This window comes from Mobula birostris, chromosome 20, assembly GCF_030028105.1.
Source record: "Mobula birostris isolate sMobBir1 chromosome 20, sMobBir1.hap1, whole genome shotgun sequence".
Classification (NCBI taxonomy): Eukaryota; Metazoa; Chordata; class Chondrichthyes; order Myliobatiformes; family Myliobatidae; genus Mobula; species Mobula birostris.
The window spans coordinates 27,876,286-28,020,464 of NC_092389.1; the positions used below are offsets into that span (position 1 = coordinate 27,876,286).

The window sequence follows — 144,179 nt, forward strand, 5'->3', positions numbered from 1 at the left end:
TTAGTGAAAAAGTAAAGCAGTGTTTGAGTTCACAAGGACCAACGTTAGGTTCATTCTGACATTCAGGATTATCATTGAGATTTTCGATATATTGTCAATGATTACCTCCTTATATCCTGGCGAGAAATCTGTGCAGTAACGGTTGCAAGATAGTTAAAGGCAAAGGGAACAGAAGTTCAGTTTTGAGTCTTTGCAACACTGGTATTTAAAGGACTTCAGATAAGAAAGAATTTGATGGATATAAATATACCTGTCAAGAGTAGAGTACACATATGTTCCAGTCAGAAGGAAGGACAAGGATAGCAAGGTAAGAGAACCTTGGATGTTGAGGGAGGTAATGAATTTATTCAAGAAGGAAAAGGGAAAGTAAGTAATGCTTAGGAAGCTAGAATCAAACAGAGCCCTTAAGGAATATAAAGAAACCAGGAAAAAAACTCTTAGAGGAGAATTAGGAAAACCAGGAAGGGCCAAGAGATGACTTCGGCAAGTAGGATTAAAGAGAATCCCAAGGCATTCTACACCTACATCAAATGCAAGGAGTTAACTATAGAGAGGGTAGGATTCTTAAGGATCTTTATTCTTAGATGTGGAGGCCGTGGGTGAGGTCATTAATGAGTGGAGGATAGGGAGGTCAGTGTTGAGAGTATTAATATGCCAGGGGCATTTCGAGGTAAGGGAGGTGGTAGTATTAGATCTATTAAAGGGAATTGCAGTGGATAAATCCGCAGGACCTGATGGGATGTAGCCCAGGTTTTTGAGAGGCAAGCGATGAGCCTGCTTGACTGCATGTCCAACCAGGGATAATCCTGGAAACTATAGACTGATGAGTCTTACATCAGTGGCAGGGAAGTTACTGGAGAAAATACTTCGGGATAGGATTTATGACCATTTGGAAAACCATGGTCTAATTAGAGAGTACCAGCATTGTCTTACTAACTTGTTTGAGTTTTTTGATGAGATGACGAGGGTGATTGATGAAGATGTTGATGTTATCTACATGGACTTTAGTGAAGCATTTGACAATCTCCCTTGTGGGAGGCTCTTCCAGAAGATTAAGATGCATGGGATCAGTGGTGAATTGGCCTTTTGGATGTGGAACTGTCTTGCCCATAGAAGACAGTGGGTTGTGGTTGAAGGGACTTATTCTGGCTGGAGGTCTGTGATTAATGCTGTTCCGCTGGGACCTATACTAGAACCTGGTGTTTGTCATGTATAGAGATGAGCTGGATGAAAATATAGATGGGTGGGTTGATAAATTTGCAGATGATACGAAGATTGGTGGTGCTGTGGATTTGGGCGGATAAATGGCAAATGGAGTCTAACCCAGCCAAATGTGAAATTTTTCACCTTAATAGGTCAAATATAACTGTTAAGGGACCCTTAAAAGTATTGGTGAACAGAGCGATCTTGGGGTCCAAGTTCATAGCTCCTTGAAATTGACTACATAGGCTTGTATTTATTAATTGAGGCATTGATTTCAAAACCTAGGAAGGTATGTTGCAGCTTTATAAATGTCTAGTTTGGCCTCATACGGAGTATTACATACAGTTCTGTTCGTCCCGTTAATGGAAGCACATTGAAACTTCAGAGAGAGTGCAAAGAGTGGTTAGTGCCTGGGATGGTGGTAGAGGCAGAATCATTAGGGATTATTAAGAGACAATTAGATAGACAGATAAATGAGAGAGAAATGGAAGGATATAGACATTGTGTAGGCAGTAGGGATTAGTTTAGTTGGCCATTAAATTGGTAATTAAATTCCACACAATATTGAGGGCTGAAAAGCCTGTTCCTGTACTGTACTATTCTATGTTCTATGTACCTCTCCATATAAACTTAGATCAGAAAATTCCAGAAGATGTCATTAAGTTTGATGGGTCATCAAAGAACTCATTCTAAATGCTTTTCCATTTGACACAGATGGAATCCTTTTGTAATATTAGTTTGCTGCAAATAACTAATTCAATGATTTCCTTCTTGTTTTCAGATTCTGCTGTCATACCCAGTGGTAAGGGTATTATGTAATATTGTCAGATGGGTAAATAGCTGATGATAATGCAAACCTGTAACAAGTTGAGCATCTCTTGCCTACAATTCCTTCATCTGGGAATCAATCCCAAGATCTATATAAACTATCCAGGATCTGTATTCCCAGATCCCTTTGTTCTACTTCACTCTTCAGTGCCTGACAGTTCACTGTCCATAAGAGCATAAGGTACAGGAGCAGGATTAGGCTATTCGGCCCATTGAGTCTACTTGGCCATTCACTCATGGCTGATTTACTATCCCTCTCAACCCCATTCTTTTGCCTTCTCCCTGAAACCTTTGATGCCCTGACTAATCAAGAACCTGTCAACCTCCGCTTTAAATATACTCAATGACCTGGCCTCCACAGCCTTCTGTGGCAATAAATTCCACAGGTTCACCACCCTCTGGCTAAATAAATTCCTCCTCATCTCTGTTCTAAAGGGACGTCTTTCTATTCCAAGCTGTGGCCTCTGGTCCTAGATTCTCTGCTGTAGGAAACATCCTCTCCAATATCCACTCTATCTTAGCCTTTCAATATTCAGTTGGTTTCTCTGAGATCCCCCAGGCTTATAGACTTCAGAGAGTACAGGTTCAGAGCCATGAAACACTCCTCATATGTTAACCCCTTCTTTCCAAGGATCATTCTCATGAATGTCCTCTGGATCCTCTCGAATGCCAGTACATGTTTTTTGAGATAAGGGACCCTGAACTGCTCACGATACTCCAAGTGCAGTCAGACCAATGCCTTGTAAAGCCTCAGCATCACATCCTTGCTTTTATATTCTAGTCCTCTTGAAATGAATGCTAACATTGCAATTTGCCTTCCTTACCGCTGAATCAACCTGCAAGTTAACCTTTAGAGAGTCCTACACGATGACTCCCAAGTCCCTTTGCACCTCAGATTTTTTAATTTTCTCCTGGTTTAGAAAATAATCTATGCCTTTATTAATTCTTCTAAAGTGGAAGCAACTTTCCTACTTGTATCTTATCTATCCCTTTCAAAATTCTGTATGTTTCTATAAGATCCCCTCTCATTCTTCTGAATTCCAGAAAGTATAGTCCCAGGTGACTCAATCTCTCCTCATAGGTTAACCCCTTCATCTCTGGAATCAACCTGGTGAACGTCCTCTACACTGCCTCCAAAGCCAATATATCCTTCCTCAAGTATGGAGACCAGAACTCCACACAGTACTCCAGGTGCGGCCTCACCAGTACCTTCTTAATAACCTGTTGCGCCTGTAAGCCAACTTTTTGCGATTCATGCATAAGCACTCCCAAGTCCCTCTGCACAACAGCATGCTGCAATTTTTCACCATTTAAATAATAATCTGCTCTTCTATTATTCTTCCAAAGCAGATGATCTCACACTTACCAACGTTGTCTTCCATCTGCCAGACCGTGGCCCACTCACTTAACCTATCTATATCCCTCTGCAGACTCTCCACATCCTCTGTACTATTTGCTTTTCCATTCAGTTTAGTGTCATCAGCAAATTCTGCTGCACTACACTCAGTCCCCTCTTCCAAATCATCAATGTAAATGGTAAACAGCTGCGGGCCCAGCACCGACCCCTGCGGCACCCCACTCACCACTGACTGCCAACCAGAGAAACACCCATTTGTACCAACTCTCTGCCTTCTATTGGTTAACCAATCCACTATCCATGCCAATACACTTCTTCCGACTCCATGCATCCGTATCTCATTTATAAGTCTCTTGTGCGGCACCTTATCGAATGCCTTCTGGAAATCCAGGCATACGACATCCGCCCGTTCCCCTCTATCCACTGCACTCATTATATCCTCAAAGAACTCCAGTAACTTTGTCAAACAGCACCTGCCCTTTCTGACTCCATGCTGTGTCTGTCTAATGGAACCACTCCTTTCTAAATGTTTCCCTATTTCTTCCTTAACAGCTTCAAGTATTTTCCCGACTACAGGTGTTAAGCAACTAGCCTATAGTTCCCCGTCTTTTGCCAACATCCTTCTTTTAAAAAGATCAGGTCAGCATGGACTAGATAGGCTGAAGGGCCTGTTTCTGTGCTGTAGTACTCTATGGCTCTAAAACTGCACAAGGAACAATCTGGCCATGTTGCAATGTGTTTTACCTCATTTCAGCTGTGGCATCAGAAGATTATAGCAGCAAGCCCCAAAATAAGTCTCTCTTAAATTAACCATGTGTTTCACCAGCTTTGCCTCCATCTGAGGTTCGGTCTTGTGTTAATAACATCTTCAACAAGATGCTTACAAGTGGAAAGAGATAGAGAGATCCCATATTGCTGCTTGTTCAGTCCACTGACACATCTCCTGGAGGTAATTCCAGCATTGCTCTATAGTCCCAGATAGACTTGCTATTCAGTAACAATGAATATCAACCAGTAGAGGTCCTATCAGAATGGAGACTATGCATATGGCCTGGATTCTGCTCTCCTATTTTCCAAGTCATGTTTTCTCGAAAGAATCCCTTACAAATGCTTGAAATATTGAACAATATAAACATGCTAGAAAAATTGGAGTTTATACAAGAAAAGAACACCATCAGAATGTTATACGCAGGCATGAATGCAACATTTGCTGAGAATTTTCAATGGAACTGAGTTGAATCATCAGCGAACATTGCCAAGTCAAATGTTAGAAGGCGAGGCCACTGATAAACCTGGTGTATATTTTCTGGGTTTAGGATACTACTCTATTGAATTTTACTAGGCGTAGGATAACTGGCTTCCAACATTAACAGTCATCTTTCTAAGTGAGATACTTGATTCCAGCAGGTGAAGTACTGTATTTACCACTGGATTCCAACCCACTACAGTTTTACCTGGCTTTTGCCTGCATGATCAATCTGCCATTGTGGCTTTGTCAAAAACCATGTACCATAGAACTGCTCTGTCCTCATGAGCATCCACTAGAAATTCAATCCTTGATAAGACACAGCTGCACTTTACAATTCCATGCTGACCGATCGTGAATAATGTATCTCTCTTTATGCTGCCCCTCAGAACATTTCTCAACAATTTGACACTATAGGTATCAGACTGACTAGTTTGTCACTTTCTCCCTCTGTAAACAAGATCACTTTATCTGCACTACATCTAAAGTCAAGGAAACCTGACACTATCCACAACTGCAATCATTCTCTCCCTCCACTATTGGCATACTTTGATTGTGGGGTTTAGGATCTATATTAGCCCAAGCCACACCACACGTTTGTCCAGATCCGTATTTCCCAACAAGGAGGGCAAAGGAAGCTGCTGCACGGGGATAATTCACACACTATCCTGACTTGGAAATATACTGCAAGTCCATCATCATGGGGTCAAATCCTAGAATTGTTTACAGGGTGGCACTGTGGGAGTATCTTCATCAAAAGGACTGCAGCTGTTCCAGCATGATGCACAGTGCCCGTGTTCTCTTGGGTTATCAGGGCTGGGTAAGAAATGTTGCCCTTCCATTGATGGCTGCATCACGTAAATTAACAACAGAAATACATCCTTTCCATATTTCCACATTTTCCACACAAGAAAACCTGTAAATAAACCCATATCTTTAATATATAATGTAAGTGTTCATCCTCGGTAGTGAGTTTTACTTCAGAAAGCAAATTTTAATGTTTTTATTCAGAGGATCTCAAAATGCTTTGCAGCCAACTAAGTACTTCTTTGTGACCATTATTGTAGGGAACACAACAGCAAATTTTCACATATCAAGATTTTACAAAACGATACCAATTGTATAATACTTTATTGATAATATTTAAATATTATCTTGGACAACATGATGTCTGTCCTCAAACAAGAAAAAGTCTGCAGATGCTGGAAATCTGAGCAACACACACAAAATGCTGGAGGAACTCAGCAGGCCAGGCAGCATCTATGCAAAAAAGTACAGTCGACGTTTCGGGCCAAAACCCTTTGTGCTTCTAAGTAGTGTCATGAAATCTCTGATACCCATCGTAGAACAGTGATTGAACCACAGCTTACTGCCTCATACAAAGGATGGCATCTCCAACACTGCAACACTCCCTCCACTCTGCCATGAACTACTAATATGGATTTTGTGATCAAATCATTTTAACCGGGTCTTGAACACACAACATTCTCTCCCACTTTGCTGACAGCTTTGAAGTGAAGAAAAGCGCGAAGTTTTCTTTTCCTGAAATACAGACTTCAGGTAAGTACTGTAAGTGTTCAATCCTGACCAGGCTGCATGTGATGAGTGATGTTGGACTACTCTGTTACACCAACTTGCAACCTGTTACACTGATACCCAACATCACAAAGCCCAAAAATTACTTCATCTCTGCAACTGGCAGACAGCCTGTTAAAATTACGATACACTGTATTTAAAGTTTTGATGGTGCTTGAATAGCTGACAATAGATAAGAAGAAATAACTTGTAATGAGTTCAATGCATTAAGATGGTAGAACAATGGAATAAACAGTATCAACTGAATTCAGACCAAGAACCTATAGGTGCCCCTGAGAAAGGCTTGTTGGTGCCCCAAAAGAGAGAGGATTTGAGCAGCTTTACATCCATTGTATCACCAAACACTGTGAGATTTTATAACATCAAGGAACACACAGTTGCTGAAAATGGATTGCAGGTATATGGACAGCAAATAGGACAAGACAAGAAGGTGATAACAAGTCACAAGAATGTAAAGGTAAATGAAATGAGGAAGTACTCAGTGACGTGTACTTATCAGAAGGAAGTGGTGGTGGGATTAAATGGTGGTGAGACTGAAGATTTTACAATTGTAACAAAAAATGGCAGCACTCAAGCACAGATCTGCAGGATGGATGCAAGTACTGAGAGAGCGGCTGAGCCAATCATTCTGATCTGTCGAAAGGCAGATCATTTTAGTGGCCCGCTCAGTTTAAGGAGAGACAATGACTCCCTGTCTGCAGCCAGTGGCAGTCCTATCCCTTCTATTGATCAGGATCTGTCCCTTTGGCCCATCCTGTGGGACCCTCAGTCAGAACCTGGGGCCCTGAAGCAACTAAATGCAGAATCTTTACAGCAGCTGTCCAATGGGAGGTCTCGATTGAAACTGATCAATAGGTTAGAGACTTGGAGTACAGGGCTGAAGAAAAAGTTCAGAAGTGAATTAGATCAGTTGAAGCAGAAGGTGAAACCTAAAGGAAGATCACCAGACCAAATGAAGGGTGAAGAAGATGATCGTCAGTGGGAAGGCCACATACAGGATGATGGATTTATTGACATTCCACTTATTTAATTTAATTCTTTAAACAATTAAAGAATTTCATTTAAAAAATATTATATGTTATCTACCAGGCATTGGCTTAATTCTTTGAACTCTGAAATCTCCTGCATAAACTTGGCTAAGGCTTAGCACCTGTTTGGAAGGAAGCTTATTACTTGTTCATTTATCACAAAATTTCCTAATTACAATCAAGAGTGAGTGTAGCAATGTTCCCTCTTTGGGCTGCAGTTAGCTCTGATTTGGACTGAGTTAATTCTAAAGGGTGGGAGGGCCGAGGTAATCAAAGCAGCCGGTGATGTTCAGCAGTGATGGGACAAGAAGTCCAAGTTCACTGCCCCTAATTCTAACAAGTTTCTTCAGGCAGGTATTTTAAATTCATTTAAGGGTCCATCCATGTTCGTCCATCGTCGTCGTCGATGATGACCTCGACACCATTGATGGTGTCGAGACTAGTGCATGATTTGGTTTTAAGTGAGGGAGAGTTGCACAGTGTCAGCCTCACTCTCTCTTCCCACTTCCCATCTGGATCCAGTGTCAAGACAGAGTCGAGACAGCTGGAGATGGGACTAGGCGCAGTGGATGACCAGGACGTCTTCTGTGTCTTGTGGTCTACGCGTTCCACGACGCTTGCAGAGATCGCCTTCTCGAACATTGGACCTTCCATTGGTCTCGTCCGCTCAATCCGCCGGAGTCTGTCTTCACATGCTGGGATAGACAACTCCCTATCTCACCGAGGGTTTGAGACCCGTCAGCTACCCTCACCTGGTTAGGCCGGCTTGTCAAAGCCGTTGCCCGGGGTGTGGCCACTGTCGCATGCAAACAGCTACGGGGAGCCACAGGTGAGAGCTGAGTGCCAGGTACGGACCAAAGGTGGACTAACCGCCCTGAAAAGGACACGACATGTTCCCCCACCAGAGGTGCTACCCCTCCCTGATACCCCATACACACCCATCTAAGGGTAGGGAAATTGCAAAACAGGCTTCCAATCTACACAAACAATTGTGATGAAAATTATTTCCAATTTTCAGGTTCTTTTACTTATACACTGAATAAATTATTTGTATAATCATGTCACCATAGCTCGGGAATAGTAAGGCACATCTAAATCTCCTCTGGCTCACTTCTCCTCCACAGAGCGAGATGTCTTTGTACTCAGATCAACAGTTGAGTTATACAGATCAATTACATGAACAGGACTCCAGAAGATCAGGTATTTAATTTGACATACTTAGGAAAGCAGACATAGTGGATAGGGAGAAACGATAGCTAACATTTGTAAATCTGGGATGGATACAGTGTAAAAATTGGACACATTATCATGAGAGATGTTAAGAAATGATTCTGTGTGCGAAGGGTAGTATAATATTCTCCCTGCTCCATCATAATAGGAGAAAACTATCAGCCCAGATGAAGGCTCTCAACCCAAAACATTGACTGTCCACTTCCCTCCATTGGTGCTCCCTGACCTGCTGAGTTCCTTTGGCTTTTGTGTGTGTTGCTCCAGTTTCCAGCACCTGTAGACCCCTGCGTCTCAAGAAAATTATGGAAATTTCTATAGTTTATTTTACTTAAGAGACACAACGCAGAACAGGCCTTTGCAGCCCACCCAGCAAACCACCTATTTAACACTAGCCTAATTACAGGACAATTTATAATGACAAATTAACCTACTCACCAGTAGGTCTTTGGACTGTGGGAGTAAACCAGAGCACCCAGACAAAACCTACACGGTCACGGGGAGAACGTACAAACTCATTACAAATGGTGTCGGAATTGAAATCCAAACTCTGACACCCTAAGCTGTAGAATAGGGATCGCCTACCTGTTGATCGCGATCGACTGGTCGATCTTTGACACTTTCCCAGTCAATCCCAAAGAAAAATCAAAAATAAATACACAAATACTGTTGTAATGTGAGCATTATAAAAGTAAGTAATACTAATTAGGATAATGGTAATATAGCAATATTTTCACTAAAAAGCTGTTTGTAAAGAGAGATTGTTTCCGGGTTGCGGGGGTTTACTTCCGTTCCTTCTGCCCAATGCGCATGTGTACAAGATAATAAGAGGAATAGATAGAGTGGATAGCCAGCGCCTCTTCCCCAGGGCACCTCTGCTCAATACAGGAGGACATGGCTTTAAGGTAAGGGGTGGGAAGTTCAAGGGGGATATTAGAGGAAGGTTTTTTACTCAGAGAGTGGTTGGTGTGTGGAATGCACTGCCTGAGTCAGTGGTGGAGGCAGATACACTAGTGAAGTTTAAGAGACTACTAGACAGGTATATGGAAGAATTTAAGGTGGGGGCTTATTTCAGAGGCAGGGTTTGAGGGTCGGCACAACATTGTGGGCCGAAGGGCCTGTACTGTGCTGTACTATTCTATGTTCTATGTTCTATGTTCTATGTGTGTAGTTCCCCCGCCATGCACCGCATTTTCAGCATAGCCTGTGCTGCATCAAAGTGACCAATCAGATTAGGTAACAGTACAGACTGTCGCAAACATCAATATACGGCAGTGTCCCCAACTTCCAGGCCGCGAAGCTTGCAGGGGTGCAGCGGTAGTCGGGATGCACACAGCACATCTTTAAGAAAAAAAGCCGAAATAAACAAGGTAAATAATTAGGTGAATATCGGTTCAGATCAGAGGCGACGCAATCGTCACTCGCTCGTGATATCTTGATAGCATGGCGGAGGCTCCATGAAAGAAGGTGAAAACATACAAATTCCATCCAGAATAGGAAGAGGAATTTCTATTTGCCTTGGTGAAAGACAAGTGTGTATGCATGTTGTGCCACCAAACACAAGCACTGACTAAAAGAGGGAATCTGGAGCGGCACCGCAACACCAAACCCCAGGAATTTAAAGACACCTACCCCACAAAGAGCGCAATTCGTGCCTGGAAAGTTGAGCTGAAATCAGGGTTGAAGGCCCAGCAATCGTTTTTCACAAATCATGCTGCTCAAAATAAGCCTGCTATTGAAGCATCATTTTGTGTAAGTCACCTTTTGGCTAAACAGAAGAAGCCTTTTACAGATGGCAATTTATTCAAGGAAGCAATGCCCATTACCGCAGAGACTGTTCTTAATGACTTTAAAAACAAAAACGACATCACAACCGCAATACATAATATACCACTTGGCCCTGCAACAGTGACAAGGAGGGTAGAGTCACTGTCAGAGGACGTGGATCGACTTGTCACTCTGTGAATATTTTTCACTACAGTTCGATGAATCCCTGGATGTAATGCAAACAGCTCAGCTTGTTGTATTTGTCAGAATGGCTTTCCAGGATTTTACAACAAAGGAAGACTTCCTCGCTCTTTTGCAATTAAAGGAAAGAACGAGAGGTGAGGATATTTACAATGAGTTTAAAAAATATGTCCATGAAAATGACATCCCCATTCATAAACTGGTGGCAATTACTACTGATGGGGCCCCAGCAATGCGCAGTGTGTTTTATAGCAATAAAAGTCAGTGCGTACTTCAGGTTAACTTATCTAGTTTTATAGCACTGAAAGTCAGTGCCTACTTCGGGTCACTACTATGTGAAATTGCATTTTCAGATGGAAATTATTAAATCTAAGTACAGGAGCTGACTTACTAACAGACACCTCTCTAGGGTTGCCAACTTTCTCACTCCCAAATAACGGACAAAAGTAGCAGTCAAATCCCGGGACATTTTGTCACAATGGCGGGGGCCTTGGGAGCAAGGGTGGACCCAAATGCAAGACACATCTTGTGAGGTTACTTAGATTTAGTTTATTGTTCGATACCAGGAGAGCAAGGCAGGAGCAGGAAATAGCGAACTGGACAAGGACTCAGGACTACGACCAGGCTGGGACCAAGGGTCTGGGCTTGGACTTGGAATCGGCTCCCAGAACTAGAGGAGATATGAAGAGGCTAGGGTATGGACTCCGAGCTGGAGACTGGGCAAGGACCCAGTACCTGGGTCTTGCCTCAGGCTCGGACCCCAGAACCAGGCAAGGACATGACATGGGCTAGGGAGAGGAGGAACATGAAAACACAGAGCCTCGGTCTCAGGGAGCAGGTACATAGAACCATGGACACATACACAGAACAGAGAGCCGGGACCCCTCCTTGGGTACAGGACATAGGGCCGGGACTCATGACCCTCCGCGGGGCAACGACAAGACGGCCTGACTTACCCCACGGAGGTGAGGACAAGATGAGACAAGACATGACTCTTCGCGGGGCAACGGCAAGACGGCCAGACTTACACCACGGAGGCGAGGACAAGACAAGACATGACTCCCCGCGGGGCAACGGCAATACAGCCAGACTTACCCTACGGAGGCAAGGACAAGACAAGACAAGACATAACTCCCCAGGGGGCAATGGCAAGACGGCCAGACTTACCCCACGGAGGCAAGGACAAGACAAGTCAAGACCTGACTCCCCGAAGGGCAACAGCAAGACAGCCAGACTTGCCCCACGGAGGCAAGGACAAGACAAAACAAGACCAACACGAAAGAACACCAGACAGTACCTATCTAGCTCTGGCGATGGAACTAGACCGAAGTGCAGGTGGGGGCTGCAGACGAGGGCTAGAGGCGAGAGGGGCAGAGAAGGGATTCAGACCAGGGGGTAGGACAGGAATCACAGACTGCCAGGGCCAGGACTTGACTAGGTACTCGGATGCCGCCAGGGCCAGGACTGGACTTGGTACTCGGAGGCCTCCAGGGCCAGGACTGGACTTGGTACTCGGAGGCCTCCAGGGCCAGGGCTTGACTTGGTACTTGGAGGCCGCCAGGGCCAGGACTTGACTTGGTACTTGGAGGCTGCCAGGGCCAGGACTTGACTTGGTACTCAGAGACTGCCGGGGCAGGACTTGTACTTGGACGTGGTACTTCGATGCTGCCAGAGCCAGGACTTGGACGTGGTACTTGGAACTTCCGGGTAGTGATGAGGTCTAGACTCGGCCCAGGAACAGTAAACAGCGGCTCCTGATTCTCTCCGGCAGGTTAACTGATGGACCCACCTCGATGAGGAAACTTTGCAGGCTCGCTTTGGCGAGGTAATTGGACAGGGTTGCTCTGGTGCGGAAGGGCGAATTACTGGCACTTGCTTCGGCAGAGACTAGGCTTGCTCCGGCCAGATGACATTGGCACACCGTACCTTTGATGACTTCGCAGATGCTCCCGCGCGGAATGGCTGAAAGATGGAGACTATAAACTACCAGTTCAGCCGAGCATTAATTGCCTCTAATCACCAAAGTCGAGGGACACGGGAAAACAGGGAATCAACGGTCCGGATTGTAACATAAACAAGGTAAATTTAAAGGGACCCCGATCCGGACCATGACACATTTGTGTTTACCCGGAGACCATGAAGCCTTGCGCAGGCACCTGTGTGCGCATGCGAAATGTGCCGATTTTTTTTCACGAATCGGTTTTGGTTTAATTTTCATTATTTCTACTTTATATGGGCTGTGTATTTATCATATCATTCCTGCTTTTACTATATGTTACTGTTATTTTAGGTTTTATGTGTTACTTAGTATGATTTGGTAGGTTATTTTTTTGGGTCTGGGAACGCTCAAAATTTTTTTCCATATAAATTAATGGTAATTGCTTCTTCGGCATAAAGCATTTCGGCGAGAAAGGTTTCATAGGAACGTTCTACCTTAGCGGGGGAAATAAGGGACAGTTGGCAACCCTACACCTCACAGACTGTCTCAGACTGGCTGTCTGTAGTTATGAGCCAAATTTCAGGGAACCAGCAGAAAGTATTCAGCCCCAGTCATCACACTGAGCGTGACAGTCAATTTTTATTGATTTATTTTTCGTGTTGAAATAAAATTAAATAATGAAACTTAGAATTAAAGGTGTGAAGTATTTTAATATTCTTAAAAAAAGACAGCTATGGCCTGTTTGATATGCTAGTTACAGTGTTTTCTTGTTTGAATTAATTTGAAGGTTTGACAAAAGTATTTTGTGTAATTCAAATACAATTCACCCAAATAAAAGGCCTCAAATTGGAAATACAATCTGAGCTGTGTTTTCTCTAAACGATTTAGCAGGTAGATCTTGCCTTTCACTGAGGTCGAGGTAGATGATCTGGGGCTTCAAGAGGTTGGTGACCACTACTGTAGAAGCTTTGAGCAAACCACAGTGCTGCCACAACGTGTGAAGACAAGAAAGGATATTTCCTCTCAGAAGCAGCTGGCAATCGGGTCCTAGGTTTAAGTGAAGAAGGACTGATGGAGTCATCAGAATGGACCAAAAAGGAGCACATCAAAATGGTGGCAATATCTAATTCTAATTCTCCAAGAGGCCATTCTTTACTCTGCTCAAACAGAAATTTATCTGGTGTGGTAAACAGGAAGAGAGACAATTTCTCCTGACTTTGAGGTCACTCAGTTTGCAACTGAGCTCCATTCACAGTCCCATCTTCCTAGCATGAGCATGAGGAACTTTCATCCCTTGACCGAACCATTAAAGATTTAAACTTTGCAAAGGGAGCGTTGCTCAGAGTTCTGTATTCGGTATTTAATGGGCTGGGGATACACATGAGTTTGCCATGATACTGAAATTAGAGTAAAGTTCCGGGAATCCGTCATCCAATTATGTGGAAACCTCAATGATTTGGCATCACCAGAGATGTTTGTCATGCTCCTTCCAACTTGACAAATCCTTGGTTTCCACACTCCCTTCAACTCTCTTTAAACTTCATTTCCTGCAACTTTAAGTTTAACAAATTCATTGGAAAAGTTTTTATAATACTGGGTAAGATAATTAAAAAGTGTATTAAAAGTATGTTGGGGAATTCCAACATCCAATAATACAGAAAATCAACAAGTCCAGCATCATCAAAGCCCAGAGCATGCCAATTTTTTTTTCAATCACAAATCACATCCAAATACAAAGTCAAAAATGCCAGAATTAAGTCTGAAGTCACAAGAAAAACAAACACTCAGTACTTCACATCACAGGGAATAAATGACGCGTGCCTTTTCCAGCAGGCCTCATGTTTTGAGCACCTATGGACCTTTCAAATGTAAAGTGCCAATACAAAATGGTGACGCTCAAATTTTAAGGTTACTATAAAATCAACGTTTATTCAGTCTGCAGCTGATACACTGAGCTGAACAGTCGATTTACCCCAGCACAAGGGTAGACCATCCACCAGGTGGGACTCTCTTGCGCCTTACTGGTTCAGGTTGAGCAGACTCTACTGGCCCAGGCACACACTCTCCTCTCTTTCCCTGGGCTTCCATTTGGTTTTCAGTTTCAGAGGAACCTGGGCTATTTTCACCTTCCCCAGTTGCGATATCCGGAGTTTTGGGAGGTACTTCCACAATGTCAAAGATGCCACTTGCCTTGCCACCAGGAGGATTTCTCTGTTGCTTTCGATCAGGTGTTTCAGTGGTAGCTGCCTGAAAGATACCACTACTTTTTCCACCTGGCGGGTTCCTTCTTCTAGCCACAGGTTGATTTTGCAATGGTGGCCCAAAGATATTGGATGCGGTTTTGCTTGGACGGGAATGCACTGGTTTGGCATTTTCCTCCACCCCCAATGAGATACTGGATTCACCACCTGGAGGCTGCATCACCCTGGAACTGTTGCGATCCTTGGAGCCCATGTCCTGGATGGTGGTTGTGCTGCTCGTGTCTTCCGATCCGTAGATGAGATACCAAGCTATTAATAGGTATAATAACCACCAGGTTATTACGTACATTTAAGCTGCTATTGATACAGTACCCAAAGGAGTCCTGTAGAGGTTACATCTGATGATGCTATGCCATTGTTACACTTCATGATGTCAGCAAACATCACAATGAACTCAAGACCTGCTTAAGGTGCGTGCAAGTAAACAGGCTGTCAGTTCACCAAAGACCAGGAGGGAGGGAAGATCATGATTGTTACAACATGGTTAATTTACCTTTTCAGGCAAACGACATATGATTGGATAGCATCATTCATCGTAAAACAAACATCAGGCAGATTCGCATCCTTCAGAAAAGGCAAGAATGATCAGTTATACTTTTAGTCTGAGAACGTATTTGTATTATTCTGTACTCTTTCAGGTTTATAACTGAATTTTGATTATCTTATTAAGAAGGGGCTTATGACAGACTGTAAACAACACACCGAGTATGCAATCTTTACTCAGTCTAAAGCAAGGAATGAAATGAAATGGAAACCACTATACTGAAAGAATCTGGCACTAAAATCCAACAAATTGGCAAGTGCACCAACTCCATATTAGTGAGCTTTAAAGGACAGAGTAAAGCAATCAAGGAGGAACTGCTCAAGTCCACAATCCACTGAGGCATGTTTTGAAATTGAATTCAGCAAAGTTAGGAAGAAATGGATCAGACACTCATGCTGGAGGAACTCAGCAGGTCAGGCAGCATCTATGGACATGAATAAACAGCCGACGTTTTGGGCCGAGACCCTTCATCAGGACAGGAAATGAAGGGAGAAGAAGTCAGAATAAGAAGGTGGGGTGGAGGGGAATGAGAAAAAGCTAGAAGATCATAGGTGAAACCAGGTGGGAGGGGGAGAGGTATGAAGTAAGTAGCTGGGAGGTGACAGGTAGATAAGGTAAAGGTCTGGAGAAGATGGAGATAGGAGAGTCTGATAGGAACGCAGAGAGGAACATGGGAGAACGGGAAGGAGGGCACAAGGGGGAGATGATAGGGAGGTCAGGGGAAGAGAAGAGGTAAGGGGTTGGGGGCAGAGTGGGGAATTAAGGAAGAGGGAAGAGGGAGGGGAAAAATTACCGAATGTTGGAGAAACCTATTTTCATGCCATCAGGTTCAAAGTTGAAAAGGTCATAGTAAAATTTATTATCGGAGTACATACATGTCACCACATACAACTCTAAGATTATTTTTTTCTGTGGGCAGACTTAGCAAATCTATAAAATAGTAACTGTAAAAACAGGATCAATGGACAACAAACTGTGCAAATGCAGATATAAATAAATAGCAATAATTAATGAGCATGAAATAACAACATAAATGAGTATTTAAGTGAATATAGATACCCCCTTTTGTACAAGAGCCTGATGGTTGAGAGGTAGTAACTGTTCTTGAATCTGGAGGTGTAAGTCCTGAGGAATCTGTATTTCCCTCCTGATGGCAGGAAGTAAGGATCTTTGATAATGGACGCTGCTTTTCTACGGCAATGTTTCATGGCAGATGTGCTCAATGGTTGGGAGGATTTTACTCAAGATATACTGGGCCAAATTAAAGGCATTGGTGTTCCCATACCAGGCTGTAATACAGCCAGTCAGCACACTTTCCACCACACATCTATAGAAGTTTGCCAATGTTTTTGATGACATGCCAAACCTCCACAAACTCCTGAGGAAGTAGAGGTGCTGTCGTGCTTGCTTTACAATAACATTTATATGATGAGTCTAGGACAGGTCCTCCGAGATAGTGACACCCAGGAACTTAAAGTTACTGACCCTCTACTCCTCTAATCCTCAGATGATTACTGGCTCATCGGCCTCTGGTTTCCCTTTCCTGAAGTCTACAATCAGTTCCTTGGTCTTATCGACATTGACTGAGAGGTTGTTGTTATTACACCACTCAGACAAATTTTCAATCCTGTGTGTTGATTCATCACCCCCTTAGATACAGCCCACAACAGTGGTATCATCAGCAAACCTGTATATGGTGTTGGAGTCGTACTGAGCCTCACAGTCATAGGTGTAGAGTGAGTAGAGTGAGCACAGTGAGTAGGTTGGAGACTACCCAGACAAAATATGAAGTGTTGCTCCTCAAACCTGATAATGGGCCTCATCATGACAGTAGAGGATCCTGCAGACAGACATGTCAGAACGGTTGGCCACGGGGAAACCCTGCTTGTTGCAGGTGGAATGAAGGTGCTCAAGAAAGCGGTGCCCCCAATCTATGTTGGGTCTCACCAATATAGAGGATACCATTTCAGAAGCACGGATACAGTAGACTTCTTTAATGCCCAGGATCCCTACCATTAACCAAGGGGTCCATGGACCCCAGGTTTGGAACCCCTGCAGTAGACGACCCAAACCGATTTGCAGGTGAAGTGTTCCCTCATGTGGGTGAGGGCAGCATCAATAGTGGAGGAAGGGAAACCCTGCTCTTTGAAGAAGGAGGACATCTCTGATGTCCTGGAAAGGAAAGCCTCATCCTGGGAACAGATGTGGTGAATATGAAGCAACCGACAAAATGGTGCCACAAATGAAAAAAGATCTAATGCTTTCCTGGCGTATACGACAAATAAACTCTTCGTGAGCTTCTTGTACGTGGCTGGAAGCCCAAGAAGAGTTTGTTTGGTGCCACAGATATTCCCTTTGTCCTACCTATTCCTCCCAATCCTCTCTGCAACTTCAAACTATGTTTTCTCACATTTCCAGTCCCGGTGAAGGGTTTTTGACATGAACTATTGACTCCATTTCCCATTCCACTGATGCTGCCTGACCCGCTGACTGATTCCTGCATTTTCTGTTATTAATTCACATTTTCAGCTTCTGCAGTGTTTTTTTTATTTTCAATCATTGTCTGTGAAACTCAGCAAAAATTAATTTTAAAATGCACCTTTTAAATACAAGGCAAATATTTGCACTCTATGCAAGTATGATGGCTTGCAAATGTTTAAAGAAAAGCATCTCACTTGAAGTTCTCATTGCAAAACAGCTATTGATTTAATAAAACTTGGTAAATAAACTGCATGCTCACTTAAGGTATTTGTCAAATGAGTTAGAGGCAACGTGGAAAGAATTTATTTTCATTGTTATCTGGAATGCATGTGGCAGATACACTTAACGCCAACTATCAATAGGGATTTGGATAGACATGGGGAGGAAGCAATTACAGCACAATGAAGAAACAGCAAGGAAATGGATCAAGTTGAAATATTGGCCAACTCTTTCAAAGAGCGAGCACAGGCTTGATATCTACTTTCTTTGCTCTGTACCCATTGAAAAATGGGAAAAAATTCTTCAATGGACAATAGACAATAGGTGCAGGAGTAGACCATTCGGCCCTTCGAGCCATCACCGCCATTCACTGTGATCATCGCTGATCATCCACAATCAGTATCCAGTTCCTGGCTTATCCCCATAACCTTTGATTCCGCTACCTTTAAGAGCTTTATCCATCTCTTTCTTAAAAGCATCCAGAGACTTGGCCTCCACAGCCTTCTGGGGCAGAGCATTCCATATCCACCACTCTCTGGGTGAAAAAATTTTTCCTCAACTCCGTTCTAAATGGCCTACCCCTTATTCTTAAACTGTGGCCTCTGGTTCTGGACTCACCCTTCAGCGGGAACATGCTTCCTGCCTCCAGCGTATCCAATCCCTTAATAATCTTATATGTTTCAATAAGATCCCCTCTCAGCCTTCTAAATTCCAGAGTATACAAGCCCAGTCGCTCCAATCTTTCAACATATGACAGTCCAGCCATCCCGGGAATTAACCTTGTGAACCTACGCTGCACTCCCTCAATAGCAAGAATGTCCTTCCTCAAATTTGGAGACCAAAACTGCACACAGTACTCCAGGTGTGGTCTCACCAGGGCCCTGTACAGCTGCAGAAGGACCCCTTTGCTCTTATACTCAATTCCGTTTGTTATGAAGGCCAGCATGCCATTAGCTTTCTTCACTGCCTGCTGTACTTGCATGCTTGCTTTCAGTGACTGATGTACAAGAACACCTAGATCTCGTTGTGCTTCCCCTTTTCCTAACTTGACTCCGTTTAGTTAATAATCTGCCTTTCCGTTCTTACCACCAAAGTGGATAACCTCACATTTATCCACATTAAACTGCATCTGCCATGCATCTGCCCACTCACCCAGCCTGTCCAAGTCACCCTGCATTCTCATAACATCCCTCTCACATTTCACACTGCCACCCGGCTTTGTGTCATCGGCAAATTTGCTAATGTTACTTTTAATTCCCTCATCTAAATCAGTAATATATATTGTAAACAGCTGCGGTCCCAGCACTGAACCCTGCGGTACCCCACTGGTCACCGCCTGCCATTCCGAAAGGGACCCGTTAATCGCTACTCCTTGTTTTCTGTCAGCCACCCAATTTTCAATCCATGTCAGTACTCTGTCCCCAATACCATGTGCCCTAATTTTGCCCACTAATCTCCTATGTGGGACTTTTTCAAAGGCTTTCTGAAAGTCCAGGTACACTACATCCACTGGCTCTCCCTTGTCCATTTTCATAGTTACATCCTCAAAAAATTCCAGAAGATTAGTCAAGCACGACTTCCCCTTCGTAAATCCATGCTGACTCGGACCAATCCTGTTACTGCTATCCAGGTGTGTCGTAATTTCATCTTTTATAATTGACTCCAGCATCTTTCCCACCACCGACGTCAGGCTAACCGGTCTATAATTCCCTGTTTTCTCTCTTCCTCCCTTCTTGAAGAGAGGGACAACATTAGCCACCCTCCAATCCACAGGAACTGACCCTGAATCTATAGAACATTGGAAAATGATTACCAATGCATCCACCATTTCTAAAGCCACCTTCTTAGGTACCCTGGGATGCAGAACATCAGGTCCCGGGGACTTATCAGCCTTCAGACCCAACAGCCTATCCAACACCATTTTCTGCCTAGTATAAATTTTCTTCAATTCATCCATTACCCTAGGTCCTTTGGCCACTATTACATCTGAGAGATTGTTTGTGTCTTCCCTAGTGAAGACAGATCCAAAGTACCTGTTCAACTCGCCTGCCATTTCCTTGTTCCCCATAATAAATTCACCCGCTTCTGTCTTCAAGGGCCCAATTTTGGTCTTAACTATTTTTTTCCTTTTCACATACCTAAAGAAGCTTTTACTATCCTCCTTTATATTCTTGGCTAGTTTACCTTCGTACCTCATTTTTTCTCTGTGTATTCCCTTTTTAGTTACCTTCTGTTGCTCTTTAAAAGTTTCCCGATCCTCTGGCTTCCCACTCGTCTTTACTATGTTATACTTCTTCTCTTTTATTTTTATACTGTCCATTACTTCCCTTGTCAGCCACGGCCTCCCCTTACTCCCCTTCGGATCTTTCTTCCTCTTTGGAATGAACTGATCCTGCACCTTCCGCATTATTCCCAGAAACACTTGCCATTGCTTTTCCACTGTCATCCCTGCTAGGGTATTGTTCCATTGAACTTTGACCAGCTCCTCCCTCATAGCACCATAGTTCCCTTTGTTCAACTGTAATACTCACACTTCCGAGTTTCCCTTCTCCCCCTCAAATTGTGGATTAAAACTTATCATATTATGGTCACTACCTCCTAATGGCTCCTTTACCGCAAGGTCCCTGATCAGATCCGGTTCCTTGCACAACTCTAAATCTAGAATTGCGTTCTCTCTGGTAGGCTCCAGTACAAGCTGTTCTAAGAATCCATCTCGGAGGGACTCCACAAACTCCCTTTCTCGGGGTCCAGTACCAACCTGATTCCTCCAGTCTACCTGCATGTTGAAGTCCCCCATAACAACTGTAGCATTACCTTTGCGACATGCCAATTTTAACTCTTGATTCAACTTACACCCTACATCCAGACTACTGTTTGGGGGCCTGTAGATAACTCCCATTAGGGTCTTTCTACCCTTAGAATTTCTCAGTTCTATCCATACTGACTCTACGTCTCCTGATTCTATGTCCCCCCTCGCAAGGGACTGAATATCATTCCTCACCAACAGAGCCACCTCACCCCCTCTAACCAATTAGTTAACTCATCCTCTATATGTGCTAAACATGTGTTGATACAGTTTAAAGTAGTGCACAGGGTTCATATGTCCAAAGATAAGTTATCTCATTATTACTCTTATATAAATCCTATATGAGATAGATGTCATTCCGAGATAGCTTCTTTGACTCACATGTTTTGGTCATGTCCTTTGTTGAAAAAATATTGGAAAGATATTTTTGATATTATTTCAATGGTTTTGACTATAGACTTACAACCTCACCAAATTACTGCTATTTTTGGGTTACCAATGATAGAATCAAATCATTTAACCTCTTCAGCTCGTCGGATGATTGCATTTCTTACTTTAATGGCTAGAAGATCCATTTTGCTGAATTGGAAAGAGATTAATCCTCCCACCACATTTCATTGGTTCTCTCAAACTATGTTGTGTTTAAACTTGGAAAAAATTAGAAGTGTTGTTTATGATCCCTTTATTAAATTCAAAAAGACTTGGAGGCCATTTATTCAACATTTTCATATGACGTAATTTGACCTTTTCCAAACTTATTTTATTTCTTTGTAATATTGGTTGAGAGGAACGGAGTCATCGACACTAAGGTTTTCTTTTCTCCCATTTTTTACGATGTTACAAAACAGCCCATGTCTTTTTTTTTTGTTCAGTTGATTAATTCAGTTTAGATTAGTTTTATTTTTGGGGAGGTTATAACTTTTTTTTCCTTCATGATTTTTTTTAGATATTTTTCTTTGTTATATATTGCTCATTTGTATCCTATATGATTGGGAGTTTTATCATTTAAGTGCCAATTGGCTTTATAATCACTTATGCTAATTATAACAATGTATTCCCAATAACTTTGTACCATTAACATGTTATGTTTATTTTTATGAAACTAATAAAAAGATTGAAAAGAAAGAACTCTTTCGAAGAGCCAGCACAGGCATGATATCTACCTTCTTTGCTCTATCAGACAACAATTCTATGATTATATATTGCAATTAATGATTCTCCTACATACATCAATTAAGTATGCTTTCAGCAAGTTAATAATCCCTGAATATATACCACCTCAGTGCACTGCAAGTTCAATTTTCAGTAAAAAAATGCCAACTTCTCATTCACTGTGCATAGCAAGCCCTTTAATCTTGCTTTAGAGTTGTGTTAAAATATAACTTCTTAATTACGCATTCATACCTATAGGTGTAAATAACGATAACGACAAACCCAGAGGGATTGCAGCATATATAGGCAAGGATATAATAGCTGATCAAGGGGCTAGTTATTCCACCATGTCAAATGATACGGTAGTTATAAATAAATGGAAATCGATTTTGAATGACAGAGAAAAGATGTTTTGCAGCCATTCAGACTTTTTTTTCAGTAATTTATTTTTTGGGGGAGTTGATTTTCACTGGCATATCCACCATTTTACCATCTACCATTTCAGAGAGACACTGAAAGTAGTGCATATAGAAGTGTTTTATTCACAAAGACAAGCAGCACGCATCATATTGAGACACTCTTAGAGAAAGAGGCCTCCCAACCCAATATTCCATGACAGTTTTATATGTTAAAGATCAAAGATAACAGCAGGACAATTCTACAGTTACAATGTATCGACAATGCTTCATTTGAATTACATATACAAACCCTATTTCCAGAAAAGTTGGGATATTTTTCAAAATGCAATAAAAACAAAAATCTGTGATATGTTAATTCACGTGAACCTTTATTTAACTGACAAAAGTACAAAGAAAAGATTTTCAGTAGTTTTACTGACCAACTTAATTGTATTTTGTAAATATACACAAATTTAGAATTTGATGGCTGCAACACACTCAACAAAAGTTGAGACAGAGGCATGTTTACCATTGTGTTATATCACCTTTCCTTTTAATAACACTTTTTAATCGTTTTGGAACTGAGGATACTAATTGTAGTAGATTTGCAAGTGGAAATTTTGTCCATTCTTGTTTGATATAAGACTTCAGCCACTCAACAGTCCGTGGTCTCCGTTGTCTGATTCTCCTCTTCATGATGCGCCATACATTTTCAATAGGAGATAGATCTGGACTGGCAGCAGGCCAGTCAAGCACACGCACTCTGTGTCTACAAAGCCACGCTGTTGTAGCCCGTGCAGAATGTGGTCTGGCATTGTGCTGCTGAAATAAGCATGGACGTCCCGGGAAGAGACATCGCCTTGATGGCAACATATGTCTCTCTAAAATCCTAATATACGCCTCAGAGTCAATGGTACCTTCACATACATACAACTCACCCATGCCGTGGGCACTGATGCACCCCCATACCATCACAGATGCTGGCTTTTGCACCTTTCGCTGATAACAATCTGGTTGGTCGTTTTCATTTTTGGCATGGAGAACTCTTCGCCCATTTTTTCCGAAAACTAGCTGAAATGTGGACTCATTTGACCACAGCACACGATTCCACAGTCTTTCGGTCCATCTGAGATGAGCTCGGGCCCAGAGAACTCGCCAGCGTTTCTGCATAGAGTTGATGTATGCTTCCTCCTTGTGTAATACAGTTTCAAGTTGCATTTCTGGATGCAGCGACGGACTGTGTTGAGTGACAATGGTTTTCCGAAGTACTCCCGCGCCTAGGTGGCTATAATTGCCACAGTAGCATGACGGTTTCTTGGGTAGTGCCGCATGAGGGCTCGAAGATCACGCGCATTCAACAGTGGTTTCCGACCTTGCCCTTTACGCACTGAGATGTCTCTGAATTCTCTGTATCTTTCCACAATATTATGAACTGTAGATGTTGAAAGACCTAAATTCTCTGCAATCTTGTGTTGAGAAATGTTCCTTTTGAACTGACTAACAATTCTCTCACGAATTTTGGCACAAAGGGGTGAGCCACGACCTATCCTTGCTTGCAAAGGCTGAGCCTTTGATGGACGCAACTTTTATACCCAGTCATGATACCTCACCTGCTACCAATTAGCCTGCTTAATCTGGAGTCTTCCAAACCAGTGTTACTTGAATATTCTGTGCACTTTTCAATCTTAATTTAACTCTGTCCCAACTTTTGTTGAGTGTGTTGCAGCCATCAAATTCTAAATTTGTATATATTTACAAAATACAATTAAGTTGGTCAGTAAAACTATTGAAAATCTTTTCTTTGTACTTTTGTCAGTTAAATAAAGGTTCACGTGAATTAACATATCACAGATTTTTGTTTTTATTGCATTTTGGAAAATATCCCAACTTTCCTGGAAATGCGGTTTGTAGTTTTCAAACACCTCCTTCTTTGCACGCAGAGTCCAGACACCCAAAATCAATGTTAGTCAACATTGTCTGGTTTGCAATCAACTCCAGTCTGCAGCTCCAGGAAAACTATTGGTCAGGGCTGCATTTTAAATTCAATTTACAATCCATGTTCATGTCTGAAAATTGCTTGCTGGTGAAATTAATATTTGCTATATACCCTAACTCCAGAGTATGCCCTAACACTAGAGGCAATGAAGGAATGGCAATATGTAACTTGAAAGAGTGTATACAGGTGCTGCTGATGTTTCTGTATGTATCCTGGCCAATGTATAATTTTTAGCTTAATGATCAACCTTTTTCAGGGAAGATCAAAGAGAAATATGGAGACCTGCATTAATATCATACAGGATTATTAATTTCTCTTTCACAAACACGATGTCACATCCAAAGACACCTTTGTCAAACCTTAGTATACATGACAAAGCTACACACTGAATGCGGTGAATTCGCACTGGTGATGCCAATCCACCTTTGATGCCCAAATGGTGGATGGCTTATAAAGCTGAATTACTTGAGTGTACCACAGTTAACAATTGTTGACATCTCATGGGCAATTGTCTTACCCACAGGTACTGTACATCCTGAACCACAGCTAGTTAAGAAAATAATCAATCCTTTGTATGTTTGTTGGGAATTGAATAGATGAGCAAACTTTAGTCAGTGGGCTGAAAGACTTAAATAAAAGTCAGTAGCTGAGAAGAAGATCAGAGGAAACTAACGAAAGGTGCAAGATCTTTGATAGAAGCTTTCCATAATATTTCTCCGAGAGTTGGTTCCACCCAAAACCATTTTCCTCCACTGCTTGATATGCTAAGTTTCAGATTCCAGTACCTACTGTCGCTTGTGTCTCCTCTTGATAAGAAATCCATCCAGAACTTTCACTTATTGCAGCTGAAGCTCATGCCACCTTCCCCTGTCTGGACAGGTCAACTTGCAGAGAACAGTAAGTGTAGCTTCGCGATCACTTCAGACCACATGTCATGCTTTGTCACACATCAAAGCACATGGCACACCACGGATGCTCTCTTCCCAAGGAGAGGGGAATTCATCTGCTTGTGAAGTCCTGCTAAGCAGAGTGGGGAAGCCAGAGTGCAAAAGCAAGCTGCGATATTTAGGACGCAGAGGCAGAATTAAGGCAGCTGAACTGGCAATCCCAGTAGGCTATGGCAGATCTCACGGTAGACTAGTAGACTCTGTTGCCACCAAAGTAATTTGCATTGACTGGTTCTCTGACTTCCTAACCTGGCAACATCCTTTGCACACCAAGATATCCCAGGCATGTTTTAAAGTAGTCCTATCTGCAACAGAAGTATACAACTGTGGTTGTTACAAGGAAAACATGACAGAATCATCACACCACCAAGATTCAAGATTGAAGATTAAAATTTATTTATCATGTGTACATCGAAGCATACATACATACGTTGTTTGTGATAACAACCAACACATCCGAGGGTGTGCTGGGACAGCCCGCAAATGACACCACACATTCCAGCACCAACATAGCATGCCGACAATGCCTGGCAGAACAACACAGAGCACAGCAAGCAAAACAAGCCAGTTCTCCCTCCCACCCATGCACATACACAGTCCTTTAACCACAGAAAAGGTCTCCAGCCTCCAGTGGACTCGTAGAGATTTGTAAACTCAGCTCAGGCCAATGGACCATGACTTCTGGACTTTCAGTTCACCCTTGGGCCTCGATCTTTGGCATCGATTCCAGGACACACCAATCATCAACCACAGGGCCTCGAACTCCGGACTCACTGATGACGGGACTCTGAACACTAGACCTTGAACTATGGCCACTTCAACTTGCGTACACTGTTGGTCATTGGAACTTGTTCCTCATGCCCGCACGGAAATCCGACTCCAGAACCTGCTGACAAGGGGTGGGGGAAGGGGTATGACCCTTGTCCACTCTCTGCTAACCCGGCATCTGACATTCGATCACCTCTACATCATTAGCCTTTGAACGCGAAGCAGAGACTTAGACTGGCCTGATCTCTAATTCCTCATTCCTGTCCCTAAACAGTACAAGCCCTTTGGCGCAACATGGTGAGCCGAGGGGCCTGTACTGTGCTGTAACATTAAAATAAAAACCCTAAACTGATCCGTAAATCCACTCTCTGTCCCCAACACCATCCTTACAAACTTAAAAAAACAAATCTGAGCCGCAACTCAACAGAGTTCACAGCTCGGTGCCATCTTGGATTATACAGTATCTAGAATCACCATTCTAAGAAGGAGTCTGAGAGTCTGAGTGGGAGTGCCGAGAAAGACATTTTTGAAATTTTCGTTATTTTTTTTTCTCCAACGGCGTTCTGAGAGGCGGGACTGCGCAGGCGTGTGACGTCGGGCAGTGCAGCGCGGCAGATTTAAAAGGGCAGACATCCTGCTTCGGGTTTGATTCGAAGAAGAAGATTCGAAAAGGGATGAGGTCCTGAAAGGAGAATATAGGGAGCTAGGAAGGGAGTTGAGAAAAAGGATCGCAAAGGTAGTAATCTCGGGATTACTGCCTGTGCCACGCGACAGTGAGAGTAGGAATGCGATGAGGTGGAGGATAAATGCGTGGCTGAGGGATTGGAGCAGGGGGCAGGGATTCAAGTTTTTGGATCATTGGGACCTCTTTTGGCGCAGGCGTGACCTGTACAAAAAGGACGGATTGCACTTGAATCCTAGGGGGACCAATATCCTGGCAGGGAGATTAGCGGGGGCTACTGAGGTGACTTTAAACTAGAACGGTTGGGGGGTGGGAATCAAATTAAAGAGCCTAGGCGTGAGGAGGTTAGTTCACTACAGGGGGATGGGAACCAGTGCAGCGAGGCAGAGGGGTGTAAAGTGACGGTAGAAACAAAAAGTACTATGGAGAAAAGTAAAAGTGGCAGGCGGACAAATCCAGGGCAAGCATTAAAAAGGGCCACTTTTCAGCATAATTGTATAAGGGCTAAGAGAGTTGTAAAAGAGCACCTGAAGGCTTTGTGTGTCAATGCAAGGAGCATTCGTAATAAGGTGGATGAATTGAAAGTGCAGATTGTTATTAATGATTATGATATAGTTGGGATCACAGAGACATGGCTCCAGGGTAACCAGGGATGGGAGCTCAACGTTCAGGGATATTCAATATTCAGGAGGGAGAGACATGAAGGAAGGGGAGGTCGGGTGGCGTTGCTAGTCAAAGAAGAGATTAACACAATAGAAAGGAAAGACATAAGCCGGGAAGATGTGGAATCAATATGGGTAGAGCTGCGTAACACGAAGGGGCAGAAGACGCTGGTGGGAGTTGTGTACAGGCCACCTAACAGTAGTAGTGAGGTCGGAGATGGTATTAAACAGGAAATTAGAAATGTGTGCAATAAAGGAACAGCAGTTATAATGGGTGACTTCAATCTACATGTAGATTGGGTGAACCAAATTGGTAAAGGTGCTGAGGAAGAGGATTTCTTGGAATGTATGCGGGATGGTTTTTTGAACCAACATGTCGAGGAACCGACTAGAGAGCAGGCTATTCTGGACTGGGTTTTGAGCACTGAGGAAGGGTTAATTAGCAATCTTGTCGTGAGAGGCCCCTTGGGTAAGAGTGACCATAATATGGTGGAATTCTTCATTAAGATGGAGAGTGACATAGTTAATTCAGAAACAAAGGTTCTGAACTTAAAGAGGGGTAACTTTGAAGGTATGAGACGTGAATTAGCTAAGATAGACTGGCAAATGACACTTTAAGGATTGACGGTGGATATGCAATGGCAAGCATTTAAAGGTTGCATGGATGAACTGCAACAAATGTTCATCCCAGTTTGGCAAAAGAATAAATCAAGGAAGGTAGTGCACCCGTGGCTGACAAGAGAAATTCGGGATAGTATCAATTCCAAAGAAGAAGCATACAAATTAACCAGAGAAAGTGGCTCACCTGAGGACTGGGAGAAATTCAGAGTTCAGCAGAGGAGGACAAAGGGCTTAATTAGGAAGGGGAAAAAAGATTATGAGAGAAAACTGGCAGGCAACATAAAAACGGACTGTAAAAGCTTTTATAGATATGTAAAAAGGAAAAGACTGGTAAAAACAAATGTAGGTCCCCTGCAGACAGAAACAGGTGAATTGATTATGGGGAGCAAGGACATGGCAGACCAATTGAATAATTACTTTGGTTCTGTCTTCACTAAGGAGGACATAAATAATCTTCCAGAAATAGTAGGGGACAGAGGGTCCAGTGAGATGGAGGAACTGAGCGAAATACATGTTAGTAGGGAAGTGGTGTTAGGTAAATTGAAGGGATTGAAGGCAGATAAATCCCCAGGACCAGATGGTCTGCATCCCAGGGTGCTTAAGGAAGTAGCCCAAGAAATAGTGGATGCATTAGTGATAATTTTTCAAAACTCGTTAAATTCTGGACTAGTTCCTGAGGATTGGAGGGTGGCTAATGTAACTCCACTTTTTGAAAAAGGAGGGAGAGAGAAACCGGGGAATTATAGACCGGTTAGCCTAACGTCGGTGGTGGGGAAACTGCTGGAGTCAGTTATCAAGGATGTGATAACAGCACATTTGGAAAGCGGTGAAATGATTGGACAAAGTCAGCATGGATTTGTGAAAGGAAAATCATGTCTGACGAATCTCATAGAATTTTTTGAGGATGTAACTAGTAGAGTGGATAGGGGAGAACCAGTGGATGTGGTATATTTGGATTTTCAGAAGGCTTTTGACAAGGTCCCACACAGGAGATTAGTGTGCAAACTTAAAGCACACGGTATTGGGGGTAAGGTATTGGTGTGGGTGGAGAGATGGTTAGCAGACAGGAAGCAAAGAGTGGGAATAAACGGGACCTTTTCAGAATGGCAGGCCGTGACTAGTGGGGTACCGCAAGGCTCAGTGCTGGGACCCCAGTTGTTTACAATATATATTAATGACTTGGATGAGGGAATTAAATGCAGCATCTCCAAGTTTGCGGATGACACGAAGCTGGGTGGCAGTGTTAGCTGTGAGGAGGATGCTAAGAGGATGCAGGGTGACTTAGATAGGTTGGGTGAGTGGGCAAATTCATGGCAGATGCAATTTAATGTGGATAAATGTGAAGTTATCCACTTTGGTGGCAAAAATAGGAAAACAGATTATTATCTGAATGGTGGCCGATTAGGAAAAGGGGAAGTGCAACGAGACCTGGGTGCCATTATACACCAGTCATTGAAAGTGGGCATGCAGGTACAGCAGGCGGTGAAAAAGGCGAATGGTATGCTGGCATTTATAGCGAGAGGATTTGAGTACAGGAGCAGGGAGGTACTACTGCAGTTGTACAAGGCCTTGGTGAGACCACACCTGGAGTATTGTGTGCAGTTTTGGCCCCTAATCTGAGGAAAGACATCCTGCCATAGAGGGAGTACAGAGAAGGTTCACCAGATTGATTCCTGGGATGGCAGGACTTTCATATGAAGAAAGACTGGATGAACTGGGCTTGTACTCGTTGGAATTTAGAAGATTGAGGGGGGATCTGATTGAAACGTATAAGATCCTAAAGGGATTGGACAGGCTAGATGCAGGAAGATTGTTCCCGATGTTGGGGAAGTCCAGAACGAGGGGTCACAGTTTGAGGATAGAGGGGAAGCCTTTTAGGACCGAGATTAGGAAAAACTTCTTCACACAGAGAGTGGTGAATCTGTGGAATTCTCTGCCACAGGAAACAGTTGAGGCCAGTTCATTGGCTATATTTAAGAGGGAGTTAGATATGGCCCTTGTGGCTACGGGGGTTGGGGGGTATGGAGGGAAGGCTGGGGCGGGGTTCTGAGTTGGATGATCAGCCATGATCATAATAAATGGCGGTGCAGGCTCGAAGGGCCAAATGGCCTACTCCTGCACCTATTTTCTATGTTTCTATGGTTCTAAGCTTTTACAGCACCAACCTGACAATGCAGCACCTTGACTGGCTCATCAGCTCAGACGAGAGGTAAGAATTTCACCATCCAAAGCACCTTAACATCATCTCAGAAAGGGCCTTTGCCAATCACGCCCTACCTAAACTTTCCTCTTGCCTAATTATATGTTTCCTCAATCAGGGAAATTGTATGTTTCCTGCAACGAGAAATGTTCAGGAACAGTCATTACCCCTTAACCATCAGGCTTTTGAACCAAAGGTGATAACTTCACTCTACTTCATTTGCCCCATTATTGAAATGTTCCCATAGCCTATGGACTCAACTTCAAGGGCTCTTCATCTCACGTTCTCAATATTTATTGTTTATTTATTTAGTTATTATTATTTCTTTCTTTTTGTATCTGCACAGCTTGTTGTCTTTTTCATGCTGGTTGAACACCCAGGCTGGTGCAATCTTTCATTGATTCTATTATAGTTATTATTCTATTATGGATTTACTGAATATGCCCACAGGAAAATGAATCTCAGGATTGTATATGGTGACATATATCTACTTTGATAATAAATTTACTTTGAACTTTGAACCTATCAACCTCTGCTTTAAATATGCTCAATGACTTCCACAGTCTTCCATGGCAATGAATTCCACAGATTCACCATCCTCTGGCTAAAGAAATTCCTCCTCATTTCTGTTCTAAATGGGCGTCCCTCAATTACAAAATAATTCTCGTGAACTTCCTCTGGACCTCTTCAAGGCCAGCACATCTTTGATTAGATGGGGGCTCAAATACTCCAAGTGTGGTTTGACCAATGCCTTATAAAGCATCAGCATCATATCCTTGCTCTTACATTCTAGTCCTCTTGAAATGAATGCTAACATTACATTTGCCTTCCTTACCAATGACTCATCCTGCAAGTTAACCTTCAAGGAATTCTACACAAGGACTGCAAAGTCTCTTTGCACCTGTCAGTTTTGAATTTCTTCCTCGTTTAGACAATAGTCTATGCCTTTATTTCTTCCGCCAAACTGCATGACCATATATCTCCCTACGCTATATTCCATGTGCCACTTTGCCCATTCTCCCAATCTGCCCAGGTCCTTCTGCAGACTCCCTGCTTCCTCAATAATATCTGCACCTCCACCTATTTTCGTATTGTCCACAAACTTAGTGATAAACCCATCAATTCCATCATTCAAAACGATGCCATATTACGTGAAAAGAAGGGTCCCAAAACAATGTTACGGAATACCACTAGTCACTGGCAGCTAACCAGAAAAGGCCCCCTTTACTCCCGTACTTTGCCTCCTGCCAGTCACTCAATCTTCCTTCCATGCTAGTATCTTTCCTGTAACTTTCCACCTTGTTAAAGTCACTAAATAATTATCGTCAACAAATCACTTGTAGTACCAGAGGAACCAACACACTGGACTACTGTTACACCACTATCAATAGTGTTTATCGCGTTATCCCACGCCCAAACTTCAGAAAGACTAATAAGTCTGATCACCTGGCTGTGCTTCTATTCCCTGAGTATAGGCAGAGACTGAAGACTGCAGCACCAGTAGTGAGGACCAAGAAGGTAGGGACAAGGGAAGCACAGGAGCACTTATAACACTGCTTTGAATCAGTGGACTGGCATTCATCTTCCAATCTGGATAAGTATGCCATAGTTCTTAGCAACATCACTAAAACCGGTGTGGATGAGTGTGTGCCTACGAAAACTTGTTGTACATTCCCAAATCAAAAGCTGTGGATGAACTACAAGGTTAATCTTCTGCTGAGGGCTAGGTCTGTGTCATTTGAGTCTGGTAACCCAAGTCTGTGCAAGAAAACCAGGTACAACTTGCAGAGGGCTATACCAGCAGCAACAACCTTACATTCAATGTCAGTAAGAACCAAGAGCTGATTGTAGACTTCAGGAAGAGTAAGGCAAGGTAACACGGACCAATCCTCATAGAGGGATCAGAAGTGGAAAGAGTGAGCAGTTTCAAGTTAATGTGTGTCAAGACCTCTGAGGATCTAACCTGGCCCCAACATATTGATGCAGCTATGAACAAGGTAAGGCAGCGGCTTCAAAGGTCAAAGGTCGAAGGTTCATTTATTATCAAAGCATGTGTCCATACACAACTCTGAGTTTTATGTTCTCCAGATAGCCATGAAACAAAGAACAGGAAAGTGATTCAGAGAGAAACATCAAAACCTGCACAAAAAGGAACACCATCAGCCCCCAAATTCCCCTTCCCCCACACAAAACGGACAAGAATATCGAACCCCCCACACCCTTTTCCTTCACACAAAAATATGGAAAGAAATGGGCGAAAAACACAGAATATGAAAACCATATTACTGAGAAGGTCCTCAGTCCATAAACACAATAGTCCAATCCATAACACAGAACCACAGTAACATCTTCCTTTGTCAACAAAGAGAGAGACACCACTCAAACGCAAAGGCCTACCCACCAGCCGTGGTGAACCATACAGCGACAGGCCAGTCACAGACACCTTCTCAGCAGCAATCAAAAGGAAGGCAGTTCGCACTAAACTCTCGCTCGCCTATGGCATTCGCCTCGATGTCTCAATCATTTCAACAGATAAGCAAGGATTGTGTTCATGATACTTAGCCAAAAATTGGAATCATTCCTGGTAACTAGTTTTAACTCACCATTGGTGCTCTCCTTAATAATTTCCTTCTGTTGGCAGATTCCATCTGTTCCTCAAACAATGCCTTATCACAAGGTAATGATTTAAAATGAAGCTATGAAATTTGTAGTGATAACCCAGAGATAATTTTGTATGCACTGAGGAGCTATCAACCATCTGCAAGTATAATAGGTTTAATCAGGAATATTACTCCCAAGTACCAGTTCGCCAAGCTGTTCCACATACTTGACTCTGAAACACAGACAGATATGTAATATCCAGTCTCTGTTTTCCTGGAATACCATGCAATGTGACTTTAATGACTTGAAGGCAAACTTCTAATTCTCATATTAAGTGTAAGACCTGTTGAAACTTGAAGACTACAGATCATGTTTAGTAATACCAAGCAGCATACAATGGTCTTTTACTTCCACCTTGTATTAAACATTCATGGGTGCTGGTGTCATCAGTTAGAAGGTTAAGGCCTGCTTTGTCATTGGTTAAAGGAGTTCATACTACCGCTGCAGAGTCTGGGGAGTCATCTTAGACTCAGTGATAGAGGACTAATCACAGAAACAAGCCCTTCGGCCCATTTAGTCTGTGCCCAACTGTGATCCTGCCTAGTCCCATCAACTCCCACCTGCACCATAGCCATCCATGCCACTCCCATCCACGTATTTATACAAATTTCTCTTAAATGTTCTGACCAGCGTCTCTGCTGGCAACTTGTTCCACACTCACACCACCTTCTGAGTGAAGAAGTTTCCCCTCATGTTCCCTTAAACTTTTCACTTTTCACACTTAACCTTTAGATCTAGTCTCAACTTATCTATACCCCTCATTTTCCTAACTCCAGGGAACAAAGTCCTAACCTGTTTAACCTGTTCCTATAACTCAGGTCCTCAAGTTCTACCAATGTCCTTTAAATTTTCCCTGTACTTTTTCAATCTTTTGGATCTTTCCTGTAGGTACAGTAGGTGACTATAACTCCGCTTTGGCCTCGCCAATGTCTTCTCTAACTTCAACACAACATCCCAAATCTTGTCCTCAATACTTTGACTTTAAAGGTGAATGTGCTAAAAGCTGTCTTTGTGACCCTATCTGCCTGTGACACCACTTACAAGGAATTATGAATCTGTCTTCCCCTATCCTTCTATTCTACCACAATCCTTAGTGCAACACATCAACGCTTGTCTGCATTAAATTGTACCTGCCATTTTCAGCCCATTTTTCCTGCTGTCCAGATCCCATTGCAAACTTTGTTAGGCATCTTTGCTGTCCATTACTCCCTAATCTTGATGTCATCCACAAATTTGCTGATCCAATTTACCACATTATCATCCAGATCATTAATACAGATGACAAACAACAATGGGCCCAGACTTTCAGAAGCCCTTTGACAAGGTGCCACACATGAGGCTGCTTACCAAGTTAAGAGCCATTGGTATTACAGGAAAGTTACTAACATGGTTAGAGCATTGACTGATTGGTAGGAGGCAGCGACTGGGAATAAAAGGATCTTTTTCTGGTTGGCTGCCAGTGACTAGTGGTGTTCCGCAGGGGTCGGTGTTGGGACCGCTTCTTCTTATGCTGTACATAAAAGATATAGATGATGGAGTAGATGGCTTTGTTGCCAAGTTTGCAGATGATATGAAGATTGGTGGAGGGGCAGGTAGCTTTTGACGAAACAGGAAGGCTGCAGAAGGACTTCAGCAGATTAGGAAAATGAGCAAGTAAGTGGCAAATGAAATGCAATGCTGGAAAATGTATGGTCATACACTTTAGTAGAAGAAATAACTGTGCAGACTATTTTCTAAACAGGGAGAAAATTCAAAAATCTGAGATGCAGAGGGACTTGAAAGTCCTTGTGCAGATCACCCTAAAGGTTAACTTGCAAGTTGAGTCAGTGGTGAGGAAAGCAAATGCCAAGTTAGCACTCATTTCAAGAGGTCTTGAATATAAGAGCAGAGATGTGATACTGAGGCTTTATAAGGCACTGGTGAAGCCTCGCCTTGAGTATTGTGAATAGTTTTGGGCTGCTTATCTAAGAAAAGATGTTCTGGCATTGGAGAGGATGCAGAGGAGATTCACAAGGATGATCTGGAAATAAAAAGGTTATCATTTGAGGAACGTTTGATGAGTCTGGGTTGTACTCGCTGGAATTTAGAGGGATGAGGGGGGTTCTCATCGAAACCTTTTGAATGTTGAAAGGCCTAGACAGAGTAGATGTGGAAAAGGTGTTTCCCATGGTGGTGGAGTCTAGGACAAGAGGGCACAGCCTCAGGATAGCGGAGCATCCATTTAAAACAGAGATGCAGAGAAATTTTTTTTAGCCAGAGGGTGGTGAATTTGTGGAATTTATTATCACAGGCAACTGCAGAGACCAGGTCGTTGGGTGTATTTAAGGCAGAGATTGATAGGTTCTTGATTGGCCATGGCATCAAAGGCTACGGGGAGAAGGCTGGGGAGTGGGGCTGAGGAGGGGAAAAAAAGGATCAGCCTTGACTGCATGGCAGAGCAGACTCGATATGCCAAGTTGTCTCTTTCTGCTCCTGTGTCTTATGGTCTTATGGTTTAAATAGTTTCCTCATGGTGATCTGGTTTCCTCCTGCATACCAAACACATACAGGTTGCTGGGATAACGTGTGTAGTTGAGTGGTAGGATCTGTGAGGGTGGGGGGAGTTGGTGAGAGAATCAAGTGAATAAAAAATGGGATTCACGTAAAATGGATTGTTGATGGTCAGCATAGACAGTGCTTTATGACTTTATAATATAGCATCTCCTTTTTATTACATCAGTGTTAGCTTGGCAATAGACAATTGTTTAAGAAAAAGCTATTCTTGACAAAAAGAGCTTAGAAACTGTTATTTTGTGCTGTTCGTATGTCTTTGAATGAAATTTGCATTTGACAGTTTAGTGAAGAAGTAAAGCAGTGCTTGAGTTCACAAGGACCAACATTAGGTTCATTCTGACATCCAGGATTATCATTGAGATTTACTATATATTGTCAATGATTACCTTCTTATATCCTGGCGAGAAATCTGTGCAGTAACGGTTGCAAGATAGTTAAAGGCAAAGGGAACAGAAGTTCAGTTTTGAGTCTTTGCAACACTGGTATTTAAAGGACTTCAGATAAGAAAGAATTTGATGGATATAAATATACCTGTCAAGAGTAGAGTACACATATGTTCCAGTCAGAAGGAAGGACAAGGATGGCAAGGTAAGAGAACCTTGGATGTTGAGGGAGGTAATGAATTTATTCAAGAAGGAAAAGGGAAAGTAAGTAATGCTTAGGAAGCTAGAATCAAACAGAGCCCTTAAGGAATATAAAGAAGCCAGGAAAAAGACTCTAGAGGGGAATTAGGAAAACCAGGAGGGGCCATGAAATGTCTTCGGCAAGTCGGATTAAAGAGAATCGTAAGGCATTCTACACTTACATCAAATGCAAGGAGTTAACTATAGAGAGGGTAGGATTCTTAAGGATCTTTATTCTTAGATGTGGAGGACGTGGGTGAGGTCATTAATGAGTGGAGGATAGGGAGGTCAGTGTTGAGAGTATTAATATGCCAGGGGCATTTCGAGGTAAGGGAGGTGGTAGTATTAGATCTCTTAAAGGGAATTGCAGTGGATAAATCCCCAGGACCTGATGGGATGTAGCCCAGGTTATTGAGAGGCAAGCGATGAGACTGTTTGACTGCATGTCCTTCCAAGGATAATCCTGGAAACTATAGACTGATGAGTCTTACATCAGTGGCAGGGAAGTTACTGGAGAAAATTCATCGGGATAGGATTTATGACCATTTGGTAAACCATGGCCTAATTAGAGAGTACCAGCATTGTCTTACTAACTTGTTTGAGTTTTTTGATGAGATGACGAGGGTGATTGATGAAGATGTTGCTGTTATCTACATGGACTTTAGTAAAGCATTTGACAAGCTCCCTTATGGGAGGCGCATCCAGAAGATTAAGATGCATGGGATCAGTGGTGAATTGGCCTTTTGGATGTGGAACTGTCTTGCCCATAGAAGGCAGAGGGTTGTGGTTGAAGGGACTTATTCTGGCTGGAGGTCTGTGATTAATGGTGTTCTGCTGGGATCTGTACTAGAACCTGGTGTTTGTCATGTATAGAAATGAGCTGAATGAAAATATAGATGGGTGGGTTGATAAATTTGCAGATGTTACAGGGCAAAAATCAAAAAGGGCCAATTTTCAACATAATTGTATAAGGGCTAAGAGTGTTGTAAAAGCAAGCCTGAAGACTTTGTGTGTCAATGCAAGGAGCATTCGTAACAAGGCGGATGAATTAAAAGTGCAGATTGTTATTAATGAATATGATATAGTTGGGATCACAGAGACATGGCTTCAGGGTGCCCAAGGATGGGAGCTCAACATCCAGGGATATTCAATATTCAGGAGGGATAGACATGAAAGAAAAGGAGGTGGGGTAGCATTGCTGGTTAGAGAGGAGATTAATGCAATAGAAAGGAAGGATATTAGCCGGGAGGATGTGGAATCGGTATGGGTAGAGCTGCATAACACTAAAGGGCAGAAAACGCTGCTAGGAGTTTTGTACAGGCCACCTAACAGTAGTAGTGAGGTTGGGGATGGCATTAAACAGGAAATTAGAAATGCGTGCAATAAAGGAACAGCAGTTATAATGGGTGACTTCAATCTACATATAGATTGGGTAAACCAAATTGGTAAGGGTGCTGAGGAAGAGGATTTCTTGGAATGTATGCGGGATGGTTTTTTGAACCAACATGTCGAGGAACCAACTGGAGAGCAGGCCATTCTAGACTGGGTACTGAGCAATGAGGAACCGTTAATTAGCAATCTTGTCGTGAGAGGCCCCTTGGGTAAGAGTAACCATATATGGTGGAATTCTTCATTAAGATGGAGAGTGACATAGTTAATTCAGAAACAAAGGTTCTGAACTTAAAGAAGGGTAACTTTGAAGGCATGAGACGTGAATTAGCTAAGATAGACTGGCAAATGATACTTAAAGGGTTGATGGTGGATATGCAATGGCAAGCATTTAAAGATCGCATGGATGAACTACAACAATTGTTCATCCCAGTTTGGCAAAAGAATAAACCAGGGAAGGTAGTGCACCCATGGCTGACAAGAGAAATTAGGGATAGTATCAATTCCAAAGAAGAAGCATACAAATTAGCCAGAAAAAGCGGCTCACCTGAGGACTGGGAGAAATTCAGAGTCCAGCAGAGGAGGACCCAAAGGGCTTAATTAGGAAAGGGAAAAAAGATTGTGAGAAAATTGGCAGGGAACATAAAAACTGACTGTAAAAGCTTTTATAGATATGTGAAAAGAAAAAGATTAGTTAAGACAAATGTAGATCCCTTACAGTCAGAAACAGGTGAATTGATCATGGGGAACAAGGACATGGCAGAACAATTGAATAACTACTTTGGTTCTGCCTTCACTAAGGAGGACATAAATAATCTTCCGGAAATAGTAGGGAACCGAGGGTCTAGTGAGATAGAGGAACTGAGGGAAATACATGTTAGTAGGGAAGTGGTGTTAGGCAAATTGAAGGGATTAAAGGCAGATAAATCCCCAGGGCCAGATGGTCTGCATCCCAGAGTGCTTAAGGAAGGGGCCCAAGAAATAGTGGATGCATTAGTGATAATTTTTCAAAACTCTTTAGATTCTGGACTAGTTCCTGAGGATTGAAGGGTGGCTAATGTAACCCCACTTTTTAAAAAAGGAGGGAGAGAGAAACCAGGGAATTATAGACCGGTTAGCCTAACATCAGTGGTGGGGAAAATGCTAGAGTCAGTTATCAAAGTTGTGATAACAGCACATTTGGAAAGCGGTGAAATCATTGGACAAAGTCAGCATGGATTTGTGAAAGGAAAATTATGTCTGACGAATCTCATAGAATTTTTTGAGGATGTAACTAGTGGAGTGGATGGGAGAGGACCAGTGGATGTGGTACATTTGGATTTCAAAAGGCTTTTGACAAGGTCCCACACAGGAGATTAGTATGCAAACTTAAAGCTCACGGTATTGGGGTATGGTATTGATGTGAATAGAGAATTGGTTGGCAGACAGGAAGCAAAGAGTGGGAATAAATGGGACCTTTTCAGAATGGCAGGCACTGACTAGTGGGGTACCGCAAGGCTCAGTGCTGGGACCCCAGTTGTTTACAATATATATTAATGACTTAGATGAGGGAATTAAATGCAGCATCTCCTAGTTTGCGGATGACACAAAGCTGGGCGGCAGTGTTAGTTGTGAGGAGGATGCTAAGAGGATGCAGGGTGACTTAGATAGGTTGGGTGAGTGGGCAAATTCATGGCAGATGCAATTTAATGTGGATAAATGTGAGGTTATCCACTTTGGTGGCAAAAACAGGAAAACAGATCATTATCTGAATCGTGGCCGATTAGGAAAAGGGGAGGTGCAACGAGACCTGGGTGTCATTATACACCAGTCGTTGAAAGTGGGCATGCAGGTACAGCAGGCGGTGAAAAAGGCGAATGGTATGCTGGCATTTATAGCAAGAGGATTCGAGTACAGGAGCAGGGAGGTACTACTGCAGTTGTACAAGGCCTTGGTGAGACCACACCTGGAGTATTGTGTGCAGTTTTGGTCCCCTAATCTGAGGAAAGACATTCTTGCCATAGAGGGAGTACAAAGAAGGTTCACCAGATTGATTCCTGGGATGGCAGGACTTTCATATGATGAAAGACTGGATCGACTAGGCTTATACTTGCTGGAATTTAGAAGATTGAGGGGGGATCTTATTGAAACGTATAAAATCCTAAAGGGATTGGACAGGCTAGATGCAGGAAGATTGTTCCCGATGCTGGGGAAGTCCAGAACGAGGGGTCACAGTTTAAGGATAAAGGGGAAGCCTTTCAAGACTGAGATGAGGAAAAACTTCTTCACACAGAGAGTGGTGAATCTGTGGAATTCTCTGCCACAGGAAACAGTTGAGGCCATTCTCTGCCACAGGAAACAGTTGAGGCCATTTCGTTGGCTATATTTAAGAGGGAGTTAGATATGGCCCTTGTGGCTAAAGGGATCAGGAGGTATGGAGAGAAGGCAGGTACAGGGTTCTGAGTTGGATGATCAGCCATGATTATACTGAATGGCGGTGCAGGCCAATGTTACTGTCATAGAAACATAGAAACATAGAAAATAGGTGCAGGGCTATTTTCCCTGCACCTATTGCAGGGAATAGGCTGGCCCCTGCACCTATTTTCTATGTTTCTATGTTTCTATGATAGTAACATTGGTGGTGCTGTGGATTTGGGTGGAGAAATGGCAAGTGGAGTTTAACCCAGCCAAATGTGAAATTTTGCACCTTAATAGATCAAATGTAACTGTTAAGGGACCCTTAAAAGTATTGGTGAACAGAGCAATCTTGGGGTCCAAGTTCATAGCTCCCTGAAATTGACTACATAGGCTTGTCTTTATTAGTTGAGGCATTGATTTCAAAACCCAGGAAGGTATGTTGCAGCTTTATAAAGCTCTAGTTTGGCCTCATACGGAGTATTACATACAGTTCTGTTCGTCCCATTATTAGAAGCACGTTGAAACTTCGGAGAGAGTGCAAAGAGTGGTGGGTGCCTGGGATGGTGGTAGAGGCAGAATCATTAGGGATTTTTAAGAGACAATTAGATAGGCACATAAATGAGAGAGAAATGGAAGGATATAGACATTGTGTAGGCAGTAGGGATTAGTTTAGTTGGCCATTAAATTGGTAATTAAATTCCACACAATATTGAAGGCCGAAAGGCCTGTTCCTGTACTGTACTGTTCTATATTCTATGTACTTCTCCATATAAACTTAGATCGGAAAATTTCAGAAGATGTCATTAAGTTTGATGGGTCATCAAAGAACACATTCTAAATGCTTTTCCATTTGACACAAATGGAATCCTTTTGTAATATTAGTTTGCTGCAAGTATCTAATTCAATGATTTCCTTCTTGTTTTCAGATTCTGCTGTCATACCCAGTGGTAAGGATATTATGTAATATTGTCAGATGGGTAAATAGCTGATGATAATGCAAACCTGTAACAAGTTGAGCATCTCTTGCCTACAATTCCTTCATCTGGGAATCAATCCCAAGATCTATATAAACTATCCAGGATCTGTATTCCCAGATCCCTTTGTTCTACTTCACTCTTCAGTGCCTGACAGTTCACTGTCCATAAGAGCATAAGGTACAGGAGCAGGATTAGGCTATTCGGCCCATTGAGTCTACTTGGCCATTCACTCATGGCTGATTTACTATCCCTCTCAACCCCATTCTTTTGCCTTCTCCCTGAAACCTTTGATGCCCTGACTAATCAAGAACCTGTCAACCTCCGCTTTAAATATACTCAATGACCTGGCCTCCACAGCCTTCTGTGGCAATAAATTCCACAGGTTCACCACCCTCTGGCTAAATAAATTCCTCCTCATCTCTGTTCTAAAGGGACGTCTTTCTATTCCAAGCTGCGGCCTCTGGTCCTAGATTCTCTGCTGGAGGAAACATCCTCTCCAATATCCACTCTATCTTAGCCTTTCGATATTCAGTTGGTTTCTCTGAGATCCCCCAGGCTTATAAACTTCAGAGAGTACAGTTCAGAGCCATGAAACACTCCTCATATGTTAACCCCTTCTTTCCAAGGATCATTCTCAAGAATGTCCTCTGGATCCTCTCGAAAGCCAGCACATGTTTTCTGAGAAAAGGGACCCTGAACTGCTCACGATACTCCAAGTGCAATCTGACCAATGCCTTGTAAAGCCTCAGCATCACATCCTTGCTTTTATATTCTAGTCCTCTTGAAATGAATGCTACCATTGCATTTTGCCTTCCTTACCGCTGATCCAACCTGCAAGTTAACCTTTAGAGAGTCCGACACGAGGACTCCCAAGTGCCCTTGCACCTCAGATTTTTTTAATTTTCTCCCGGTTTAGAAAATAATCTATGCCTTTATTAATTCCTCTAATGTGTATAACCATACACTTCCCTACACTTTATTCCATCTGCCACTTTTTTGCCCATTCTCCTAACCCGTCTTAGTCCCTCTGCTTCCCCAACACAACCTGGCTCTCTACTTATCTTTGTATCATCTGCAAATTCGGCCACAAAGCCATCAAACATTGCTTTTTCTTCATGCCTTTTCTATCTCCAGTTGTAATTTGTACCCCACATCCTGGCTATTTTTGGAGGTCTTAATATAACTCCTTTGAGGGTCTTTTTAGCATTACAGTTTCTTAACTCTACCCACGAGGATTCTACATCTTCCAATCCTAAATTACCTCTTTACAAGGATTAGATTTTGTTTTTTACCAACAAAGCCACCCTGACCCTCTGCCTACCTGCCTGTCCTTTTGATACAATGTGTATCCTTGGATGTTAAGCTCTCAACTATGTCCTTCTTTCAGCCACGACTCACTGGTGCCCATAGAGTCATACCTGCCAATCTCTAACTGTGTTACAAGATCATCTATCTTAATCCGTATACTGTATGCATTCAAATATAACACCTCAGTCCTGTATTCATCAGCCTTTTCAATTTTCCTCCCATGTTACACTTCAACTCATCCCACTGACTGCAATTTTTCCCCATCATCTGCCTGTCCTTCCTCACAGTCTCACTACACACTGCATTGACTTGTGTACCAACTGCCCCATCCTCAGCCCGATCACTCAAGTTCAAATAGCCCTGCCAAATTAGTTTAAACCCTCCCCAACACTGGCACTGTGTTGGCGCGTGGCCAGGTGGTTAAGGCATCGGCCTAGTGATCTGAAGGTCGCTAGTTCGAGCCTCAGCTGAGGCAGCATGTTGTATTCTTGAGCAAGGCACTTAACCACACATTGCTCTGCGACGACACCAGTGCCAAGCTGTATTGGCCCTAGTGCCCTTCCCTTGGACAACATCGGTGGTGTGGAGAGGGGAGACTTGCAGCATGGGCAACTGCCGGTCTTCCATACAACCTTGCCCAGGCCTGCGCCCTGGAATCCTTCCAAGGTGCAAATCCATGGTCTCATGAGACTAACAGATGCCTATTAACACTGGCTTTTCAATCAACATTCCCTCCCCCTGCAAAAAATATTAGCATAAAATGAATAGAACTATACATTAAATTCAAATGGTTTGCAAATAATTTTGAAGCCAGTTGAGAATAGTTTTGTGTTAATTCATATCAATAACAGAATTAATGATTTCCTGTTTATTTATAGGTTCCACTTGTAAATTTGGTTCACATCCAGGTAAGAATACAACATGAAAGTGTGATGTATACGTGATAGAGTTATCATCATTCAAGTGAGTGTGCTTAATTGAATGCAATTTGCTCAGTGCAATTGCATTCTCCAATTCCCACTTGCATTTCTGGTTGACTTCATCTTCTTGGTTCTCCCATCACACATGTGATGGAGGTGGAACAGTAACATAATGGCTAGCACAACGCTTTACAGTACCAGCGACCTGGGTTCAATTCCCATTGCTGCCTGTAAGGAGTCTGTACATTCTCCCTGTGACCGCATAGGTTTCCTCCAGGTACTCCAGTTTCCTCCCACAGTCCAAAGACCTACTGGTTTGTTGGTTATTTGGCCTTTGTTAATTGTCCTGTGATTAGGCTAGGATTAAATCAGGTGATTGCTAGGTGGCATGGCTTAAAGGGCCAGAAGGGCCTCCTATGCACTATATGTCAATAATAAATAAGTAAATAAACAAACAAATGAACAAACATAAATAAATAAATAAAAATAAACATGCTGTGTCCAATCAACAGTATTTTTACTCAGATCTAGTCTTTTGTGGCAACATCTAGCAGACACGGGAGAAGTTGGGAGCTTTGTATGATGTGATGCTAAATCATAAATGTAGCCCTTCAGATATCTAGAACACCAGAACTGGGGGAGTTGATGCAACCCTGTGAATATCAGCTTTTATGAGGTTATTGATTATGAAGCCTTTAAATTCCCATTGGTGTGAAACAGTTTGCTGATGGCCATTGTGTAGTTGGGTTTTTTTTTTGGAGAAACAACCTGTTAGTTTGAAGGCAATTATTGATGGAATGTTTTTGTATTTCATCATTAGCCATTAAAAATTAAATTGAAAGCAAAACATCAAAGTGATTATTTCTTTTGGAACATTGCCGGGGAACCTAAACTAATTTGACCCAGGATTGACCACCATTCCCATGACAGCTACGTATGACAATCACTGGATTGGGACACATTCAAGTTAAATCCCCTACTTGTGACCTGAAACCCTTCACAACACACATTGGCAGGGGCATGGGAACCAGAGTGACAAGGCTGAGGGTGGGGTAGTAGGTTTGCCATCAGAGGCAGTGTGTAATGAGACTGCCAGCAAGGACAGGTTGAAGGTGTAATATTTGAATGCACGCAGTATACAGAATAAGGTAGATGAACTTGTGGCACAGTTACAGATTGGCATGTATGATGTTGTGGGCACCAATGAATCGTGGCTGAAAGAAGATCGTAGCTGGGAGCTTAACATCCAAGGATACACATTGTCTCGGAAGGACAGACAGGTAGGCAGAGGGGGTGGCATGGCTCTGTTGGCAAAAAATGAAATTAAATCCTTAGAAGGAGGTGGAAGATGTCAAATCGTTGTGAGTAGAGTGAAGAAACTGCAAGGGTAAAAAGACCCTGATGGGAGTTTAGACGCCGAACAGTAGCAAAGATGCGAGCTACAAATTACAATGGTAGATAGAAAATGCATTCAAAGGGGCAATATTACAATAGTCATGGGGGATTTCAATATGGAAGTAGAATGGGAAAATTATGTTGGTGCTGGTCCCCAAGAAGGGGAATCCGTAGCATGCCTACAAGGTAGCTTTTTAGAGCAGCTTGTGGTTGAGCCAACTAGGGGATCAGTTATTCTGGATTAGGTGCTGTGCGAAGAGCTGGAATTGATTAGGGAGAGCTTAAGGTAAAGGAACCCTTTGGAGACAGTCATCATAATATGATAGACTTCAACCTGCAATTTGAGAAGGAGAAGCTAAAGTCAGATGTATCAGTATTTCAGTGGACCGAAGGGAATCACAGAGTCATGAGAGAGGAGCTGGCCAAAATTGATTGGAAGGGGACACTAGCAGAGAAGATGGTACAGCAACAATGGCTGGAGTTTCTGGGAGCCCTTGGAAGGCACAGGACAGATACATCCCAAAGAAGTATTCCAAAATATTCTAAAGACAGGATGATGCAACTATAGCTGACAAGGGAAGTCAAAGACTACATAAATGCCAAAGAGAGCAAAATAATAGAGCAAAATTAATGGGAAAGTACAGGATTGGGAAGCTTCTAAAAACCAATAGAAGGCAACTAAAATAAGTAATAAAGAAGGAAAAGATGGAATATGAAGGTAAGCTAGTCAATAATATTAAAGAGGATACCAAATGTTTCTTCAAATACATAAAAAGTCGAGGGGTGAGAGTAAATATCGAACCACTGGAAAATGATGCTGGAGAGGTTGTTATGGAGCACAAGGAAATGGCGGACAAACTGAATAAGTATTTTGGATCAGGCTTCACTGTGGAAGACACTAGCAGTATGCCAGAAGTTTGAGAGTATCAGGGAGCAGAAGTCAGTGAGGTTGCCATTACTAGGGAGAAGGTGCTTGGGAAACTGAAAGGCCTGAAAGTAGGAAAGTCATCTGGACCAGATTGTCTATACTGAAAGAGGTGGCTGAAGAGATTATGGATGCATTAGTAATGATCTTTCAAGAATCACTAGATTCTAGCATGGTTCTGGAGGGCTGGAAATTGTAAATGTCACTCCACTCTTCAAGAAGAGTGAGAGGCAGAAGAATGGAAATTACAGGCCAGTTAGTCTGACCTTAGTGGTTGGGAAGATGTTGGAGTCTACTGTTAAGGATGTGGTTTCAGGTTACTTGGAGGCACATGATAAATTAGGCCGGAGTCAGTATGGTTTCCATATGGGAACGTTTTGCTTGGCAAATCTGTTGGAATTCTTTGAAGAAATAACAAGCAGGATAGACAAAGGAGAATTGGTAGATGTTGTGTATTTAGATTTTCAGAAGCCCTTTGACAAGGTGCCACACATGAGGTTGCTGAACAAGTTAAGAGTCCATGGATAGAGCATTAGCTGACTGGCAGTGGACAAAGAATGGGAATAAAGAGAGTATTTTCTGGTTGACTGCCAGTGACTAGTGATGTTCCACAGGCTATGTTCCCTCTAAGCTGTGTGCGTGTGCGCACACACACGTTTTTCAACAAGCGCAACAAGTTACTTAAAATAATGCAGTAATTAATAATTATACTTATTGAAAATAATCTTTTAGCTAAATGTTTCTGTTAACTAGTTAGTCGGTTTTTCAAATACCACAATGCACGTCACTAATTTACATCACCTCACCTTTCCTGTTCCGGTTTGTACAGCTGCATCACAGCGGCAGCCATCTTTGACGGACAGTGTTCATGTCCTAAACTTTACAAAGGTCTGTTTCAAATCCTGTAGATAGCTTACTAAGTTTTTAATTGAAAAAAATATTGATTCACTATGTCGAATTCAAAAGAAGCAAAGGGCGTGAAGCGCAAAAGAACTGCAAATTTGTTTAAAGTTGAATGGCTTAACAAAATAGTAGGAACTGCTATACCAAAAGCTCATGAGGTCACGAATGTTCAGCTACGAGAAATATTTATGTATGATTCGGAAACTGGAGCTATCTGTCTGTATTGTCGTAATGCGAAAGTTGCTGGAGAATTTGCTAGTGGAAAGAAGTGGGATGATATTTGGAAACTTGACTTTTTGAAGCATCATTTGGCAAGTTAGTCGCATTTGGACAGTGTACAAAAGCTCAGGCAACAGAACCCATCATTACCCGTTACAGGAGTGAACACATGTTACGGTTGAGTGCAAATGAGCGAGAGCGAAAATGATCAAACTCAGAGGAGATCGAAGTTCTTATCAACAGTGTGTTGTTAGCTGTTAAAATGAATAACTCTTTACATTCAGTTCAACACATTAATGAACATATGGAAAAGTATGTTCAACTCCCAGACAGCTGGCGAAGCAAAAATTATGCGTTCGAATTTCTGGAGATTATCAACTTTATTGTTCAGAAAGACATGTTAGACAGTTTAATGATTTCAAATTTTCCATGCAAGAAAAAATTAAATCCAAGCTGATTTCAAACTTTGCTCAAATGGTGGCATTTGTACTTCAAAATGAACAGTTTTGCAACCTTGCACAGTTGATGGACATTGGGGGAACCTTTCTTGCGTCTAGTGCGGACTGTGAGCGAGGTTTTAGTCTAATGAATCAACTCAAAAACAAGCTGAGAAACCGTTTCCGTGAATGTTATTTGGATATGTTAATGAGAATCAAAAGCTATCAATTGGATGGAAGTTCTATTAGTCTAGACAGAGTTTACAAAGAATGGGTAAATGCCAAAGACAGGAGAGAGAAAAAATAACTGAGTGACTTAAATATGTATGTTATTTTGTTGTTATTCTGTGCAGTTTTATGTCAAATATTTTGTAAACCTACATAAACTGTGCCATGTGTTCATTCATTGCGCACATACTTTTGTCATAGGAAAGAAATGTGCACAATATAAGATTTTTGTGCACACTGACTACTAAAAATTAGAGGGAACATTGTCCACAGGGGTCTGTTTTGGGACCGATTCTTTTTAGGTCATATGTCAATGATTTAGATGATGGAATTGACATCTTTGTGGCCAAATTTGCAGATGATATGAAAATAGGTGGAGGAAACAGAGAGGCTACAGAAAGCCTTAGACAGATTCGGAGAATGGACAAAGAAGTGGCAGATGGGATACAGTGTCAGGAAGTGTACGGACATGCACTTTGGAAGGAGAAATAAAAGCATAGACTATTTTCTAAACGGAGAGAAAATTCAAAACTCTAAGGTGCAAATTCTCTCATGCAGAATTCCCTAAAGTTTAATTTGCAGGTGGAGTCAGTGGTGAGGACGGCAAGTGCGATATTAGCATTTATTTTGAGAGGACTAGAATATAAGAGCAAGGATGTAATGCTGAGGCTTTATAAAGCACTGGTGAGGCATTATTTTGAGTACCGTCAGCAGTTTTGGGCGCCTAATCTGAGAAAGGATATGCTGGCATTAGAGAGCGTTCAAAGGAGGTTCATGGAAATGATTCCAAGATTGAAAGACTTAACATATGAGCTGCGTTTGATGGCTCTGGGCCTGTATTCACTAAAATTCAGAAGAATGAGAGGGAATATTATTGAATTCTATTGAACGTTGAAAGGCCTCGATAGAGCGGATGCGGAGAGGATGTTTCCTATGGTTGGGGAGTCTAAGACCAGAGGACACAGCCTCAGAACAGAGAAACGTCCATTTAGAACAGAGATGATGAGGAAATTCTTTAGCTAGAAAGTGATGAATCTGTGGAATTCTTTGCTGCAGGCGGCTGCGGAAGCCAGGTCATTGGGTATACTTAAGGCAGAGCTTGGTGGATTTTTGATTGGTCAGGGCATGAAGGAATACGGGGAGAAGGCAGGAGATTGGGGCTGAGAGGGAAATGGATCAGTCATGATGAAATGGCGGAGCAGATTCGATGGGCCAAATGGCCTAATTATGCTCCTATATATTATGGTATTATGGTCTTATAGTCTCCTTGGCCACCAATCTTGTACCTAACCTCTGCCAATTCCTAATTGTCCAAAATCTACTCCCCGCCATATTATTTCCAGAGGCCACTCCAATGTTCCTGATCATCCCCCAATCCCCTCTCCAAACCATCCGACACTTCCTCCATGAGCAAACACCCGACTCCTTTCCCCACCCACCAATTCACCATCCATCCAGGCTCATTACCATCCAGTCTATCTTAATGGTGTGTTACTTCAACAAAGCTGAATAGTGTGGTCAAGAATGGCTGCCACTCTAGCCATTCCCCTTTCTCTCTTCTGCCTTTTGGGAGAAGATACAGGAGATGGAAAGCTTAGACAACCATACTCAAGAACAGCTTCTTCCCCACTGCTTTATCAGACTCCAGAACCAACTTCCTCAATCACCTCTCAGTGGTGGTGCCTTGTTCTTGAACCCTTAATTCTTCCTCTTCCATTATTATCACTTTAGAATGTCTTTATACATTACTTCGTTTGCACTCCTCTACTCTGCATCATTCTGTTGTTTAGAACATCATTGTATTTAGGATTGTATTTATTATTACCATGTATGCTACTTAATTTATGAGCTGAATTAGCAGTGCAAAGTGTCTGATTTAAGTTTTGATATCCCAGCCTCATTATGCAATTGAATGCCTCTTCAGTCAGCGCAACCCCAGTGCTCACGTGCTTCGTTATGTGATTACTAAGTCGACATCACTTCTTCTTTCCTCCAGAACCTGCACCAGATGAACATGAGCCCTGTTCTCTAGAGCAAGAAGATGACAGGACCGTTCCTATCCATCCTGAGCATCAACCTTTACAGCCCACATGGTTGGTAGATCCAACGATCCGTGGCCTTCTCGAAGATAAGCCATTACATTCTCCAAGCAGCTCAGAGCAAAATTACCCTGTCCCTCCTGAGAACCGGGCACTACACGCAACATGTGTTTCAGAATCAAAGGACCCAATTCCTTCTGTGGACCAACCTCTCCATGCACCATTCCCTTCAAGATCAAGTTACCCTGCTCCTCTTGAGAACCAACCATCTATTCCAAGTATTCCTCCTCAGGACCAAGGACGATTGACCTCATGTGCTTCAAAGCAGAATGATTTCACCCCTCTTCAGGAGCAACTGTTACACATACCAAGCACTTCAAAGGCAAAGGATTTGGTACCTCCTAACAATCAGCAGCAGTATGTTGCATGTGGCTCAGTTTTAAACAACATCATCCCTCTTGCCAGCCAGCCTATCAGCACTCCGCCAGTTTCAGAGTCAAAGGATCCTGGCCCTGTTAAATCCCCACCATTACACACCAAGTGTGCTTCAAAGTCAGAAAACCCTGTTCCTTGTAAGAATAAGCCGTCATATAAACCATGCATTTCTGAGTGTGAAGACTCTACCCATCAGGAAGACCAGTCTCAAGGCACTCAATGTTCTTCACAGTCAAAGGGGCACATCCCATCTAAGGAACAACTAGCACAGTGTTCATGCAGAAAATCCGAGGAGCCCATTCCTCCTGACAACCGACCACCACAAGCTTGCAACATTCAAGAGACAGGCTCATCATGTGAACATGCTGCTGAAATATCTAAGCCAGCATCTGGCAAGTCTATGGGCACATGTGAGCAGAAGCACATAGAGGTGATGAGCACAGTGGCAGATAATAATCCTGGTAGGTGCCATCCTTTCCCAGCTTTGCTCAATAGGATAGAGATGTACAATTCAAGCACCCATTAACAGGAGAATTTTTTGAGACACAGGAATGAATCTGCAAGGTGCCTACTATCCTGCCAAGCAGACTATTCACATGGCAGGGACACTACTGCCATTTGTGAGCTGTTTCACAGGAGTTATTTTTCTTCTTCTACTCCCCAATGACACCACAGCCCAACTGTTAAATCTGGAGAGAGTTCTCCCAACTTTTAAACCCCTGACAGAAGGTCTGTCAGCTATATACAGACCAGAACTTTGATGTCCACTCTACCTGGTGGATACTGTTCCCTCTAAGCTGTGCGGGTGCCCGGCCGCACAGTAACTGAAATGCTTCCATGCGCATAGACTTTCTTGCCACACAGCTGGATTTTTCTTTTACATAAAGTTTTGTTGAACTGCCATGCAGTTCTCAGGTCATGTAAACATTTTCTGCTCAGAGCAACGTTTAGTCCATGCAGCTGTAAAAAAGAATCAGAGGCAACGTTACTGGCAGATAGGGCTTGCGAGATATCTGTCACATCACCTCCATTTTGATCTCACATAGACCTGCAGGACTAATAGACAGCACCCCACCTCCCCAACCCTGCCCTAAGGCAGAAAGTTTGGCGGAGTGAGTGAAGAATGTGATGTTTTCTCTCTGAATATTGGCACACCACCGCCCTTATGTCTCCACAACCCCGTTGCCTGAACTGCTTGTCCAGGCCCAGGCTGCTTTGACAAGACCACCAGCCCAAAGCAGAGTGCCTGTAAATTTCATCACTCTGAAACTGCATGCTATCATCTCAAAAAGGAGTTGACATGTGGATGTTTCAAGGCATGATACAAAAATATTTGCTTCTCTTGTGCAAATTCCCATCCGTTTACCTTTCGCACTCATCTGCACTGTACTCCCTAAATTAGTTTGTGCGTCTGCCTCTTCATCATGCACTTGATGTGATAATGAGTTTTTAAGGTGGATTAATGTTGTAGGACTGTGTTAGAATGGATTCAGATCTTGGATAAGTACATCTCTCAGACTTAAAGCCACAAGATGATCATAGCCTGTACATCTTGGACTCCAGAGCTCTCATTATCATGTCACTCTTGCCCCTCCGTTAGGCTGAACTGACCTAATGAAGGATTTACTTACCTTAGAAGCAGTGAAGCACTTGATTAATTTCAAAGATAAAAGCATTACTGTTTGAGGAAAATCTTAAAGGGATCTGTATATTCCTGCATTTAAAAGAATGAAGTAATCTCTTTGAAATATATGAGCTGAAGAGAGTGTTTTCCAAGGAAGGCTCACAGCTGGAGATTGTAGACTCAAGCTAAGGAGTAATTTAAGAAAGGGATAGGAAACACCTTCCTATTCCTTTCTTAAATGGCTTCCCCCTCCCCTTTCCTTTCTAGTGGAAGATATCTGCAGTATACCATATATTCAAGAGCGTCAGGGAAGTGAAGTACGTATGTGCAGTGAAAATTACGACTGAGAAGGTGCTCAGGAAGCTTAATAGTCTGAGGGTGGATAAATCTCCTGGACCTGATGGAATGCACCCACAGGTTCTGAAGGAAGTAGCAGAGGCGTTAACGATGATCTTTCAAGAATCGGTAGATCCTGGCATTGTACCGGATGACTGGAAAATTGCAAATGTTACTCCACGATTTAAGAAGGGTGGGAGGCAGCAGAAAGGAAACTATAGACCTGTTAGCCTGACATCAGTGGTTGGGAAGTTGTTGGAATTGATTGTTAGGGATGAGATTACAGAGTAACTGGAGGCACAAGGCAAGATAGATGAAAGCCAGTATAGTTTCCTGAAAGGAAAATCCTGCCTCACTAACCTTCTGCAATCTTTTGAGGAAATTACAAGCAGAGTAGACAAAGGAGATGCAGTAGGTGTGGTGTACTTGGATTTTCAGAAGGCCTTTGACAAGGTGTCGCACATGAGGCTGTTTAGCAAGATAAGAGCCCATGGAATTACAGGGAAGTTACTAGCATGGATGGAGCATTGGCTGATTGGCAGAAAACAGGGAGTGGGAATAAAGGGATCCTATTCTGGCTGGATGCCGGTTACCAGTGGAGTTCCACAGGGGTCTTGTTGGAACCGCTGCTTTTCACGATGCATATCAATGATTTGCACTATAGGATTAATGGATTTGTGGCTAAATTTGTCGATGATACAAAGACAGGTGGAAGAGCGGGTGGTTTTGAGGAAACAGAGAGCCTGCAGAGAAATTTAGATAGTTTAGGGGAATGGGCAAAGAAGTGGCAAGTGAAATACAATGTTGGAAAGTGTATGGTCATGCACTTTGGTGGAAGAAATAAACAGGCAGACTATTATTTAGATGGGGATTGAATTCAAAATTCAGAAATGCAGAGGAACTTGGGAGTCCTTATGCAGGATATCCTAAAGGTTAACCTCCAGATCGAGTCAGTGGTGAAGAAGGCGAATGCAATGTTGGTATTCATTTCTAGAGGTATAAAATATAAGAGCAGGCGTGTGATTTTGAGGCTCTATAAGCACTTGTGAGGCCACATTTGGAATATTGTGTGCAGTTTTGGGCTCCTTATTTTACAAAGGATATACTGACATTGGAGAGGGTTCAGAGAAGATTCACGAGAATGATTCCAGAAGCGAAAGGGTTACTGTATGAGGAACATCTGGCAGCTCTTGGGCTGTATTCCCTGGATTTCAGGAGAATGGGGGGGAATCTCATACAAACATTCCAAATGTTAAAAGGCCTGAACAGATTAGATATGGCAAAGATATTTCCCATGGTAGAGGAGTCTAGGACAAGAGGGCATGACTTCAGGATTGGAGGACGTCCATTTAGGACAGAGATGTGGAGAAATTACTTAGAAATTAAATTTAAAAATTGAATTGAGAAATTAAATTAGTCAGAGGGTGGTAAATCTGTGGAATTTTTTGTCACGAGCGCCTGTGAAGGCCAAGTCATTGGGTGTATTTAAAGCAGAGATAGATAGATTCTTGATTAGCCAGGGCATCAAAGAGTATGGGGAGAAGGCAGCGCAGTGGGGATGACTGGAAGAATTGGATCAGCCCATGATTGAATGGCGGAGCAGACTCGATGGGCTGAATGGCCTACTTCTGCTCTTATATCTTATGATCTTATGATGAAGGATCTCAGCCCAAAACATCAACTGTTTATTCATTTCCATAGATGCAGCCTGACCTACTGAGTTCCTCCAACATTTTGTATGTGTTGCTCTGGATTTCCAGCATCTGCAGATTTTCTCTTGTGTTTAGGAAATAGCTTTGTCCACTCTGAACCTTTGGAATTTTCTAACCCAGAGAGAATGAATACCAAATTTTATAGTGTATTCAAGTTGGATTCTCTAGCACAATACAAAGATCATGTGGAAAAGAAGACTGAGAATGAAGATCATTGAATGTGAGAAGAGACTCAAAGGCCCATAGAACTTTTCATTTCTTCTTGTTTTTAAGTTCATATTGTTCTGGAAACTGGTGGGCAATTAAATCAGGGAGTGGCCAGACCTACCTCAACATTTGAACCCAATTTGTGGTGTGACTGTTGTTTGTGTTTGCATTGTCTGGGAAATTTTTGGAGATATAGTAAGTCATGGTTGAATGGGGGAACCTCCAGTCCTGGTGGATTACCATGTGTTTTATACTATCAGAGTAAAGTTGGATGGAGGACACTTGTCCATAAAATACTTTAAATGTCTGTCACATCTGCTCTCAGGATCTCAATTTCTCCATCACCGCCACATCTGCTCTCAGGATGAGGCTTTTCATTCCAGAACGAATGAGATGTCCTCCTTCTTCAAAGAAAAGGGCTTCCCTTCCTCCACCAGCAACACTGCCCTCAACCACATCTCTTCCATTTTGCACACGTCTGCCCTCACCCCATCCTCCTGCCACCCTACCAGGGATAGCGTTCCTCTTGTCCTCACCTATCACCCCACCAGCCTCCGCGTCTAGCAATTAATTCTCCATAAATTCCACCATCTCCAACGGGATCCCACCACCAAGCACATCTTTCCCTCCCCCCCCCCCCCAGTTTCAACTTTCTGCAGAGATCGCTCCCTATGTGACTCTCTTGTCCAGTCGTCCCTCCCCACTGATCTCCCTCCTGGCACTTACCCTTGCAAGCAGAACAAGTGCTACACCTGCCCCTGCACTTCCTCCCTCACTACCATTCAGGGCCCCAAATAGTCCTTCCAGGTAAGGCAACACTTCACTTGTGATTCTGTTGGGATCATCTACCATATCCCGTGCTCCCGGCGTGGCCTCTTGCATATCAGGGAGACCCGACGCAGATTGGGAGACCACTTCACTGAGCACCTATGCTCCACCCGCCAGAAGAAGTGGGATCTCCCGGTGGCCACCCATTTTAATTCCACTTCCTATTCACATTCCGGCATGTCAGTCCATGGCCTCCTCTACTGTTGCGATGAGGTCACACTCAGGTTGGAGGAGCAATACCTTATATTCCATCTGGGTAGCCTCCAACCTGATGGCATTAACATTGATTTCTTGAACTTCCAGTAATGTTCACCCCCAACCCCCCCACCACCATTCCCCATCCCCTTTTCCTTCTCTTACCTTATCTCCTTACCTACCTATCACCTCCCTCTGGTGCTCCTTCCCCTTTTCTTTCTTCCATGGCCTTCTGTCCTCTCCTACTAGATTCCTCCTCAGCTTTGAGGAGACCTATATATCCCAGCTCTTTATTTCATCCCTCCCCTCCTCCGGGTTTCACATATCACCTTGTGTTTCTTCCTTCCCTCCCCCCCATTTTCTAACTCTGGCTCCTCATCTTTTTTTCCAGTCCTGATGAAGGGTCTCGGCCCGAAACGTTGACTGTACCCTTTTCCATAGATGCTGCCTGACCTGCTGAGTTCCTCCAGCATTTTGTGTGTGTTGCTTTTTTTCCAGCATCTACAGATTTTCTCTTGTTTTGAAATGTTCTTATGCATAGTTTGTACATGGATTGGAAGCCTTAATGATTACCTAACTGTGTAGTCAAAGATACTCCGCACTTATATAGAAGTAGCCAGAAGTAGCTAAAGCTATTCAATGAGAATGCTCTTGTGGCCTGTGCTGTCCTCAGTGAGGAATGTCCCAGTAAATGCAGGCTCTGTTACTTTCCCAATGCTTCTGTACGAGGTTGATTGAGATTCCCTGTTTTCCCTCCTGAATATTCTCCCCTGACTTTTACCCTCCCGAATTCTTAGAATTGGTTTAGACAGCTGCCCAACTCAACTGCTGAAGGGTTTCTTACACAAGGCTTCAGAAACCCACTTATTTACCTGCATATATGGATCTCCTCAAAGCCTAGGAAGACAATGCTTTTATCAGCACTGTAAGGCCTCCTGTACTTCCCACACCACACCACCCACCAAAATTGCTCTTCTTCATGTCCTTCCTGTGTGCTTCTTCCTTGTCATCTATAAGCTTCCGAGAATATCACAGCTTAATTTCTTCCCTGACAGTCAATACCCATTCCCATCAAAGCCCCCTAGTGATGCGGCCAATCTCTGTGAATTCCACTCAGGAATGATGGAGTCATGGAGTTGTACAACATAGAGATACAGGCTCTTCGGCCCACCACATTTATGCTGACCCCTTTTTACATCTACACTAATTCCATTTCCCTACATTAGTTCCATATCTTCCTATGCCTTGTCTACTTAAGTGCCTGTCTAAATGTTTCTTAAGCACAATAATTGAATCTGAATCCACTACCTCCTCTGGCTGTGAGTTCCATCTTCCCCCTCAGTTCTCCTTTAAAAATGTTTCCCCTCAGGTTTAATCTATGCACTCTTGTTTTTGAAATCTCTCTATCTCGGCCTGTTATAATTTCATATATCTCTAAAGGTCAGCTCTCAGCCTCCTTCACTCCAGGGAAAACAAACTCAGCCTATCCAACCTCTCCCATCTCTAAAGTCTTCCAATCTAGGCAGAATCTTGGTGAACCTCCTTGGCACTCTCCTAGAGTATGGTGAGAAAACTGTTAAGCACCTTCAATAACTCCAAAAGACTGGAAGTCGGGTAAATACTGAAAGGCTTTTATTCGCAGTAAAATACGACTTCCATGCTGAGTGTCTGCCCCTGGACTGAGATGAGGAGCCAAGGCCCAATCGCCTTTATTCAGGGATCTGTGGGAAGAGCCACAGGGGCAGTCAGCAGAGGGGCGTGTCCAGACAGATAACCCAGTTACAACACATATATATGGTTTACCACATTCACTCCTCCTTTTTTTTTTAAAAAAAGAGTCCCGCGGGGTGAAGTGACTGACAATATTTAAAACAAGTATATTTACAGGTCAAGTCTATCAGGCGGTCGAGTCCGTCACTGTGATCTACGTAGCACCGGTGGTAACTGCACCGGCGACGGCGATTATGCTGGCTCTGGTCTGACATGAGGTGCCAGCACGTCAGGCATCGGTAATCCCTCATGCATGTGCGTTGCACCCGGTATGGGAGTGTCGTGTGGTGTCTGTGTAGGGCTTGGAGTGCACGGTGTCTGGTGGGTATATATAATCGGTGAATACAGGGTTAATAGTCACCATGGAGTGTTCAGGGTAGGGGCCCGGTGCTCCTGCGGGCGCCAGGTCGCGGATGGAGACCGTGTCCTCCCATCCATCAGGTAAAACCACATAGGCATACTGGGGGTTCGCATGAAGTAAGTGAACCCTCTCGACCATTGGGGAGTATTTATTGCTCCTCGCATGTTTCCGGAGCAGCACTGGCCCCGGGGACGTCAGCCAAGTTGGTAGGGTGGTCCCAGTGGTCGACTTTCTGGGAAAAGAAAAGAGCCGCTCATGAGGGGTGGCATTGGTGGCCGGATGGAGTGGAGTGCCTCGGGAAGGACCTCCTGCCAGCGGGAGACCGGCAGTCCCTTTGACCTGAGGGCTAAGAGTGTGGCTTTCCACACTGTGCCATTCTCCTTCTCCACTTGTCCATTCCCCCAGGGATTATAGCTCATGGTCCTACTAGTTGCAATTCCCCTAGCCAGCAGGTATTGGTGCAGCTCGTCACTCATAAACAAGGACCCTCTGTCACTGTGGATATAGCACGGGTATCCGAACAGAGTGAAGAGCTTGCGCAGGGCTTTTATAGCTGACGTGGTAGTGGTGTCGGGGCAGGGGATGGCGAAGGGGAACCGCGAGTACTCGTCAATTACGTTAAGAAAGTACACATTGCGGTTAGTGGAGGGAAGGGGGCCCTTAAAGTCAACACTCAGTCGCTCAAAGGGGCGGGTGGCCTTGATTAGTTGTGCCTTTTCGGGTCGGTAGAAGTGCGGTTTGCACTCTGCGCAGACTTGGCAGTCCCTGGTCATCGCCCTGATCTCCTCAAGGGAGTAAGGCAGGTTCCGGGCTTTCACGAAGTGGAAAAGCCAGGTGACTCCCGGGTGGCAAAGATCTACATGTAGGGCGTATAGCCAATCGATCTGCGCGCTGGCGCACGTTCCCCGGGATAGGGCATTGGAGGGCTCGATGTCATAGTTGAAGGTGGAGAGTTCGATTCTCCACCTCAGAATTTTATCATTTTTGATTATTAAACATGAATGCGACTGAGCGCTGGTCAGTCAGCAGGGTGAACTTTTTGCCGGCGAGATAGTGCCTCCAGTGCCTAATAGCTTCCACTATGGCCTGGTCCTCTTTCTCCACTGCGGAGTGCCGAATTTCAGGGCCTTGAAGGGTACGGGAGAATAACGCCACCGGTCTTCCCGCCTGGTTGAGGGTAGCAGCCAGTGTAAAGTCAGAGGCGTCACTCTACTTGGAAGGGAATGGCCTCATCCACCGCATGCATTGCTGCTTTGGCAATGTCCCCTTTTATGCGGCTGAAGGCCACGCGGGCCTCGGCTGAGAGGGGGAATGTGGTGGACTTGACCAGGGGGCGGGCCTTGTCTGCGTAATTAGAGACTCATTGGGCATAACATGAAAAGAAGCCCAGGCACCTTTTGAGGGCTCTGAGGGTGTTGGGAAGAGGGAGTTCCAACACGGGGCGCATACAGTCGGGGTCAGGGCCAATGACTTCGTTCTCCATGACACACCCAAGGATAGCAAGTCGGGTGGTTTCGAACACACACTTGTCCTTGTTATAGGTGAGATTGAAAGCTTTGGCCGCTTGGAGAAATTTTTGGAGGTTGTTGTCGTGACCCTGTCGGTCGTGACCGCAGATGATGATATTATCCAGATATGGGAATGTGGCCTTTAGTTGGCACTGGTCCACCATCCAGTCCATTGCCCTCTGGAAGACAGATACACTATTCGTGACACCGAAGGGGACACGCAGGAAGTGATAAAGTCTGCCGTCCGCCTCGAAGGCGGTGCAAGGGCGGTCCTCCCAGCGGATGGGGAGCTGATGGTAAGCGGATTTTAGGTCTATGGTCAAGTACACCTTGTACTGTGCTATCTGATTGACCACATCCGCGATGCAGGGTAGAGGGTACATGTCGAGCTGCGTGAACCTATTGATGGTCTGGCTATGGTCCACGACCATACTATTTTTCTCCCCGTACCGAACAATGACCACCTGCGCCCTCCAAGGACTTGTGCTTGCCTCAAAGACTCCCTCCCTCAACAGCCGCTGCACCTCCGACTTAATGAAGGCTCTGTCCCCCGCGCTGTACCTCCTGCTTTTAGTTGCCACAGGTTTACAGTCGGGGGTCAGGTTGGCGAACAGTGGTGGGGGAGGGATCTTGAGGGTGGAGAGGCCACAAGTGGCGTCAGTAGTGCAGCAGTTGGCATGGTGTTGGGTGGGTTGTGCGGGTCGGTGTGTGTGTGTGGTCAGTAGCGGGGTATGTGACGTATCCCTATAAAACTGGGGATTTACGACAGTGATTGGTGGGAGAGGCCCATCGTACTCCATTGTCACGCTTTTCAGGTGACTCTGGAAGTTGAGCCCCAATAGCACAGGGGCACACAGTTGAGGCAAGACCAGTAACGTAAAGTCCCGATATTCTGTGCCCTGCACCACTAGCGTCGCTACACAACCCCCCGGGATGTCTGTTGTATGCGACCCGGAAGCCATGGCAACCCTCTGACTTACCGGCCGTATCGTGAGTCCGCAATGCTGCACCGTGTCCAGGTGGATAAAACTCTCTGTGCTGCCCGTGTCAAACAGGCAGCTTGTCCAGAGCCCCTCCACCAGGATGTCCATCATTGACCTTGCGAGCTGGTGGGGAACGCTTTGGTCAAGGGTCACGGAAGCCAGGGTTGAGTCGCTGTCTTGGTCCGGCGCGGTGGCGTTGGTCGTAGGCAGTGGGAGGTGGCACCGACCAAGGTGGCCGCCCCCATGTCTCGCACGTGGTAGCGGTGTGCAGGGAAGATGGCAGCAGGCAAGATGGCGACCCCATGTCTCGCACGTGGTGGCGGCGTGCAGGGAATATGGCGGCAGGCAAGTTGGCAACCCCCATGTCTCGCACGCGGCGCTGTTCAATCCCGCTCGCGGTTTGGACTTACAGACCTTGGCGAAGTGGCCCTTCTTTCTGCAGCTGGAACAGGTAGCTTCTCGGGCCGTGCAGCGTTTCCGGGGGTGCTTCTCGAGTCCACAGAAGTAGCACTTCGCGAACTCATGACTGGCAGCAGCCGAGGTCGATTCGCCGGCGGGTTGCCGGGTCTGCGGCGCCCACAAGGCCATCAGGGGATCGCGTGCCTGGACAGCCTCAGAGTTGAGCAGAGCGGCCTCCAGCGTGTCGACCAGCTCGATCGCCGAACTCAAAGTAAGATCAGCTTTTTCCAACAGCCGCTGGCACACATACACTGACCTGGTCCCCGTGACAAAGGCGTCTCTCACTAGGAGCTCTGCACGCTGTCCTGCCATCAGCCCCTGGCAATTGCAGGCTCGCACGAACGTCTGTAGTGTCCGGACAAACTCAGCACTTGATTCCCCAGGCCGCTGGTGCCGTGTCGCTAAGCGATGGCATGCATAGACAGTGTTTATCGGCCGCAGGTATTGTCCTTTGAGTGCGCTCATCGCACCGTCGTAGCTCGGCTGGTCTCTGATCATCGAGTAGACCCGTGGACTGACCCTGGAGAGTAGAACTCTGTGCTTCACTGTGGGGTTGGTCACTTTAATCTCCTCTAGGTATGATTCGAAGCAAGCCAGCCAGAGTTCGAAAGCATTTCCAGCTTCAGGTGTTTGCGGGTCGAAGTCTAACTTGTCGGGTCTCAGAGTGCGTTCCATGCTTAAAAATTAGTGCGAATAAAATTGAAGCACCTTCAATAACTCCAAAAGACTGAAGTAGGGTAAATACTGAAAGGCTTTTATTCACAGTAAAATACGACTTCCATGCTGTGTGTCTGCCCCTGGACTGAGGGGGAGCAGCGAGGCGAAATCACCTTTATTCAGGGGTCTGTGGGAGGAGCCACAGGGGCAGTCAGCAGAGGGGCGTGTCCAGACAGTTAACCCAGTTACAACATATATATATATGGTTTACCACAAACTGCACACAATACTGCAAGTACGGTCCAACTGACATTTTGCTAAATCACTACAAAATGTCCAAAGTATTATATTCTATGAAACTTCAATTAAAGTAAGCATGCCATTTGCCTTCACCACTACCATATTTACCCATATTGCCATCTTCAAAAAACTGTGGACCTAAACTCCAAGTCAAAAACTACCTTATTATTCCTTATTTTTGCACTACTTATGTCTCTAATTTATAGATTTTTGTCTTTGCACTGACATTGCCACCACAAAACAGTAAATTTCATGTCATATGTCAGTGATTAAAAAACTGATTCTGACTGTATGCAAATCTAACAAGTAATGCCGGATTAAGTACTAAATTAGATTTCAGGTCTAGCATCTCCTCTCTTTTACATTGTAACTTTACTGAAGATAGGACTTTACCTTTAAATGGCACTGAATGCAGAGGTTTGCAAGTACAATATAGAGTTTAAAATCTGAATGACTTGTCCAACATTTACTAACTTCAATTAAAATTGAAGTCCATATGTTCATGTTTTAAATTATCGAGGAACTTTTGCTACCTTGCAATTCCATCCACTCTGCTCTTGCAGAGTTTTACCTCCTCTGAGTACATTGCAGAGAATAGTCTACCTCAGCTCAGCTCCTTCTGCTTCTGAATTGTTTTTATCTACAGTTATATATCTTTCATTAATATAAAATTTAAACATTACATCAATATAGGACAGATTTCTCTGTATTCCTTGATCTATAACCCTTTCAGCTTTAAACCCATCTGAAGTTCACACCACTGTGAAGTTTCGCTCTGTGTCAAATATTCCCCTTTGTTATGAGAGAGCAAAGCTTATTTTTATCTATTCAAAGATAAAAAGCAGAACAGGCCCTCCTGTTCCAACGAGCCACACTGCCCAGCAACCAACCTCTTTACACAACCTAATCACAGGACAATTGACAATGACCAATTGGAAACCGGAAACTTATGTGACCAAGAGCTCAAAGTTTATACAAAGAGAGGACACCGGAATTGAACTCTAAACTCTGACACCCCGATGCTGTAATAAGCGTCATGCTAACTGCTACTCTACCATGGCGCACCAAGTTTCTCAAGTTTTACTGGCCCTACATTGCTTACAGTGTTTTCCTAGCTTGGACGTCCTGTAAAATGCAGTGCATGCTGGAAGTTAGTTTTCCTCTACAAAGAGGAATTCTGCTTTTGCTGTAAGGAATCCTGCTGTATTGTTTGCAAACTGTCATGTTAGTCATTGCATTTGTAAGTGATTAAGATTGAAAATGTTATCAGCCATATTCAGAGACAAAGGTGAATACAAATACTGGAACCTGGAGCAACAAAATACTGGAGGAATTCAGCAGGTCAGGCACAGCTAACATTTCAGGTCAATTCAGATGAAGGGTCTCAGCCCGTAATACTGACTGTCCATTTCCTTCCACGGACTTTTCCTGACCCATTGAGTTCCTCCAGCAGTTTGCTTGCTGCCCCAGATAGATTCAGTGCTGTTGATAAAATGAATGGTGTCACATTGAAGGAAGAGTAAACAAAGTATTTAGCTGGCCAAATGGTACAACAGGGAATTCTATGCTGTGCAGAAAGAGTGGATAAAATGTGTTTAGAAAAATGAACAGAAGTGAGAAGCAAAATCAATTAATGAAACAGGTATCTGCTAAGACCAAAAGATGTACTTTTGATTTAGTTTCCTTATATACCAGTCGCAATGCAGTTTGTAGTATTTGAGATGCTTATTCCTAAATAATAGAGATGAAAATGCTTATTAAATATATGATCTAGGCTGACATTTACTGTGGCTGGTGTTAATAAGGTAACTTGCACATTATGGACCTGCATTTGCTCATTTGTCTTTTGCTTTCCAGAAAGGGAATGTGGACATCAGGGTTTCGTTAAGAAAGAGCCACCTGACAACTAAGGGCATTGGATTGGAGGTGTTAATTTCTCAAAACAGAGGGTGAGGCCTGACGTTTCTGATGGGGAATCAACAGCAAATCATGTTTGTCATTTCAATATATGTCAAAGCAACACAGTATCAAAATTAATCTTTCTTATTTTCAAAGTCTTCCATTAACTTATTCTTTCCTATCTCCGATTATCACTTGTAAAGTTTCTGTATTCTTCCAGTTCTGCCCTTTAACCTTTCCTGAATCTAATCATATTGTCAGTGACAGATGAGATCTACAGCCCCATTGCTTTGAAAGACCCTCTTTCCACCTCGGGATGCTCCATCCAGTCTTCTGCTCATCCATACTAATACACTGCTATGTGTAAATTTTGTCAGAGTATTTTTGTTATGTCAAAGTTGATGTATGAAAGATAATTGATGTTTGGAGAATGTTGGTAAGTTACAATTGGTAAAAAGGAAAACACAATTGCACTTTTGGAATGGCAGCATCAATTAATTCAAATAGCCTTTAATTCCATTGCAGAGTGCACACTACTTTAAAGGAAAGTTGTAAAAGCTTATAACAATGACTGGTAAATTGGTGGATTACAATGAAAGTCTCTCGTGTTCATTACTATGCTTTGGGGGAAGAATTTTTTATCCTCTTTTGTCCTGCGATACTCGACTCGTCCAATAGCAGTCTGATTGACTTTTAATCACCTTCTAGTGGTCCTAGCAAACTCCTCAAATTTAACAAATTGCTTTAATGACATTATCTGTGGCATAAGGCCTACCTCCAACTTGTCAGCGAAACTGAGAATCTGGAATATATTCCAGCCTCAAAAGCAATGCCTACATCCGAAGAGTTAAACTACAGAAGAAGCTTGAAACCAAATGTTGTATAGTGACACTGCAGAGATACTGTCATCACTTCTGTATGTAGGGTCCGCAGAATGACTGACAGCAGCTTAGGGAAAAGAAATTAAAGCAAGAGTCACAACCGCCACTGTGTGTCCTCTAGTGGGAATACACAAAAGATTGCTCCTATAAAATAAAATTGTTAAAAGTATTAATAGAGGGATCTCGTATTCCACATCAATATTGTTCAGAATGCATATGGTGTATTGGCCTTCATTAGACAGATAGACACTTTATTGATCCAAAAGGAAATAACAGTGTCACAGTAGCATTACAAGTGCACAGATATACAAATATACAAAGAGGTAAGAAAGAATAAAAAAATAAGTTTCCTCAAGCCATGTAGGCTGGGGATTAAGTTATAGAGGCACAAGGTAATATTGTAGCCCTATTAAAAAAACCCTGGTCAGACCGTGCTTGGAATATTGTGTTCAGTTCTGGTTGCCTTGTTATATGAAGGATGTAGAAGCTTTAGAGATGGTGCAGAAGAGATTTACCACAATGCTGCCTGGATTAGAGAGCACGTCTTATTGGGATAGGTTGAGCGGGCTAGGGCCTTTCTCCTTGGAGAGAAGGCGGATGAGATGTAACTTGATAGAGGTGTACAAGATGATAATGTAGGTTTTCGCAGATGAAACAATGTGAGACATTTTATGTTAACACACTTTATTGAACTCTGAAACCTAAACACAAAAGCATGCTAAAACTCTTTACGTAACAATGTCATTGCGTCAGACCACCCTCTTAAAGTATAACCCCAACTCAATGTTGGTGATTGTGAATTATGTACATTTCTCCCAATTACATTACCTTACTATAAGAGGTATAGATCAAGTGGATAGCTAGAGATATTTGCCCAGGGTAGAAATGGTTAATATGAGGGGACATAATTTTAAGGTGAATGGAGGAAAATATAGGGGGAATTCAGACAGACAGTGGTGAGTGAGTGGAATGCTGGGCCAGGGGTGGTGGTAGAGGCGGGTGCATTAAGGGCATTTAAGAAACTCTTAGATAGGCACAAAGATAATAGGGGGCTGTATAGGAGGGAAGGTTTAGATTGATCTTAGAGCGGGTTAAAAGGTCAGCACAACACTGTGGGCTGAAGGGCCTGTGTTCTATGTTTATTTCTTAATCCCATACCTTTAGCCTTTGCAAAAAAAAACATAAAACATATTCCTGGGCCACAGTCATATGAAATGTGATTAGAATAATAGAGGTTCAGTGTTTGCAGGTAAAGGATGTGTCAGGCTATTCTCTAAAGCAAAGTTGAGCTTAGTGTCATACGCACAAAGACATGTCTGCACAGGTGGAATGAAAATCTTACTCGCAGCAGCTGCACAGGCACATTGCATCAGATACACAACATTCATAAGAGAAACAAAACATAAATTGTACAAGATTACGTGAGAAAGAACGCAGAACAAACAAAATGTCGATTGTAGTGCAAAATAGTTAAAGTGGTCATAGTGTTGTTTCACTGAGGTGCTGATTAGGGTTGAGCAGGCTGGTTCAAGAACTTAAAGGTTGAAGGGAAGTAGCTGTTTCTGAATCTGGTGGTGGTGTGGGGCTTCAGGTTTTTGTACCTCCTGCCTGAAGGTTGATGTGAGAAGATGGCAGAGTCTACATGATGGGGATTCTTGATGTTAGATCTTGCCTTCTTAATGCAGAACCTCTTGTGGAAATACTGGTGGTGGGGGAGATACGCCCGCAATTCGGGAGGTTATGTTTCCCTTGTGGCTCAACGGTTTCCTTTAAACAATCATTTTATGTTTTAACTTTACCTACCAGTTGTCCTCCCTGGCACATTCTCCTGCCCATTATCTTGAGCCTACAAGGGCAGTTCCCACTCCCAGCACAGAGCCTTAAAGAGGAGAACACTCAATTCTGCTGACTTACTGACTGAAATCAAAGAAACAGATAGCAATAGCTGACCTCAAATCATTAACCATCCTATATTAATTACCCCATTCCTTTAACACACTGTGGTCAGTAAATGGCAAGAGCTGTAAAAAGTAATGGGATAAAAGGCCATAATACTATTTTAATAAGATTGGTTGAAAGATAAATAGCAACCAGGATAATGGAGATAACTATCTTGTTCCTCTTCCAAATAGTCCAATGCATTTTTTTACATTCACTAGGGAGAGAAACAGAAATGCTGGTTTAACAAATACTTCAAAAGAAAAAACAATGTTCATACAACAGTCTCTCATTACTATCATAAGTTGTTTTGCATCTCAAGGCTTTAAGGTGGAACTTGAACTCTCAGCTCAGTGACATAGAAAATAAGAGTGGTGTCCGCTGAGCCAGGGCGATCCTAAAATGAACCATTCTTGTCTTTATCCAACAGAATTGGTAAACCTGCACCTGGAGATCACAGCGAACATATTAATGGGACAGAAAAAACAATCAACATTGTATCTCTCACGAATAAAAGACCTCAGAAAAAGTCTACTGTTCAGTGTACCCCATGCCTCAACTTATTTATTGCAATTGGTTTATTATTGTCACTTGTACGGAGATACAGTGAAAAGCTTGTCTGGTATGCTGTTCATATAGATCAAGTCATTACACAGTGCATTGAGGTAGAACAAGGTCAAACAATAACAATACAGAATGAAGTGTAACAGCTACAGAGAAAGGGTGGGGCAGGTAAACAATTAAGTGAAAGATCATTACCAGGTAGATTGTGAGGATAAACTCTAGTAGAAGGTTTTAAAGGCCCATCTGAGAGGATGAATATTAACTACTGAAGAAACTGAAGTGTAAACCATGTATCATATCCCAATCTTTGTAGCATTCTGTATTTGTTGGTGCCAAATATTTTAAAGAATCTTGTTAGGCATTTGACAGAGAAACTGAAGTTGAACACTCATAGACTCATAGCATAAAAACAGGCCTTTCAACCTACCGGGTTTACACTGACAACACGCTGCCCATTTACACAATGGTCGCACATTAATTCTTTCTTTTAATTCTCCCCACTTTCTTACAAAGTCCCTCCCCCCAGATTCTGCCACTCATCTAAGCATGCATACAGCTAAATGAAACAGTATTCCTCTAGGAACAAGGTACAAAACACACACAGTACATACATTCACACACAGCACATATAGTTACCACTCAGCACATAGAGTCACAAAATAATATTAACACAAGTCCCTGAGTGGCATGGCTTGAAAATTGACAGGTTGACATAAAGTGTGAAGTACATGATTGTGTAAGACACCGTAATGTGTCTGACACTATTATAATAAAACAAGCTGTTGTATAGATATGTGAAACAGCAGCAATAAAAGATGAAAGGTGACCAGTGCAGCATGAAAGTGGGAGGTGGGATGCAGCGGGGCATTCAGACAGGGTGTGCATGTGTGGTGGGTAGCAGCAGGGTGTTCAGTCCAACAGCCTGGGGGAGGAAGCTATTACCAAGCCTGATAGTTCAGGTTCTGATGCTACAGTAACTTCCGCTTGATGGCAGGAGATCAAAGAAATTGTGGAAAGGGTGGGAAGGGCCTTTGACAATGTTGGCAGCACTGCTTATACAATACTTTTGATATATGTCCTATATGTCCTGAAACCCACCAGTCCAAGATGTGGCAGGAAATTTGGGGAAACCCACATGACCACAGTAGAAAATGCAAACTCCACAGGATCCGCCTCCTCATGATTAAACTTGGGGTCCCTGACTGTGGCTCTGCCAGTTGCACCAATGGGGAATGTGGAAATGGAGCAGCAATTCCTGGTTGCCGCTGGCAATGCAACTGCAAAACGTAGCTCATTTCTGGTGTTCTGAATAGGACTAAAGTGAAACAGGCCTGTCAGTGTGATCAGTTTACTGACAAACATGAAGACTTCCCAGTTACATGAAAAACTGATATTAAAAGGGAAACAGGACCGATGTTGGCACTTTATGGGGTATGATGTTGAAATCATTTGGAATGGAGTAAAATAAACAACAAAAGTCCCAAGTCCACACACCCTTGTTAAAATCCATTGATGGAAAATTATGACTTGGACTCCAAATTCCTCCTTCCAATGAGGCTTCTCAATATCCATGTTGCTTTATTAATTCTTAATTATTTAAAACTGAGGTGTGAAGGTACTTCTTGCAGAGGGAGGTGAATCTCAGGAATTCTCGATTCCAGAGGATTGTGGAGACTGGATCACTGGGAGGATTTAAGAAGAAACAGGAATAGTTTTGAAAGATCAGGGATATGGGGAACTGACACAAGAGCTGAGGCCTGGGGCAGATCTTCACTCATCAGATTGAAAGGTAGGGTAGGCCTCAGTGGCTGTGTGGCCTTCTCCTGCTCCTATTATCATATGTTTTCTTTAAGTTTTAATTTCAAAAATAAACTTTATTCATAACAAAAATATACAGAGGGATAAACAGTGCAAAAATATCCTACTCAATACATTTAGTGTTAGCATTTCTTTTTTAAAACCACAGAAGTATTATCACTCATGTGGCCCCTTGGGTGATATACCCTCTCAGGCCTTTGCATTGGCTATACCAAGTGTCAGTGCATCCCTCAGCACGTAAACTGGCCTGGAACGTGTCAGTTGGCAGCATTCCCTTACGGACATCTGGCTGTGCTGGAAGACCAACAAGTCTTGAGAAGACCAAAGAGTGTCTTACAGTAGGTTGATAATCTTGCAGCAGCTCTTGATGTTTGTCTTACAGTGTGCCCCTGGAACAACCCATAGATCAGAGAGCCCTCTGTTACACAGCTGCTGGGAATGAACTGAGAGTAGGAGCTTTGCTCCCCTTCTCCACACCCCTTCACAAAACCACTGTCTGCAAAGAGGTGGGTGACCATCTCCTCCCCACTGCAGCCATCCTGAAGGCAGAATGCAATGGCAATGATATCTTGTCAGTACAGGAAGGATCTGACTAGGAGGGCCCATCTCACTGGCACAAAGTAAGGTCTTTGTCTTCCTCCCATCATTCAGTGTCAGTTTCAAACTAACTCTCAATCTGTTGTAGAAGGCAGCACAAATAATCACACTGATAAAGGTGTCCTTGAAGTGGGGGTTTATTGGTGTGATAAGATATTCAGTGACATGCACTTACAATTGATTGAGTGACCAATCAGTGAAGAGTAAACTCAAAAGGCGTGTGAGAGCAGCGAAATCACGAATCACAATTGAATAAGTGAGGGGGAGACAGTGGAATTTTAGACCGATGGAAAAAAACAGAAAGACAATGAAGGAGGTTGGGGGAAACTGAAAAGTGTGAGGCAATGTGAGATTTGAGCTAGGTATAGCTCAAATACCACCTATAAATTTGCTGACGATACAACCATTGTTGGTAGACCCTCAGGTGGTGATGAAAGGGCGTGCAGGAGTGAGATATGCCAACTAGTGGAGTGGTGCCACAGCAACAACCTGGCACGCAGCCAGGGTTCCCTAAACTTCCCAGGTTTGCCCTTCACCCTACCAGTAATGTGCGGCCCTGGACTCCTCATATCACATTCTTAAAAACCTGCCACTTGGCAGTCAATCCTTTGCCTTCAAACAGCCTTATCGAATCAACCTCTGTCTGAGCAATACAAAATACTGGAGGAACTCAGCAGGTCAGGCAGCATCTATAGAGGGAACTGAACAGTTGGCATTTCAGGCCAAGACCCTTCATCAAGACTGGAAAGCTAGGAGGGGGTGGGGTGGGAGGGATCAAACTTCTGTTCAATCCTGCCTAATCCCCCCAAAATTAGCCCTGCTCCAGTTTAGGATGCTAACCTGTCCACCTGTCCTATTCTTTTCCATCATTATCTTAAAATTAATAGAATTATGGTCACTAGAGTCAAAATGCTTCATGACTGCCACTTCATTACTTGCTCTGCCTTGTTATCCTAAGTATTATTAAGTATTGTACCCTCCCAAGTAGTAGAGCCCACTACATCATTGCATCTTGCAGAGAAATCTGAATGGTTGAGGTAAACACCCTGATTTCATCTCATGTCACACTTGGTTGGCCTATGTTGGTCAAACCACATAACCAGCTATGGTTAGCCAATATATATTGCCAGGCAGCCATATTTCCAACTTGCAAACTCATTGGATTATGAACAGTTCTCAGGAATGAAACTGCAACATAACCTAGGAAGGACCTGTACTAATTTTTCCTTACATCCATTTGAGATGGGATTTGATTTATTATTGTCACATGTACCAAGATACAGTGAAAAGCTTGATTGCATACTGTTCATGCAGATCAAATCATTACACAGTGCACTGAGGCAGAAGCAGGTAAAACAATGCAGAATAAAGAGTTTACATTGACAGAGAAAATGCAGTGCAAGGAAAACACATATCGGTGCTCATCGAATGGTCAGCAGTGGAAAGGGTGAACAGCTTCAAGTTCCTGGACATCAACATCTCAGAGGATCTATCCTGGGTCCAACATATTGATGCAATTATGAAGAAGGCATGCCAGGGTCTATAGTTCATAAGGATTTGAGGAGATTTGGTATATCACCAAAGACTCTGGCAGATTTCTATATATGTACCATGGAGAGCATATACTAATTGGTTACATCACCATCTAGTATGGAGAGGCCACTGCACAGTATTGGAAAAAGCTGCAGAGGATTGTAGACACAGCCAGTTCCATCATGGGTACTAGCCTCCCTGCCACTGAGGTTTACTTCAGTAGGTGGTGCCTCAGGAAGGTGGCATCCATCATGAAGGACCCTCATCATCTAGGACATGCCCTCATCTGATTACTCCCTCAGGGTGGAGGTACAAGAGCTTGACAACATACACTCAATATTTTAGGAATAGCTTCTTCCCTTTGTCATCGGGTTTCTGAACGGACAATGAACCCATGTACAATACCTCATTTTTGCTCTCTTTTTGTAAATATTCTTATTGTAATTTATAGTTATTTTCATGCACTGCACTGTATTGATGCTGCAAAACAACACACTTTATGACATATGTTAGAGACAATAAACCTGATTCTTATAACAGTATGGTAGAAGCTGTCTTTGAGCCTGGTGGCATATGTTTTCATCTTTTTGTACCTTCTCCCCATGGAAGAGGGGAGAAGAGAGAATGTCTAGGGTGGTGGGGTCTTTGATTACACTAGCTGTTCTACTGAGGCAGTCAGAAGTGTAGACAGATTCCATGGGGGAGGCGGGGAAGGCTGGTTTCTGCGATGTGCTAATCTGTGTCGACAATTCTCTACAATTGCCATACACACATTCAGGATGTTTCCTACAGCGTACCAACAAAAACAAGGATTGGTGGGGACATATCAAATTTACTTAGCCTCCTAAGGATGTAGAAGCATTAGTCAGCTTCCTTGGCTGTCTTTAAACAAAAGTGTAGTACTCACAATATTTCAGCCCTGAGGCACCAATCCCACACCACTAATACAGATACTTTGTGGATTATAACTAATGCCACCACAATTTCCTCCCTTCTAAGTAACAGGTTGTAATAGTGGCAAATTTGACTGTAAGAGATAGGAACAGTATTAAGCTATTCAGCCCATTGAGTCTGCTCTACCATTAGATCATTGCTGATTTATTTTCCTTCTTAACCCCATTCTCCTGCCTCTTCTCCATAACCTTTGACATCCTAACTAATCAAGAATCTATCAACATCCACTTTAAATATGCCCAATGACTTGGCCTCCACAGCTGTCTGTGCCACAGATTCACCACCCTCTGGCTCAAGAAATTCCTCTTCTTCTCTGTTTTAAAGGGATGTCCTTGTATTCTGCAGAAATCCCCTCTGGTCTTAAACATTCTCTCCATCTTTAATCTATTTAGGCCTTCCAAGATTCAGTAGGTTTTAATGAGAGCCCCCACCCTCCATTCTTCTAAACTCCAGCAAATATAGGCACAGAGCCATCAAACACCCCTTGTACATGCACCCTTTCATTTCTGGGATCATTCTTGTAAACTTCCCCTGGATCCCCTCCAACGCCAACATATCCTTTCTTAGATGTGGGGCCCAAAGCTACTCAGAATACTCCAAATGTAGTCTACCCAATGCCTTAGAAAACCTCAGCATTATATACTGCTTTTATACTCCTCTGAAAATGAATGCTAATGTGCACTTGCCTTCCTTACTACCAACTCAATTTTCAATTATCAAGTTAACCTTTAGGGAATCCTGCACAAAGAGTCCCAAATCCCTTTGCACCTCTGAATTCTGAATTTGTTCCCCGCTTAGAAAATAGTCTGTGCTTTTATTCCTTTTACCAATGTGCATGACCACACACTTCCCTGCACTATATTCCATCTGCTACTTCTTTGCCCATTCTCCCAGTCTGTCTTAGTCCTTCTGCAGACTTCCTGCTTCCTCAACACCACTTGTTCTTTGTTTGTATTAAAGATTCAAAGCACATTTATTATCAAAGAATATAAAAATTATACAACCTTGAGAGTTGTCTGCTTACAGGCAGCCACAAAGCAAGAAACCCGCAAGAACTCAATTAAAAAAAATAAAGACCAACACCCAATGCACAGAGAAAGAGAAAAAACACAAATCATTCAAAGAATAACAGTGAGCGACAGGATTCCGAAACAAATTGAGTCCTTAGATCCGAATCCCCAGAGTAGGCCCAAGCCTCGGTCTCAGTTCATCATATTAGTAAGGCAAATTGCTGTGAAGCTTGCAAACATGAAGCACAGCAGGCGGGGCAGTCTCACAGCCTCAGCATCACAGAGAGGGAGAGTGAGTGAAATCAGCCCCATTCTCATCTCCGGTCCTGACACCCTGCCTTTCCAGTCTATCTGGGCCAGCATTTAAATTGTCCAAACAGCAGATCATGCCTTGCATTTGGATCTGGGCCCTGCTGCAGCAAAATGCTCTGGGCCTAGAACATGCCATCTAGCCCGAAGCTGTTCTCGACCTCTCCAAATCAGCTTGGCACTTAGCGTGATCCAAACTTGTACCTGGTTTAGTTGGACAGGCATTAAAGCTCCTCAGCCTCAACTGCTCCTCTCCAAGTTGCTTAATCCAATTCCATCTGCGTCGATTTTTCAATGCACCAGCATGGTTCATCCCTCGAATTTGCTTTGCCTTCACTTGCCTCTTTGTTACTTGCGGTGATAGTTCACCACAATTTACTTCAGAAAAAGTGTTATTAATAATGTTTTGGTCAAATTTCTTGCCTTTCGAACTACCAGTAAGCTGTTGGTCACCTTCAATAGCATCACCTTAAACCAGAAGCTTAGCAGCACAAACTTGCCACAAAGCCATCAATTCCATCGTACAGATCATTAACATATAACATGAAAAGTAGCAGTCCCAACACTGACCCCCAAGGTACACTATTGCATTGGTTACCAGCAGCCAACCAGAAAAGGTCCCCCTTTATTCCCACACTTAGCTTTCTGCCAGCTAGTATCTTTCCTGTAATACTCTTAACTTGTCTAGCAGCCTCATGTGTGGCAGTTTGTCAAAGGCCTTCTGAAAATCCAACTAAACAACATCTACTGACTCTCCTTTGTCTCCCCTGCCTGTTATTTCCTCAACGAATTCCAACAGATTTGTCAGGCAAGATTTCCCCTTGAGGCAACCACGCTGACTTCAGCCTGTCTTATCATATACCTCCAAGTACCCCGAAAACTCATCCTTAACAATGCATTGGCTCAAATGGTTGATGTCTGTATGATCGTAACTTACCAGAAGGGTCTGACTGTTCAATTGAATCAGTTCAAATGAAAGAATCAGGCTTCAGTTCTTAATCTAAATTGCAAGCAGTGATCAGTTTGAAATTAAAAGGGCAGCTTTGTAAGCAAACAGTACTGTCTGCAGAGCACCAGCTAATGGCACACAGCAATGGATTGGCTGCTCAAGTATATGTAAACTAATATGACCATGAACTTTCTCATCTGCATCAGCCAAACATTAATTGGCCTGCATCAAACCAGGCAACTACAGCTAAGTTATTTTATACTATGTGACCAAGTTTAAGAAAGCTTTCAGACCAAACTCATAGTCACAGGCAGACTTACTCTATCAGCTGTTGAGAATATTTCAACTTCCAATTTTGCATGTCTGGGATTTCTGTAATTAGAAGCTTTTAGATCATTCTTGTAAATTTCCTTGTCCAGCAAAGTTGTTTGAATATTCAGAGGTGTCTCCCTTTGAAGATAAGTGTATTCTGGAGTTAGAGTATATAGCAAATATTAATTTCACCAGCAACCAATCTTTAGAGATGAACATGAATTGTAGATTGAATTGAAAATGCAGTCTTGAACAACAGTTTTCCTGGAGCTGCAAAATGGAGTTCACTACAAACCAGACAATGCTGATTAACATTCATTTCAGTACATTGTAGATACATGGAAACTATAGAATTGTCCTGCTGTTACCTTTGATCTTTAGCACATAAAAATGCCATGTAATATTGGGTCGGGAGGCCTCTTCCTCCAAGAGTGTCTCATTTTGTTGAATAAAACACTTCTGTATCCACTAGCTTCTGAATCTCTCGGTGACTTTGTTCACATTACAACAATATGTAACACAATGAGTTCCTAAGGTTGTCATAGCTGGGGTGGTGGTGGGGATAAGCTCTCACTACCTATAAAGTGCTCCAAATGGCATGTGTCTCTAACAGCCTCTGACAACCAAGTCCAACTCTTGGCCTTCACATGTGGCTTAGCTACTAGGCCCGGTGGAACTGTTTCTACTGACAAGAGAAGAGGCAAAGGTGGACCACTGGTGCCTCAAGACCAGTTGCTTCGAGCAGGTGAGGCTTGTCAGCCTTGGATGGCAGCCCGCCTAGGAGAAGGAAATCTCTGCTGCCTTGCGGTTATACCCACCCATGGGAAAGGCTTCGGGAGTAAACCCCGAGGAAGAAATCCAGAGCCAGGGTCCCTAAGGCACTTTTATGTTGTTTACAAGTTCACTCTGGCAACCTCTGCAACGACACTGGTGCCAAGCTGTATCGGCACTTGCCCTTCCCTTGGACTACATCAGTGATGTGGAGAGGGGGAACCCGCTGCATGGGCAACAGCCAGTTCTTCAAATCTTCCCACCCAGGCTTGTGCCCTGGAGAGGATACAGTCCACCAGAGGTGCAAACCCATGATCCCCTGGGATGGTCAGCTGCCTAATAACACAATGAAAGCATTGTCAGACTCAAAAATATTGACGTAAACAATGTCATTGTAGCTATTGAAATGGTAGTGAATCTCCTGTTGTCCCCTTTGTTCTTAAGAGGGTTAAAAACTTGATGTACTTTGTGTTTTGTAGACACTTTGAGAGGGTCTCTAGGAGAACGTTAGCTTTTTGTACTGAATAAAGACTATTTATGTCAACCAGCTTCATTGTTTCCCAGATGACTCATTTCACAGTTTGGGTGATTATTTGGGATACATTCAGGACTATTACGTGGCCAGCAACCTCAGCAGTATAAGGGGGGGAATATTTTTAAGTATAGCACCTTATCCTTAGATACGTTCAGGCCAATGACCACAGGTCCAAGGAGTGTCAAAGAACACAGCAGAGAGCTGAAGTCATGCATATAAAAGAGACTAACTGTCATATGGCACTAGCTAGTTTGGTGGGACAGGGCCACCAGTTGCAAAAGTTGGCTACTAGCCCTACAGAACACCAGACAGGTGTGGGAATACTTGATTAGGAGACCATAAAGCAGAACATTTGTTTGTAAATGTGTTTACATCGGGAAGGAAACAAGACCCAGGAAATGAGCTCAATGGCATGGAATGGGAAGGTCGCAGAGTGCATATTCTTTGGCTTTAAGTGTATGCTACTTCATTTGTATCTGGTCAAGATGACGCTGAAACGCGATGTCCATCGATGCCATGGCTCAGACGTAGTTCATTGTTTAGGTTTGTTGAGATGGTTTAGGGGCAGCATGGGGAGTTAGAGATCAGGTTAGGGTTTAGAGACTGGATTGAGGGGGAGTTAGAGGTCAAGGGCAGTAAATGAAGAGTCTGGGCAGGAGTTTGAGTCCAAGCCAGTGCACTCCATAGTCGAATGTCAGTGATCCCAGAGGTCCAGTCAGCAGGTGCTGAGGAGACCAGCAATCCCCAGCAAGACCTGATCTCAGGCCAGAGGTCTGTACAGATGGCAAGACATGGGTATGGGCCAGTGACCCCTCCCCCCCATCACCGGAGTCAGTGTTCCATGCTAGTCCAGAAGTCAAAGCCCGAAGGTCAAACCCGTGATCAGTGAGCCTAGAGGTTAGTGAAGTACAGAGGATAAAGCTGAAGGTTGAAGTCCTCTTGCTTCGGCTTATTGCCTTGTGTAGCTGCTGTTGCTGCTTGTGTTGTTCTGCTGAGCATTGTGGGTTTGCAATATTGGTGCCAGAACGTGTGGCAACACACGCTGGCTGTCCTCAACTCATCCTTGGGTGGGTTGGTGTTAACACAAACTTTGCATTTCAGTATATGTTCTGATGTACACATGATAAATAATTCTGAATCTTTCCTTGTGCTTTATTTGATATGGGAATCAGTGATTTATTCCACAGTCATGACATCACAAGGCTCAATACACAATTTATTAATGATTCCATCTATATGTAAAGGGGATGATAAGGAAAACGGTTGTGTGGCTAAAGAGAATAGTTTAGACTGTAGGAAGATTAGATGTTATGGTTGATTGATGGAAAATGAGAATTTAATCTTGAAAATTATGAGGTCATGCAGCAGGGAAGGTGCGAAAGGGTATTTGAATAGACAGAAAGTGACAGGATATTGAATGATGTGAAGGACCAAACAGATTATTCTACTGTTCCTTCCAAAGGTAGCATAGCAAATCATTAATATTGTTGAAGATATACAGGACATGTTATTTTCAGACATCCCACCCTGCAAAAACTCATTTCAGGGAGGTATCACCACCATTTCAGGGAGGTAGCACCCTCCTCCCCCAGCCCGTCGACCTCCAAGGGTGTACTTTGTTTAGTGACTTTGTCTAATCTGTAAACCAAGTTGGGTATATGCAGCAAATGTGACATTAAAATATCTGCTTATATTATATTATCATGTTTATTCTATTACAACTTTAAGCAAGTCTACAGGGAGTTTGGCCTCATCACGTAGGACATCAATAGCGTAGCTCCTTAGCAGCTAGCCAGTTAGTTTAAATAATGTTAGCTATGCTGTAATGACACCTGTTAAACTCACCTCAACATGTCTTTTACATGTTAACCCACCATGGGCAATAGAAAAGTCACTGTTGCAAACAGTGCAGCGAGCAACACTGCCATTATTTTTGAGGTCGACTGTAAAGCCCGCCCACAGAGAAAACTGATAGGTCTACTTAGCAGGGGTCCCCAACATTTTTTGCACTGCAGACCGGTTTAATATTGACAATATTCTTGCAGACCGGCCGACCGGGGGGGTGGGGGGGGTGTTAATCACAACCGGAATATAGGTGATAAGTCAATAGCATCATAATATTTTAAGTAATGTTTGGATATTAAACACACAGCGCATATTTTCCCCGTATGAACATATAAAATCATTGCAATACACCAACATCGCTGAATCAGTGTGAGCCCTGGGCTTGTTTTCTTGCAACAAGACGGTCCCATCGAGGGTTGAGGGGAGACAGCGATACTCGAAGAGGGTTCCTTATGTCCAGTCTATTCCGTAATTTAGTTTTCATTGTACTCATTGCAGAAAACCCTGCTTCGCAGAGATATAATGTTGGAAATGGAAGCAACGTTTTCAGTGCTTTCGTGGCTATCTCAGTATATTTAGCCTTGACTTTGATCCAGAATACCAGCAGAGATGTTATGTCAAACATACTTTTCAGCCCACCATCATTTACAAGCTCGAGGAGTTGACCTTCTTCCCGTGCTGACATGGATGACGTATATGTAAGGACCTCGCGCGTGTTCAAGTTCAACAGTGCGTGACAGGGAATGAGGGAAGGTGCAAATGACTCATATCATTTCATATCGCCAAATCATATAGTTTCCTCACAGTCCGGTGGTTGGGGACCACTCTTAGCACGAAGAGAGACCAATCAGGATGTTCCCACTCCCTCTCCCTCTCAAAAAAATCTATTTCCGGGATATTGTATATAATTTCTGGGCATCAGGAAGCCACTATCGATATGCAGGAGACTCCCGGATCTTCTGAGAGAGGTGGGATGTCTGTATTTTATCAGCTGAGGATTTAGAATGTCAGACTAGGAAGGATTTACTTGAACAGTATCTAACATAATTTAAACCACAGTTTGAGTACTGTGTTCTGTTACAGCCACCACATCAAAAGAAAGATGTACAGTAATGCACTGGAAAAGGTGCAAAGGAGATTATGATTATCTTGTTCAGGAAAATTTTATCTATGAGGAAAGATTGGATAAGTGAGGCCTGGTTTCTTTAGAACAAAAAGAGGAGGGGAATTTATGTGGGGCTTAGATAGAGTAAAGAGGCAGAACAGCAGTGGAAGTCAAAAACCAGGGAGCATAATAGGATTTAAAGCAATTTAAATTAATTTTCCACCACACATTAGGGGATGGTCGAAGTCTGGATATCACTGCTTGAAAGGACGGTAATGGTAGTAGCCCTCATAGAACTCTACAGCACAGTCCAGGCCCTTCAGCCCACGATGTTGTGTCAACATTTTAACCTACTCTAAGATCAATCTAACGTTTCCCTCCTATATAGCTCTCTATTTTTCTATCATCCATGTGCCTGTCTAAGAGTGTCATAAATGCCCCTAATGTAACAATCTCTACTGCCACCCCTGTGTATATGAGGGGCAGTGACTACAGGGCTGTGGATCTTGTATTGGTAAGTGGGAATATTTTGAGGAGCTCCTTTTCAACAAGCAGAGACTCTACAACAGACCTAATACCAGTATAAAATGGTGCTAAGCAAAACTATACAATCAAGCCCTCAGTTTCCTTTATTTTTCTCTGCCTCACCTCAAACAACATTCCTGAGGATGTCTTGCTAATCTACAGGTCAAGTTAGAAACCCTGTTCAAATCGCATCACCTCTGATCCAGAACTAAGTTCACCCACCAAAGTCATGGAGCTGCCATAAATGGACAATGCTAACTCATGCAAAGTTAGAGGCCAAGCTCAAAGCCACCATGGAGTTGTTCATTGGTGTATACAAACAAATGGGCCCAACACTTAACATGCACAAAATAAACATTCTCCAGCACCTTCCCTTTTGATATAAAACATTATGACAAGATCCAGGAGATTTCTGACCGCTTCCCAAATCTGCAGAGCTACCCCTCAACAAAGGTGTTTGTGGATGATGAAGTTCAGCATCACTTTCAGTGCACCAAAAGAGCCTTCCGATGTCCGAGGAAAAGGTCAGGACACAACACAATGTGCATTGTCTACCTTTTCTTCAGACATCAGAAGGCGCTTTTGGTGAACTGAAGGTGATGCTGATCTTCAGGACGAATATTGCACTTTTTAGGAAGACTTTGAGAACATCTTTGATCCTTGCAGTAAGAAATGTGAAAAAAGTAGCTGGTCTCCTCAGTTTTACGCAAAGTTAGTACAGTACATTGTTATTCAGGAGTCAGGATAGCAATCATGTCATCAGGATAATAATCATTTGATTTTCCTGAGGTGAAAAGCAGCAAAGACCTCACCAGCTAAACGTAGCTTGTGATCACAGACCAAGAACAGTGTTAAGAGCCACATCACAAATCTTACATTACATAGAATACATTCTCTAGCAAAAAGCAAGTAGATTGCCCTCAGTGATGCTGTTGAACATTGAGAGAATTGTTTGGAGAACTTTGAGTTCTGAGAGATACAAATGAACATCAGAGAAAGGGAGGGTGGCAGGTAAATATTCTGCAGGACAAGGTTAGTTTATAGGTCACTGATTGTCAAATTATGGTCCCTTTCCTTCAGGTTTGTGTGGGTTTAGAACGTCAGTACTTAAAATAGATGAGATAGGTTAAGGCTCCCACACATGGAAAACCACATGCTCTTCACAAGTACAGCGAGTGTAGATGTACACTTCTTTGCGGGAGATTCTTGTTTTGTAAAAAAATATGGGCAGGCAACTTAATAATTATATTTTTCAAAGTGATTGATGTTAATCAAATTTGCTATCCGACACCTGACTGGGTTTGGAAACTCTTTAGTTTCTCGGTAACTCAGTACAAGTAGTTTCGAGCAAAGAGTACAGTTGAATATCAATAGAAAGCAGTGTGGCTTGTTCCCCTGGCTGGAAACGCAGTTTGTGGCATTTCTTATTTTTGAACTGTCTGGGTTAAGTATATTTCACAGGAACAAAACCCTACAATGAACTGTAATGTAGTTGTGAATCAGTAAAGGAATTTATAACCAAGAACAAAGATTTGAAATTTGATTGGGTACGTAAGAGCTATTGTAATGATTAATGTCATTCCATTGTTTTAGAAGGGTAGTTAGGAGATGGCAAAGAATGACAGGCTGGTCAGCTTTTCATCAGAGTGGAGGGAAAATTACTAGAGAGAGTTCTGAGGGACAGGACCTACCAGCATTTAGGTTAGGCTTGATTAGGAGGAGTCAGCGTGGCTTTTAGTGTGAAAGGACGTGTTTGATTAATCTTTGAGAATTTTTTGAAGTAGTAGCCAATACGACAGATGAGGGTAGGGCAGTCAATGTTGTCTATTTGCACTTCAACAAGGCCTTTGACGAGGTCTTGCATGGTAGGCTGGTCTGAAAGGTTAGGTCCCATGGAATTCAGGGAGAGCTAGTTTTGTGCATTCAAAACTGGGTCAAGGCCAGGAAGCAGAAGGTAATGGCTGAAGGTTGCTTCTCGGAAGGGAGACCGGTGACTAGTGGTATGCCTAGGGGTCAGTATTGGGATACTTGCTATACATTGTTTATATAAATGAGTTGGATGTGAACATAACGAGGCTTGATCAGGAAACTTCTGGATGATTTGAAATTAGGTGTTGTTGATAGTAATAAAGATTATCACAGATTACGGGAGATCATGATCATCTATGGAAGTGGGTTGAGGAGTGGCAAATGGAATTCAATATAGACAAGTGTGAGATGATACATTCTGGAAAGTCAAACCAGCATAGGACTTATACTATGAATGGAAGGTCACTAGGGAGTATATTGGAACAGATGGACATAAGAGTACAAATGCTTATGCATTGGAAGCAGCATCACAGAATCAGAATCAAGTTTATCATCACTGACATATGTCATGGAATGTAGCAGTAGTCCAGTGTAATACATATAAATGACAAAAACAAATAAGTAAATAGTGCAATAGATTAATTGGGAAGTAATGCTCATGGACTGTTCAGAAATTTGATGGCAGAAGGAGAGACTGGATGGTGAAAAAAAAGGCACCTGGCCTTCATCAGTCAGGGCACTGAATATGGAAGTTGGGACATTATGTTGTATGAGTCATTGGTGAGGCCACATTTGGAGTACTGTGAACAGTACTGGTCACCCTGTCAAAGGAAAGATGTGATTAAACAGGAATGAGTGTGAGAAAAAGAACTGTGCACTTAAGGCGAGATGGAGTAATTTTAAAGGAGATGTGAGGAAGGAGCAAGTTTTTTTTTTAAGCACAGAGAGTGGTGGGTGCCCGCAAGGTGCTGCCTGGGGTGGGATAGAGGCAGATACATAGATTAGGGGCTTTTAAGACATTTAGGTAGACACATGAATGTGAGGGAAATGGAGTGATACAGACATTGTGTAGACAGAGGGATTAGTTTAGTTGGCCATCTGATTACTTATTTAATTGGTTCGGCACAACATTGTGGATTAAAGGGCCTGTTCCTGTGCTGCACTCTTCTTTGCCCTTATGTTAAAACATTTATGAGGATGTTGCCAGGACTAGAGAGCCTGAGTCATTGGGAGAGGTTGCCCAGGCTAGGTTTTTATTTCTTGGAATATATGAAAATGAGCTGCGACCATTTAGAATTATGAGATAGATATGCCATTTAGAATTATGACATAGATAAGGTGGATGACAGGAGCCTCTTCCCCAGGGACAGGGAGTTCAAAACTAGCGGGCATGGGCTTCTGTTGAGAAGGGAAAGATTTAAAAGGGAACTTTGGGGCAACTTTTACATGCTGAGGGAGTAAAATTTGTGCGATATGAGCTGCTAGAGGAAGTGGTTGAGGCAGGTACAATAGTTGCATTTAACAATAATTAGATGGTACATGGAGAGTTAAGGCTTAGAGGAATATGGACCCAACACCGGAAATTGTTTGCTGTCTAGCTGGGTGTGTACCATGGTTGGCCTGGACTAGTCAGGCCAAAGGGCCTGTAGCTGTGCTGTATTGCTCTAACTCTGGTAATTCTCTCTTCTGCCCCCTCCCAAAAGACAGAAAGTTCAAAGTTCAAAGTAAATTTATTATTAAAGCACATATATGTCACCTCATACAACCCTGAGATTCATGTTCTTGTAGGCATTCTCAGCAAATCCAATAACCATAATAGAATCAATGAAACAACACACCAACTGCATGGACAACCAGTGTGTCAAAGGCAACAAACTGAGAAAATGCAAATAGAAATAATAATAGTAATAAATAAGCAATGAATATCAAGAAAATAGGATGAAGAGTCCTTGAAAGTGAGTCCATGGGTTGTGGGAACAGTTCAGTGATGGGGCAAGTGAAGTTGAGTGAAGTTATCCCCTCTGGTTCAGGAGCCTAATAGTTGAGGGGTTGTAGCTGTTCCTAAACCTGATGGTGTGAGTTCTAAGACTCCTGTACCTTCTTCTTGATGGAGCATCAAGAAGAGAGTGTGGCCTGAGTGGTGGGGGTTCTTGATGATGGATGCTGCTTTTCTGCGACAGCGCTTCATGTAGATGTGCTCAGTGGCAGGGTGGGCTTTAACCACGGTGGACTGGGCTGTATCCACTAATTTTTGTAGGATTTTCTGTTCAAGGACATTGGTGTTTCCATACCAGGCTGTTACGTAGCCAGTCAATATACTCTCCACCACATGTCTATTGAAGTTGGTCAAAGTTTTAGATGTCATGCCAAACTTTCGTAAACTTCTAAGGAAGTAGAATGTCATGCTTTCTTCGTAACTGCATTTAGGTGTTAGGCCCAGGACAAGTCCTCCAAAATGGTAACACTGAGGAATTTGCTGACCCTCTGCAGCTCTTATCCTCCAATGAAGACTGGCTCACGGACCCCTGGTTTCCCTCTCCTGAAGTCAATAATCAGCCCCTTGGTCTTGCTGACATTGAGTAAGAGGTTGTCATTAGGGAACCACTCAGCCAGATTTTTAACCTCCCTCCTACATGCTGATTCATCATCACGTTGGATTTTGTCACCACGCTGACAGTTGGGTCATCAGCAAACTTAGGGATTGCATTAAAGCTGGGCTTAGCCGCACAGTCAAAAGTGTAAAGCAAGCGGAGCAGGGGGCTAAGCACACAGGTTTGTGGTGCATGTGTCCAGATGGAGATTGTGGAGGAGATGTGGTTGCCAATCCGAAATGACTGGGATTTACAAGTGAGGAAATTGAGGAACCAATTGCACAAGGAGGTATTGAGGCCAAGATCTTAAAGCTTATTGATTGGATTTGAAGGATGATAGCATTTAATACCTAGCTGTAGTCAATACAGAACATCCTGATGCATGCAACTTTGCTGACCAGATGTTCCAGGGTTGAGTAAAGGACCAAAGAAATGGCATCTGCTATGGACCTGTTGTGCCGATAAGCAAATTGGAGTGGATCTAAGTCACTTCTCAGGCTTGGTAGAGAAGCCTGAAAGTATGTACCACCAGGCTCAAGGACAGCTGTTATAAAACTACTGAATAGTTGCCTTGTACAATAAGATGGACTCATCGAGTCTTCAAGTACTACAGCACAAAAGCAGGCCCTTTGGCCCAACTAATCTATGCCAAATTGTTATTCTGCCTAGCACCATCAACTTGCACCTCGACCATAGCCATCATACCCCTCCTATCTATGTACTTATCCAAATATCTGGCAGCTCATTCCATACTCTTACCACTCTCTGAGAGGAAATGTTCTCCCTCAGGTTTGCCTTAAATATTTCACCTTTCACCATTAACCTATGACCTCTAGTTCTAGTCTCACCCAAACTCAGTGAAAAAAGCCTGCTTGCATTTACCCTATCTCCAATAACGAAGTTAAATAAAACTGTTTTACAACTTTTAGTTCCAGATCTACCCAAATTGGCCGATCAGTCTTATCAACCCAGTATAACCAAAAAGACATATATCACAGATTAACAGCCCAATAATACATTCTAAAATTAGGCAAAACAAGACCTCCATCCTTTTTCAATTTTTGTAAATGATATTTACTAATTCTTGGTCTTTTATTATTCCAAATAAAAGATAAAATAATAGAATCAATCCGATCAAAGAACTCCCTAGTCAAAAAAACAGGAATATTCTGAAATAAATATAAAAATTTCGGTAGAATCATCATTTTAACTATATGAATACGACCAACAAGTGAAAATGTAAGTGGACTCCATCTACTAAATAAATACTTCATAGGGTCTACTAAGGGAACAAAATTAATTTTAGTAAAAGTGAATTATTTCCTTTAAATGATTCTGTTTCTATATATGATAATACTCCTTTCAAAGTTTCAGACTCTGTTAGATATTTAGGTATTATAATTACTAAAAAATATAAGGATCTTTATAAAGCTAATTTTGTTCCCTTAGTAGACTCTATGAAGTATTTATTTAGTAGATGGAGTCCACTTACATTTTCACTTCTTGGTCGCATTTACCCTATCTATACACCTCAGAATTTTGTACACCTCTATCAAATCTCCCCTCAATCTTCTATGTTCTAGGGAATAAAGTTCTAATCTATTCAACCTTTCCTTGTAACTCAGGTCCTTGAGTCTCGTGAATATCCTTGCAAACTTTCTCTGTACTCTTTCAACCTTAATGATATCATTCCTATAGGTAGGTGACCAAAACTGCACACAGTACTCCAAGTTAGGCCTCACCAATGTCTTATACAACTTCAGCATAACATCCCAACTCCTGTACTCAATACTTTGATTTATGAAGGCCAATGTGCCAAAAGCTCTCTTTGTGACACAATCTACCTGTGACACTACTTCCATGGAATTATGGATCTGTATCCCCTTATCCCTCTATTCTACCACATTCCTCGGAGTGTTTACTATGTAAGTCCTACCCTGTTTTGTCCTCCCTAAGTTTAACACTCATATTTGTCTGCAGTAAGTTGCCGCAGGCCTGTTACCCTTATCTGGTGGAGGGACAATCAACATGGGAGCTGTGTAGCCTCAGATGTAGCAAGAACTAGGCCTCAAACCTCTGCAGACCAGGTGAAAGATGCAGAAACACTACAGTGTGGTTGAGCTCAGCTGGAGACTGGCTTTGCCCATCGGTGCTGCACTCCTGTGTTCAAGTGGAGGAATGATAGGCTGGATTGTGTGCGTCTGTATTCTGCCAGGAAACTGCATCATCGACTGCTAGACATTGTCGCTCAGCGTCTTGGACTACATTTTTTTTTTTGAGTGAATATGCTTCTTTGCTCAATATCTTGAATAATATTACTCACTATTTTTGAATGTTTGCTTGCTATTTTTAATGGCCCCAGAGGAACGTTGTCTCATTCAGCTTTTTCAATGGTTTTCTATGTGTATGGAGGGATATGGTCCATGTGCAGGTCAGTGGGACTAGGCAGAAAATGGTTCGGCACAGCCAAGAAGGGCCAAAAGGCCTGTTTCTGTGCTGTAGTTTTTCTATAGTTTTTTTTCTATGTATCTATGTATGGTTTGAGTGATAATTAAACTTGATTTGATTTGATTAAGTTCCATCTGCCATTTTTCAGCTCATTTTTCCAGCTGGTACAAATCCCACTGCAAGCTTTGATAGACTTCCTTGCTGTCTACTACATGCCCAAACTTGGTGTCATCTGAAAATTTGCTGATCCTCATTCAGATCAACATCTGGATGACAAGCTACAACAAACCTAGCACCAATCTCTGCAGCGTGTCACTAGTCACAGGCCTCAGTCAGAGTGGCAACCAACTACTACCACTCTGTGGCTTCTCCCTCAAAGCCAATTTTGAATCTTATTTACTACCTCTTGACCAGCTTCACGTGCAGGATCTTGCTAAAATCCATGTAGATAATGTCCACCACCTTCCATTCATCAACGTTCCTGGAGAAATGACCTAACATGCATAAAGCCATGTTAACTATCCCTAATCAGACCCTTCTATCCAAAAGGTACATATTCAGTCCCTTAGAATACCTTCCAATAATTTACCCACTACTGACATCAGGTTCACTGGCCTATAATTTACTGGCTCATTCTTAGAGCTTTTCTTGAACTATGGAACAACATTAGCTATCCTCCAACCCTCTGGCACCTCACCTGTGGCTAAGGATGCTTTAAATACCTCAGCAGGGCTCCTGCAATTTCTGCCTCCCACAAAGTCCGAGGGAACACCTTGCCAAGCCTGGGGATTTATCTACCCTAATTTGATTCAAGACAGCAAGCACCTCCTCCTCTGTAATCTATATAGGGTCCATGATCTTGCTGCTACATTGCCTGAGTTCTATAGATTGTGATTGTCTCCTGAGTAAATACAGATGCAACAACTCCATTTAAGATACCCCCCATCTCTTTTATTGAAAATGTATTGTATTGTTTGATTAAGCATTCTTTGTTGTTTACATAATTCATTATGGGTTTCCCATGTTTTTCTTTCGATTAATTTCTGGAGTTACAAAACATGTCACAGGGATAAGTTTTAAAACAAACCCATGGTGGCTATGGATCTGCAGAAGTGCAGCATGTTCTTTCTTCACAAGGGGGAGTGAAAGAAATTCAAGGTTTTTTTTCTTCTTCAGAAGCACAACGAGATGGACCATTTAAAAGAAAGGCAAAAAGCAGACAAAATACACAGGTTCATAAACAGTGAGTACTGGATGATAATAATAATACACACACAAAAAGAAAAAGCAGAAATGGCTGGCTACATCAGAAAGATAGACACATTTGATTTCACAAAAGATAACTGGATATTGCACACTGAGTGAATTTTATTGAGCAGTATTTTAAAGCGAATGAAGTGATCAATGAGAAATGAGTGTCAGTTTTGCTGAGAGCAAATGGTGAAAGAGCATACAGTTTGCTTAGAGGTTTGACTGCTCCAATCAAACCAGTCAATATACACACACACACACACTCTCTTATTTATTTATATTGAGATGCATTCTATATTGAATTGGGAGTTTATAGCTCAGCAGGGAGGATTGTTTTGCATTTAATATTTCAGTACTATTTGCATAATATTATAAATATATTGTTTGATTAAACAACCTTTGTTGTTTACATAATTCATTTTGGGTTATCTATAAAAGTATGTGAATGGTGTACATCATCATGCCATCATGTCCTGTGTGCACACCTCAATAAAAGTAAAAATGAAGTAGACACGCATCTCCGGGTTCTCTGTGCTTTTCTTTCCATTAATTTTTGGAGCTACATGACATGACACCACTTATCAAGCATCCCTTTGCCAGAAAACAACCTGTCCTTATCCACACTTGCCAGATCCTTTCTGATGCCATCAAAGGTGATTTTTCTCCAATTTAGAATCTCAACCCAAGGATTTGTCCTATCCTTCTCCATAATTATCTTGAAACTAATGTCATTATAATCACTAGATCCAAAGTGTTCCCCTACACACACTTCTGTCACCTGCCCTGTATCATCCCCTCATAGGAGATCCAGTATTGTACACTCTGTTGTTGGGACTGATATTAAGTATATATTGATTTAGGAAGCTTTCCTAAATATACTTAACAAACTCTATCCCATCCAGCCTTTTCCCAGTCAATATGTGGAAAGTTAAAATCACCTACAATCACAACCTTATTTTTCTTGCAATCGTCTGCTACTTCCCACAAATTTGCTCCTCTAAATTCCACTCACTGTTGGGTGGCCTATAATATAATCCCATTACCATGGTCATCCCTTTCTTATTCCCCAATTCCACCCATATCACCTCAGTAGATGAGCCCTCCAGTCTACCCTATCTGAGTACCACTGTGACATTTTCCCTTACCAATAATGCCAACCCTCCCCCTTTAATCTCTTTTGCTCACTCATGTCAAAAACAACAGTATTCTGGAATACTGAACTGCCTGTCTCATCATTCCTGCAACCAAGTCTCACTTATGGCTACAAAGTCATAATTCCATGTGCTGTTCCATTATTTAAGATCATCCACCTTGCCTACAATACTCCTTGCACTGAAATAGACAATGCAGAACATTATTCCCACTATGCTCAACCTTTTGATTCTTGCCTTTGAACGTAGGCTTGACAACATCTTTCCTCACAACCACTCCACTATTTACCCTGGCTCTCTAGTTCCCATCCACCTGCAACTCTAGTCTAACCCCTCCCCCAACACTTGACCTCGCAATCTACCTCATTACGGCCTTGCACCTTGTTGTTTGCCTGCAATACACTTTCCCTGTACTATAATACCTTATTCTCCATTCTGTTATTGTTTTCTCTTGCCTGCCTCAACCACTATGTAATAAAATAAACTGTATAGATGGCATGCACATTAAGCTTTTCACTGCACCTCAGTACATAGAGAATAATAAATGAATTTACCAACTTACGCAGTTCACAGCTGGCCTGCACCTAATACTCTGTTACTCCTTCCACAGATGTTGCCCGACCTAGTGTGCATTCCCAGCATTTTTCTATTTTTACCTGTATATGACCAGTTGAATTGAATTGTTTGAGACTGACCAGGTCTGATCACATCATGGGCATCAGCAGACATCTGTGTGAATCACTTCAACAATTTGCTTAAGTGCCTTGTCGCCTTTGCTAAAATACAGCATGAACTAGCAATCTAAAAGCAGCCCATCCAGGTGAAGCAGATGTTCACGTGCTCCAGCCTTGTCTACTCTTTTTGGTGCTCTTCTACATTGGTGAGACCAAGGGCAGACTGAACCACCATTTCACAGAATATCGACCCTTGGTCTGCAATGGCCAAGAAAAATTCAAACAGCCTCAAGAAGGAATGTGCACTGTTCCTGGGAAGTAAACAATTCATTATGATTATCATTCAGCTTGAAAAAATGTATCAATATCCTCCTACCAATATTTATCTATCTCAAGCTCTCAGTGGCGTTTGCTATTTCAATTCCCCTTCCCATTCCCATATTGACCAGTAGATCTTTGGCCAGGATGAGGCCCAATGTAAACTGAAGGAACAGATCTCATATTCCACCTGGGTAGTCACAACCCAATGGTACGAATATCAAGTTTTCCAATTTTATGTTACCCTCCCTTCCCTTCTAGTGGATTATTTTCTCACAACTCCACATCTAAACCTCCTCCAGTCCTCACAGTTTTGTCATTTTTCCCTCATATTCTCCCAGCCCCCCTTTCAAGATTCAAATTTATTTATTACATGTACAGTACTGTGCAAAAGTCTTAGGTACATGTAAAAGTATTCTGTAAAGTGAAGATGCTTTCAAAATAATGAAATGAAAAGTTTCCAAAGAATCAAAAATAGTTCTATAAAGAGCAGTAAACAGCGTTGGTCAGAAAAAAACTGCAGTCCACAAGTCAGTGAATTCAAATGAATTAAGAACAGAGGAAGCAGAGAGACCAATTGCCTTTGCTCTTGCCATGAGGTTGAAGGAATGGAGGGTGTGATACTGTGAAACTGCTCTGTATCCTCCATTTTGTGGACCTGGTTTTGCTCGACTGAATCAGTGCTTTAGAGCAGACAAAATAACGTTCCAGTTAATCTGCTGGGCTGGTGATAATTTCCAAATAAGAAGTTACTTGTGAGGTGTTATTTGGATATATCATGTAGGATGGTGAATGGTGGGGTCTGTGTCTTTTCCCAAAGAAGCAAAGGGCATGAAGCACAAAAGAACTGCTAGTTCATTTAAAGCGGAATATTTTATTATCCGTTGAACAGCTTCAGATTTACTTCCACTTAAATATTCCATGGGCACATGTTGTTCTCACTAGGCAAAACAATTGTACAGCACAAGATCTTTGCAGACACTGGTCATTACAAATTAGAGGGAACATAGGCCCACACCACCAAAATTACCCATGAGACCAATTAACCCACTAACCTGTAGATCTTTGGACTGTGGAAGGAAACCAGAGAATCCAGCTTTTCTTTTGAATGATCTTCCCAAGATTTTGTTAACTTCACAGTCAAATGCAAAGCTGAATTTAAAGTTAATATAAGCATTGTGGTAGGCTGCCTACTACCACTTGCAGAATAATTAGGTAGCTACTTGTTAAGTAACTAATAGCAGAGGAATTAGTTCTTTGAAATCCTGAATGATTTAATTGTAGGAGCCTTTTGCTGTTGTATGAAATAAATAGAAGGGAGTTCTGGTTTATGATCTGTTTCTGTAGAATACAAAATACAACAGGCCACACATTTAATGTAGGTAAATTGGATGAGTGTAAGTACCTACAACAGGTAGCATAGATGAGGTGGGCTGAAGAGCCTGTTTCTGTGTTGAATGTCTCTATGATAAAAGTAGAATTTGCCTGGAAGTGGTGAAGTGAAGGAGAGAGCTGCGGTGTTTATTTGTGAAATAAATCAGTTTTGACTTACAAAAGCAAGTTGGGAGCACATATCAATTTCTAAGAATTCTTGTCAACATGTAGGTGTACAAATTGATGTGATATCAATAGTAGACAGGATGGCAGCTGGATGTTGCAGGTGTTTTCCCTTGCTGCATATGACAGCTAGTTGCCGTACGGAACTGCTGAACAAGTGACCTTTGCCTTGCAATGTTCTTCAGAGAAGGAATCCAGCCATCCTGACCCAGAATGGCCCATCTGTGAACTTCTGACTAGCCAATATCATTAACACTCCAGTCCAAGGAAGGTCAGGGATGAATTTTAAATACTGCCAATGCACATGATGACGAGAGCTCTGAATAGAATAACGCACAGATGTAGTGTGTGAACTTGAGGCTGTGACTACAAGCAAAGTAGATAACACCCTATCCTCGTTGTATGCGAGGGATACGTTCCTCGAAGTTGACGCATAATGTGAAATCGCATAATGTGAATAATTATTTAAATAGAGAAAATAGAGATACATTCCAGAGGGCTTCCTAAATATGTTTTATCTGTAATTTATTCACATTTTCATACCGATACGACACAAAAGCAGTACTACAAGACAACATTTGTATTATATTCAATCAATTTAAGGTAATATTCAATGTAATAAATCATAGAAAACTAACATTCTCTGGTGTACAGTACTCACCAACAGTGGCAGGTGTGTTCGCTCCGGGAGATGAGTGGTTGTTGTGGTTGTTGTGGTGTTGGGCAGCTTTACACGGATGAGGTGGATGGTTGTGGTCATCAGGATCATCAAGTACAGCAAGGGGTGAAGGAAGACTCACAGAACTCTTAGAACTGCCGGCAGCAGCAGATGACAATGATTTGAATAAAGCGGTGAGGGTTGTTTGCTTGGCAGCATTTTGTTTTTCAGCGTAGATTTGCTTGTAGGGAAGAAGGGTTGACGGCAGGGAATGATTGAAATGCTGACTCTGTTCTAAACTTGGGTCCATGTCCATCGCCATTTGTGCCAAGTGTTCTGACTTCCACCATTCCCTCACCGTTGGTAAACTCCCGGGATTTTCAAAATCGTCTGTTGTTTGCAGCATCTGAGAGATAGTTCGCCGTATAAAAAGAAACGTACCCCTTGAATGTGGATCACACCGGTCGAGTGGTTGAATCAGCGATGTCGTGTTAAGCGGCAGGAAACGCACTGTTATGTTCCGATGAATGCTGTCCAAATGTTTAGGATGGACTGGCGCATTGTCAAGCAACAAAAGAACTTAAAAGGCAAGACTCTGTTCCTGGCAGTAGCGTCCGAGAGCTGTGTTACCTTTCAGCTGATGCCGCGCTGTTTATAATTTCCAACTTTTTTTCCAAGTGTTAAAGCAGTTCTCTGCCGCACGGCTGACAGCCCGAGACATGACATCGGACACTTAGGAGGCATAGTTAAATATTTCAAGCACAAAATCACTGCACCGTAGGTAAAACCAACAAAAGTTTAATATCGTGCATCCACACCTTGCCAAAACCAATGTGAGAGTGGTGAGAGAAAGATTGTGAGGCGCGCGCATCTGACTTGTATTGGCGGGAAAGCGGAGCTTCTCGTCCCAACGGTGAGAGTGTGAAGCGTGCGCACGTGACTTGTATTGATGGGAAGGCAGTGCTCCTCGCATAACTGTGAATTTTAGACGCATATAACGAGACGTTGGTAGAAATAGGTTCCTCGCATAACTGTGAATCCGCATAGTCTGAAGACGCATATAACGAGGATAGGGTGCATTCAATGTTTCCACTCATTTCATCAATATGACGAGACACAGTTATTACTCGGAGGAATTGATTTTAAAATACTGGTATCCATTTTGAGAACAATGATGAGCACTTCTTATACAGCAAGCATTATTAATCTTTGGAAATATTATAAGAAGCATTGAGACCACTATCAAGGTAATTTTTAGCTTTCTTGGCAAATGACTATCTGTTGCCCATGCAGTGGGACCCCCCCCCCCATGCTGATGACAGGTCCAAAGGAATGATGAAAGTTGATAGAGTTTGGTTCCAGCAGCATCGCAGGAGTTGCCATGCCAGTGCTGGGTACAGCAGTCAACCGCCTTTGGGATTCCGACTCCGGAATTTTCCTCAGGGTTTACTCCCAAAGCCTTTCCCGTGAGTGGATATAGCCGCAAGGCAGCAGAGGTTTGAAATCGGAGTTTTCCCTCTCCTATCAAAGTACATATATGTTACCATATATAACCCTGAGATTTGTTCTTTGCAGGCGTACTCAATAAATCCAATCACCATAATAGAATCAGTGAAAGACTACGCCCAACAGGTCAGAAACCAGTGTGCAAATGATAAAATACTGTAAATAAAAAGAGGAAGAAGAAAAGAAATAATAATAAATAAGCAATAAATATTGAGAACATGAGATGAAGAGTCCTTGAAAGTTGCCTGAACAGTTCAATGATGGGGCAAATGATAGTTATCCCCTCTGCCTCAAGAGCTTGATAGTTGAGAGGTAATAACTATTCCTGAACCTGGTGGTGTGAGTCCTGAGGCTCCTGTATCTCCTTCCTGATGGCAGCAGTGAGAAGAGAGCATGACCTGGGTGGTGGGGATTCCTGATGATGGATGCCGCTTTCCTGCGACAATGTGTAGATGTGCTTAATGGTGGGGAAGGCCTTATCCGTGATGGACTGGGCCATATCCACTACTTTTTGGTAAGATTTTATATTCAAGCCCATTGGTGTTTCCATATCAGGCTGTGATGCAGCCAGTCAATATACTCTCTGCCACACATCTATTAAGGTTATTCAAAGTTTTAGGTGTCATACCAAATTTTCATAAACCCCTAAGGAAGTGGAGGCACTGCTGTGCTTTCTTTGTCATTGCAGTTGAATGCTGGGCCCAGGACAAGTCCTCTTGAATGAAAACACCAAGGAATTTAAAGTTACTGACTCTCTCTACCTCTGATACCCTGATGAGGACTGACTCATGGACCTCCGGTTTTCTCCTCCTGAAGTCAATACTCTTTGGTCTTGCTGACATTGCTGCCACCTTTGATTCGGCCTATGACAGTGACGTTGTCAGCAAATTTCTATATGGCATTGGAGCTATACTTAGCCACACAGTAGTAAGTGCAAAGCGAGTAGAGCAGGGGCCTTAGGCACACAGCCTTGTGGTGCAGCTGTCTTCCTAATTACACAACCACATCCTATCAGGAATCACTTGCCTCACTCGTTGCAGGGTCTGATTGGTCTCAACATAGACCTCAGAACCCACAAGTCTGGAGTGGCAGCAAGTCACTGTTGACTCTTAGGGACTGGTTAAAAATAGAAAAAAATATAAACTGTTAGATCAAAATATAGAAATGTAATAACTAATATTTCTTGATCTGCCTTAATTCTCTAACTTTTTATTATTTCCTCTCACTTCCTTTGTAACTTGAGCACTTCAGAGAGCTATTTTCAAATGTCATTGGGAAAGATCCAAATCCGTTTTCCAGACTGGACCAGTCTAAATAAACTTTTGGGAGAATGGATAAAAATGCTTTAATGAAGAGCATTAAAATAAAAAAATAAAATGATCAAACTCACGAAAAGGGGACAGGAAATTGAAGCTTGAGTGGATGGTGAGGTTTTTGAAATGTTTTATTTGTATGATGTTCATATTCAAATGTTATTAAAGTATCATAACACTGTTGTAATGAATTTTTTCTTTTTTTTAATTTTATTTTTATTTGGATAAGGAATTCACAAATATCACGTACTTTTTTCACACATATAACCTTTTCCATTTTTTTATATGTATAAAACTACAATTATTTATACATTCTTAAGTACACATTGAGATGATATAAAAGGAAAATAAACATTTAAATAGATAATTATGTACTGTGGTAAATCTAACCTATTAGGCTATTAGGCTGCAGGCCCTCTTAGCGGCAAGTAAGAAATCAATCACTAGAAAATGGCTAAATCCAATACTACCTACATTAGAAGATTGGTACGAAATTATCTTGGAAATATTTAAAATGGAAAAGTTGACTTACTCCCTGAGAACTCAAAAAGAAAAATTTTATCAAATCTGGAATAAATGGATTGAATATATAACCCCAATGCGAGCAGACTTTAGATGACTCTCCTAATGATTTATACTGCTCTTCTCATCAACACAGTAATATTGCTAACGTAAGCACCCCTAGTCTAAATGTTTGTTTTTTTTTGTTTTCTTTTGGAAAATAGAGAATTAACACAAGTAAAGGGAAAGATTTGGGAAAGGGATAAAAAAATGAAAAAATTAAGTAAATAAGTACATAGGGATTGGATAATTATGTCTGCGGGCAGGAGCAAGCATGAACAAATTAGGATATAAACACCTACAATGGTTGATACATAGGCTTATATACAACATTTTGGACCAGTGGAAATGGTCCAGAAGGGTTATATGGAAACTATTATTACCATTTTTGTTGTAATGATTCTTATCAATGCAATATTGCAATTAGTCTGCAGAGCATGAGATTGCTTGGGTTATTAGTAACTTAGCAAGGGCCAATAAAAAGAAGTGAAGTGTAAGCGGAGTGTTCATTGGTGGAGTGCTGACTCCGGGTTCGGACATGGCCCAAGTACGGAGAGAGAGAGACACTGAAGCAGGTCAATATTTCACAGACTTTAATGCAAACAATGTTAAATGGAAAAAGAAAACAATAAATGCTAGGCCAAACAGGACCATTGACTAAAACACTCAAATTGAAATCAAAGCCTACACTGCGGCTGAAAAGAACAACTAAGAATAAAACGAATACCGCTAGTCTTCAGAGTCAGTTGAATCGACAGTCCAGTCTCAGGCAAGGTGGAGTGCAGATAACGATGCATAGTTATGTCCATGTCCAAGTCTTGACAAAAACTACAACGGAATGAATGGAGTTAAATACTATTACAATTAAATAATAATTAGCTGATGCATGCATATTCATGAGCGCAATTCCTGAATCTGCTGCGCTGCCGAATCCGTGGTTGTGACAGCGCCCCCCTCTCTAGGCGCAGCCCCAGAGGCGCCATAGACCTATGTCCACTGGAAGTCCTGAATGAGGGTCTTGTCCAGGATGTCCCCAGTGATGCTCGGAGATAAGTGCCATGGTGTGCACTGCTAATATCAGAGCCAAAGACTTCCACGTAGAGACAGAAACAACAGCTTATACAGAGGTACCTCGACTAAGTGATTCCATGAGACGGATCATTCTCAAAATGAGGATCCTCCAATTGGAGCTAATCGGGCATCTGCTTCCATAATAAATCTAACAGAATCCCTGAGTTTATCAAAATAAACTTAACAAACTTAAACAGAAGCACCAGGAAACTGCATTACAAAGAGCGAGTCGCTCGAGAAAAACACAAGAAACTCTAAAACCATTATTAACTGTTAAGCAACAATTAACCAATCCAGGTGCTCTAAAAAACCTCAGAGCCCAAAAGCTCTCTGATGCCCTGCACAGGCCTGAAGTCACTACAGGGCCCCCTTCCCTATAGCTGGCACCTGCTGGGCAAGGAAAACCTGAACACTCGAGAGACCTGGGGAACTTGAGAGCAGGGGCTGGGAAATAGACCGAGCTGATAGATCACCAGTACCAAGACCACCTCCAGGAGAACGACCGCGTTCAGTGATAATTTATCTTCATGACTTTCAAACAAAGGAACTTTTAATTCGTGAATCTCGTCGGAAAGGTATGATTGATTATGAAGGCCAAGAGATCAGAATTTTGGAGGATTTTTCACCCAAGGTGTTGAATGAATGCTTCAAGTTTAAAAAGGTTATGCTGGAATTGTATAATAAAGGTTTCAAACCCTCTCTTCGTTATCCCACTCGTCTCAGAATCATTTTGAAAAATGGCTCTCAGAAATGGTTCCGTTTGACTCAAAAGGTGCAGGATTTTTTTAATTTCCGAATCAGTGTCAGAAGTTTAACTGTTCAATAATTCCCTACATAAATCTATGTTGCGTCTGCCTGATGGATCCTCTTTTGTTTTTTTAGAATCGGTAGTCTAATGTTCATTACTTTCTTTTATGAACGATTTTTTTTTACTTTTGGTATACCTTCGTATCTAATTTTTTTTGTACTTTTATTTCTTTGCTCAGAAAATTACGGATTTAACATAAATAAGTTTTCATTGAGTTAATACTTTCCAAGATATGTTCTGAATTTTCTTAGTTCTTTTTAATATTTTATACTATATTTTTATGAGGTTTTTTAAAATAAGTTTAATTTTGCTCTGTTTTTTGTTGTGTCTTGCTGGAATGCAGTTAGCCTTGAAAAATTTTTGGAGCTCAGCCAGTAGATTGTTTTGGGAGGGTAATGTTGGTAGGTTTAGCTGTTGACTGCCCTTTGGTCGACTTTCTCTCTTTGGGTGGGGGGAGGATTTCTTCTTTTCTATCAGCTGTTTGGTCCTCTTAGCTTCATTTGTTGCTTGGTTACTTTACCTTAAAGCACATTGTTTGGATTTAATATACATTCCAGTGGTTTTTATTCTAACCTCTCTTTTAAGCAATGTTTAAAATGGACCATACTATTAATTTGCTTAGTTTTAAAGTGAAAGGATTAAACCATCCTGTGAAACGTAATAAGATATTTAATTATATTAAGAAATTGAATGTTTTCAATTTTCTTTTACAAGAAACACATGTTCGTAAATGTGATAATTTACGTCTTTTCATCTGTTGGAAGGGCTTATTTTTTCATTCCTCCTTTCAGGCTAAGGCTGAAGGAGTTTCAATTCTTATAGACAATTCAATTTCTTTCGTTCAACATAATGTAGTGTCTGATACCTATGGGCATTTTGTTATAGTGTCAGGGAAATTAGATAATAAATTAATGGTTTTTGCTAATTTGTATGCCCCGAATATAGGTGATCCAGGTTTTTTGAACACTTTTTTTCGCTTTTAGATTAGATTAGATTCAACTTTATTGTCATTGTGCCGAGTACAGATACAAAGCCAATGAAATGCAGTTAGCATCTGACCAGAAATGCAAAGAATAGTGTTATTTACAAAATAACCGCGAATAAAAAGTAAGTACTACAGCACACAAATATAAAAGTACTGAGACAGAACAATATGGGTGCAATACTGCTTAGCACTGTGATGTGAGGTTCAGCAGGGTCACAGCCTCAGGGAAGAAGCTCTTCCTGTGCCTGCTGGTGCGGGAGCGGAGGCTCCTGTAGTGCCTACCAGATGGGAGGAGAGTAAAAAGTCCATGGTTATCCTTGATAATGCTTTTCGCCCTGCCCAGGCAGCGTTTATGGTAGATGCTCTCAATGGTGGGAAATTGGGTGCCGATAATCCACTGGGCAGTTTTCACCACATGCTGGAGTGCTTTGTGGTCCGATATGGGACAATTGCCATACCACACTGAGATGCAGTTGGTGAGTATGCTCTCGATGATACAGTGGTAAAAGTTCATCAGTGTCCTGGGACACAGGTGAGCCTTCTTGATGCTCCGCAGGAAATAAGGGTGCTGTTGCGCCTTTTTGACCAGGATGGAGGAGTTCAGGGACCAGGTGAGATCCTTGGAAATGTGGACACCAAGGAATTTGAAGCTTGATAGACGCTCCACTACAGCTCTGTTGATGTAGATAGGGACATGAGTGTGGCTCCTAGTGTGTCTGAAGTCCACAATGATCTCCTCGGTTTTCTGGGTGTTAAGGCCAGGTTGTTGTTGGCACACCACGTGGCCAGGTGCTGGAACTCATCTCTGTAGGCCGTCTCATCATCCCCTCTGATCAGACCAACCACTGTGGTGTCATCTGCGAACTTGATTATGGAGTTAGAACCGTGTACAGGAACGCAGTCATAGGTGAAAAGGGAGTACAGAAGAGGGCTCAGCACACAGCCTTGAGACACACCAGTGTTCAGGGTGAGAGTGGAGGAGGAGAGGTTGTCTAACTTAACTGATTGGGGTCTGTTAGTCAGAAAGTCCAAGGTCCAATTGCAGAGGGATGAGCTGATACCAAGCTGGCAAAGTTTGGTGATCAGCTTGGAGGGAATCACAGTATTGAACGCCAAACTAAAGTCAATGAACAGCAATCTGACTTAAGAGTTGGGGCTGTCCAGGTGGGTCAGGGCAGAGTGAAATGCCATGGAGATGGCATCCTCTGTTGACCTGTTGGTGCGATAGGCAAATTGATGGGGTTCCAGGGTAATGGGCAGACAGGATTTCAGATTTACCAGATTTAAGTCTGTATTCTCTGGTTTTAGGAGGAGACTTCAACTGTTGTTTAGACCCTGTTTTAGATTGCTCATCTTTTAAACAATTGACTTTTAGTAGATCTGCCTCCTTTATCCAATCTTTTCTAATGAAATGGGATATTGTTGATGTTTGGCACTTTTTGTATCAAACAGATAAAGAGTATTCATTTTTTTCTCATGCTCATCATATGTACTCCAGGATTGATTTTTTTTTTGTTGTTAGTCAATTGATTCCATTGGTTCGATCCTGTGAATATAAAGAAATTGCTGTTTCAGATCATGCTCCTGTGTTTTTATCTGTAAATCTTCTGGGTATCTCCCAAATAAACAGATTCTGGTGTTTTATTCCAACTCTGTTATCTGATAAGGATATTTAAAAATTTTTGGAGAGACAAGTGACTTTTTTTTTAAAGAGAATACACTAGAAGAGACTTCTAGTCTTATTTTATGGGAAGCTTTTAAAGCTTATATTAGAGGACAAATTATTTCTTTTACCGCAAATGTTAAGAAAAAAGCTAATAAGGAGAGAATTGAATTAGCCAATCAGTTGAAACAATTAGACCAAAAATATGATTTGGCTCCAGATCCTGTTTTATATAAAAGACGTGTTGAAATTAAAACTAAATATGATCTGCTTTTAACTTATCCACTTGAAACTCAACTTTTAAAAGATATAAGTCACTTTTATATTCATGGAGATAAAATGGGTAAACTATTGGCAATTAAAGACCTTTATAGTTAAACGCCAAATTAAAGAAATTTGTAAAGCTAATGGTGATAAAACATCTGATCATTTAGAAATAAATGATACTTTTAGAGAATTCTATTCTAAACTTTATACAGGTTTCCCCCGCCATCCAAAGGTAGAGCGTTCCTATGAAACAGTTCGTAAGCCGAAATGTCGTAAAGCAAAGAAGCAATTACCATTTATTTATACGGGAAAATTTTGGGAGCGTTCACAGACCCAAAAATAACCTACCAAATCATGCCAAATAACATATAAAACCTAAAATAACAGTAACATATAGTAAAAGCAGGAATGAAATGATAAATACACAGCCTATATAAAGTAGAAATACTTTTCCACAATCATTACTGAACTGTTCTCCGGAGCGAAAATCTCACGCAAGCGCCGTCGGCAGAAAATCTCACGCAAGCGCTGTTGGCAAAAGCATGGCGCAAGCGCTCTCCAGTAACCTTTAAGCTATGAAGCTGCCAATTCATACCAAATAACACGTAAAAATACACAGCCTATATAAAGTAGAAATAATGTATGTATAGTGTAGTATCACTTACCGGAATCGGGAAGACAGCGCCGAGTGCACTGATGATGGTGTGTTAGACTGAGTTGGAGTTTGGGTGGCGCAGTGGCCCCCGCCCTCCAGGCTGCCCAGCATGCAGGGGTGCAGTGGTAGCCGGGAGGCACACAGCACATCTTTAAGAAAAAAGCCGAAACAAACATGCTAACAACAGGAATTCTGCAGATGCTGGGAATTCAAGCAACACACATCAAAGTTTCTGGTGAACACAGCAGGCCAGGCAGCATCTCTAGGAAGAGGTACAGTCGACGTTTCAGGCCGAGACCCTTCGTCAGGACTAACTGAAGGAAGAGTTAGTAAGAGATTTGAAAGTGGGATGGGGAGGGGGAGATCCAAAATGATAGGAGAAGACAGGAGGGGGAGGGATGGAGCCAAGAGCTGGACAGGTGATTGGCAAAGGGGATACGAGAGGATCATGGGACAGGAGGTCCGGGAAGAAAGACAAGGGTGGGGGGGAACCCAGAGGATGGGCAAGGGGTATAGTCAGAGGGACAGAGGGAGAAAAAGGAGAGTGAGAGAAAGAATGTGTGTATAAAAATAAATAACAGATGGGGTATGAGGGGGAGGTGGGGCATTAGCAGAAGTTAGAGAAGTCGATGTTCATGCCATCAGGTTGGAGGCTACCCAGACGAAATATAAAGTGTTGTTCCTCCAACCTGAGTGTGGCTTCATCTTTACAGTCGAGGAGGCCGTGGATAGACATGTCAGAATGGGAATGGGATGTGGAATTAAAATGTGTGGCCACTGGGAGATCCTGCTTTCTTTGGCGGACAGAGCGTAAGTGTTCAGCAAAGCAGTCTCCCAGTCTGCGTCGGGTCTCGCCAATATATAGAAGGCCACATCGGGAGCACCGGACGCAGTATATCACCCCAGCCGACTCACAGGTGAAGTGTCGCCTCACTTGGAAGGACTGTTTGGGGCCCTGAATGGTGGTAAGGGAGGAAGTGTAAGGGCATGTGTAGCACTTGTTCCGCTTACGAGGATAAATACCAGGAGGGAGATCAGTGGGGAGGGATGGGGGGGGACGAATGGACAAGAGTGCCGATTTCCGATTGCATCATCTCTGATCTGGGCCAACAATTACGTGTCAGCGGCACCTAATTAATTAGCATGTTTATTTCAGCTTTTTTCTTAAAGATGTGCCGTGTGCCTCCCGGCTACCATTGCATTCTCCGCGATTCGGTATCTGTCTGTGGCCTGGGGGTTGGGGTGGTGGGACACTGGGATGTCATCTCGTCATCGTCCATTAGGGCAGGCAGGTCATCTTCTATCTCTGCCCGCCTCAATGTTGAAGGTCGAGGTTCGTCGTCTGCTGTGGCTGATGTGGAAGGCTTGCTTGACTGCTGAGCCTCGCGCATTTTTCTATCACACAGTTCTTTGTAAGGACTCAAACCATCCTGCAAATATTCCCTAAACAGATGTACCCTTTCAAAATTAAAATCGTACTTTATCATTACTCATTCGGTTTCGATTGTTATCTTTTTTTCTTCCAATTGCATCAGCTCTTCATCTGTCAGTTCTTGGTCATGAGATGCCAAAACCTCCTCAACATCATTTTCGTCAGCTTCCACAAGCCAAACTCATTTTATCCTTACTTCGTTCACCACGATCAAAATGCTTAATTATGTCTAGTTTAACGCTAAGTGTAACACCCTTACGAACTCCTTTAGGCTTTGCCGACGCTTTAGAACTCATCTTGCTAACGGATGCTCACAAGCATGTGTTTAAGCAATGCGGTTCCGAATCCGGGGGAGAGCGGCTGCTCGGGGCGCGCGCTGCTTTTTTTCGTAACAGTGAAAATACCTTCTGAAAGCGAAAACAGGGTACTAATGTAGGTCTTTCGTAACAGTGAGATTTCATAAAGCGAACGTTCGAAAAGCTGGGACACCTGTAGTTCTGATCCTCCTAAAGATAATACTGTAATGAACAATTTCATAGATCGATTAAACATTCCTACACTTCTGACGATAATCGAAAATTGCTGGATCAACCCATTTCTTATGAGGAAATTGCCGAGGTTGTTCACTCTTTGCACTCGGGGAAGGCTCTGGGTCCTGATGGATTTTCTTTATAAGGCTTTTTCCTCTTTGCTTATACCTCACTTGTATTCAGTCCTTTCGGACTCTTTTAAATTAGGTAGGTTGCCACAATCTTTTTATGAAGCCTCTATTTCGCTTATTCTTAAAAAGAATAAGGATCCAGCTGAATGTTCTTCTTATAGATCAATTCCCCTACTTAATGTTGATACTAAAATTTTATCTAAACTTTTGGCTCATAGGATTGAAAATATTTTGCCATCTATTATTTCTGATGATCAGACTGGATTTATCAAAAATTGATACTCCCACTTTAATATTTGTCATTTATTGATTTATTCTCCTTCTAAAGAGATATTGGAATGTGTGATATCCTTAGATGCTGAGAAAGCCTTTGATCGGGTTGAATGGAATTACTTATTTAAAACTTTAGAAGAAATTAACTTTGGGCCCGATTTTATTCAATGGATTAAATTACTTTATCTATCTCCCTCTGCTCAGGTTCTTACTAACTCTCAGAATTCTAAACCAATTAAACTTCAACGTGGAACTAAACAAGGTTGTCCTTTGAGTCCTTTGCTTTTTGATTTGGTCTTAGAACCTTTAGCTATTGCTTTCCGGGAATCTAATGGTATTTTAAGGAGGGGGATTACCTACAGGTTTCGCTTTATGCTGATGACCTTTTGCTCTACATTTCTAATGTGGAGTCTTCTTTACCTTCCGTACTTTCTTTACTCTCCAGCTTTAGTCAGTTTTCAGGATATAAACTTAACTTTCATAAGAGTGAACTTTTTCCTTTGAATAATTTGGTATTAGTTAATACTAACCTGCCTTTTAAAATTGTAAGAAATCAATTTACTTATTTGAGCGTAACAATTACTAGGAATTATAAATTCCTTTTTAAAGAATTTTTTTTACACTTCTGAATTATAAGACATAAGACAAAGGAGCAGAAGTCAGCCATTCGGCCCATCGAGTCTGCTCTGCCATTTTATCATGAGCTGATCCATTCTCCTATTTAGTCCCACTCCCCCGCCTTCTCACCATAACCCTTGATGCCCTGGCTACTCAGATACCTATCAATCTGTGCCTTAAATACACCCAATGACTTGGCCTCCACTGCTGCCTGTGGCAACAAATTCCATAGATTCACCACCCTCTGACTAAAAAAATGTCTTCGCATTTCTGTTCTGAATGGGCGCCCTTCAGTCCTTAAGTCATGCCCTCTCGTACTAGACTCCCCCATCATGGGAAACAACTTTGCCACATCCACTCTGTCCATACCTTTCAACTTTCAAAATGTTTCTATGAGGTCTCCCCTCATTCTTCTAAACTCCAAGGAATACAGTCCAAGAGCGGACAAACGTTCCTCATATGTTAACCCTCGCATTCCCGGAATCATTCTAGTGAATCTTCTCTGTACCCTCTCCAACGTCAGCACATCCTTTCTTAAATAAGGAGACCAAAACTACCCACAGTACTCCGAGTGAGGTCTCACTAGCGCCTTATAGAGCCTCAACATCACATCCCTGCTCCTATACTCTACTCCTCTAGAAATTAATGCCAACATTGCATTCGCCTTCCTCACCACTGACTCAACCTGGAGGTTAACCTTAAGGGTATCCTGTACGAGGACTCCCAAGTCCCGTTGCATCTCAGAACTTTGAATTCTTTCCCCATTTAAATAATAGTCTGCCCAAAGAAGGCACTATCAAATCGGTCACCCCTCTCTTCATCGTTGATTGGCCGAATTAATTCTATTAAAATGAATATTTTGCCTAAATTTTTATATTTATTTCAGGCCATACCTGTTTTTATTCCTAAATCCTTTTTTGATTCTCTGGATTCTATTATATCTTCTTATATATGGAAAAATAAAATTTCTCGATTAAATAAAGTTCATCTTCAAAAAGCTAAAAAGAATGGAGGTTTAGCCTTACCCAATTTTAGGTTTTATTACTGGGCAGTCAATATACGGAATCTTACATTTTGGTTATATTATATTAATCGAGGGGACTGTCTGGTTTGAGTTTCTTTAGAAGTGAATTCTGTTAATAAATTTCCTATCATTTCTGTTCTCGGATCCTCAATTCCTTTATCTTTAAGTAATTTAACTGATAATTGTGTAGTTAAACACACTGAGGATTTAGGTACAATTTAGAAAATATTTTGGTTTATTGAGTTTTTCACTTTCAAGTCCTATTTTTTCTATTTTTTTAATCCTTCTATGACTGATGTCATTTTTAAAGAATGGAATAGATTGGGTATAAAATGTTTTCAGGATTTGTTTGCTGGAGATAGTCTCTCTTCATTTGAACAACTGTCAGCTAAGTATAGCCTACCCAAAACCCACTTTTTTCGATATTTACAAATTAGAGACTTTTTGCATTCTCAAGTACATACACTTCCTAAAGGTCTTCCATAATGGATCTATATCTAATATCTATGGTATTTTGTTGGGAATGAGAAATATTCCTTTAGACAAAATTAAAAGATTTACAGATTCCAATTTCTAAGGATACTTGGAATGAAATTTTTAAATTGGTTAATACCTCTTTGTTGTGTGCCTGGCATTCCCTTCTTCAATTTAAAGTGGTTCATAGGGCCCACATGACTAAAGATAAGCTGTCCCATTTTTATTTGGATATAGCTCCCTATTGTGATAGATGTAATAATGGAGAAGCTTCACTAATTCATATGTTCTGGACTTGTCCAAATCGTGAAAAATATTGGAAGGAAGTATTCCAAACTTTTTCGGTGCTTTTTAAAGTAAATTTTAAACCTAATCCTTTGACTGCCTTATTTGGTATTGTTGGAGGAAATGATATTATTTTGGAGTCACGTGGTTGGCATATTTTGGCCTTTATTTCTCTTATAGCCAGGAGGGCATTGTTGCTTAAGTGGAAGGATGTCAATCCGCCTACTCATACTCATTGGTTAAATAATGTTATGTCATGCTTAAATTTAGAGAAGATCCACTGTTCAATTTCTGAACCTGGACAAGATTTTTTTTAACATTGTGGGGACCTTTTTTGAATTATTTTCAAAATCTTTGATTTGCTATTAAGCACAGATGTTGGCTAATAACATGTTTTACTATATGATAAGGATTTTTTCCCTTTTTTTAACTAAACAGCTGTTTTTTTTCTGGTAGTGGGTTTAGTTATTTTTTGTATAATAAAATTATCTCTTTTCAATATTATGTTTAAATTTATATGGATATGGGGTAATGAGACTATATTTGTGATTCCAATATATTGTAATCAATATATATTATAAATCCTACTGTACCCTCTCTATTCTTTTATGTAAGAGATCAATAAAAATATTGAAAAAGAAAAGGGGGAAAAAGAGAGAGGGGCCTGGGAACCCCAACAGACTGAGATCAAGAAACCTTGGGCGGGGCTGAGAGGGAGGCTTGGGAGTCCGAGATGAGGAGGACATTGAAAAACCCTAAACACATTAAACCTTGGAAACGATCGGAAAAAGAAAACCCTGGGTTTCCTTGGGAAACCTGGAAACCATGAAACTTGAAACCTAGAGAAGGAACCTATTCAAATCTTGTTCACAGTGTTTTATCTTTCACAACTTTTTCCAGAGACAATAAGGATATACTCTCAATTTTACAGATCAAGACAGCATAGACAGTTTTCTTTCATCGCCAAGCTAGGTGGTTCTCTGTAGATCTGATTAATTTGCTAGATGAAAGTTCAATTTTCCCAGTCTGTACCATGACTTTCATCAAGGGGTTAAAAATTCTCTTGATAGGGTTACTTGTGTATTAGCACACTCCAGCCAGGAATCAGCTTTTGGAGTAGGGCTCTTCCAGAATTTACACTATTGACTTGAATGATGATTTGTTGAATCAATTGAAAAGCTTGCTCATTTGTTATACAGATCTGAGTCACGGGACCACTATGCTGTGAACCTGGGTACTTATGACTTGAAAAGCTTGGAATGGATACCAGAGAAACTCAATGTAAAATGGAGAAGCTTGGTATGTAGACTCGGGACTCTCGGAATGTTGAGTCAGGACATGTACTGAGAATAGAAGGCACCCTCTCCTCAAGCCACCAAGGAATTCAACGGAACATTGTTGCCTCGACGAATCACTCTGACCAATGAATCTCACGGCCAAGGTCAGCTGCTCTCTCTCCGCTGGGTCCATCTTTGCGTGGTTGAGACTTGCTGACACCAGGTTCGGACATGGCCCAAGTACGGAGTAAGAGACACTGAAGCGGGTCGCTATTTCACAGACTTTAATGCGAACTATGTTAAAGGGAAAAAGAAAACAATAAACCCTAGGCCAAACAGGACCATTAACTAAAACACCCAAATTGAAATCGAAGCCTACACTGCGGCTGAAAAGAACAACTGAGAATGAAACGAATACCATTAGTCTTCAGAGTCAGTTGACTTGACAGTCCAATTTCTCAGGCAAGGCGGAATGCAGGTAATGAAACGTAGCTATGTCCATGTCCAAGTCTCGACAAAAACTACAATGGAATGAATGGAGTTAAATACTATTACAATGAAATAATAATTAGCTGACACGTGCATATTCACAAGCGCAATTGTCGAATCAGCTGTGCTGCCAAATCCATGGTCGTGACAAGTGGGCCAGTGTTAAAGTTGGAGGCTTTGGCTCAACAGGCTTCAGCGAGAACAGGTGGAGGCTAAAGGTGCTGAGGTGTTTGGTGTCATTTATTTGATTGTAAAGCTCAAGCTTAAGAAGTTAGAGCCAAAGACATAACAAGCTTGACCAGGTGGGTACCAAACTCAAAGGCTTTAGAGAGAAGGCACAGGTAAGCTTTTTTTGTTGTCTGTAAATCCTTAATCCTTAATTCAGTGTAGGCAATGGAATGCTCCTCCTGTGAACTGCAGGATACCAAACAGTCTCGCTGATGACTACATCTGTTGTAAGTGCATACAATTTCAGCTGCTGGCTGACACTGTGAAGGAACTGGAGCTGGGGCTGGATGTACTCAGGACCATCCGGGAGGTTGAAAACCTCATAGATGAGACTTTTACTGAGGTGGACACACCAGAGTGCAGGCTTCATATCGTAGATGGGTGACCACCAGGAGAAGTAAGGGGAGTGATCAGTCAGTGCAGGGCTGCCCTGTGGCCATTCCCCTCAGCAACAAGTATACTCCTTTGGATACTGCTGTGGGGGTGGGGGGTGCAGGATTGCCTATCAGGACACAACAGAATATTCTCAAAGGGAATGGTGAACAGCCAGAGATTATGGTGCACATTGGCATCAATGACATAGGTAGAAAGGGGGAAGAGTGAGTATAGGAAGTTAGGGAAGAGGCTGAAGAGCAAGACTTACTAGGTGGAAATTTCTGGATTATTCCCGGTACCATATGCTAGTTAGGAATTAGGAACATGCTAGACAGGAATAGGATAACTGTACAGATGAATGAGTGGCTGAGGAACTAGTGCAGGGGTCAGGGTTTCAACTTCTTGGATCATTGAAACCTCTTCTGGAGCAGGGGTGACCTGTACAGGAGGGGTAGGTTGCACCTAAAATAGAAGGAAACCAATATCCTGGCCAGGAAGATTGTTTGTGCTACTCAGGAGGATTTAACTTGTTTGGCAGAGGGGTGGGAACTGGAGCACAAGCTCAAAAAGTGGAGGAATGAAGAAGGCCAGTAAATACAGGCAGGAGCAAAGTAGTAAATACAATGGGGCAAATAGTTTGAAGTGTGCGTATCTTATTGTTAGCAGTATTATGGGTAAAGGTGATGGACTTAGAGCATGGATCAGTACGTGGAACAACGATGTTGTAGCCTTTACAGAGACTTGGTTGAGAGATGGAAAGGAATGGGTGCTTAATGCACCAGGGTTTTGATGTTTTGGGAAACATTTTAGGAAAGATAAAGAGGAAGGTAAAAGAAGGGGGAGGAATTGTCTTGAGGGCTTGCCCACTGAGTCTATATGGGTAGAACTCAAAACTGGAGAGAGTGCATTCACTCTGATGGGATTGTACTGAAGTTCCCCCCCCGCCCAATAGCCACCAGGGCAAGGAACAGACATGCAGACAGATTAAGGAAAGGTAAAAACAATAGGGTTATTGTCATGGAGGATTTCAACTTCCCTGATATAAGCTGAGATGTTCTGAGTGTAGAGGTTTAGAAGAGGCAGAATTAGTTAGCTGCATCCAGGAGAGTTTCTTAAATTAATATGTAGATGGGCTGTACACTGCACCTGGTGTTGGGTAATGAGCCTGGTCAAATGACTGACCTTTCAATGAGTGAACCATCTGGGAATAGTGACCACAACTCCTTAAGTTTTAAGATAGCTATATGGACCTTGCAGGAGAATATTAAATTGGAGCAGGGCAGATTACAAAAGCATTAGGCAGGAACTAGGGAGAGTTAGTTGGGAACAGCTGGTTTTGGGCAGGCCGACATCTGACATGAGAGTGTTTGAAGATCAACTGCATAGAGTACAGGACAGGTATGTTTCAGTCAGAAGGAAGGGCAAGGATGGCAAGGGAAGAGGACCTTGGATGTCAACAAAGGTGATGAATTTAGTCAAGAAGCAAAAGGGAAAGTATGTAAAGCTTAGGAACCTAGAATCAAACAGAGCCCTTGAGGATTATAAAGAAGCCAGGAAAAAACTCTAGGAAAACCAGGAGGGGCCATAAAAAGTACTTGGCAAGTAGGATTACAGAGAATCCCATGGCTTTTTATACATACGTCAAGAGCAGGAGGATAACTAAGGAGAGGGTATGTGTCACCCGGTTTGGATATGGCCCAAGTGCAGAGTGAGAGACACTGAAGCAGGTCAATAGTTATCAGACTTTAATGTGAACAGTGTTAAAGGAAAAGCAAAACAATAAATGTTGGCCAAACAAGGCCGTTAACTAAAACTCTCAAATGGAAAACGAAGCCTTTGCTGCAGCTGAAAAGAGCAACTAAAAATAAAATAAATATCACTCGTCTTCAGAGTCAGTTGGCTCAACAGTCCAACTTCTCAGGCAAAGCGGAATGCAAGCAGGCAGTGAAGCGTTGCTGTGTCCAAGTCTTAACAAATACTACAATGGAATGAATGGAGTTAAATACTATCACAATGAAATAATAATTAGCTGACACATGCATATTCACGAGCGCAATTGCTGACTGCTGCGCTGCCAAATCCGTGGTTGTGACAGTACGACTACTCAAGGATAAGTGGGGGGGGGGGGACATTTGCTTGGATATGGAGGATGTGGATGAGATCCTTAATGAGTACTTTACATCAGTACTTACCAAGGAGAAGGACACAGAGGATATGGAGATCAGTGTTGAGTGTATTGATATGCTAGGACATTTTGAAGTAAAGGAGGAGATAGTGTTGGGTCTCTTAAAGAGTATTAAGGTGAATAAGTCCCCAGGGCCTGATGGGATATATACAAGGTTATTAAGAGAGGCAAGAGAAGTGATTGCTGGGGCCTTGACCAATATCTTTGCATCCTCTACAGCCACAGGTGAGGTCCCAGAGGACTGGTGAGTAGCTAACATTGTTCCATTATTCAAGAAGGGAACCAGGGATCCTGGAAACTACAGGCCGATGAGTCTTATGTCAGTGGTAGGGAAGTTACTGGAGAGAATTCTTAGGGATAGGATTTATAAGCATTTGGAAAACCATGGCCTCGTTGGGGAGAACCAGCATGGCTTTGTGTGGAGCAAGTCTTATCTTACTAACTTTGAGTTTTTTGACAAGGTGACAAGGGTGATTGATAAAGATAAAGCTATGGATGTTGTCTATGTTAGAGTGATTTTTGGGTTTAGTTCATTTACATTTAGCAAGTGGCTTTGGCTACCAATCTTCTGTTCCTTGAAAATGCATTGTGGATTTAATTTGGAACAATGCATTCCTAAAAGTTGTGAATCCCAGTTCACAGACCATGCTGGCATCTGTGGGATGGATGTGAATCAGGTGTGAAGTTTATATGTAGTTTCAAAAGAAAGCATTGTCTATACTTTGTAAATATGGAACTGTTCTTTGTATTTAGCACATAAATATCGAGCCCCACATTGGGCTGGCAGACCTTTCCACTGAAATTGTCTCCGTATGATACCTGCTGTACCTTGTTTTGTTGAATAAAGAAGCTGCTTTGTATCTACCAGTAATTTTCTCTAGTGATTTCATTCATGCAACAACATTTGGTGTCAGGAATGGGATATGAACACACTTTCATGACCCATAGTGTGGCCAGCGATCTTAGCAGTCTAAGTGGGTGAGTATTTTCTAAAATAGCACTCACACTTGGATCTATTTGGGTCAGTGGTACACGGGAACATGAGGTATCACAAACGCAGAGAGCTGAACTGGTAGATATAAAAGTAGTGTGTACGTGTGCATGTGTGTTTAAGTAAGAGACAAAAGTTTGTGTGTTAATTTGCTGGGATGGAGCCACCAACTGTGAAGGGTGGTTACCGACGGTTTGGGAGGCCAGAGTGGGGGTGTGTATACTCCTATGGGGAGCTGCATTTTAGCGTATACATTTTGCAAGTGTGATGGTTCAGGTGCTCAAAAGTGCCAGATTGCGGAGTATATACTCTGTGGTTTTAAGTATGTGCTGTTTAACTGGTACCCATCTTTCATATTTTACGTAGTGTGGGAATTAGTGTGGAGGTATTTCAGGGAAAGGTTTTACCCAGATATATCTGTCAGGGTGGCATCTATTGAGATAAAGAAACATCAGGTTGAGAACCTTGATGATCCAAGCCAGCCCTTGACCTTGATTACGACCATTCATAAGCCCTTCATCCTCAGGGAAAAACAGAGCATTTTGTCAGAGTTGCCCTCACTTAAAAATGCATGTGGGAATTCAGAATTCTGGTGGAAGCTCAAAGAAATAGTTGAAATTCACCAGATGCACCCTAAAGATATACACATGCTGGTAAAAGTGAAGTGACCAAGGAATATGTGGGACTGGATGGCCCAGGGGATGCGGGATGGTACCTGGGCAATTACCGGGAATGCCAACAATGAAGAAAGATATCGCTTTTTTAAAGGGGAAGTGAAGCAGCGACTGGGGGGAGGCGAGAGTAACTGAGGAGCGATAATGGCAATAATTCAAAAAGCTGACGAGACATCCATGGATTATGCAGAACATAAATATCGAGTGTACAAGGAGTATTCTGGGTTGGATAATCCAGGGAGGGATGACCAAGCCTTCCCGAAAATGCTGATAGAAGGCCTGAGCTCAGCCCACCAGGAGGTTTTAGATTTCAGCATAACGGTGGGGTTGATCGCAGTGCAGTAGTTTTGTGGGCCAGTGAGAGAGACCGAGGAAAGTGCAAGAGAAATCGTAAAGTGGCTATAGTGGATGCAGCTGTTGTGATGTCCCAGAGAGTTTGTTCTGTTTGCCAGCGGCCAGGGCACAAAGCAGGAAACTGCTGGAATAGACGTGAGAGGGTAAAGGAGTTGATATGCTACAGGTGCGGCCTGTTGGGACATGGTTGGAGGCAGTGTCCAAAAAAAAAGGAAAGAAAAACAGGTGAATGTCACAGCAGCCACTTAATCTCTCACTCCAAGCTGCACGCTGGGTTCCAGCCCCTACAACTCATTGATGGGGCAAGCAATGCGACTCCCTTATGGGTAACTGCAGGTTGTGGGAAGCCTGGGACTTACAGGGATAGAATGTCACAGTATGTGAAAGACCCTTTGTAACCAATTTAGTGTTTAACGACTGAGCAAAACAACGTCAGCACATTGCTGATCAGAGAGAGCTAGAAAAAAAGGAGTCAGTTCTCTCACAGCAGGGAGACCAAGTCATGGTGAGGGTGTTGCCGGAAAGGCCAGGGTTTGCTCCCTGATGGATAGGACCACAGGTGGTACTTTTAACAAATGATGCTTGTGTCTGTGTGCAGACTCGGTGAGGCAGTCAGTGGAAACACTGGACTCACTTTCTTGTTGCTCCCACAGACAGACCAGGGGATCAAGTGTACCAGTAACAGTGTAATTACAGAGCACCTAAGCAAGGAACACCAGCTGGCCACACCAGACCTGACCACAGCTGATGAAAATATACCGGGGGAAACACAAAGGCAGAAGAACCTGAAAGCGTGACAGAAACCTGTGAATAGCATGTTAAAGTGTGATGGTAATGGTACTCTGTAATGAAGGCTGGTTTAATAGCATAGGATAGAAAAGATATTGGGGAAAATAGATGGGGAGGAATTTTAAGTTAAAGCAGAGACAGCAAGTTCCACAAATTTGATGACATTTCAGATGCACACAGCATCTAAAAGCATCCATTCTGAATGAGGAGTAAACCCAAATGAGCTGGGCCATTTCAACAGTCAGGCCAGTGATCGACTGGACAGTTCGGAAGAGGGTGCCACCAGGGAGAGATCCTTGCAGACATTTACATGGAGACCACCCCAACCCCTTCCTGTACATCGATGAGAGGGCCTGTGAGCCTCATGCACTTACCTTGCTAGTGCCCTTGGAAAGAAAGAGTTTTAGCGACCAGAGAATAAAGGGGCAAAGATAAGGAATGTAATTAAGCTGCAGTCGGCCTGCGGGGAAAGAGCTAATAGGCACATGAAAGAAGACTTGTTCAAATGTCATCTCTGCTTAACATTTGGTAGGTAGCGATTAGGGAATGCTAGGGTAGATATCGAGGCACACAAAATTGGCGGGCGGGATTTCGAGGTGGGGCGTTTTTGCTGCCTTATTTGAGTAGATCCTCTTAGGTTTGACAAGGTCCCTCATGCAAGGCTTATCCAGAAGATTAAGTTGCATGGGATCTATGGTGAATTGGCTGTTTAGATTCAGAACTATCTTGTCCATATCTTTCAATATTTTTCTTATGTTCTTAGAAAGTAACAAACTACCTAGGATCTCCAGGGACTGCAAACATAGAATTGGTTATGTAACATCTTTCACAAACCCAGACACAGCAATATTTTTGATTAATGCCATCACTGGGCATTTCTACTTAAATATCTTTATGCATTCTTCCAAAAATTTGAGTCATCCTTCATGGAAAAGGAAAAACACATAATTAATCATTGAAGTCACTTAATTAACAGAATTACTGGAGGATTGGTGCCTTGAGGCATTCATTTCCTATTCCTTTGTATGAGTTGAATGTATAAGGCCAAGACACAACACAATAGTATGTACTTGATTTAACTTGTTGTACTGAATTATATCCACCGGTTACACACTATAGAGTAATTAATGTAACATATCAGAAGTATTTTTCTTTATTGATTCACTTTTGTAATTGCCTTGGGATATTTGCTAACTACAAAGCATATCATGCTGTTGAAGACACAGCCCAAGCCTTAGAATCTATTGCTTCCTAATATGTGGTGCACAGGAAGAAAGATATCCCAATGCTCTTTGCACTATCTTTGGGCTTATTAGATTTTACAGACCTCCTGATTTTATAGACCTCTGAAATAGAGATTTTGTTCATTTGAAAGTCTTGGCTGAACCCTTTTACCATTATTCATGCTGTGGATAATTTAATTGCAGTCTTGGGGTTTAGTCTTTGACATTTAAACATGTCCTTCCTTTGATTAGGCAATTAATACTATTTAAAGTCTGCTGCATGTGATCTCACCATTATCCTACATAACTGAACATTCAGTTTATCATTCAGTTCCTAAGATAATGAATGATAACATTCTACTATAATAAAAAACAGATTGCTGGAAAACATTCTGCTAGCTTTCCTACTTACATGCTGTATCTGTTTGCCAGCCTTTTGCAATTTATGCACTAAGACACACACGTGTCAGTCTCAGAACTCTGAAATTCTGACTGAAGTTTTTGAAGATGCAATAAATCTGGTTTACATGGACTTCTGTAAGACCTTTGACAAGGTCCCATATGGGAGGCTGGTCCAAAAGGTTAAGATTCATGGGATCAAGGACGCATCCAAAAATTGGCTTGGCATCAGAAGTTCTAGAATGAGAATTGCCTCATCTGAGAGCAGGTGCGGTGGAGACAGAGGAATTGAGAGAAGGGGACAACGTTTTTACAAGTAACAGGTTGGGAAGTGGTATAGTCAGGTAGCTGTGAGAGTTTTTACAAGTAACTGGGTGGACTATACTTCTTCCCACCCTGTTACTTGTAAAACACCATCGTGTTCTCTTAATTCCTCTGTCTCTGCCACATCTGCTCTCAGGATGAGGTTTTTCATTCTAAAACGAAGGAAATGTCCTCCTTTTTCAAAGAAAGGGGCTTCCCTTCCTCCACCATCAATGCCACCTTCAACTGCATCTCTTCCATTTCAAGCACGTCTGCTCTTACCCTATCCTCCGGCCACCCCACCTGGAGAAGGGCTCCTCTTGTCCTCACCTACCACCCCATCAGCCTCCGTGACCAGCACATAATTCTCTGCAACTTCTGCCATCTCCAACGGGATCCCACCACCAAGCACGTTGTTACCACCACACCTCCTCCCCACTTTCTGTTCCACAGGGATCACTCCCTACACAATTCCCTTGTCCATTCACCCCTCCTCGCTGATCTCCCTCCTGGCACTTATCCTTGCAAGCGGAACAAGTGCTACACCTGCACCTACACCTCCATCACAACCATTCATGGCCCCAAGCTGTCCTTCCAGGTGAGGTGACACTTCACCTGTGAGTCTTTTGGGGTCATATACTGTGTTCAGTGATCCCGGTGTGGCCTCCTGTATATCGGTGAGACCTGACGCAGATTGGGAGACCGCTTCGCTGAGCACCTACGCTCTGTCCGTCAGAAAAAGCAGGATCTCCCAGTGGCCACCCATTTTAATTCCACTTCCCATCCCCATTTTGATATGTCAATCCATGTCCTCCTTTACTGTTGTGATGAGGCCACACTCAGGTTGGAGGAACAACACCTTATATTCTGTTTGGGTAGCCTTCAAACTGATGGCATGAACATCGATTTCTCAAACCTCCGGCAATGGCCTGCCCCGACTGCTTCACCATTCCCCATCCCCTTTTCCTTCTCTCACCTCATCTCCTTGCCTGTCCATCACCTCCCTCTGGTGCTCTTCCCCCATCTCCAGCCCTGTATCTCTTTCACCAATCAACTTCCCAGCTCTTTACTTCACCCCTCCCCTCCCGGTTTCACCTGTCACTTTGTGTTTCTCTCTCCCCTCCCCCCACCTTTAACTTTACTCCTCATCTTTTTTTCTCCAGTCCTGATGAAGGTCTCGGCCCAAAACGTCAACTGTACTTTTTTCCATCAATGCTGCCTGGCCTGCTGAGTTCCTCCAGCGTTTTGTGTGTGTTGCTGAGAGATGGCAGACGGAGTTCAATTTGAAAAAGTGTGAAGTGATACACTTTGGAAGGTCAACTTGAAGGTTAATGGCAGCATGGAGAATAGAGGGATTTTGGGGTCCATTTCCATAAGGCCTATGGTGTGTTGTCCTTCATTAGTAGGGAGTTTGAGTTCAAGAGCTGCAAGGTAATGTTGCAACTCTAAAATTCTGGTTACACCACACTTGGAATGTTGTGTTTAGTTCTGGTCGCCTCATTATAGGAAGCTTTAGAGAGGACACAGAGATTTACCAGGGTACTGCTTAGACTGGAGGGCATATCTTATGAAGCTGAGTGGACTCGGGCTTTTCTCTTTGGAATGAAGGAAGATGAGATGTAACTTGATGGAGGTGTACAAGATGATAAGGGACATAGCTTGAGTGGATAGCCAGAGCCACCTTCCCAGTGCAATACAAAGCAAAGGGGTGTAATTTTATGGTGATTGAGGGAGAGTATGGGGGGTGGAGGCCAGAGGTGAGTTCTTGACACAGAGAGTGATAGGAGCATGGAATGCCCTGCCAGGGGTGGTGGTAGAAGCAGATACATCAGGGGCATTGAAGAAACTGTTAGAAAGGCACATGGATGAAAGAAAAATAGAGGACCATGTGGGAGGAAAGGGTGAGATTGATCTTGGAGTGGGTTATAAGGCTGGCACAACATCTCAGACCAAAGGGCCCATAATCTACTCTGCTCTATGCCTTGCAAGGATCCAATAGCACTGTTACAGGATGAAATTTAGTTATGCAGAGAAATTAGAGGAGTTCAGTCTGTTTTCTCTTGAGGGAAGAGACTTCGGAGCATTCTTTGGAATTTAAAAGAATGAGGGATTGTAAAATTCTTATAAAATTCTAAGGGTATATGTGGCGATGTTTCCACTAATGAGAGTCTGGGGCAATGGAACATAGTTTCAAGATACAAAAGCAGTTATTATAAACTGAGGCACAATGGAATTTCTTGAGGGTTGTGGAGGGTAAACTACTGGACACATTTAGAAAAGAGATGGATAATTTTTTTGAAAGATCAGGGAAATGTGGTCTGTGTGGAAATGGCACAGAAGAGTAGATGAGGCCTGAGGCCAATCAGCAGTATCATATGAAATGGTAGGGCAAGCTTGAGTGGCCAATTAGCCTTTTCCTACTCCTATTCTGTTCTTATGTGATCATTCATTTTTCTCCTTATTCTCCACTATCTAATACACCAAATTATCAATATTCCTTGAAACACAGTGAAAAAAATCCTAAATTGATTTGACCTGTAAACATATTTATGAATCACATCAACGCACACAAAATGCTTGAGAAACTCAGCAGGTCAGGCAGCATCTATGGAGAGAAATAAACTGTCGAAGTTTTGGGCCAAAACCCTTCATCAGGAAAGGAAAGCAAGGGTTTAGTGTGATGAGAGTCCTTGACGAGGATGGTTTGGACCCAAATGCTGGGGTATCTGAAGGAAGGTTCGAAACACGGTATCAAACTGGATCTGAGCACAAAACAAATGCTAGACGATTTCACTAGTACGGTTTAGAGACTCCGTTCAGGTTCTCTTTAAATACTCAATTCTTTGCACCCAAAACATGATTGCCAGTTAGCAGGACCATCCTGAACCCTTAAAGGGGCCACACCAGCTATCCAAACTCCGGAGAGTTGAAGCATCTAAATCCTGGAAGCTGGCACTGTTGGGAACGTTTCGTAACAGGACCCCTTCCCCTGCGGCTGACTCCTGATGGCCCTTGTGGCTTGGAGAGGTGGTGATGGTAGTTATGGATGAGAGACAGATCCAAGATGTCTCTTTCAGACATCCAGCACCTCTCCTTGAGCTCAAATCCTTCCTAGTCCACGAGGTATGGCCAAACACCCTGAATAGTACGCAAGTCCAAAAGTCTTCTCACCATGAAGACATGTTCCCCTTCGATAAACCTGGGTGGTGGCGGGGCTGATGGTGGTGAGGCTAAGGGGCTGGTGCAGACAAGTTTTAATTTAGAGATGTGGAAGGTGGGATTGATCTTTCAGGTCTTGGGGAGCTGCAAAGTGTAAACCATCAGGTTTACTCTCCTCAGGACTTTGAAGGGTCCAATGAACTTGGGTGCCAACTTTCTAGATTCCATCTCAATAGTCAAAACATGGGTGGACAGCCAAACCCATTACCCAGGCTGTCTTCTTCTTCAATTCGCCTTGGCCTCTGCCTTACGGGTCTCTCTTGCCCTAATCCATCTTTGCTTGCAGTGTTTGATGGGATCTTTGGCCACAGGGATTCCCAACCTCAGCCTCCTGTTCCAGTAAGAGAGGTGGAGGATAACCAAACTGGCACTCAAACGGTGACATCCAGTGTGCCAAATGCTGTGAGGTGTTGTGGGTGAACTCTGCCCACATCAAATGGTCGCACCACTCCTCAGGTCTTTCTGAGGCCAGCCATCTTAGGGTAGGTTCTAAATCTTGTTTGGTCCACTCCGTCCGCCGTTGGACTGTGGGTGAAACCCAGAGAAAGGCTTGCTGTTTCCTCAATCCATCTACAGAACACCCTCCAGAAATGTGATGTGATTTGTGGACAACAATCTGCGACATGTCCACCAGCAATCCGTGGATCTTGAAAACCTGCTGCAGGACAATTTCAGCCATCTGCACTGCAGATGGTAGCTTCTCCAAGGCAATGAACTTGCAGGCTTTCAAAAACCGGTCGACAATTACCACGATGACCAGCTTCCACTTCAATGGCAGAAGACCCATGAAAAAGTCCACGGAGATGTGTACCCGTGGTCTTTCCAGTACAGGTAGGGGGTTAAGGTATGGGGCTCCTTGTTTCAGGTGCACACCTTGCATGCCTGCATGTGCTGCCAAACCCCTTTCATCATTCTGGGTCACCACTACCAACTCTTGATAAACTCGAGGGTAAGTGGGCATTCTTGATGAATGTCCCCATGGGAGTACCTGGGACCAGACAGCACTTGGGATGAATAGCCGACCCAGAGCACCATTCTTAGGAACCTCCCCTTATGCTTGGGCCCTGTGAACAAGAGCATGGATCCCCCAATGAATTAGCGCTACCACCCTGGCTTGGGACAAAATGGTGGAGGCACCTCCTCTCATTCCGGTTCGTCAAACTTATGGGACGAGACATCTGGCTTCTGGTTCTTTGACCCTGGTCAATAGGTCAGGATGAAATCAAAGCAGTCAAAGAACAAAGATCACCAGGCCTGCCTGGAATTCAGCCTCTTGGCCTCCTGAATTTAAACCAGGTTCTTGTGGTCTATCCAAACTATAAAAGGGTTCTTGGACCCCTCAAGCCAGTGACGCTATTCCTCCAAAGCTAACTTAACCACAAGAAGCTGCCGATTCCCGATGTCATAGTTCCTCTCTGCGGGGGATAACCACCCGGAGAAGAATGCATACGGGTGCAGTTTACCAACTGAAGGTGACTGTTGAGCTAAGCCGGCACCAACTCCGATGTCTGAGGCATCCACCTCCACGATGAAAAGAAAGTCCGGGTTAGGAGAAACCAAGATGGGAGCTGTTGTGAACTGCTGTTTAAGCTCTGCAAAAGTAGCCACCACTTCAGTAATCCAGACAAAAAGGTCCATGGATTTCTTGGTCCATACAATTAGTGGAGCTGCCACCAACCAGAAGTTTCTGATGCACTTCCAGTAGAAGTTTGCAAGCCCCAGGAATCGCTGGACTTGTTTGATACTGGAAGGTAGTGGCCAGTACTGACTGCCTGGGACTTGATAGGGTCCATCTTGAGATTGCCATTGGAGATGATGAAACCCAAAAAGGAAACAGACGTCACATGAAACTTGGACTTCTCCAACTTGACATAAAGTCCATGGTCTAGAAGCCTCTTTAAAATATCCCTGGCGTGAGCGATGTGCTCCTCCATGGTCTTCGAGAAGATTAGGATATCATCCAATCAGACAAGGGGATACCAAAAGTTTCTTCAGATACTTAAAGTGTAAAAGAGAAGCGAGAGTAAATATCAGACAGCTGGAAAACGATGCTGGAGAAGTAGTAATGGGGAACAAGGAAATAATGGATGAACTGAATAAGTATTTTGCATCAGACTTCACTGTGAAAGACACTAGCAGTAAGGTGGAAGTTCCAGGTGTCAGGGGGCATGAAGTGTGTGAAGTTACCATAATTAGAGAGAAGGTTCTTGGGAAACTGAAAGGTCTGAAGGTAGATAAGTCACCTGGACCAGATGGTGTACACCCCAGAGTTCTGAAAGAGGTGGCTGAAGAAATCATGGAGGCATTGGTAATGATCTTTCAAGAATCACTAGGTTCTGGAATGGTTCCAGGAGACTGGAAAATAGCAAACGTCACTTCATTCTTCAAGAAGGGAGAGAGGCAGAAGAAAGGAAACTATAGACCAGGTAGTCTGAGCTCAGTGGTTGGGAAGATGTTGGAGTCGATTATTAAGGATGAGGTCTCAGGGTACTTGGAGGCATATGATAAAATGGGCTGTAGTCAGCATAATTTCCTCAAGAGAAAATCTTGCCTGAAAAATCTGTTGGAATTCTTTGAAGAAATAACAAGCAAGATAGAGAAAGGAGAATCAGTTGATGTTGTGTACTTGGATTTTCAGGAGGCCTTTGACAAGCTGCCATACATTAGGCTGCTTAACAAGCTACGAGTCCATGGTATGACAGGAAAGATTCTAGCATGGATAAAGCAGTGGCTGATTGGCAGGAGGCAAAGAGTGGGAATAAAGGGAGCCTTTTCTGGTTGGCTGCCAGTGACTAGTGGTGTTCCACAGGGGTCTCTGCTGGAACTGAATCTTTTTACGTTATATGTCAATGATTTAGATGATGAAATTGATGACTTTGTTGCAAAGTTTGCAGATGATATGAAGATAGGTAGAGGGGCAGGTAGTGTTGAGGAAGTAGAGAGGCTACAGAAGAACTTAGACAGATTAGGAGAATGGGCAAAGAAGAGGCAGATGGAATAGTGTCAGGAAGTGTATGCTCATGCACTTTGGTAGAAGAAATGAAAGATTTGACTATTTTCTAAAGGGAGAGAAAATACAAAATACAAAAAATCTGCTGTGCAAAGGGACTTGGGAGTCTTTCTGCAGGATTCCCTAAAGGTTAATTTGCAGGTTGACTCTGTGGTGAGGAAGGCAAATGCAATGCTAGCATTTATTTCAAGACAACTAGAATATAAAAACGAGGATGTAATGTTGAGATTTTGTAAAGTACTGGTGAGGCCTCACTTGAAGTATTATGAGCAGTTTTGGGCTCCTTATCTTAGAAACAATGCGCTGAAACTGGAGAGGGTTCAAAGGAGGTTCATGAAAATGATTCCCGGATTGAATGGCTTGTCATGTGAAGAGCGTTTGATGGCTCCAGGGTGTATTCATTAGAATTCAGAAGAATGAAGGGTGACCTCATTGAAACCTATCAAACGGCGAAAGGCCTTGGATGTGGAGAGGATGTTTCCTATGGTGGGAGAGTTTAAGACACAGCCTCAGAATAGAGGAGCATCCGTTTAGAACAGAGATGAGGAGGAATCTTTTTAGCCAGAGGGTGGTGAATCTGTGGAATTCTTTGTCACATGCAGCTGTGGAGGCTAAGTCTTTATGTATATTTAAGGCAGAAGTTGACATATTCCTAATTGGTCAGGGCATAAGGGGATACAGGGAGAAGGCAGGAGATTGGGGCTGAGAGGAAAATTGGATCAGCCATGAGGAGCTTGGGAGGAGGAGCATAGGAGAGCAATGGTGCCTAACAGTGACTCCTTTGCTTGCATCTTCAAAAACAGCCCCATTTCTATCTTTAATATCTCTATTTTTCACTTTCAGGGTTCTTTGAAAGACCTGGAGTTTCATGCTGACTTCAGTTTCTTGCGGGAATTGGACCTGCTCTCCGGGTTTCACAACTGGCCGCTATTCAATATGCCAAGGACGTGGCCTAGAAGACTTGCACGCCTTCAGTATTCCGGGATTTCATGGCCGAGGTTAGTGCTGCTGCAGGAAACTGGTGTGTCGTGGGAGACGGAAGATCGAAAGCAATGAGCTGGCTGCTGGCTGTGTGCCCAGAGACCCATGTTCTTTGGGCACAGAGCTCAGAAGAAACAACGCAACAGACTTTTAACATCATAAATCAGCAAGTTGTTTTGTTATGTCTCCCGTCTCGCTGTGAAACAGGGACGCCTCTTTTTTCCCTTATTAGTGGGGGGTAGAGAGAGAGAGAGAGAGAGAGAGAGAGAGAGAGAGAGAGAGAGAGCCTGTGGTATGTCAAATTACCAGGTGAACTGGGTACTGTAAGTCTGTGTCTTTATTGATGCTTTGCTGCACGCTTGAGTGCTCGGTGGGGGGCACCAATGGTTTTTTTGCTGAGGGGGGAGGGGTGGGCGTTGCTTTGCTGCTGCTTATGCGTGGGTGAGGGGAGCTGGAGGGGACTTTGGGGTTCTAACATTTAACTGTCATTCATTCTTTGGCTGGTGTTTTTGATTATGTTGGGTGCTTTACCAGTTCCGATCACCCACCTACAGGAAGGCTATCAATAAGATTGAAAGAGTGCAGAGAAAATTTACAAGGATGTTGCTGGGACTTGAGACCCTGAATTATAGGGAAACATGCACTGTAGAAAAATGGAGGGCGGTATACAAAATTATGAGGGGCATAGATAGGGTAAATGCAGGTAGGTTTTTATCCACTGAGGCTTGTTGAGACTAAAGTAGAGAGGTCATGGGTTAAGGGTGAAAGGTGAAATGGTTAAAGGGAATGTGAGGGGGAACTTATTCACTCGGAGAGTGGTGAAAGTGAGGAGCGAGCTGCCAGCAGGAGTGGAGGATGCATATTTGATTTCAACATTTAAGAGAAGTTTGGCTTAGTACATGAATGGGAGGGGAAAGGAGGGCTGTGGTGTAGGTTCCAGGTGCAGGTCGATGGGATTAGACAGAATAATAGTTCAACATGGACTAGATGTATCAAAAGGCCTATTTCTGTGCTGTAGTGTCCTATGCCTCTGGTATATTGGAAGGGCAACATTAAATGCAACACTGGAGTATTTTCTGGGCTGGCTTCTTCCCCGTTCCTTTCCAGTCCTGAAGAAGGGTCTCAGCCCGAAACATCAACTGTTTATTCCTCTCCATCGATGCTGCCTGACCTGCTAAGTTCCTCCAACATTTTGTATATGCTACAATGCCAAGTCACTGAGATTCCATGAACTCGGGAACCCGCAAATCTATGAAGATAGCAATAGCTTGATGAAGGAAGTAAATGTCTGTTATGAAGCATTTTACTAACCACAACTTCTCCTCACTGTTTCAAAGCCCCACCCCCACCCTGATCTCCCCCTTCCCCTCACCTCCAAACACTTCTTCCCTTCCTCCTAACAGCCAGGGTTTGACTCCCCCTCCCTCTCTCCAATAAGAATTTCAATTGCCTTTCAAAAAGTACAGTTGTTTGTAGTGAGAACAAGCTGCAATAGAAACTCGGTGCAGCATGAGTTGATGGGGAGAGTCCAGATTCACAAACCTACTAACAATAGCTCTAGTTATTGAGTGGGTGGTTTCCAATCAGTGGCTAAAATATACTGGCAAGGAAGGACGTTACTGATTGCGTCAACATTGGTGCACCTCAAAGATGCGTGCTTCACACACTGTTTTACTCCCCTTACACCAGGGGTTCCCAAACTTTTTAATGCCACGGACCGATACCATTAACCAAGGGGCCCATGGACACCAGGTTGGAGTCTACACCCACGATTGTGTGGTGAGGCACAGCTCAAATGGTCTCTATAAATTTGCCAACAACACAGCTGTTGTTGGCAGAATTGTAGCTGCTGACAAGGAGGTGTACAGGAGAGAGGTAGATCAGCTGGTTTGGTGGCGTTGCAACAAGAACCTTCTGCTCAATGTCAGTAAGACCAAGGAATTCATTGTGGATTTCAGGAAGGGTAAGTTGTGGGAACACACACCAGTTCTCATTGAGGGATCAGAAGTGGAAGGGGTGAGCAGTTTCAAATTCCTGGATGTCAACATCTCTGAGGATCTATCCTGAGTCCAACACATTGATGCAATTACAAGGAAGGCTTTGTTTCATTAGGAGTTTGAAAAGAATTGGTATGTCACCAAAGACTCTAGTAAATTCCTACAAATGGGCTGCGTAGAGTATTCTAACTGGTTGCATCACCATCTGATATGGAGGGAAAAATACTGCAGAGAGTTGTAAACTCAACCAGCTCCATCACGGGCACTAGCCTCCTCAGCATCGAGGACACCTTCAAAAGGCGATGCCTCAAAAAGGCAGCATCCATCACGAAGGACCCCCATCACCCAGGACATGCCAGAAACAGTCGATGTTTCGGGCCGAGACCCATAATCAGGACCGGCCTGCTGAAGGGTCTCGGCCCAAAAGGTCGACTGGACTCTTCTCTGTAGATGCTGCCTGGCCTGCTGAGTTCCTCCAGCATCTTGTGTGTGTTGCTTGGATTTCCAGCATTGGCAGATTTTCTCTTGTTTATGAACAAATTTCATGACATATGCCAGTGATATTAAACCTGATTCTGATAGTCAGTACAAAATTAACTGGGTAGCTTTAGTAGTGCAAGGGCTTTAATAGGGCAAGGGTTAACTTTAGTATTGCTAACACCTGAATGATTCAATATATTACATTTGAATTAATTGAATTGAATTTATTTAAATTTTACATCCATCCCACATGAGGGAGTAAAAACCTTTGCGTTATGACTCTGTCGCAATGTACAGACATGTGAATTTATAATTTTCATGGCTTGTGGAAAGAATCTCATTCTCAATCTCTCTCTCTCTCTCTCATGTGCCCACATTTCACACATTTAAACCATCTCATAAAATCCCTTGTTCCTTGGGGTTAAACCACTACCAAAATATTCAGTTACAATCCGACAAAACTGAGAACTGTGTTACTCTAAGAGTGAAACAAAGAAATGCTGAAGTTATTCATCATGCACAAGGAAACAACATTTAGCAAGTGTAAAGCTTGGCATCCCCACATTAACCTAAATTCCAACATGTTCCAACCCTTCTGTAAATCCAATCTCTGATCTATGTTAGGATTCAGATTAAGTGAACTCTGCTGTACAGTTCCGGGCATAATGACCCACATCACCACAGGTGAAACGGCAGATTTAAGCACTGTACTAGGAAGCTTGCTCCCGAGAACAGTTTCCCTGGTTCAGTAGGCGCTGTGTTACTTCTCTTCTACAATCTTTCTGCTGGCTTCTACTGTGATCTGCATTTCCCCCACATGATATCCCATGGATTTTCTTGAAAGGAGAATAGTTTAGCTGCCTCTGGGGTATTCCTAAAGTTAAAGTCTAACTCCTCACTTCCTTCTCCCATAGTCTAATCATTTTCCTAAGTACCTGTGCCTCAGTAGATGTAGTGTCATTGGGATCAAACAGTTCCAAAATCTTTCTAGATTCATTGGTGCTATGAGACACCATTCTTAACCATTTATTTGTGGTTCTGGTTCTAAGTGATCTTGATCTAATATTAATCTATACACCCCTTAGAACACCATCCATAAATGGGATGCAAATGCCATGAGGTGTTCTCCTTTCTCTGGTAACATTTACATAATTTATCTATTGGGTCCCCGCTGTTATTACCCATAACAGTCAGTATCACATTCTTTGACTCATTTGTTCCCCCAGCATGTTGCTGTGTTTATGACAAAGTGGAGTGTGTGTTCAGATGTAAGCATATTATAATCAATCTCCTTTGTTCAGCATCATCTATAAGACCATAAAACCAAAAGACATAGGAGTAAAATTATGCCATTCGGCCCATTGAGTCTGCTCCGCCATTCAGTCATGGCCGATCCTTTTTTTCCCCTCCTCAGCCCCACCTCCCGGCCTTTTCCCCATAACCTTTGATGCCGTGTCCAATCAATCTCTGCATTAAGCACACCTGGCTTCTACAGCTGCCTGTGGCAACAAATTCCACAAATTCACTACCCTCTGGCTGAAGAAATTTCTCTGCATTTTTGTTTTAAATGGACACCTCTCTAACCTGAGGCTGTGCCCACTTGTCCTAGACTCCCTCACCATGGGAAACATCCTTTCCACATCTACTTTGTGCAGACCATTCAACATTCGAAAGGTTTCAATGAGATCCCCCGTCATCCTTCTAAATTCCAACAAGTACAGACCCAGAGCTATCAAACATTCCTCGTATGATAACCCTTTCATTCCTGGAATCATCCCTGTGAACCTCCTCTGGACCCTCTTCAATGCCAGCACTTCTCTTCTAAGATGAGAGGCCCAAAACTATTCACGATACTCAAGGTGAGGCCTCACCAGTGCCTTATAAAGCCTCAGTATCACATCCTTGCTCTTGTATTCTAGACCTCTTGAAATGAATGCTAACATTGCATTTGTTTTCCTCACCACTGACTCAAACTGCAAGTTAACCTTTAGGGACTTCCAAGTCCCTTTGCATCTCAGATTCCTGGATTTTCTACCCATTTAGAAAATAGTCTGCACATTTATTTCTTCTACCAAAGTGCATGACCGTGCATTTTCCAACATTGTATTTCATTTGCCACTTTCTTGCCCATTCTCCTAATCTGTCCAAGTCCTTCTGCATTCTACCTGTTTCCTCAACGTTACCTGCCCCTCCACCAATGTCGTATCACCTGCAAACTTGGCAACAAAGCATCTATTCCATCATCTAAATCATTGATACACAGCATAAAAAGAAATGGTCCCAACACTGACCCCTGTGGAACACCACTAGTCACTCGCGTAGGGTTCCACGTTGGCTTTGCGGCGGCGCAGACCTTACGGCGACGCATTGAAGCAGAAGTATAAACCAGGCTTAACTGGTCTACCATTTCCTTTCTGCTGTCTTCCTTCTTTCTTAAAGAGTGGAATGACATTTGCAATATTCCAGTCCTCTGGCACCATGCCAGACCCCAATGATTTTTGAAAGATCATACCTAATGCCTCCACAATCTGTACTGCTACCTCCTTCAGAACCCTAGGGTGCAGTTCATTTAGTCCGGATGACTTATGTACACTGAGGTCTTTCAGCTTTTTGAGCACCTTCTCCCTTCTAATAGTAACTGCACTCACTTCTCTTCCCTCACACACTTCAACACCCGGCACACTGCTAGTGTCTTCCACAGTGAAGACTGATGCTAAATACTCATTTAGTTCATCTGCCATCTCCTTGTCCAACCATCCTTCAGCCACAATTCAGTGTTGGCCATAACATCAACCTGACAATCTGTAATAGTGCAACAAAATCATTCACCTTATCTCTTATACTCTGTGCATTGAGATGTAACACTTAGAGTACTGTATTTGCTACCCTTTTTGATTCTGTATCCCTAATGCACTGATACTCACCCTGCTGACTACTATTTTGTCCTACCATCTGCCTGCCCTTCCTGACAGTCTGACTGCACGCTATCTTTGCTTTTTTATCATCCATCCTATCCTGAGTCAACTTCACTCTGATTTCCACTCCCCTGCCAAATTAGTCCCCAACAGCTCTAACAAACTTGCCCACAAGAATATTAGTCCCCCTTGGGTTCAGGTGCAACCTGTCACTTTTGAACAGGTCATATCTCCCCCAGAAGAGATCCTATGATCCAAGACCCTGAAGCACTGCCCCCTGCACCAACTTCTCAGCCACGCATTAATCTGCCAAATCATCCTGTTTCTAACCTCACCAGGGTGTGTTACAGACAGCATCCAGAAATAACTACCTGGGAGGTCCTGCTTCTCGGCTTTCTACATAGCTCTCTAAATTCTCTTTTCAGGACCTTATTGTTTTTCCTTCCTATGTCAATATGTACCAAGACATCTGGCTACTCTTTCCTCTCTTCCTCCCCCCCCCCCAAAATACTGTGGATGTAATCCAAGATGTCCCTGACCCTGGCACCAGGAGACAACATACCATTTGGGTGTCCCGTTCACATCCACAGAATCTCCTGTCTGTTCCCTTGATGATTGAATCCCCGATCACTACCTTTCCCCTCTTCTCCCTCTTTTCCTTCTGCACCATGGACCCATACTCAGTATCAGTAACCCAGTCTCCGTGGCATTCCCCTGGAAGGTCATCCTCCACAACAGTATCCAAAACGGTATACTTATTTTTGAGGGGAATGGCCATAGGGGTGCTCTGTGCTAACTGCCTATTAACATTTCCATTTCTCCTAACTGTCACCCAGCTACTCACCTCCTGCAACTTCGGGGTGACTACTTCCCTGTAACTCTGATCAATTATCTCCTCACTCTCCCGTACAAGCTGAAGGTCATCCAGCTGCTGCTCCAGATCCCTTACACAGTCTTCAAGGAGCTGCAGCTGGATGTACTTCATGCAGATGTAGTTCCCCGGGAAACCCTGGGTCCTCCAGGGCTCCAACATCTGGCATGAAGAACAGACAATGGCCATTTATTGCACTAGGTACAGTAAGAGAGAGAAAAAGGTAACTTTAACAGAAGCGCCTCTTTTGAGCTGAAGCCTCCTTTGAGCCAAAGCTTAACACTCCTACTCTCACCACTGGACCACTTCCAACAATGGCCATCCCACTTGTCCCTTTTGTACTTTTAAACAAGTGTCCCTGACCTGCGAGGAACCTCATTGCTGTGGCTTGCTGCTGGAATGGGCCTGAACGTCAGCAAAGTGTCACCAGTCTTTCTCAACCTTCTTGCGCTGGAGGAGCCCTTGAAATAATTTTCAGGTCCTGGAGAACACCTGTCTAAAATTGATTATAGCTACAGCTCATGGTATGTTACTGTGGTCAGTAAGTTGTAGATATAATAATCCAAAAATAATTGTCGATGCTCTTTTGAGTAGTGAAGGAATTTTTAGTCAACCTTTCTTGAAAAAAACAGACAGCTTACCTTCATTGAAATGAATCTCTTTCTTTCCCTTTCATAAATTTTAAACACTCATAAGGCAAACATAATAAATTTCTGTTAAATAACTGGCTTAAGCCAAAATGGGATTTAATTTTTCTAAATTTTGTAGCCTGGGGAAAAGTACACGCTCAGGACAACAAAGACTTTTTCGGATTTTAATTCCTTTATCGGTTTTTGATGTTTAAGTGCCAGTAGAGGGTCGCGAAACAAAACGAACGAATTTACAACCAGTTCTTGCCGTCACAATCTCAGTTTAACTTCCGATTCACACCCTTGTATATGGACAGAATTGCATATGCAGTGTAAAAAAATACCAGACTAATACGGTACAAATACGGTGGTGGCAATCCTGAAGGAACACAATACAAACATTAGAATCCCACCCACCCTGCATTTTATACATAACAGCAAAAAATGTAAGCAAATACATCTCATCTAAGACGTACACACGTGCTGAACTTCCGAACAGAGACTAAACATTCACGTTACGCGGTTACATGCATTATTGTCCCGATATAATAAAGTTAGACAAAATGTACACTTTGGCACAACTTTTACAAGGTATTGCCTGGTAGTTAAATTACAGGGAGACTGACCTACTTGGCTGGTGAGGAACTTAGTATCAGCCACGCTACCCAGCGTTGATTTCTTCACTCATGGAAATCTAAAGCATCCACATGTAAAACATGTCAAATTACCGATATTCTTGATCCACCAACAAGCATAAACGAATTCACGTGGATATTGTCAATTAATGCCCACCTTTCCTCACCATGCCATGGGAGGACCCCAATTCCAACGCCTTACCATGTCTTCAGCAGAAAGCAAAATGGTCTTCCCACTATCCCGCGCGTGCATAATGACAGCACTGTCTCCCTTAAAGGCACAGACAACTATTCTAGCATTACCCTGATGGCTGCCTAAGTACACTTCTAACGATGCTGAATAAGATCCAACGTCACCCCGGTTACATAAAGGTAGATTTAACTTAAATAAAGGTTGTAAGTTGATTTTAATTAATGCTGTTACAACATGAAAATGTATTGACAATGTTGAATAGTAAGGTTACTAAAAACCATAAGCCAAAGCAATAAGAATAAAAATGTAGACCAAGACACAATTTTAATCAAGACTTTGAAAATACATTTTCTTACTAAGTGACATGATCAGGCTCAAACATAGGCCTAGCATGTGAAACCTGTGCTTGTTTTTTGCTGCACAAATACTCAATTTTGGGTCGAACTTGAAATAAGCACACACAGATTTCACCTTCAACTGAAATGTGATGATTCTTATCCTTGCTCTTGATGCTTGTTAAACAAGAAAAAGCTTGCTCACACATGTAAGAAGTTGAAAACTATAGCAAAATGTTCATTGCTTTCCTATGAATGGCAGGATACTCTTCTTGTACAGAACTTGTCTGGGGGCAGGTCAGTAAATCTCATCTTGAGTGCATGATCAGACTACAGCCCACAAGGTTCTTCCTGTTCTCTCAAAGTCAAGTTCTCAGGCTGAGCAGAAGATTCAGAGAAAGGGTCCCTCCCCCAGTCATACACTTGTGTTGAAAGGGAGGAAAACTATTGTTCAATTTTGTTCTGCGGTTTTTCCAGGTGGTTTTCAATATGACTCGAGACTCTCTGATATCCTTCCTCACTCTGAAGCCCAAGCAGCAGTGGGAACCTTTCAACATTTCCTTTATGGTTTTTTCAAAGATTCAGTTCTGTAAAAGCTTTTATAGATATGTGAAAAGAAAAAGCTTGGATAAGACAAATGTAGGTCCCCTACAGACAGAAACAGGTGAATTGATTATGGGGAGCAAGGACATGGCAGACCAATTGAATAATTACTTTGGTTCTGTCTTCACTAAGGAGGACATAAATAATCTTCCAGAAATAGTAGGGGACAGGGGGTCCAGTGAGATGGAGGAACTGAGCGAAATACATGTTAGTAGGGAAGTGGTGTTAGGTAAATTGAAGGGATTGAAGGCAGATAAATCCCCAGGGCCAGATGGTCTGCATCCCAGAGTGCTTAAGGAAGTAGCCCAAGAAATAGTGGATGCATTAGTGATAATTTTTCAAGACTCTTTAGATTCTGGACTAGTTCCTGAGGATTGGAGGGTGGCTAATGTAACCCCACTTTTTAAAAAAAGGAGGGAGAGAGAAACCAGGGAATTATAGACCGGTTAGCCTAACATCGGTGGTGGGGAAACTGCTAGAGTCAGTTATCAAAGATGTGATAACAGCACATTTGGAAAGCAGTGAAATCATCGGACAAAATCAGCATGGATTTGTGAAAGGAAAATCATGTCTGACGAATCTCATAGAATTTTCTGAGGATGTAACTAGTAGAGTGGATAGGGGAGAACCAGTGGATGTGGTATATTTGGATTTTCAAAAGGCTTTTGACAAGGTCCCACACAGGAGATTAGTGTGCAAACTTAAAGCACACAGTATTGGGGGTAAGGTATTGATGTGGATAGAGAATTGGTTGGCAGACAGGAAGCAAAGAGTGGGAATAAACGGGACCTTCTCAGAATGGCAGGCAGTGACTAGTGGGGTACCGCAAGGCTCAGTGCTGGGACCCCAGTTGTTTACAATATATATTAATGACTTGGATGAGGGAATTAAATGCAGCATCTCCAAGTTTGCGGATGACACGAAGCTGGGCGGCAGTGTTAGCTGTGAGGAGGATGCTAAGAGGATGCAGGGTGACTTGGATAGGTTAGGTGAGTGGGCAAATTCATGGAAGATGCAATTTAATGTGGATAAATGTGAAGTTATCCACTTTGGTGGCAAAAACAGGAAAACAGATTATTATCTGAATGGTGGCCGATTAGGAAAAGGGGAGGTGCAACGAGACCTGGGTGTCATTATACACCAGTCATTGAAAGTGGGCATGCAGGTACAGCAGGCGGTGAAAAAGGCGAATGGTATGCTGGCATTTATAGCAAGAGGATTCGAGTACAGGAGCAGGGAGGTACTACTGCAGTTGTACAAGGCCTTGGTGAGACCACACCTGGAGTATTGTGTGCAGTTTTGGTCCCCTAATCTGAGGAAAGACATTCTTGCCATAGAGGGAGTACAAAGAAGGTTCACCAGATTGATTCCTGGGATGACAGGACTTTCATATGATGAAAGACTGGATGAACTAGGCTTATACTCGTTGGAATTTAGAAGATTGAGGGGGGATCTGATTGAAACGTATAAAATCCTAAAGGGATTGGACAGGCTAGATGCAGCAAGATTGTTCCCGATGTTGGGGAAGTCCAGAACGAGGGGTCACAGTTTGAGGATAAAGGGGAAGCCTTTTAGGACCGAGATGAGGAAAAACTTCTTCACACAGAGAGTGGTGAATCTGTGGAATTCTCTGCCACAGGAAACAGTTGAGGCCAGTTCATTGGCTATATTTAAGAGGGAGTTAGATATGGCCCTTGTGGCTAAAGGGATCGGGGGTATGGAGGGAAGGCTGGTACAGGGTTCTGAGTTGGATGATCAGCCATGATCATACTGAATGGCGGTGCAGGCTCGAAGGGCCGAATGGCCTACTCCTGCACCTATTTTCTATGTTTCTATGTTTCCTTTTAAATCCAAGAATCTTGTTACTTGAAATCAAAACACTTTCTCCAGGACCTTGCGGAGACTTGTTCAGCTGGTTCATATGATGAGAAATGTCTGCTAAGTAGTCTAGTTTCTGCATCCATTCTTCATCTTCAAAGCACTCAGCAAAATCTGGCGTATTATTTTCTTGAAAGTATTCCTGCAATTCACCTTTCAGTTCAAACACCCTGATGAGAACTCTTCCTCTGCTAAACCACTGGATTTCTGTATTTAGCAGGAGGTTGGTGTGCTCTTTGTGGAAGTTTTCACACAGCTTTTTTAAAACATTCTGGACTTTGTTGAATAAAGCTAACTATTTTTGTAGTATCATCCAGCACTTTTTTATTTCATCTCCAAGAGCTTTTGACATCAGCACCTCTCTGTGAAGAAAGCAGTGTGTTGTGACAATGTCAGGATTTTCTTTTTTTTACAAAAGAAACAAACATTTTCACAGAGCCAACCATTGATGGGGCACCATCAGTACAGATGCCAACACAGTTCCTCCAAGACAGACACATTGGACTGTCAGACATGTCTGTAAAAGACAGGCGTTAATAGCTCCTAACAGCCCAAGTTGGAGAAGTCCATTCAGTGCTCAGAAAACACACTTCATGCTCCTCGTCAGCTTACCGTCCTCCCCTGCAATTATCAACAGCCTCCCCTAGCTTGCGTTAAAAACTGAGAATGGACTCAACCAAGTAAACACGGTCCTACTGCACACTGCTGTCCTGGTCTGAGAGACTCCCAACGAGATTGCTAACAAGGTTGCTTGGTCACTGCCCACCACTGCGAGCACTAGCATCACCTGTTGCGTGAAGTTCAAAAAATGTTTATTTTTCTTAATCACAGCCTCTCATGGCACACCAGTTGAGAAACCTTGATCTAGACTGTGTTTTGCTTTCTGGTAACTAATTGTCTGATCAGCTCCCTAGGATCATCCCCAGGCATATAGGTTCCAATATCCTTCGCAATATCCCTCAGCTGCTGTGCCCCAAATGGAATAGTGTATGTTACAGTCTGGTTTTGATTTCCTGCCCCAGCTCCTCCTTCTCTGATAGTAACTGGGGGGGAGAGCCAACCGTGCCAATGTTAAGACAGGCACATTTTGGTTGTACAGTGGTGGGGGATCCTCGGGAGGAGGCTCCTCATCATTCTGGTCGCCTTATCTGCTGAATCACTCCAAATCATCTCTCCATATTCATCCTCCTCCCCTCTTTCAGATCCAAAAGCACATATTATTCCTCTCTGTGCCACAAGTTGCCCCTACAGCTTTTGTATCTGCTTTAAACACTTTGTATGATCTCCAGTGGTACGTTTCTCTTCATGTACTGATTTCTGTATCACATCCATGGGCGGCTTTAAAACGCTACATTGTTTCCTCAACCCCCTCCATTTCGTTCCTTAGCTATATGGGCATCTTTTCCTTATTTAATCTTTTCACTGACCAGCTTTTCACACTAACTAAAACTGGAACATTTGTGTCCAATCCAGATGTCTCTACTCCAGTAAATTAATAAGCTTCTCTTTAAGGTTTGCCACCCCCCTTTTGGGGCCTCTTGTATTCCTCTTTGAACTTTTTGTTTCCATCTTCTAATCGATCCCGCTCTGCTTTAGCTTTTCACCAATATTTCAAGTTTTCCATTTCTGGTCTGTCTCGTTCTGCTTTAGGGTTCAAAGTTTTACCGTTATTCTAAGTTTCCCTCTTCTGACCTTTCTTGCTCTATTTTAGCTTACTGCCAACATACCATCTAATCCTCAATTAGACAGGCAACAGCTACTGGCTTCTGTAATCGTTTAAAATCCTTGTCTGACAATTTCCATTGAGCAATCTTTCAAAGAGCTTCACCAGCAGTCTCCCCTTCATCGTCGGTGTGACCAGCATACTCCCCGTACCGTGGCCATTTCCCCAACAAGTATTTCTGGAGGTGACCCCTCTCATCAAAACAATCCAAGTCGACTTGCAGACTTCACCGAATTCTTCATCCTAGGTCAGCAACCACTAACCACCCAGCCCCAGATCTCTCTGTATCTCACCAATGTGGTCCAACTGGAGTCTCCCGCTGACTCAACAAAGATTTATCCTTGAGCCCACCCAGGGACGTCAATTCCATTACAAGAATTTACCCCTTTCATAATAACAATCAGTTAGGCACAGAGAGTATCTGTATTTACTGACAAGTAACCTTTTTTGTCTTAACTAAAAAACATGTGGATTCACAAACTATACACCAGAATTCCCTGACCCTCCATGAACAGCCAATGAAGAGAAAATGTATTACCTGGGAAAAGAGTCTACGCTGGTTAAGTGTTCCTCGTGCTCCCAATCCAATTGGCATGTCCCTTGGTTCCTCCACACCTGTGATGGTTAGTCTCTGGAGAGTTGTCACTCCCTTGCATTTGAAGCTTCTGACTTTTAAACACTTCTTGCGTAGTCTATCCTCATTTAACCCAATAATTGCATCCTAGAAGTTCCCTTTTTATGATACTGGGGATACCTTTGACTGTGTAACATTGCAAAAGGTATGATAGTGATCCAGCAGCCTTCTTTTCATCTCTTTTCAAATATTGTTTCCAATGACTTCAAAGGGAACAGCAATTGGAATGAATGTAAAATGGGCTGGCAATTGAATTTGACAGGAGAATTGCACTGCTGATATTTTCAGGTATTCTCCCCACACTGCCCACCCCAGGTAATGAAAGAATATACCCAACTTCCCCCTTTTTCCATAAACACGAGGAGTGTGTATGCTTCTATGCAATGATCAGGCATGGGTGTCTGTTGTATCATTAGGGCAAAGCCAGAGCAACATACTGACATTGCTTTCAAGTCTTAAAATCAACCTACTTCTAGACATCCATAGTTAGGTTTATTCCCTCAATCAGTTCATCTGTGCATCTTAATATCTTGTTAGATTTATGGAGTAATAGGACATCAAAATAGTCCCTTCCACCCAACTCATCCAAATATAGTCCCATTGAAACACACAAAATGCTGGAGGAGCTCAACAGGTCAGGCAGCATCCATGGAGATGAACAAACAGTTGACATTTCAGGCCGAGACCCTTCTTCATGACTGGAAAGGAAGGGTGAAAACTAGTCCCATTGCTTGTTTTTGGCCTGTAAAACTCTAAACCCCTCCTATCCATGTACTCACCCAAATGTCTTTCGAATGTTGTTAGTGTACCTGACTCAGACAGCTCCTCCCATGTACGCAGCAGCCTCTATGCAAAGAATTTGGCCCTCGAGTCCCTTTTAAATCTTCCACTTCTTGTCCTAAACCTATGCCCCCTAGTTTTTGAATTCCTTTCCTGGGGGAAAAAACTGTGATCATTCATGTCTTTGGCCCTTATAATTTAGTGCACCTCTCTGAGGTCAGCCCCTCAATCTTTTGCATTCCAAGGAATAAAGTCCTAGCCTGCCGACCCTCTCCCTGTAACTCAGTCCTGGCAGTATTTGCATAAATCTTATTCACATTTGTCCTAGTTTAATGACATCTTTCCAATAACAGGATCTTCAAAACTGTGTAGATGCAACATGAAATTCCAACTTCTACATTCAGTGTCCTGACTGCTCAAAGCCTGCATGCCAATCGCTGCTTCACCATCCTATCCATCTCTGACTACAGTTTCAGGGAACTAAATACAGTGGATTCTGGTTAATTGAGCCATCAGTTAATTGGGACAACTGCTTATTTGGGACAACTGTTAAAGAGCAAAAATTAATTTAGTAAGTAGCGTTGACCAGTTTAAAAAAAAATTTAAACTGGTCAACACCTCATTGTTATGTGCCCGTTACTCTCCTTCAGTTTAAAGTGGTCCATAGGGCTCATATGACTAAGCATAAGCTGCCTGGTTTTTATTTAGATATATCTCCGTATTGTGATAAATGTAATAATGGAGAAGCTTCACTCATTCATATGTTTTGGACATGTCCGAGTCTTGCAAAATATTGGAAAGAAGTATTTCAAACCTTTTCGATACTTTTTAAAGTAAATTTCAAGCCTAATCTTTTGACTGCTTTATTTGGCATTGTTGGAGGAAAGGATATTATTTTGGAGCCATCTGATTTGCACATTTTGGCTTTTATGTCCCTTACAGCCAGAAGGACACTTTTGCTTAAGTGGAAAGATGTGGCCCCTCCTATTCACGCCCAATGGTTATGTGATGTGATGTCATGTTTAAATTTAGAGAAGATTCGATGTTCAATCTTTGAATCTAATCAAGACTTTCAAACATTGTGGGGACCTTTTCTGAATTATTTTAAAAACCTTTGATTTGCTGTTAGAGCACAGATGATGACTAACAATCTTTTTTCTTTTCTTTCTACTAATCAGCTTCGGTCTTGGTAGTGAGTTAGATTTTTTTATATAATAAAATTATTATTTTTCAATGTTACGAATATAGGGTAAGGAGCTAAATATAGGGTATAGCTAAATATGCCATTTAGCTTAATGTATTGACATATATATATATATACATACATATATATTTTTCCTGTACTTTGTATTCTTATATATATAAATTATTAAAAATATTGAAAGAGAAAGTAGCCAGGATTCCCTTTGTTTATTTGGGGTACTATGCCATTTTATTGAGACAGGAGACTGTTGCTGAACAGTCGCTAACTAGTGTCAGTCGTGTGCACTTGAGTGGCCGTTAGACACTACACCGTGCTTAGAGCTTTAAAAGTGTCAGTTGCATGTGTTTGTGTTCAAAAATCAGTGATTGTTGTTACTGATAGTTGGCAAAAAGCAGGAAAATGATTCAAAACTGTTTTGCTCACTACAGTTTCAAGCGTTCAGGCTTGAAGATGCCAGAAAGGGCCAGGAATGAAAATGAAACAAGTTCACTACTTCAACAAGTTAAGAACTACAAAGAATTTGAAGGTATTGACAATCATCTTGAATATTACAATAACTTAAAGATTTGGAGGATGCTATCGTCAAAAGCATTGTATGAAGGCAGTCCATTACCTGCACTAGGTGTCTATGCAATTTTTTTTCATTTCCAGTCAATAATTTCTCCATCAATAACTTAGGAACTAATCTACAGATTTATAGTACTGTAGTAGTATTGATAATGTTCTAATTTGTTCTGTAATTCATTTAAAAAATTTTTTTTTACTTAGTTAAACTTTAGTTTATTCTTTTTATACATTTTAAACTATTTCCATGAAACTTAGGCTAATTAGGCCAAAACATGCTGATCCTGATGTGTCACAATTAACTGGAATCCACTGTCCTTGGACCCTAAGGTCTCTCTATTCTACAATACTCCCCAGGGTCGGACCATTCACAATATCTGTCCTACTTTGGGTTGACTTCCAAAAGTGGAAGATTTATCACTTATCTGAATTGAAAGCAATTTGCCGTTCCCCTGCCACTTACCGAGCTGATCAGAGGCGTGGGGAGGGAACGTCGACTCAGACCTTGAGAGGCCTGCGTTGGGCATTTTCTTGCCTTACAAGGCGCAGATTGGAAGTCTGTGTGGGGCGCCGCTCCTCGCACAGACTAGAGCAATGTGTGGTTAAGTGCCTTGCTCAAGGACACAAATACATTTCCACAGCTGAGGCACGAACTAGTGACCTTCAGATCACTAGACGAACGCCTTAACCACTTGGCCACGTGCCCAACATCAGAATCCCCATGTAATTTTTGATAACTTTCTTCACTGTCTATGTCCCCACTTATTTGCTAAAACGATGATAAGAACTAGAAGCAGGAGTAAGCTATTTGATCTTTGAACTTGCTCTGCCACATGTTAAGATTATGGCTGAACTCCCGCTGTGCCATCACCTCTTCCCACCCCCCACATACTCCTTGATATAACATAGACATAGAAAATAGGTGCAGGAGTAGGCCATTCGGCCCTTTGAGCCTGCATCCAACTCAGAACCCTGCACCAGCCTTCCCTCCATACCCCCTGATCCCTGTAGCCACAAGGGCCATATCTAACTTCCTCTTATATAGCCAATGAACTGGCCTCAACTGTTTCCTGTGGCAGAGAATTCCACAGATTCATCACTCTCTGTGTGAAGAAGTTTTTCCTAATCTCAGTCCTAAAAGGCTTCCCCCTTATCCTCAAACTGTGACCCCTCGTTCTGGACTTCCCCAACATTGGGAACAATCTTCCTGCATCTAGTCCGTCCAATCCCTTTAGGATTTTATACGTTTCAATCAGATCCCCCCCTCAATCTTCTAAATTCCAATGAGTACAAGCCTAGTTCATCCAGTCTTTCTTCATATGAAAGTCCTGCCATCCCAGGAATCAATCTGGTGAACCTTCTTTGTACTCCCTCTATGGCAAGGATGTCTTTCCTCAGATTAGGGGACCAAAACTGCACACAATACTCCAGGTGTGGTCTCACCAAGGCCTTGTACAACTGCAGTAGTACCTCCCTGCTCCTGTACTCAAATCCTCTTGCTATAAATGCCAGCATACCATTCGCCTTTTTCACCGCCTGCTGTACCTGCATGCCCACTTTCAATGACTGGTGTATAATGACACCCAGGTCTCGTTGCACCTCCCCTTTTCCTAATTGGCCACCATTCAGATAATAATCTGTTTTCCTATTTTTGCCACCAAAGTGGATAACTTCACATTTATCCACATTAAATCCCTAACATCAACAATTTTATCAGTACCTGTTTGCAATTAACTCGGCGGCTGAGCTTCTGGAAGGTAGACAATCCCAAAGGTTCATGATCCTCTCTGAAAGAGCTTCCCATCTCAATCCTAAACACCTGTCTCTCATTCTAAAAATGTGTCCAGTGGTTTGAAACTCCTCATTGTGAGAGTGCACCCTCTCCACATCAAGCCCATTGTGCCCTGAACAAAATGTGCAAATTTCAGTGGGATTTCTTCTCATTCTTCTAAACTTCAGAGAACACAGGCTTAGTGTACCCATTCTCTTCCCATATGGCAAAACCACCACCACTGCAACCATGAAATGAACATTTGCTGCACTGTCTCTATGGCAACTACATCAGTATTTTTGGGTAATGAAACCAAAACTGTACACAATTTCTCCTTGTGTGAAACCAGTAAGGTTCTGTACAATTTCAGTTAGAGTCCTGCATTTAAATCCTCTCACAATAAAGCTAACATACCATTTCCCTTCAAGTCACCTGTTGCACTTGCATGCAATGCATGATCCTGGGAGCAAAAGGGTTAATATATGAGGAGTGTTTGTTGGTCCTTGGCCTGTGCTTGATGGAGTTAAGAAGGATGGGGGGGAATCTCATTAAACCTCCCAAATTCTGAAAAGGCCTGGATAGAGTGGAGGAGAGGTGTTTCCATCAGCAGGAAAGTCTAGGATTCAAAGTCACAGCCTCAGAATAAAGGGACGTCCCTTTAGAACTGACTGACTTACTTACTTAAACCCATCACCCCTAATGGGGCATAGACCGTTGACAGCAGCTCACCAGAGTCCATGAGGTCTTTGGAGCTTCTGTTGGCGTTTCTGTATCAGGATGTGCTTGCTAGTCATAACTGAATGGCAGAGCAGACCTGATGTGCCGAATGGCTTAATACTGCTCCTATATCTTATGGTTTAATGGAATTGGCTTTCAGTAACTTTGACCTTCAACCCTATCTAATCTTTTACGTTCTAAAAAAACACTTCTGTTGTGAGTACACAGATGAACAATTTTATTCATCTACTTTATCTTGCCTAAACACTCTACCTGTTTATAATCTCATGAAGAATATTTATATTTTCATAATCCTACTGAGGTTTGAACCACTAGCAATCTTGTCCCTCCACCATATTGCTGATGTACAGTACAGTACTGTGCAGAAGTCTTAGCCACATATATATAGCTCGGGTGCCTAAGACTTTGGCAAAGGACTGTATTTGTCAATGTGGAGTGGAGAGCGTGTTTGTAAATCTGGCAGGAACAAAGGATGTTGGGAACGGAGATTGCGGAGAGCTGTGGGAGGGGTGTGGGACGAGTGGCGGAGGAGTGCCAGGGGCGGGAGGTGCAGTGGGCATAGAGACGCCCAGCCCTGAGACACCATGCAAGGTCATTTGATTCCAAACAATTGGTTTATTGATCATTACAGAATGTCTCTCTGGTGCTTCCCGCTCCGTGCTCTCTCCACTCCCTTTTTCTCAACCATGATTCCCCTTTCCCTGCGCCCTTCCCATCCTCAGTCCACAATTGAGACCCATAACAGAATAAGGTTTATCATCTCTCATGTACTGTATGTCATGAAGCTTGCTTACTTTTCGCAGCAGCAGTACAGTGCAATACATAAAATTACTACAGTACTGTGGAAAAGTCTTTGGCATGTATATATATATATATGTGTGTGTGCCTAAGACTTTTGCACAGTACTGTAGGTTGTTTACAGTCAGAAATGGGGGAAATTTATTATGGAGAACAAATAAATTGGAGAATAATTAAATACATACTTTGGTTCTGTCTGCGCACTTGAGGACACATAGCATCCCAGAATAAACTTCCTTCCTTTAAGCTGTCCCTCCGAATAAACTCCTCAACACATGAACCCATGTTCACTCAGCTGGCCTTGCTGTCTCATGCAGCTTCCAACTGACAATTCCAGTCCTCGGATCACACTCCATCCATTCCCTCTCAGCCATACTTCCATCTGGGTTTCCCCCTGAAAAATAAATCCTTACAAATTTGAAAGTGTCACAAAAGCCACCTTTTACCGAGCTCTCACCACAAATTTTCTGCAGCTTTTGACCTCTTGCTCTAATTTTTTCAATGAAACAACCACCACTCTTAACTGCTTCCCATTGCAGCCCTCATTCCTGCTGTCCAATGTATACAGGCTTGACCAGACATAATGAGCAATTGTTTTGGCCATTTATTATTGAATCTAGGTGGCTCCCATTTATTTATTTACAGATACAGTGCAGAACAAACACTTCCAGCCCAATGAGCCACACTGCCTGGCAACCCACCTGTTTAACCTAGCCTAATCACAGAGGCCGGCTGGTGGCGTAGTGGCATCAGCGCCGGACTTTGGACTGAAGGCTCCCGAGTTCTGATCCAGCCGGCTCCCTTGCACGCTTTCCATCCATGCTGGGTTGACCGTTGAGCTAGCAACTCAGCCTCGTAAAAATAAGAAAAGGAAAGGTACGTTGCATTGGAGTTTCTCCAGTTAGCGGACGATTTCCCTCTCTGACGTAGTGGGAACCACGCACGAGGCAAGTTACAGCGGTGGTTTGCCATTGCTCTCTGCCGGGTGAGTTTCCAAAGAGATCACCAGCTCGTAACCCAGTATGCATGGAAAGCGTGCGGGGGAGCCGGCTGGATTCGAACTTGGGACCTTTCATCTCGAAGAAAGCCTGCTTAAAAAAACGTTGTCAGATGGCGTCTGGATGACTCCACTCGGAGTTAAGGGCTTTTTTCTTCTTCTAATCACAGAACGAATTACAGTGACCTATTAACCTACTAACAGATACGTCTTTGGAATGTGGGAGGAAACCAGAGCACCCAGAGGAAACTCACACGTCCATGGGGAGATGATACAAGCTCCTTACAGATGGCATCGGAATTGAACTCTAAACTGAGCTGTAGCGTCGCACTCACCACTGCGCTACCCTGGTGCCCCGTGCCAGGCCCTGCTCTCACTTGGTGAAGCTGGTCACATTTCCAGGATCATCCTTATTTACTAGGCTTCCTTTAGCAGCTGTAATCTATCCTCTTAAACCCTCTTCTCCTGTCCAATATGTAAGACAAGCTTTCAGCTGTTACCTCTGAACATGTGATAATAATAAACCAATAGCAACACCACACTCCTCCCCATTCAGAATATCTTCCAACTGGTCTGCAACAGCCTTGACACTAGGGGCAACGCACCATCATACGGTCCTTTTGGTGGCCACAGAAATGCCTGGCTATTCCCCTTACATTGGAATCCCCTGTCACCACAGCTCTCCCAGTCTATTTCCGCCCTTCACAAGCAGTGCCACACATTCAGCTGGTGCTGTCTTTCTCTGAGAGGCCATCGCCCCAACAGTAATCCAACTGATACAGAGTATCTGCTTGAGAGACATGGTCACTGGGGACTCATGTATGCCCTACTTGCACTTACTTTGCTGCCTGTGCTTACCCATTCCCTTTACTGCCCCTGTTTGCTGAGTTATCACCTCACCAAATGTACTACCCAATGACATCCTCATCATCCACAGTGAATCTATCCATGGCTCTGGCTGTACAACATGGCCAGTCAGTGTCTGTGCTGGATACACCTCCTACACACGTGGTCACAGGATCATCTCCATTTCCTCACAGTGTGCAGAAGGAGCATACCACCAGACAGATTTCTCCTGCCTTAACGTTAACCCCTTAATTCCTTTCATTAATTTAGAATACTGATATTTTCTTACTTCATTCGAAACACAATTACTATCTAAAGTCCCTCTCTCCTTTAGAGAATGGATGTTGGGAAAAAAGTTCAAAGTAAATTTATTATCGAAGTATGTATATGTCATCATATACAACCCTGAGATTCATTTCTTGCAGGCATTCACAGTACAACAAGGAAATAAAATAGAATGAAAAACTACGCACAAAGAAAGACTGGCAAACGACCAGTGTGCAAAAGAAGACAAACTGTGAAAATGTAGAAAAAAATGAATAATAATAATAAATAAATAGGAAATAAATAAGACTGAGAGCATGAGTTGTAGAGTCCTTGAAAATTAGTCCAGAGGTTGTGGAATCAGTTCAGAGTTGAGGTGATTGAAATTATCCACACTGGTTCAGGAGCCTGAAGGTTGAAGGGTAACAACTGTTACCAAACCTGGTGGTGTGGGACCTAAGACTCCTGTACCTCCTTCCTTATAGCAGAAGCAAGAAGAGAATATGGCCTAGATGGTGGGGGTCCTTGATGATAGCTGCTGCTTTCTTGTGGCATTGCACCTTGTTGATGTGCTCAATGGTGGGGACGGCTTTTCCTGTGATTGACTGGGTTTTATCCACTACTTTTTGTAGGCTTTTCCACTCCTGGGCATTGGTGTTTCCATACCAGGCCATGATGTAACCTGTCAGGATATTCTCCACTTGCATCTATTGAAGTTTGTCAAAGTTTCAGATGACATGCCAAATCTGCGCAAACTTCTAAGAAAGTAGAGGCACTGCTATGTCTTCTTTGTGATGGCACTTACTTGCAGGTCCCAGGACAGATCCTGTGAAATGATAATGGCGAGGAATTTAAAGTTACTGACCCTCTCCACCTCCGATCCCTTAATGAGGACTACCTTATGGACCTCCGGGTTTCCTCCTCCTGTAGACAATAATCACCTCCTTGGTCTTGAGACGTTGAGTGAGAGGTGGTTGTTGTGGCACCACTCAACTAGATTTTCAGTCTCACCCCTATATGCAGGTTTGTCACCACCTTTGATTCAGCCAACAATGCTGATGCCCAGAAAACTTAAATATGCATTTGGAGCTGTACTTAGCCTCATAGTCATGTTTAAAGTGCGAAACAGCAAAAGCCACCTGTTCCTACTGACCAGTCAGCTGCCTCCTCTTGCCACATGTCAGTTTTGAACAGTGACAACAGTCATAGTTCTCTCGCCCCACCCCCACTGTCCCTTTGAGGGTTTGCTTCTCTGTGTTCTTTCAGATCTCTCATCGCTAATGTCGCGCCGCTCGCTGTCATTCACCTGACCCTGGTGGTGTTGGTAAGAAAGACTGGCTGCTCACACTCCCGCTCTATGCAGCTGTTCTCCACCCCTAGGCTTTGGGTTTCAGACCATGGCAAGTAGAGAAGAAGCAGAGCCTGTCATGGTCTGGTCCATAAAGTCCGCATTCTGGTTCACAGTCCAGTCCGTGGACTCCGGACTCCGGACTCCGGATCTTCCGGCTGTCCCTCGCTTCAGTTGGGCTTAATCATAGGCACCTGATGCTCATCTTGGGCTGGGAATATAAGTGGCCCTGGAGTCACATGTGGGGGCTGGTTTGTCTTGTTAGTATCCCCTTGAGCAACCTACTGGTGGAAGGCTAGAGCAGCCATTTGTGATCTCTAGGTCTGGTTGGAGGACCACTGCTTTGTGGAGCCTTGTTGTCTCTAGTCGGAGCAGTCATGGTATGGATTTGGCTGTTTCTGGGGCCAGCTGAGTGGCTGTTTGCCACTCAAAGCTAGATATGGATTTGGTTGTTTCTGTAGCCAACCAAGGTTGCTGGCTGCCCTGAGACTTGGAGCCACCCTGGACTGAGCTCCCTTCCTGTCCCTGCCTCTGTGGGGTAAGTCAGGCTGTTCTTGCTGTTACCCAGTGGTTGGATCTGTCCCTTCCTGTCCTTGCCTCTGTTGGGTAAGTCAGGCTGTCTTTGCTGTTACCCTGAGGCTGGACTGTTCCCTTCCCCTTGCCATCTGAACCCCTGACAGTTTCCTTGGTGGTTTACCTCGGCAGTCATCCCGGCCCAGTACCCTAAGAAGGAGTTCCTCATCCTGCCCAGAGGTCCTTGAAGAACCCAAGCCTTGTCCAGTACTGTAGCCATGTCATGTCCTTGCCTAGTTCCGGGGTCTGAGACCGAGTCAAGACCCAGGTTCTGGCTCCTTGTCCAGTCTCTGGCTCAGAGTCCAAGCCCAGGCTCCTAGTTCCTAAGAACAGGAAAACAGATTATTATCTGAATGGTGGCTGATTAGGAAAAGGGGAGGTGCAATGAGGCCTGGGTGTCATTATACACCAGTCATTGAAAGTGAGCATGCAGGTACAGCAGGTGGTGAAAAAGACATGGTATGCTGGCATTTATAGCGAGAGTATTTGAGTACAGGAGCAGGGAGGTTCTACTGCAGTTATAGAAGGCCTTGGTGAGACCACATCGGGAGTATTGTGTGCAGTTTTGGTCCCCTAATCTGAGGAAAGACATTCTTGCCATAGAGGGAGTACAAAGAAGGTTCACCAGATTGATTCCTGGGATGGCAGGACTTTCATATGATGAAAGACTGGATCGACTAGGCTTATACTCGCTGGAATTTAGAAGATTGGGGGTGGGGGGGGATCTTATTGAAATGTATAAAATTCTAAAGGGATTGGACAGGCTAGATGCAGGAAGATTGTTCCTGATGTTGGGGAAGTCCAGAACGAGGGGTCACAGTTTAAGGATA

At 42.8% G+C, this 144,179-nt stretch overlaps 1 protein-coding gene across 1 annotated transcript; it reads right to left on the reverse strand.

Annotated features, from left to right (window-relative positions):
* Positions 1-14,360: 14,360 nt before the first annotated feature.
* On the reverse strand, positions 14,361-105,586 carry LOC140185527 (jupiter microtubule associated homolog 1-like). The gene is made up of 2 exons (XM_072238859.1): positions 105,511-105,586; positions 14,361-14,902 (listed from the first exon to the last, which is right to left on the reverse strand). The coding sequence occupies exons 1-2, from the start codon at positions 105,584-105,586 to the stop codon at positions 14,361-14,363; spliced, it is 618 nt and encodes a 205-aa protein (XP_072094960.1).
* Between the last annotated feature and the right edge of the window lie 38,593 nt (positions 105,587-144,179).

Bases quoted from the DNA above. Each gene is read 5' to 3' on its own strand.
- LOC140185527 (XM_072238859.1), bottom strand. From the start codon at position 105,586: ATGTCCGAACCTGGTGTCAGCAAGTCTCAACCACGCAAAGATGGACCC. The intron at 14,903-105,510 runs GTGAGATTCATT...ACCTATTAATAG, and splicing joins GAGAGCAGCTGACCTTGGCC to CTTGGTATCTCATCTACGGA.